Source organism: Ranitomeya imitator, chromosome 2, assembly GCF_032444005.1.
Source record: "Ranitomeya imitator isolate aRanImi1 chromosome 2, aRanImi1.pri, whole genome shotgun sequence".
Lineage (NCBI taxonomy): Eukaryota > Metazoa > Chordata > Amphibia > Anura > Dendrobatidae > Ranitomeya > Ranitomeya imitator.
In genome coordinates, this window is record NC_091283.1 from 356665064 (window position 1) to 356809242 (window position 144179).

At 45.4% G+C, this 144179-nt stretch overlaps 2 protein-coding genes across 2 annotated transcripts; both read left to right on the forward strand.

Moving 5' to 3' along the window:
- Window positions 1-2120: 2120 nt before the first annotated feature.
- On the forward strand, window positions 2121-24101 carry LOC138663785 (oocyte zinc finger protein XlCOF22-like). Its single transcript, XM_069750121.1, has 7 exons — window positions 2121-2186; window positions 13420-13569; window positions 13699-13878; window positions 13967-14090; window positions 14164-14261; window positions 14418-14508; window positions 22527-24101. Exons 2-7 carry the CDS (start codon window positions 13489-13491, stop codon window positions 23957-23959), a joined length of 2007 nt encoding a protein of 668 aa, XP_069606222.1. The 5' UTR covers window positions 2121-2186; window positions 13420-13488; the 3' UTR covers window positions 23960-24101.
- A 21611-nt stretch (window positions 24102-45712) lies between these two features.
- Window positions 45713-120313, forward strand: LOC138666567 (zinc finger protein 850-like). The gene is made up of 22 exons (XM_069754772.1): window positions 45713-45753; window positions 60283-60432; window positions 60562-60741; window positions 60825-60948; window positions 61032-61129; window positions 61325-61415; window positions 74463-75476; window positions 77265-77517; window positions 77814-78007; window positions 80847-80977; window positions 82429-82552; window positions 84198-84450; window positions 84747-84940; window positions 85721-86020; window positions 87703-87914; window positions 89366-89509; window positions 113308-113643; window positions 113773-113952; window positions 114036-114159; window positions 114240-114337; window positions 116157-116247; window positions 118349-120313. The coding sequence occupies exons 2-22, from the start codon at window positions 60355-60357 to the stop codon at window positions 119362-119364; spliced, it is 5235 nt and encodes a 1744-aa protein (XP_069610873.1). The 5' UTR covers window positions 45713-45753; window positions 60283-60354; the 3' UTR covers window positions 119365-120313.
- Window positions 120314-144179: the final 23866 nt, after the last annotated feature.

The following is a 144179-nucleotide window of genomic DNA, read 5'->3' on the forward strand; positions in this document are numbered from 1 at the left end:
GTCAGGTCAGAGAATAGAGGAAAACTGGATGTGTCAAGAGGAAAACATAATAATATACACATGGCTCTGCTCTGTACCTGTTGTACAAATGGAGCGCCCACTAGGACCCTGGGGTACTCGGGCTGGGACATTAAAGGGGTGGTCACGGTGGCAGCGACCCAGTCCGTGGCACTGGGCATCCAAGTTCAAGGAAAGGTCTTTAAAGGGGTTGTTGAATAAAGAATGTTTGTGACGCCACCTGTGGTACTCGGTCAGGGATGACCGACGCTGCTTAAAGGGGTCCACTGGGAATGATGGTACTGCAGGAGGGATAGTATGGCTTCCCACAGGTGAAGCTGGATCCCCAGGGCTCCCGGTGTAGTGGGTAAAGATGGTAGTTGGTGTGGTGCCAGAAAGAATCAGACGACACAAAGTTGCAGTCTCTTTACCTTTTACTGATGTAGTCTGCCACAATCCAGGGTACGGATCACAGGTGATAGTGAGATCCGGGCAGCCTGGAAACGATAAGGAATCCCCTTAGCCAGGAGGGATTGGGAGCCTTCCTCACTGCTCTGTGTTATAGTCCCTTGCTGCCTAAGGCTTCTCTCAAGGTCCTCTCTCCTTCTGTCCTAGGACAGTACCCACATGACAGGCAACTCGAGCCGATTTACAGGTGTCTCTGGTTGCGGCGACTCCGGGCTCTGTATGCTGTTGTGCCTTCCGGTGTAGTTGTGGATAAGCGACTTTTAATCTCCTGCCCTCTGGTTTCTGCTGTGCGGCATTCAGTCCCACACAGCCTCGGACTCCCGTTGTCCTGTTCCTGCGCTTAAGCGTGGAGGGAGCCCAGTCGCAGCTCCCCTCCAGTTCCTCACTTCTCCTGTGCTCCTTCCTCCTTCACACTCTCTACAGACTGATCTCACTCCTCCTCCAAGCCAGAACATATATAGGGAAGTTCCCCTTAAACTGGGTCTAGAGCTCCCCCTTCTGGCATGGAGTCAGAACATGTTTCATGTATTGTGCTACCTGTTAAAGGGATCCTCCTCGTTTCCAGGCATGGCATCACCTTCCCTGAGAGGAAGACAATACCACTGTGGTACCCGGACTCCTGGGGTGCCACACAAACACAGCACTACTCCGTAACGACTGAGCCACAGTGCTGCAACCACATGCATTTCACAATTTTCAGATTTATATGTTATTAAAGTATTTAAAAAAACATGTATCATTTCCCTTACACCAACCAGCCTGAAGAAAGAGCCTCTGAGCTCTGAAAGCTGAAAACATAATTTTTCTGGTTAGCCAATAAAGGTATCACTCCGAGAATACTTTTGTCCCTTACACCTCACAAATACTTGCTACTTTGTGTTGGCATCACATAAAATACAGTTAAGTTTGTGGGTGTAATGTGAAAAAAGTGGAAAAGTTGACAGGGTATGAACACTTTCTCAAGGCACTGTAAAAGTCGTATACAGACGGCTCCGCTCTGTACACACGCGGCTCCGCTCTGTACACCTCGTACACACACGGCTCCGCTCTGTACACCTCGTACACATGCGGCTCCGCTCCGTACACCTCGTACACACACGGCTCCGCTCTGTACACCTCGTACACATGCGGCTCCGCTCCGTACACCTTGTACACACACGGCTCCGCTCCGTACACCTCGTACACACACGGCTCCGCTCCGTACACCTCGTACACACGGCTCCGCTCCGTACACCTCGTACACACACGGCTCTGCTCCGTACACCTCGTACACACATGGCTCCGCTCCGTACACCTCGTACACACACGGTTCCGCTCCGTACACCTCGTACACACACGGCTCCGCTCCGTACACCTCGTACACACACGGTTCCGCTCCGTACACCTCGTACACACACGGCTCCGCTCCGTACACCTCGTACACACATGGCTCCGCTCCGTACACCTCGTACACACACGGTTCCGCTCCGTACACCTCGTACACACGGCTCTGCTCCATACACCTTGTACACACCGCTCTGCTACATCCACCCTGTAAACCCCTCCTGACCCCACACATAAACTTCCCCTCATCCAGCACCATGACAACCAGCACAGCAGAGTCCTGCATACACTGAGGCCCCTGATCATGTGACCCCTGACTCCTCCCCTCCTGTGACCTCATCACAGGTCCTGTGCGCACAGAGCAGCCATATATGTGGTGTGCGGCTCTGCAGGTGGAGGTAGGTGCTGGAGATTCCCCATTATTGGGGGGGGCAGTAACCCTTTCAGTGCTGAGACTATTTTTTTGTTTTTCTGTTGCTGGATAGATACATACGACCCAACTATGAAAGACAACAACATGGAAACTCGTATTCCTCACATATTACATTGCCACTTTCCTCGCCCCACACACTATAATGTTCCCCGAGTACCGCCATCCCCCATATACAAAACCTACAAGAAACAAAATGAGCAAAAACCCTTCTGTAACTAAGTAAGTAAAGCGCAAAAGTGCATTTAAATAACTCAGGGTTCTTAGTAATACTGTTTTTGATCAAAAATAGCATAAAAGTCATCCCACCATCGACAAGGTGACTCTGATCGGGACGGGACCTACACTATCTAAAATTAAAAGCCTTACTATGTGTCAGAGTTGACCTCAGTGTGTGAATAATAGCAGACAAAAGGACCGGGTCCCAACCAGTGGAACCCCAGCCTGGGGAAGCCTTTAAATGTAATTATCAGCTTAGGCTACTTTCACACATCAGTTTTTTGCCTTCAGGCATAATCCATCTATTTTTGCAAATAACGGATCCGTTGCAAAGTGTGAAAAACTGATGTGCCGGATCCATTTTTTTTTATCGGGCATAGAATTTGGACTTCCTGTTCTGGGGACGAGAGAGAGAGAGACCCCAGAACGGTAAATGTACATGATTTCAATGGGGAATGCCTGGAAAACTGGATTCGGATGCCGGATTCGTCATTTCACATCTCAGTTTCATCTGTTTATCGCTGGACGTTTTTAAGCCGGACAGAAAAAAATGTTCCTATGGACGTTTTCTCCATCTGCCAGAATAGAAATATTGCACGGATCCGGCAAAAAAACGATGAAACGTTTGGCCATCAGGCGCAATCCGGCGCTAATAGAATTCTATGAGAAAAAAAACGGATCCGGCGGAAAAAAAACATCCGTTTTTTTAAAAACTCGCCGGATTGTGCCTGACCGCAAAAACCTGATGTGTGAAAGTAGCCTTAGGAGACAGGGAGGCCACACCCCAGCTTGCACAAAATGCAAAAATACAAAGAAAAACACAAAAATTGAGCTTGGTATAAGTATACATGCAGCACATAAACGCATGTTCACATTGGCCATCCCCCATATTCAGTATAATGTTCCCACAGTACCGCCATCCCCCCACACATGTTCCCACAGTACCGCTATTCCACATATATTCAGTATAATGTTCCCTCAGTACCGCCATCCCCCCATATTCAGTATAATGTTCCCACAGTACCGCCATCCCCCCACACAATATAATGTTCACACAGTACCACCATCCCTCCACACACAGTATAATATTTCCACAGTACTGCCATCCCCCCACACACAGTATAATGTTCCCACAGTACCATCATCCCCCCACACAGTATAATATTCACCCAGTACTGCCATCTCCCCCCACACAGTATAATGTTCCCCCAGTACCACCATTCCCCCCCACAAGGTATAATGTTCTCCCCAGTACCACCATCCTCCACACATTATAATATCCCACAGTACCGCCATTCCTCCACACACTATAATGTTCCCCCAGTACTGCCATCTCCCACGCACAGTATAATGCTCCCCCAGTACCGCCATCCCCCCACACACAGTATAATGCTCCCCCAGTACCGCCATCCCCCATACACATTATAATATTCCCACAATACCGTCATCCTCCACACACATTATAATGTTCCCCCAGTATCGTCATCCTCCATATACAGTGTAATGTTCCCACAGTACCTCCACCCCCCACACATAATATAATGCTCCCCCTGTACCGCCATCCCCCCACACACAATATAATGCTCCCCCAGTACCGCCATCCCCCCACACACAGTATAATGTTCCCCCAGTACCGCCATCCCCCCACACACAATATAATGCTCCCCCAGTACCGCCATCCCCCCACACACAATATAATGCTCCCCCAGTACCGCCATCCCCCCACACACAGTATAATGTTCCCACAATACCGTCATCCTCCTCACACATTATAATGTTCCCCCAGTACCGTCATCCTCCATATACAGTATAATGTTCCCACAGTACCTCCACCCCCCACACACAATATAATGCTCCCCCAGTACCGCCATCCCCCCACACACAATATAATGCTCCCCCAGTACCGCCATCCCCCCACACACAGTATAATGTTCCCCCAGTACCGCCATCCCCCACACACACAGTATAATGCTCCCCCAGTACTGCCATTTCCCCACACACACAGTATAATGCTCCCCCAGTACTGCCATCCCCCCACACACAGTATAATGTTCCCCCAGTACCGCCATCCCCCACACACATAGTAAAATGCTCCCCCAGTACTGCCATTTCCCCACACACACAGTATAATGCTCCCCCAGTACCAAATAGATTAATGGCTGCACTCAAAATTAATCTGTGCTAGAGCAAGGAAATGTGCGATACATGAAATGGGAATAGCATAATGGCTTGTGAAATATATGAAAAAACACATGAGACTCTTAGCACAAGATTTGGCCAACAGTTGTGAGCCCATTCACCAATCGTCAAGGTAATCTCAGAACGAATGGGTACCTGAGCTGACTGCCTAGTGTGAACACTTACCTATGGCTAATAACGTGGTAAAGCCTGCTTATATAGGAAGCTCAGAACCAACTGTGTTAGGATGTAATTAAAATCACAGCATGGTGAAGGGCGGGGCGTTCAAGTCAGAAAAAATAGTACATAGTAAATATAGGAAAACTGACCGAACAGCAATCTAATCTGAACTGGTGCATAACCAAAAAAGTCATATAGCAAATAGATTAATGGCTGCACTCAAAATTAATCTGTGCTAGAGCAAGGAAATGTGCGATACATGAAATGGGAATAGCATAATGGCTTGTGAAATATATGAAAAAACACATGAGATTCTTAGCACAAGATTTGGCCAAAAGTTAGTTCACACTAGGCAGGGCTCTATTATATTCTATGGGGGTGGGTTGCATTATATTCTCTGGGGGGCTACATTATATTCTATGGGAGGCTGTATTATACTCTCTGGGGGCTACATTATATTGTATGGGGGCTGTATTATATTCTATGAGGGAGGACTGCATGATACTCTTTTATGAGGCTACATTATATTCTATGGGGAGGTGGGCTGTATTATATTCTATGGGTAGCTACATTATATTCTATGTATTAAATTTATTTTATGTATTAAATGTATTATATTCTATGAGGGGTGATTGCATCATACTCTATGGGGGGGGCTACGTTGTATTTTATGGGGGGCTGCATAATATTCTATGGGGCTAGATTATATTGAATGGGGGCTTCATTATACTCTATGAGGGGGCTACATTATATTCTATGAGGGGCTGCATTATACTATATGAGGATGGCTACAATGTATTCTATGAAGGGGCTACATTTTATTCTATGGGGGGCTGCATTATATTTTATTGGGGACTTCATTATACTCTGAGGGGGCTACCATATATTCTATGGAGGGGCTGCATTATTATATATGAGGGGGCTCCATTATATTCTATTGGGGGTTACATTATTGTATGGCGGGGCTGCATTATAATCAGGAGGCTACATTATATTCTGTGGGGTGGCTGCATTATACTATATGTGGGCTGCATTATACTGTATCGAGGACTATGGAGAATACATTATACTATATGAAGAACTATGGGGTGCATTATACTATGGGAAGTGAATTATACTACATGGATTGCTATGGCAGTGCATTATACTATATGGAGCACTATGAGGAGTGTATTATACTATATGGAGGACTGAGGAGTGTATTATACTATATGGAGGACTATGGGAATTGTATAATACTATCTGAAGCACTATGAGGAGTATATTATACTATATGGAGGACTAAGCAGTGTATGTTAATATATGGAGGACTGTGAGGAGTGTCTTAAACTATATGGAGGACTGAGGAGTGTATTTTAATATATGGACTGGAGTGTATTATACTATATGGAGGATGATGGTTAGTGTATAATTCTATTTGGAGGACTGAGGAGTGTATTTTAATATATGGAGGACTATTTTGAGTGTATTACACAATATGGAGGACTATGGGGAGTGTATTATACTATATGGAGGACTATGGGGAGTGTATTCTATTATATGGAGGGCAATTGGGTGTGCATTCTACAATATGGAGGACTGTGGTGCACATTATACTATGTGGAGGACTATGGGGTGTATTATACTAAACAAGCAAAATGCTGCATATTCATCAAGTGATTGGATTGTTTATTCGGGAACTGAAATCATTGTTCTCCACAGGACATCGCCCAGTATAAACTGTATATGTGCTGCTGATAACATGATACTATATGGGGACAGATTGATCTAATAGTGATTGTTCTGTTCCCATCATTTTTCCCAGTTGGTGTAAAGAGTCCGGGAAACAAGCGAACGACTTCAATATTGTCGATCACACTCTTTTAGCAGCCTGAACACAGCGCACGTAAATACAATGCTTCTGTGTGATGTGCAATATGTTAGCATTTAGAGCCCCACTTTAAACTTTTGCCTAGGGCCCCACTTTGCCTAAAACCAGCCCTGCCACCTTCCGGACGTACGTGTTGTCACCTGGACTTGGGGTAGGAGCTGCCGGTTTTTCACAAACCGCCTCTGTAAGCAACTCAATCTGCTTCTGCTGTTGCTGGTGTTACCGTTACAGAGAGGAGCCAGAGGACCATGCTGTCTGATTTCTTGTACTCCTGCACTGATTAGAAGCACTTCACCTTCATATTAAACAGTGCAGGTTTCTGCTAGCTGTGCATGGGTTAATCTGTTCATTGGAGACCTGGAGCTTTCCTGATTCGATGGTCTCAGCTGTTCAGTGTTTTAGAAGACTGTTGCGTGGTGATTTGTCTGTGTGAATACCCTGATCCTCTCCTATTTGGTTTTTCTTCCCTTTACTTCCCAGTGTTCCTCTCTGTTGTTTGTAAGTGCTTTTTTGTATGATTGGTATTTTAGTTTATACCTGTAATTCTTACCTTGTTAGTCTAGTTTGTGCATTTACAAACACAACTCCCCAGTTCATTGGGTGGCGGAGGGGACTGATGAGGGCTGCTTCAAGAGCTCAGTAAGGCAAGTGGCCCCAGCATTTTCACCATCAGAAGTAATCCGGGGAGCAGGGATAATTAGAGCGCTGCTATCTTTAGCCATGAAGAAGGAGCCCCTAGTCCCGAGATATCTTGATACTGTGTTGTGGCATACATTAATAATCTTCCACTACTCCTATGACACCACTTCTTTGGTCCTCCTCCATTTTCTGTATTCCCTGTTCAGCCTCGACGAACAAGTCATCACTACAGCCAATCAGTAGCCGAAGCAGGGACTGACATAACCAGTGATTGGGAGCCTGGAGGAGGTGTATTATTTAGCAACTCATCTTATTTTCCAGTATATGCAAGATAGAGAATACATACATGCTTCCTCTTTATATATTATTACATGGGATTCCTAATGATATTACATCGGTGTTGTGAATTCTGTGGCTGAGTTCACTTCTGTGGTCACAAGTGGTATTGCAGTCTCTGGGCTTCCTCCCTCAGGTGTTTTGGTGAGCTCGTTGGCTGCCTTGCTATTTAGCTCCACCTGAGTCTGTCTTCCTTGCTCCTTGTCAATGTTCCAGTGTTGGATCTGAGCTACTGCATCTTTCCTTGGGCCTGCTGCTCTGCTAGATAAGTGCTTCTAGTTTGTTTTCTGTTTTTTCTGTCCAGCTTGTTATTATCTTTTGCTGGAAGCTCTGAGAAGCAAAGGGGTGCACCGCCGTGCTGTTAGTTCGGCACGGTGGGTCTTTTTTGCCCCTTTGCGTGGTTTTCGTTTTAGGGTTTTTTGTAGACTGCATAGTTCTCTTTGCTATCCTCGCTCTGTCTAGAATATCGGGCCTCACTTTGCTGAATCTATTTCATTCCTACGTTTGTCTTTTCATCTTGCTAACAGTCATTATATGTGGGGGCTGCCTATTCCTTTGGGGTATTTCTCTGAGGTAAGTCAGGCTTGTATTTCTATCTTCAGGCTAGTCAGCTCCTCAGGCAGTGCCGAGTTGCATAGGTAGTTGATAGGCGCAATCCACTGCTGCTTCCAGTTGTGTGAGGACAGTTCAGGTACTGCAGTCTACAGAGATTCCACGTCTCAGAGCTCGTCCTATTGTTTTGGGTTTTTGCCAGATCTCTGTATGTGCGCTGATTACTGCACGCTGTGTTGCCTGATTGCCAGCCATAACAGTACAAGGAGCCCATTCAATGATTTCCAATAGAGGGAAAAAAGAAATCCTGACATCATTTTTTTTTCTTAGCTCTGTCTTCAGTCTTTTTTTTCCCCTAGACATTAGAGTGCTTCAGGACACAGCTGTGGACATGGATATTCAGGCTCTGTGCTCCTCAATGGATAATCTCGTTGTAAATGTACAAAAGATTCAAGATACTATTGATCAGAAATCGATGCTAGAACCAAGAATTCCGATTCCTGATTTGTTTTTTGGTGACAGAACTAAGTTCCTGAGCTTCAGAAATAATTGTAAGCTATTTTTGGCCTTGAAACCTCATTCTTCTGGTAATCCTATTCAACAGGTTTTGATTATTATTTCTTTTTTGCGCGGCGACCCACAGGACTGGGCGTTTTCTCTTGCACCAGGAGATTCTGCATTGAGTAATGTTGATGCATTTTTCCAGGCGCTGGGATTGCTTTACGATGAGCCTAATTCAGTGGATCAAGCTGAGAAAAATCTGCTGGCTTTATGCCAGGGTCAGGATGATGTAGAAGTATATTGTCAGAAATTTAGAAAATGGTCAGTACTCACTCTGTGGAATGAATCTGCACTAGCGGCTTTGTTCAGAAAGGGTCTCTCTGAAGCTCTTAAGGATGTAATGGTGGGATTTCCTATGCCTGCTGGTTTGAATGAGTCTATGTCCTTGGCCATTCAGATCGGTCGTCGCTTGCGCGAGCGTAAATCTGTGCACCATCTGGCGGTATTGTCTGAGAGTAAGCCTGAGCCTATGCAGTGCAACAGGACTATGACTAAAGTAGAACGGCACGAACACAGACGTCTGAACAGACTGTGTTTCTATTGTGGTGATTCTACTCATGCTATTTCTAATTGTCCTAAACGCACTAGGCGGTTCGATAGCTCTGCCGTTATTGGTACTGTACAGTCCAAATTCCTTTTGTCCATTACCTTAATGTGCTCTTTGTCATCATATTCTGTCATGGCGTTTGTGGATTCAGGCGCTGCCCTGAATCTGATGGATTTGGATTATGCTAAACGTTGTGGATTTTTCTTGGAGCCTTTGCGGTGTCCTATTCCGTTGAGAGGAATTGATGCTACACCTCTGGCCAAGAATAAGCCTCAGTACTGGGCCCAGCTGACCATGTGCATGGCTCCTGCACATCAGGAAGTTATTCGCTTTTTGGTACTGCATAATTTGCATGATGTGGTCGTGTTGGGGTTGCCATGGCTACAAACCCATAATCCAGTATTGGATTGGAACTCTATGTCGGTAACCAGCTGGGGTTGTCAGGGAGTACATGGTGATGTTCCATTTTTGTCTATTTCGTCATCCATTCCTTCTGACATCCCAGAGTTCTTGTCGGACTTTCAGGATGTATTTGAAGAGTCCAAGTCTGATGCCCTTCCTCCGCATAGGAATTGTGATTGTGCTATCGATTTGATTCCTGGTAGTAAATTCCCTAAGGGTCGTTTATTTAATTTGTCCGTACCTGAACACACCGCTATGCGCAGTTATGTGAAGGAGTCCCTGGAGAAGGGACATATTCGCCCATCGTCGTCACCATTGGGAGCAGGGTTCTTTTTTGTAGCCAAGAAGGATGGTTCGCTAAGACCGTGTATTGATTACCGCCTTCTTAATAAGATCACTGTTAAGTTTCAGTATCCCTTGCCATTGATTTCTGACTTGTTTGCTCGGATTAAGGGGGCTAGTTGGTTTACTAAGATTGATCTTCGTGGTGCGTATAATCTGGTGAGAATCAGGCAGGGAGATGAATGGAAAACGGCATTTAATACGCCCGAGGGTCATTTTGAGTATCTGGTGATGCCGTTCGGACTTGCCAATGCTCCATCTGTTTTTCAGTCTTTTATGCATGACATTTTCCGTGAGTATCTGGATAAATTCTTGATTGTTTACTTGGATGACATTTTGATCTTCTCAGATGATTGGGAGTCTCATGTAAAGCAAGTCAGAATGGTTTTCCAGGTACTGCGTGCTAATTCCTTGTTCGTGAAGGGATCAAAGTGTCTCTTCGGTGTGCAGAAAGTTTCATTTTTGGGGTTCATCTTTTCCCCTTCTACTATCGAGATGGATCCGGTTAAGGTTCAGGCCATCCAGGATTGGACTCAGCCGACATCTCTAAAAAGTTTGCAGAAATTCCTGGGCTTTGCTAATTTTTATCGTCGCTTCATCTGTAATTTTTCTAGCATTGCCAGACCATTGACCGATTTGACCAAGAAGGGTGCTGATTTGGTTAATTGGTCTTCTGCTGCCGTGGAAGCTTTTCAGGAGTTGAAGCGTCGTTTTTGCTGTGCCCCTGTGTTGTGTCAACCTGATGTTTCTCTTCCGTTCCAGGTCGAGGTTGATGCTTCTGAGATTGGTGCAGGGGCGGTTTTGTCACAGAGAGGTTCTGGTTGCTCAGTGTTCAAACCATGTGCTTTCTTTTCCAGGAAATTTTCTGCTGCTGAGCGTAATTATGATGTGGGCAACCGAGAGTTGCTGGCCATGAAGTGGGCATTCGAGGAGTGGCGTCATTGGCTTGAGGGTGCTAAGCATCGCGTGGTGGTTTTGACTGATCATAAGAACCTTACTTATCTTGAGTCTGCCAAGCGCTTGAATCCTAGACAGGCCCGTTGGTCGTTATTTTTTGCTCGTTTTGATTTTGTGATTTCATACCTTCCGGGCTCTAAAAATGTGAAGGCGGATGCTCTGTCTAGGAGTTTTGTGCCCGACTCTCCGGGGTTATCTGAGCCGGCGAGTATCCTCAAGGAAGGAGTCATTGTGTCTGCCATCTCCCCTGATTTGCGGAGAGTGTTGCAGAAATTTCAGGCTAATAAACCTGATCGTTGTCCGGCCGAGAAACTGTTCGTCCCTGATAGGTGGACTAGTAAAGTTATCTCTGAACTTCATTGTTCGGTGCTGGCCGGTCATCCAGGAATCTTTGGTACCAGGGAGTTGGTTGCTAGATCCTTCTGGTGGCCATCTCTGTCGCGGGATGTGCGTGCTTTTGTGCAGTCCTGTGGAATTTGTGCTAGGGCTAAGCCCTGCTGTTCACGTGCCAGTGGGTTGCTTTTGCCCTTGCCGGTCCCGAAGAGGCCTTGGACACATATTTCGATGGATTTCATTTCTGACCTTCCCGTTTCTCAAAAGATGTCTGTCATTTGGGTGGTCTGTGATCGCTTTTCTAAAATGGTCCATCTGGTGCCCTTGGTTAAATTGCCTTCCTCCTCTGATTTGGTGCCTTTGTTCTTCCAGCATGTGGTTCGTTTACATGGCATTCCTGAGAATATTGTTTCTGACAGAGGTTCCCAGTTTGTCTCGAGGTTCTGGCGAGCCTTTTGTGGTAGGATGGGCATTGACCTATCTTTTTCCTCGGCCTTCCATCCTCAGACTAATGGCCAGACCGAACGAACCAATCAGACCTTGGAAACATATCTGAGATGTTTTGTTTCCGCTGACCAGGATGATTGGGTGTCATTTTTGCCGTTGGCTGAGTTCGCCCTTAATAATCGGGCCAGCTCGGCTACCTTGGTCTCTCCATTTTTCTGCAATTCTGGGTTCCATCCTCGTTTCTCTTCAGGACAGGTTGAGTCTTCGGACTGTCCTGGTGTGGATTATGTGGTGGACAGGTTGCAGCAGATCTGGACTCAGGTAGTGGACAATTTGACCTTGTCCCAGGAGAAGGCTCAGCTTTTCGCTAATCGCAGACGCCGTGTGGGACCCCGACTTCGTGTTGGGGATCTGGTTTGGTTATCTTCTCGTCATATACCTATGAAGGTTTCCTCTCCTAAATTTAAACCTCGTTTTATTGGTCCGTATAGGATTTCTGAGATTCTCAATCCGGTGTCTTTTCGTCTGACCCTCCCAGACTCCTTTTCCATACATAATGTATTCCATAGGTCGTTGTTGAGGAGATACGTGGCACCTATGGTTCCATCTGTGGAGCCTCCTGCCCCTGTTTTGGTGGAGGGGGAATTGGAGTATATTGTGGAGAAGATTTTGGATTCTCGTGTCTCTAGACGGAAACTCCAGTATCTGGTCAAATGGAAGGGTTATGCTCAGGAAGATAATTCCTGGGTTTTTGCCTCTGATGTCCATGCCCCAGATCTTGTTCGTGCCTTTCATGTGGCTCATCCTGGTCGGCCTGGGGGTTCTGGTGAGGGTTCGGTGACCCCTCCTCAAGGGGGGGGTACTGTTGTGAATTCTGTGGCTGAGTTCACTTCTGTGGTCACAAGTGGTATTGCAGTCTCTGGGCTTCCTCCCTCAGGTGTTTTGGTGAGCTCGTTGGCTGCCTTGCTATTTAGCTCCACCTGAGTCTGTCTTCCTTGCTCCTTGTCAATGTTCCAGTGTTGGATCTGAGCTACTGCATCTTTCCTTGGGCCTGCTGCTCTGCTAGATAAGTGCTTCTAGTTTGTTTTCTGTTTTTTCTGTCCAGCTTGTTATTATCTTTTGCTGGAAGCTCTGAGAAGCAAAGGGGTGCACCGCCGTGCTGTTAGTTCGGCACGGTGGGTCTTTTTTGCCCCTTTGCGTGGTTTTCGTTTTAGGGTTTTTTGTAGACTGCATAGTTCTCTTTGCTATCCTCGCTCTGTCTAGAATATCGGGCCTCACTTTGCTGAATCTATTTCATTCCTACGTTTGTCTTTTCATCTTGCTAACAGTCATTATATGTGGGGGCTGCCTATTCCTTTGGGGTATTTCTCTGAGGTAAGTCAGGCTTGTATTTCTATCTTCAGGCTAGTCAGCTCCTCAGGCAGTGCCGAGTTGCATAGGTAGTTGATAGGCGCAATCCACTGCTGCTTCCAGTTGTGTGAGGACAGTTCAGGTACTGCAGTCTACAGAGATTCCACGTCTCAGAGCTCGTCCTATTGTTTTGGGTTTTTGCCAGATCTCTGTATGTGCGCTGATTACTGCACGCTGTGTTGCCTGATTGCCAGCCATAACACATCGGCTCATTTTCTTCCCGTTCAGGTTCTTACAATATCGGATCCTCTCAGTGGAGATCTTCTATAAAATAGAATATTCCTAATTGATCCGGCCATGATGGATATGGACAGGGACAAGATGGTGGAGAGGATATTACACCTCACCCTAGACATCCTCTTCCGGCTTACTGGAGAGGTGAGAGATTCTGATGACGTCACATTGTATAATTCTTATCTATGGGATTCACAGATAGACAGAACTGGAGAGGTGAGGACTCTGGAAATGTCTGTAGTGAGATTTATTAATGTGTCTCTCCATAATCAGGATTACACTGTAATGAGGAAGACCTCTAGTGAGCGCTGTCAGGCCCCTGTGTCTGAGGGATGGGGAAGAAATATGAGCCCAATAATGGGGCCTCCACCTCACCCTTTGATAGATGAGGACATCAATGATGAGAAGATCCTAGAACTCACCTACAAGATAATTGAGCTGCTGACTGGAGAGGTGACACTGCTTGAAATGGTGGGACTTTATACAGTAACACTAAGATGGGATCGGGGTGATGACGGTATTATTGTATGTGTTGTGTCAGGTTCCTATAAGGTGTCAGGATGTTGCCATCTATTTCTCCATGGAGGAGTGGGAGTATTTAGAAATACACAAAGATCTGTACAAGGACATCATGATGGAGGTTCCCCAGCCCCTCACATCACCAGGTAATAGACACACATTTATAATTATCTGTATGAAAAAAATTAATTCACTTGTCCCTAATTATGTTTCCTCTAGTTCTATCCAGTAACAGGACAACACCAGAGAGATGTCCCCGTCCTCTTCTCCCACAGGACTGTAAACAAGAAGATCCCGATGTTCCTCAGGATCATCAGGTAGATGGAGAGGTGTTATGAGATCTTCCCATGAGACAGCTATGAAGGTTTTATGTTTTATACTTGTGTAATGAGAACAGTGGAGATGGCAGGATTAGAGCTGATCATAGATGTGACTTTTCCATCTGTCTGTGACTTTTACAATATTTGTTTCAGGGTGAAGATCTGATCCATATTAATATTACAGAGACATATGTGAGGGGTGATGAAGGGTGTAAAGATGAGATTCCTACATATGACTACCCAGGTGAGTAGTAACCACTTAATACAGAGAAATCACAGATTCTTCTCAGTCAGTTGATCTGTCTGCTTTAATCGGTATAGGTATTTGATATAGCCCAGAGATATCACAATCGTGATCACCATTCTGCCAAATGAACTCAACATTCTCCTTCACACAAAGTGTTCTTTGGGCATTGAATGTCCATCTTCTATAGAGCTTACAACCTGGAGGTTCCACCTACCTCGTGAAATTAGAAACCGCTGACCCTTACCTTCCCAGATTTGTAAACTACAAATCCAAATGACAACGTACGTAGAATGTGCTGACAAGGTATAAAATCACTTGAATATTATGATGAGCTTCTACAAGAAAGCAGAGGGTAATGATGCTGTTGGCTTCCTAGAATCTTGATCTCTTATTGGATGAATCTACCTTCTCTCCCTTCTGTGCTGCTGAATGTGCTCATATGGTCTCTGCAAGACCAGGTCCAGTCTTTGTGAACAAACTTCGCTTTTATGGTCGACAACATTAAATGTTCATTGAGGGCCAAATATGAATTTCTCTACAATAACCGTTTCCCTTTATCCTGACTTTTATATTTCTTTTAAAACTGACAAAATTTACGACACCTCAGCTTTGCACTGTTTTAAAAAGTTTTTTTAAAGGGAACCTGTCACCCCCTGTGACAAAACACTCTGGGATCGCCTTTGCTGGGGTCAAAGGTCACGTGGTTTGTGCATTGAATCTGAGGCGTACAGCAGGTTTCTGAGCAGGCTGACCTCAGGTCAGATTTATTAACGTGAAAGCAACATGAACAAAACAAAACATAAAAATAAATCCTAGCCTGTCCGGCACTAACTAAACAAACACGTTGCTATCTCAACAACTGGGGGGGCTTCTCCCACCCAGCTAACATCACACAGATCTTGAGCACAGCTCTTCACTCACGTTTGTCCCACACAGGCAGGCAATCTGTGTGCCCCAGGCAGACGCTGAAAACCCCCAGCTGGTCATCTTTTATTCCTGCAATCATTAACCCATTAGCACCCTGAAGATACTGAGTGGCCTAATTCACATAGGACAAACACCTGGGCTTGATATACCTGCCTCCAACTACCACACCAGCATGAGTCTTACATATCCCCCCTCCTTGCTCAGACCACTCCGGTCGAGCAAGAACACTTTTGAAACAGTGCACTCGGGATAGGGCATCGGCGTTCCCCATCTGCACCCAAGGTCGGTGCTCCACCGTAAAAGAGTAAGCCTGCAGGGCAAGGAACCACCGGGTTACCCGACTATTACGGTCCTTGTGAAGGTGCATCCACTTGAGAGGGGCATGGTCTGTGACCAGCCTAAACTTCCTACCAGCCAGGTAATACTTGAGGGAGTCGAGAGCCCATTTAATGGCTAGGCACTCTTTTTCAACCACCGCATACCTCTGCTCATGTACATTCAGTTTCCGACTGAGATAGAGGACCGGGTGTTCGACTCCGTCCCTCACCTGGGAAAGTACAGCTCCGACACCAGTATCAGAGGCATCAGTTTGTACCACAAACTCGCTGCAGAAATCAGGAGTCACTAGTACGGGCTGAGAGCACAAAGCCCGTTTCAGGCTGTGGAAGGCCTCTTCAGCAGCTGAGGTCCATTTTACCATGACGGAACCCTTCCCCTTGGTAAGATCCGTTAAGGGAGTAGCCATGGCTGCAAAATTGGGTATGAACCGGCGATAATAGCCGGCAATCCCCAGGAAAGCCTGCACTTGTTTCTTGTTCACTGGTTGTGGCCAGCCCTGAATTGCCTGTATTTTGTCGATCTGGGGTTTAACCACTCCTCGGCCAATCACGTAGCCCAAGTATCGGGCTTCTTCAAGCCCGATGTGGCATTTCTTGGGGTTTGCCGTTAAACCTGCATCTCGCAGGTCATCAATCACCGCTTGTACCTTCTGGAGATGAGTTTCCCAGTCCATGCTGTAAATTACGATGTCATCCAGGTAGGCAGAAGCGTACTGTCTGTGAGGCCTCAAGACTCGATCCATCAATCTCTGGAACGTTGCGGGAGCTCCGTGAAGTCCAAACGGCATATAGACATACTGGAACAGACCTTCCGGTGTAGCAAATGCCGTCTTCTCTCTGGCCGCCTCGGCCAGAGGAATCTGCCAGTACCCCTTTGTTAAATCCAGGGTCGTAATGTATCGGGCTTTACCAAGCCGGTCGATCAACTCATCGACCCGGGGCATAGGGTACGCATCGAATTTAGAAACTGCATTCAGTTTCCTAAAGTCATTACAAAACCGGATGGAGCCATCCGGTTTAGGTATCAACACAATTGGACTGGACCAGGCGCTGTGCGACTCCTCAATGACTCCTAAGTCCAACATTGCCATCTCTTCCCGGGAGACGGCTTCACGGCGGGCTTCCGGAATCCGGTAGGGCTTCACATGAACAGTGACGCCAGGCTCTGTGACAATCTCATGTTTCACCAACTTAGTCCGGCCAGGTTTTTCGGAGAAAAACTGTCGGTTCTGTAACAAAAATTGCTTAACCTCAGATTTTTGTCGTTCTGAGAGAGTCTCGGCAACCTGCACCTCTGGTACAGTAGGTGAACAAACCGGACGGGGCAGATCCGCCGTTAGGGCAGAGCGGTCTTTCCAGGATTTTATCAGATTCACATGATAAATCTGTTCCGGTTTTCTCTTACCCGGCTGGTACACTTTATAGTTCACTTCACCAACTCTTTCTCGGACCTCAAATGGGCCCTGCCATTTCGCCAGGAATTTACTATCCACCGTAGGGATTAGGACCAACACCCTATCGCCGGGTGCAAATGTACGGACCTTAGCGCCTCTATCATAACTTTGCCTCTGGGCTCCCTGGGCCTGTAACATACGGTCCCTAACAATGGGCATGACAGCGGCAATACGATCCTGCATTTGTGTTACATGGTCGATCACCGTTTTAAAGGGAGTGACTTGACCTTCCCAGGTTTCTTTTGCGACGTCCAGCAGTCCCCGGGGACGACGGGCGTACAACAGTTCGAAAGGCGAAAACCCTGTGGAAGACTGGGGAACTTCCCTAATGGCAAACAGCAAATAGGGTAACAAGTAATCCCAGTTCTTCCCATCTTTGTCTATCGCCTTCCGGAGCATCTGTTTTAAGGTTTTTTTGAAGCGCTCAACCAGGCCATCTGTTTGAGGGTGATAGACAGACGTACGCAACGGGTCTATTTGTAAGAGCCTGCAGAGCTCCTTCATTACCCTCGACATAAAGGGAGTCCCCTGGTCGGTGAGTATCTGTTTTGGAATTCCCACCCGACTAAACACTTGTACCAATTCCTTGGCGATCGTCTTGATAGCTGTGTTACGCAAAGGGACGGCTTCCGGGTAATGAGTGGCATAGTCCACGATGACGAGGATATGTTGGTGCCCACGAGCGGATCGGGGAAGGGGCCCAACCAAATTCATCCCAATTCTCTCAAAAGGGAACCCGATGATAGGAAGGGGTACCAAAGGGCTACGGAACTGAGATTTAGGGGCCGCGATTTGGCACTCTGGACAGGACTTACAATAGTTACGCACATCACAATGTATTCCAGGCCACACAAAACAATGCAATATCCTTTCTGTGGTTTTCTGTACCCCCAGATGTCCCCCCATTATATGTCCGTGGGCCAAATCCAGTACCTTCCGCCGATAAGGTTTAGGTACCACTAACCGTTGCACTGTGTCTTCCCCTTTTTTTTCTACCTGGTAGAGCAAATCATTTTCAAGAACCATATACGGGTACGCTAGCCTAGTGTCAGGTTCTACGGGTACCCCATCTATCATTTTTACATTTTTCCTAGCCGGAGTCAGGGTAGGATCTTTTATTTGCTCGCTGTGGAAGTCATCCACCTGGACTCCCAAATCTGGCAGGCAGGGTGCCGGATGGCTGTCTGCCTCCGCCTCTCGCTGAGGTTCCTCAGTTTCCTCTGTTTCCCCCGCCATGACGGAGAAGGGGTACTGAAGGTTAAATTCACTAACCTCCCCAGCAATATCTTCCTGTGGGGTCTCCTCTAGGGACTCGGGACCTCCAGATGGCATGGGAGAAGATTCACGGGTACAGCTACCGTGAAGGAGCAACTGATTCTCCCACAACTGCCAGAAATAGGGAAAATCCCTGCCCAGGATTACATCCTGTAACAATGCGGGAACGAGTCCCACTTTGTGCTGCACTGACCCATAGGGAGTAGAAATCCATATGACCGCTGTTAAGTACGAGCGGGTGTCACCATGCACACACGTCACAGAAAACTTGTCAGACGGACCAGACGGAAGTGCCACCAGACTAGCTTTCACCAGAGTCACCACACTTCCAGAGTCTAGTAATGCCACAACATTTTTCCCATCAACAGATAATTCACACAGGTGTTTCACTGTATCATTTTGACCCGCATTCACACTCACTAGCTGTGTAACCAAAGACATGCGTTTTCTAGAGTCTATAACGTCGCACTGCATGGGTTCAGCGGTAACAGGACAGTTCGCAGAAACATGACCCTTCTCATGGCAGCGGAAACACCTAACAGGTCCCCTACTGAGACCACCGTCCAATACTCTTGGTCTCGGAGTGCGAGCAGTCCCGGACTCCTCCCCCACAGTTTTAAGCGATTTTCCTTCACCCGTGGTCCCTGGAACAGTCTTACCGGTTCCACGAGGAGGAGGCACAGACCGGGGGTTGGCGGTGTCGTCAGGAAGTCCTTCTGCCACGGAATAACGCTCGACCAACTCCACAAGTTGATCCGCTGTCGTGGGATTTCCTTGGCTTACCCACCTTTTCAGCGCTGGGGGTAGTACTCTCAGGTACTTGTCCAGGACAACCCGCTGGATTATTTCGGGTATTGTCAGTACCTCGGGTTGCAGCCATTTCTTTGTCAAGTAGATCAGGTCGAACATCTGAGACCGCGCCGGTTTATCTTGCTGGTATGTCCACTGATGTACCCTCTGTGCACGGACAGCCGTCGTCACACCCAGCCGGGCCAGGATCTCAGCTTTCAGCTTCTCAAAGTCCTGAGCGACCTCCGGGTCCAAATCATGGTAAGCTTTTTGGGCCTCGCCGGAGAGAAACGGGGCAATCAAATCGGCCCATCGTGCCTTCGGCCACTTCTCTCTCAATGCCGTCCGCTCAAACGTTGTCAGGTATGCCTCAACGTCATCTTCTGCAGTCAGCTTTTGCCAGTATCGACTCACATGGATCCTTCTGGACTCTGCTTCCGGGTCAGCGTCAGGCATGCTCACCAGGCGCTGCGCCACCTGTTGGAGAAGTTGGCGGTCTGCAACCGTCATGTCCAGTAACTCCTTCAGCTGTGCGGCCATCAAGCGATTAGCTTCGTGCTGTGCGGCAGTGGCCTGCTGCTGTACGGCAGTGGACTGTACTAAGGCTTTCACCACGTCTTCCATGCTGTCGCCTGTGCCACGGTATGCCTGCGTTCTCCACCACAATGTGACAAAACACTCTGGGATCACCTTTGCTGGGGTCAAAGGTCACGTGGTTTGTGCATTGAATCTGAGGCGTACAGCAGGTTTCTGAGCAGGCTGACCTCAGGTCAGATTTATTAACGTGAAAGCAACATGAACAAAACAAAACATAAAAATAAATCCTAGCCTGTCCGGCACTAACTAAACAAACACGTTGCTATCTCAACAACTGGGGGGGCTTCTCCCACCCAGCTAACATCACACAGATCTTGAGCACAGCTCTTCACTCACGTTTGTCCCACACAGGCAGGCAATCTGTGTGCCCCAGGCAGACGCTGAAAACCCCCAGCTGGTCATCTTTTATTCCTGCAATCATTAACCCATTAGCACCCTGAATATACTGAGTGGCCTAATTCACATAGGACAAACACCTGGGCGAGATATACCTGCTTCCAACTACCACACCAGCATAAGTCTTACACCCCCTAATGCTGCATTCTGACAAGATGTCTTTTTAGTTACAAACGCCTGCACACGCTGAAATAAACACTTATAAAATGTGTCCCCACATACCCTGAAATCGTCCCGGGGGCTGGACTTTCCTTCCTAATTAGACGCAGCACAGCCGTCACTCCGGAGCTGTGCACGCCGGGCACCGCCTCCTCTTGCTGCATTATTATCCCCGACGTCTGCGCTGTATGGTTTTTTCCGGGCATGCACAGTTGCGCCGCCCTTCGTACTTACACGGCAGGCGCCAGGACGATAATGCAGTGGCTATTTAGTGGCTGTGCTGCGTCTAATTAGGAAGGAAAGTCCCGCCCCCGGGACGATTTCATGGTATGTGGAGGCACATTTTATAAGTGTTTATTTCAGCGTGTGCAGGCATTTGTAACTAAAGAGCCACCTTGTCAGAATGCAGCATTAGTGCTGCACAAGGTGGCTCTTTTAGTTACAAACGCCTGAGGGGGTGACAGGTTCCCTTTAAATGTATAATATTTATTTAAGAAACTTATCTGACAGAAAATATTGGCTGTAAGATAGTTTAGATTGCCAAGAGCTACCGAGCCACATGCTCTAATTACACCAGAGTTTTCACCACTAGTTATTACTTTTTTGCTGATGAAGACAGATGTGTTTGATTGTTTTAGTATATGTGTTATTGTCTATATATACACAGTTTCTGACTACGGTAGTTAGTGTCCAAAATACTATGATTTAACCACTTCCTGCAGCCAGTTTTGTGTTCCTAACTGGGCCCCCTTTTTTTAAATCTGACATTTGTCACTTTATTTGGTAACAACTTTGGATGCTTCATCTGATTCCAGTGATTCTGAAATATTTTTTCTGTGACACATTGTACTTTGTTTCTGGTAATTTTAGGTTAATATATTTCGTGTTTATTTTTGAAAATACCTGAAAACTACCAAATAATTTACAAAAATTTGTAATTTTAAATCTTTAAATTTGTATGCTCCTTAATCAGATAGTGACGTGAGACAAAATAGTTAAATACCATTTACCGTATTTCTACTTTAGGTCAGCAGAATTTTTCCAACAACTCATTTTATTTTTTCACCATTCTTTTTTTTTCTTCGGAATAATGGAGGGATGACAAGGTTATCAACAAGTTTTTATTCCTTCAATTACATTTGCAAAACCTATTTGTTTGGGGTAAGAAATCACATTTGAAAATACTTTGAAGGGCCTAGAGTTTAGATAAATCCAGGGAGGAATCGAAAATACAAAATCAGGAGACACAAGAGAAGTCAGTAAACGAGCCATGATCACTACAGGATCAAATACATGAGGCGGGGGTGAGCACACAGGGCTGAACAAGAGGAGAACAAGGCTGTATCTGGCAGCTTCCGGCAATAGGCTTTGAGATTTAGTAGGGTGTGGTGCTTTCCAATTACCTGAAGCAAAGAGCCGATTATTCCAGCTGGACAGCAAACACACCCATATTGCCACAGTGGATGTACTACAGGACCCAGCCACCCTATTTTTAGTGGCTGGACAGAGCCTTCACTGCCCAGAGCTTCTGGTTACAGTGTTTCCTCCATCACCAATGCTGCTTGCATAATGAATGATGGTGGTGATTGGTGATAGAAGCAGACGTCGCAGGAACAGATCCTAGAGGAGATGTGACACACCATTTACAAAAGCCCTAATGTTACAAAATGGCAGGAAATCAGAGTAGAAGAAAACCCCATAAACTAGTGACCCTATTTTGTATATTATAACCATCAGAGAATAAATAGGAATAGTGAACTTTTTTGCCAGATGAGTGGGGGCTTCTTTTTTTTGCAGGATGACTAAAAATTTTTGGCATCATTTTCGCTTACATAACAATTTTTGGTAGCTTTTTATTCCAATATATTGGAGACAGAATGAACAAACTGTTCAACACTACGCTCCACTGGTTCATGCTATGAGGTTTTCTATTATTCTGTGATCTGTCATTGTCTTAGTGAATAATTCAGTTGTACTACATAACTTTCCATTTCTATAGAGATTTTGTGTAGAAATGTTCAAAAATATAAATTTCAAGAATATTTTATTCAAAAATAATAATTGGTTTAATTCTTGGCAGATGACTGTACCAGGAGATCAGAGGGACAACTGACATCTTCAATTTTTATATCAGATGACCTTGAGATCACACAGGATACAATTGAAGTGAATGTCATTACTCCAGATATACCATCATTACTTCACAGCAAAGATCAATCACCTGATCCTCTGAAAGATGTCCTATTTTCGGATTTACTACAGACTAAGAAAAATAAAAATCACAAAAGAAGCATTAAAAAACAAACTGCTGTTAAAGCAAAGAAGGAATTTTCACATTCAGAACATGAAAATAGTTTTTCCCTAAAAACATGTTTTGTCAAACATCAAAATATTCACAGAGAAAAGAAATTCACTTGTTCCAATTGTGGGAGATATTTTAAACGGAAATCAGATATGGATAGGCATGAGAGAATTCACACTGGGGAAAAGCCACATTCATGTTCAGAATGTGGAAAATGTTTTACCCGAAAATCGATGCTTGTTAGTCACCAGAGAATTCACACAGGGGAGAAGCCTTTTTCATGTTCAGAATGTGGGAAATGTTTTAACCAGAAATCATATCTTGTTATACACCAGAGAATTCACACAGGGGAAAAGCCTTTTTCTTGTTTAGAATGTGGAAAATATTTTAACCAGAAATCATATCTTGTTACACACCAGAAAATTCACATAGGGGAAAAGCCATTTTCATGTTCAGAATGTGGAAAATGTTTTATACGGAAATCAATGCTTATTACTCACCAGAGAACTCACACAGGGGAGAAGCCATATTCATGTTCAGAATGTGGAAAATGTTTTAACTGGAAGTCGATGCTTGTTAGTCACCAGAGAACTCACACAGGGGAGAAGCCATATTCATGTTCAGAATGTGGAAAATGTTTTGGACATAAATCATGTCTTGTTACACATCAGAGAACTCACAAAGTGGAAAAGCATTTTTCATGTTCAGAATGTGAAAAATGTTTTGTACAGAAGTCGCACCTTGTTAGACACCAGATAACTCACACAGGAGAGAAGCCTTTTTCATGTTCAGAATGTGGGAAATGTTTTGCACGTAAATCATTTCTTGTTGAACATCAAAGAATTCACACAGGGGATTATCCATATTCCTGTTCAGTATGTGGGAAATGTTTTTTATATAACTCATATCTTGTTAAACACCAGAGAACACACACAATGGAGAAGCCGTTTTCATGTTCAGAATGTGGGAAATGTTTTAAACATGAATCATTGTTTGTTGCACATCAAAGAATTCACAAAGGGGAGAATCCGTATTTATGTTCAGCATGTGGGAAATGTTTTTTGTATAAATCATATCTTGTTAAGCACCAGAGAACTCACACAGGAGAGAAGCCTTTTTCATGTTCAGAATGTGGGAAATGTTTTACCAAAAAATTGTACCTCCATAAACATCAAAAATACCACATGGGAAAAAGTCATTATAATACCTAGAATGGGAAAAAGAATTACTGGAAAATGTATATTTTGCTGACCATCACAGCTATTGTAGACAGGGAGAAACTATATATGCTGTAGACAAATTGTACAAAATCTATATAACAGACCGTCATAATTAAACGAGAAATTGAAATTATTTTAGAACTTACTGTATTTTTAGACTACAAGATACACTTTTAACACCAAAAATCTTGCTAATAAGCGAGTGCCTCTTATAGTCTGGAAGCAGCTTCCTGTGACAGAGGAGAATGCTGAGACAGTGTCCTTCCCGATCACTGAGAGAACTGCTCTCTCCTCTTGCCCCGCACTGATCTGTGCAGAGCAGGAGAGAAAGATACCGGGACCTGCACAGAGGCTGCACTTCCTGAATGAGCATCTGAAGAACCTTCTACCTGAGTAGCTCCAGGACCTTTCACATGGCCTTGAAAGAACTGCAAAATGTACTGCACAGTGTATGTGTATGCAAATGTGTATATGTAGCAGAGGTCAGTGAACATATAAATGTGCCTATGTATCAGAAGTGTATGTAAATGTATAGATGTAGCAGGGCTGTGTGTAAGTACAGTGGCAGGTAAAGGATTGGGCACCCCTGGTCAAAATTACTGTTATTATGAACAGTTAAGCAAGTTGAAGATGCAATTATCTCTAAAAGGGTTAAAGTTAACCCCTTTCTGCCAACGGACGTACTATTCCGTCCATGTGGGGTGGGCCCTACTTCCCAAGGACGGAATAGTACTGTCGGGGTCGTCACGACAATACCCTTCATCCACCAGTCATTCCAAATCAGATTTAAAGCAGTGGTACCAGAGTGAAGAATGAGTCAGACACAATGCTGGTTCAAACTCAGTGCCTGCTTATGCTTCCACACGTAGTGGTAACCTCACAGCAACTACTGAACTTTATTTCCTAAAACACAATATTACATGGTCCATTGGGGAAAGGTGTGCAGAGGGCGGGGATAGGCAGGGGTTAAGCAATGTATCTAGTATTCAGTCCTTCTGATTGGCTCTGACATCATCTGATGAATCTTTCTTTGTCCACATCTTGTTAAGTTTCGAATACCAGAGAAATGTTACTTGTCCTTCTGGAATGTGCAACTTGTTCCTTCAGCCTGAAAGTGGGGCAAAGGTGAATACTGGCAGCCATCTTAAATACAGTTAAATTTGCATTAGCAAGCAAAGGGAAAAACTTATTGTTTCACAGCATAAGAATATATAAAAGTACAAAGAGTATAAAGATATATATTTTTACCTTGACAGTACGTCCAGCGCAATCGGCCGCACACACGGGGGGAGCGCGGCCGATCGCGGCCAGGTGTCAGCTGCCAATCGCAGCTGACATCCGCCACTATGTGCCAGGAGCAGTCACGGACCGCCCCCGGCACATTAACCCCCGGCACACCGCGATCAAACATGATCGCGGTGTGCCGGCGGTGCAGGGAAGCATTGCGCAGGGAGGGGGCTCCCTGCGGGCTTCCCTGAGCCCCCCGCAGCAACGCGATGTGATCGCGTTGTTGCGAGGGTCTCATACCTCCCTCCCTGCTCCAGGCTGTGGCATCCGGGTCCTGCAGGGAGGGAGGTGGCTTCACAGCGCCTGCTCAGAGCAGGCGCTTGGTAAGCCTGCAGTGCTCTAAGTCAGATCGGTGATCTGACAGAGTGCTGTGCAAACTGTCAGATCACCCATCTGTGATGTCCCCCCCTGGGACAAAGTAAAAAAGTTTAAAAAAAAAATTCCACACGTGTAAAATAAAAATTCCTAAATAATGAAAAAAAAAAAAAAATTATTCCCATAAATTCATTTCTTTATCTAAATAAAAAAAACAAACAATAAAGTACACATATTTAGTATCGCCGCGTCCGTAACGGCCCAACCTATAAAACTGTCCCACTAGTTAACCCCTTCAGTAAACACCGTAAGGAAAAAAAAAAACCGAAGCAAAAAACAATGCTTTATTATCATACCGCTGAACAAAAAGTGGAATAACACGCGATCAAAAAGACAGATATAAATAACCATGGTACCGCTGAAAGCGTCATCTTCTCCCGCAAAAAACGAGCCGCCAAACAGTATCATCAGCAAAAAAATAAAAAAAAGTTATAGTCCTCAGAATAAAGCGATACAAAATAATTATTTTTTCTATAAAATAGTTTTTATTGTATAAAAGCGCCAAAACATAAAAAAATGATATAAATGAGGTATCGCTGTAATCGTACTGACCCGAGGAATAAAACTGCTTTATCAATTTTACCAAACGCGGAACGGTATAAACGCCTCCCCCAAAAGAAATTCATGAATAGCTGGTTTTTGGTCATTCTGCCTCACAAAAATCGGAATAAAAAGCGATCAAAAAATGTCACGTGCCCGAAAATGTTACCAATAAAAACGTCAACTCGTCCCGCAAAAAACAAGACCTCACATGACTCTGGACCAAAATATGGAAAAATTATAGCTCTCAAAATGTGGTAACTCAAAAAATATTTTTTGCAATAAAAAGCGTCTTTTAGTGTGTGACGGCTGCCAATCATAAAAATCCGCTAAAAAACCCGCTATAAAAGTAAATCAAACCCCCCTTCATCACCCCCTTAGTTAGGGAAAAATTAAAAAAACGTATTTATTTCCATTTTCCCATTAGGGTTAGGGTTAGGACTAGGGCTAGGGTTGGGGTTAGGGTTAGGGTTGGGGCTAGGGTTGGGGCTAGGGTTAGGGCTAAGGTTGGGGCTAGGGTTAAGGCTACAGTTAGGGTTGGGGCTAAAGTTAGGGTTAGGGCTAAAGTTACGGTTAGGGTTTAGATTACATTTACGGTTGGGAATAGCGTTGGGATTAGGGTTAGGGGTGTGTCTGGGTTAGAGGTGTGGTTAGGGTTACCGTTGGGATTAGGGTTAGGGGTGTGTTTGGATTAGGGTTTCAGTTATAATTGGGTTTACACTGTTTAGGCACATCAGGGGCTCTCCAAACGCGACATGGTGTCCGATCTCAATTCCAGCCAATTCTGCGTTGAAAAGGTAAAACAGTGCTCCTTCCCTTCTGAGCTCTCCCATGTGCCCAAACAGGGGTTTACCCCAACATATGGGGTATCAGCGTACTCAGGACAAATTGGACAACAACTTTTGGGGTCCAATTTCTCCTGTTACCCTTGGGAAAATACAAAACTGGGGGCTAAAAAATAATTTTTGTGGGGAAAAAAAGGATTTTTTATTTTCACGGCTCTGCGTTATAAACTGTAGTGAAACACTTGGGGGTTCAAAGTTCTCACAACATATCTAGATAAGTTCCTTGTGGGGTCTAGTTTCCAATATGGGGTCACTTGTGGGGGTTTCTACTGTTTAGGTACATTAGGGGCTCTGCAAACTCAATGTGACGCCTGCAGACCATTCCATCTAAGTCTGCATTCCAAATGGCGCTCCTTCCCTTCCGAGCCCTCCCATGTGTCCAAACGGTGGTCCCCCCCCCACATATGGGGTATCAGCGCACTCAGGACAAATTGGACAACAACTTTTGGGGTCCAATTTCTCCTGTTACCCTCGGGAAAATACAAAACTGGGGGCTGAAAAATAATTTTTGTGGGAAAATTTTTTTTTTTATTTTTACGGCTCTGCATTATAAACTTCTGTGAAGCCCTTGGTGGGTCAAAGTGCTCACCACACCTCTAGATAAGTTCCTTAGGGGGTCTACTTTCCAAAATAGTGTCACTTGTGGGGGGGTTTCAATGTTTAGGCACATCAGTGGCTCTCCAAACGCAACATGGCGTCCCATCTCAATTCCTGTCAATTTTGCATTGAAAAGTCAAATGGCGCTCCTTCGCTTCCGAGCTCTGTCATGCGCCCAAACAGTGGTTTACCCCCACATGTGGGGTATTGGCGTACTCAGGACAAATTATACAACAACGTTTGGGGTCCATTTTCTCCTGTTACCCTTGGTAAAATAAAACAAATTGGAGCTGAAGTAAATTTTTTGTGAAAAAAAGTTAAATGTTCATTTTTATTAAAACATTCCAAAAATTCCTGTGAAACACCTGAAGGGTTAATAAACTTCTTGAATGTAGTTTTAAGCACCTTGAGGGGTGCAGTTTTTAGAATGGTGTCACACTTGGGTATTTTCTATCATATAGACCCCTCAAAATGACTTCAAATGAGATGTGGTCCCTAAAAAAAAAATGGTGTTGTAAAAATGAGAAATTGCTGGTCAACTTTTAACCCTTATAACTCCCTAACAAAAAAAAATTTTGGTTCCAAAATTGTGCTGATGCAAAGTAGACATGTGGGAAATGTTACTAATTAAGTATTGTGTGTGACACATCTCTGTAATTTAATTGCATAAAAATTCAAAGTTGGAAAATTGCGAAATATTTTGAAAATTTTCGCCAAATTTCCGTTTTTTCACAAATAAACGCAGGTAATATCAAAGAAATTTTTACCACTATCATGAAGTACAATATGTCACGAGAAAACAATGTCAGAATCACTGGGATCCATAGAAGCGTTCCAGAGTTATAACCTCATAAAGGGACAGTGGTCAGAATTGTAAAAATTGGCCCGGTCCATAACGTGCAAACCACCCTTGGGGGTAAAGATGACACATTTCATTTTAAATTTTAAAAATTACATCATGGGCCCCAGACAGCCACTATGGGGCCCATGATGCCGATACAGTTGAAAGCAATGATGGAGAAGAAAGCATCAGATGACGCTCCCTCTCTCATCATTCTGCCTCTCACACAGTGGACGTGTGCGATTACGTCACTTAATCGCACACCATACCATGCTATGCAGGGCAGTGGTGGAGCTTCTGAAAAGACGCAGTACAGATACTGGAGCAGCGAGGGAATGGGGAGAGGTATTGTGTTTTTTAAATTTCTATATATATACAGTATATATAATCAGTGAGTATGTGGTGGCCATACTACTGCAGGACTATGGGGCTGCATTATACTCTCTAGGGGGCAGCATTATTCTCTATGAGGGGGCTGCATTATACTCTATGGGAGGTGCATTATACTGTATCAAGGACTACAGGGAATGCATTATACTATATGATGGACTATGGGATGCATTATACTATATTGAGGACTGTGGGGAGTGTATTATACTATGGGGTATATTTTACTTAACAAGCAAAATGCTGCCTATTCATCAAGTGATTGTTTATGTCAGAACAAAAATCATTGTTCTCAGCAGCACATAACCCTGTGAAAACTGCAGATATGCTGCTGATAACATGATAATGTATGTGGATAGAATGATGTATTAATGATTGTTCTGTCCTGATCATTGTTCCTCAGCCAGCGTAAAGTGGCCCGGAAACAAGGGTTGAACGACGTCAATATTGTCAGCTCAGCGCATGTAAATACAAACAAAATGTTTCTGTGTGATGGTGCAACATGTTAGCAGTTGGGGCCCCACTTTAAGCTTTTGCCCAGGGCCACACTTTGTCTAAAACTGACCCTAGGCACCACGCATGGCAAATACCTAGTAGAAATACCTAGTGAAAGTATCACAGCTTTTAAATGCTTTAACAGCCTTTTAATTTTCGTTTTAGTTATTATCATCCATTTTTCTTTGAAAAATTCTTCCAGTTCTCTGAGATTCTTGGGTTGTTTTGCATGCACTGCTATTTTGAGGTCTAATTACAGATTTTCAATGATGTTCAGATCAGGGGATTATGAGGGTTATTGTAAAACCTTCAGCTTGCACCTTTTGAGGTAGTCTATTGTGGATTGTGATGTGTGTTTAGGATCATTATCCATTTGTAGAAGCAATCCTCTTTTCATCTTCAGCTTTTTTACAGATGATGTTATGTTTGCTTCAATAAGTTGTTGAAATGTAATTGAATCCATTCTTCCCTTTACCTGTGAAATATTCCCTGTGCTATTGGCTGCAACACAATCCCAAAGCATGATTGATCGAGCCCCATGCTTAATGGTTGGCAAGATGCTCTTTTCCTGAAATTCTGTGCCCTTTCTTTCTCCACATGTACCATTGATCATTGTGGCCAAAGAATTCTATTTTAACCTGATCGGTCCACAGGACTTGTTTCCAAAATGCATGAGACTTGTTTAGATGTTATTTTGCATACTTCTGATGCTGAATTTTTTTGGGTGAGGATGTAGGAGATATTTTTTTCCTGATGACTCTTCCATGCAGTCAGGTGCAGGTGTCTCTGAATAGTAAAACAATGTACCACAACTACAGCATCTGCTAAAATCTTTCTGAAGGTCTTTTGCAGTCAAATGGGGTTCTGATTTGCCACTCTTGCAATCCTACGAGCAGCTCTCACTAAAATTTTATTTGGTCTTCCAGACCTTATCTTGACCTCCCCTGTTTCTGTTAACCCCTTTACCCCCAAGGGTGGTTTGCACGTTAATGACCGGGCCAATTTTTACAATTCTGACCACTGTCCCTTTATGAGGTTATAACTCTGGAACGCTTCAATGGATCCTGGTGATTCTGACATTGTTTTCTCGTGACATATTGTACTTCATGACAATGGTAAAAATTCTTTGATAGTACCTGCGTTTATTTGTGAAAAAAACGGAAATTTGGCGAAAATTATGAAAATTTCGCAATTTTCCAACTTTGAATTTTTATGCAATTAAATCACAGAGATATGTCACACAAAATACTTAATAAGTAACATTTCCCACATGTCTACTTTACATCAGCACAATTTTGGAACCAAAATTTTTTTTTGTTAGGGACTTATAAGGGTTAAAAGTTGACCAGCAATTTCTCATTTCTACAACACCATTTTATTTTAGGGACCACATCTCATTTGAAGTCATTTTGAGGGGTCTATATGATAGAAAATACCCAAGTGTGACACCATTCTAAAAACTGCACCCTTCAAGGTGCTCAAAACCATATTCAAGAAGTTTATTAACCCTTCTGGTGCTTCACAGGAATTTTTTGAATGTTTAAATAAAAATTAACATTTAACTTTTTTTCACAAAAAATTTAATTCAGCTCCAATTTGTTTTATTTTACCAAGGGTAACTGGAGAAAATGGACCCGAAACATTGTTGTATAATTTGTCCTGAGTATGCCAATATCCCACATGTGGGGGTAAACCACTGTTTGGGCGCATGGCAGAGCTCGGAAGCGAAGGAGTGCCATTTGACTTTTCAATGCAAAATTGACTGGAATTGAGATGGGACGCCATGTTTCGTTTGGAGAGCCCCTGATGTGGCTAAACATTGAAACCCCCCACAAGTGACACCATTTTGGAAAGTAGACCCCCTAAGGAACTTATCTAGAGGTGTGGTGAGCACTTTGACCCACCAAGTGCTTCACAGAAGTTTATAATGTAGAACCGTAAAAATAAAAAATCATATTTCACAAAAATTATCTTTTCGCCCCCAATTTTTTATTTTCCCAATGGTAAGAGAAGAAATTGGACCCCAAAAGTTGTTGTACAATTTGTCCTGAGTACGCTGATACCCCATATGTGGGGGTAAACCACTGTTTGGGCGGATGGGAGAGCTCGGAAGGGAAGGAGCGCCTTTGACTTTTCAAAGCAAAATTGACAGGAATTGAGATAGAACGCCATGTTGCGTTTGAAGAGCCACTGATGTGCCTAAACATTGAAACCCCCCACAAATGACACCATTTTGGAACGTAGACCCCCTTAGGAACTTATCTAGATGTGTGCTGAGCGCTTTGACCCACCAAGGGCTTCACAGAAGTTTATAATGGAGAGCCTTAAAAATAAAACAAAAATTTTTTCCCACAAAAATTATTTTTTAGCCCCCAGTTTTGTATTTTCCCGAGGGTAACAGGAGAAATTCGACCCCACAATTTGTTGTCCAATTTGTCCTGAGTGCGCTGATACCCCATATGTGGGGGGGAACCACTGTTTGGGCGCATGGGAGGGCTCGGAAGGGAAGGAGCTCCATTTGGAATGAGGACTTAGATGGAATGGTCTGCAGGTGTCACATTGCATTTGCAGAGCCCCTAATGTACCTAAACAGTAGAAACCTCCCACAAGTGACACCATTTTGGAAACTAGACCCCCTAAGGAACTCATCTAGATGTGTTGTGATAGCTTTGAACCCCCAAGTGTTTCACTACAGTTTGTAACGCAGAGCCGTGAAAATTAAAAAAAAAAATCTTTCCCCCCAAAATTATTTTTTAGCCCCCAGTTTTGTATTTTCCCGAGGGTAAGAGGAGAAATTCGACCCCAAAAGTTGTTGTCCAATTTGTCCTGAGTACGCTGATACCCCGTATGTTGGGGGAAACCACCGTATGAGCGCATGGCAGAGCTCGGAAGGGAAGGAGCGCCATTTTGAATGCAGACTTAGATGGAATGGTCTGCAGACGTCACATTGCGTTTGCAGAACCCCTAATGTACCTAAACAGTAGAAACCCCCCACAAGTGACCCCATATTGGAAACTAGACCCCCCAGGGAACTAATCTAGATGTGTTGTGAGAACTTTGAACCCCCAAGTGTTTCACTACAGTTTATAACGCAGAGCCGTGAAAATAAAAAATCTTTGTTTTCCCACAAAAAATATGTTTTAGCCCTGAGTTTTGTATTTTCCCAAGGGTAACAGGAGAAATTGGACCCCAAAAGTTGTTGTCCTATTTGTCCTGAGTACGCTGATACCCCATATGTTGGGGTAAACCCCTGTTTGGGCACACGGGAGAGCTCGGAAGGGAAGAAGCACTGTTTTACTTTTTCAACACAGAATTGGCTGGAATTGAGATCGGACGCCATGTCGCGTTTGGAGAGCCCCTGATGTGCCTAAACAGTGGAAACCCCACAATTATAACTGAAACCCTAATCCAAACACATCCCTAACCCTAATCCCAACAGTAACCCTAACCACACCTCTAACCCAGACACACCCCTAACCCTAATCCCAACCCTATTCCCAACCGTAAATGTAATCTAAACCCTAACTGTAACTTTAGCCCCAACCCAAACTGTAGCCCTAGCCCTAACCCTAATCCTAACCCTAGCCCTAGCCCTAACCCTAGCCCTAACCCTAGCCCTAACCCTAGCCCTAACCCTAGCCCTAACCCTAGCCCTAGCCCTAACCCTAATGGGAAAATGGAAAATACATTTTTTTAATTTTTCCCTAACTAATGGGGTGATGAAGGGGGGTTTGATTTACTTTTATAGCGGGTTTTTTAGCGGATTTTTATGATTGGCAGCCGTCACACACTGAAAGACGCTTTTTATTGCAAAAAATATTTTTTGTGTTACCACATTTTGAGAGCTATAATTTTTCCATATTTTGGTCCACAGAGTCATGTGAGGTCTTGTTTTTTGCGGGACGAGTTGACGTTTTTATTGGTAACATTTTCGGGCACGTCACATTTTTTGATCGCTTTTTATTCCGATTTTTGTGAGGCAGAATGACCAAAAACCAGCTATTCATGAATTTCTTTTGGGGGAGGCGTTTATACCGTTCCGCGTTTGGTAAAATTGATAAAGCAGTTTTATTCTTCGGGTCAGTACGATTACAGCGACACCTCATTTATATCATTTTTTTATGTTTTGGCGCTTTTATACGATAAAAACTATTTTATAGAAAAAATAATTATTTTGGCATCGCTTTATTCTCAGGACTATAACTTTTTTATTTTTTTGCTGATGCTGTATGGCGGCTCGTTTTTTGCGGGACAAGATGACGTTTTCAGCGGTACCATGGTTATTTATATCTGTCTTTTTGATCGCGTGTTATTCCACTTTTTGTTCGGCGGTATGATAATAAAGCGTTTTTTGCCTCTTTTTTTTTTTTTTCTTACGGTGTTTACTGAAGGGGTTAACTAGTGGGCCAGTTTTATAGGTCGGGCCGTTACGGACGCGGCGATACTAAATATGTGTACTTTTATTGTTTTGTTTTTTTTATTTAGATAAAGAAATGTATTTATGGGAATAATATATATATTTTTTTTTTCATTATTTTGGAATATTTTTTTTTATTTTTTTTTACACATTTGAAAATTTTTTTTTTTTACTTTTTTACTTTGTCCCAGGGGGGTACATCACAGATCAGTGATCTGACAGTTTGCACAGAACTCTGTCAGATCACTGATCTGACTTAGAGCACTGCAGCCTTCACAGTGCCTGCTCTGAGCAGGCTCTGTGAAGCCACCTCCTTCCCTGCAGGACCCGGATCCGCGGCCATCTTGGATCCGGGGCTCGAGCAGGGAGGAAGGGAGGTAAGACCCTCGCAGCAACGCGATCACATCGCGTTGCTGCGGGGGGCTCAGGGAAGCCCGCAGGGAGCCCCCTCCCTGCGCGGTGCTTCCCTGCACCGCCGGCACACCGCGATCATCTTTGATCGCGGTGTGCCAGGGGTTAATGTGCCGGGGGCGGTCCGTGACCGCTTATGGCACATAGTGCTGGATGTCAGCTGCGATAGGCAGCTGACACCCGGCCGCGATCGGCGGCGCTCCCCCCGTGAGCGCCGCCGATCGCGCTGGACGTACTATCCCGTCCATGGTCATAGGGGCCCACCCCACATGGACGGGATAGTACGTCCGATGTCAGAAAGGGGTTAACTGTCATTTCTTAACTGTATTTCAAATTTGGCACGAGTGTAGCACATTCGGATTCGTGTGCGTTTTCCCAATCATTTTTACTCAGTCATCAAAATTCAGTCACAATTTGGTAAATCATCGTGTTTCCACTAATGGTTTTGTTATTACATTGGCTAAGATAGTGGTGCTGTATGATGAGCAGCGGCGGTGGGGGTGGGGGGTAAGTGTTTGATGAGGGGAGGGTGAGTGTAGAGGTCAGAGGAGCGGCACGCTCTTGGTTTGTTTGTTTTTTCCTTAACTTTGTGTGTTGATTCTGACAGTCAATCTGGGCTCAGAAACCATCCACAATGTCTTCTGTGATTGGCTGCCAAATTCTCATGTCCCTGGGCATTTAAAAAGTTTTTCTGGCACCATTTGCCCAGTGTCACAGTGCAGAGAAGCTGCTCCTGATAGTGCTGCAACTGAACCTGTCAGTTAGCTACATAGGACTCTGTCCTGTGTGAAATAGATCTTCCAGCATCTAACTATGCTATGCAAAAACTGTGGCAGTCTCAGGAGGCCCCATTTGCAAATCCAAATCGTTTGTGAGAAAACTGTGTTTCAGTAAGAAATCAGAAGGCCAGATTTCCTCTTCCAAAATTATTAGGTATAACAGTGTTTTTCAGGCACACTATCTAAGAAAATAAATCATGATTGTTCATTGACAGGTGACTTGCATTTGTGGACCTATGGTTGGGAAATAGCAGGGTACAAAAGGGGAAGGCTACATAAAACATGAGGGAAAAAGCGAGCTCATGGTGGACGGGAGAAAAGGCTCGGTGTTCGATGTGTATGTAGGTTAGGTGTAATGAAAGCTTAACTGAACAAACACTGTTTCATCCTATCCAAAGACCACTGACATCTGCTACTGGACAGCTTACTCGACTCCTTTTCTTTGGCAGCTGCACAGTGGTACGCCTTATAGATGAGGCTCAGAAAGAGCATGTTCTTTCACCTTAAAGGGAATCTGTCACCCCAAAATTTGCCTATAAACTGCTGCCACCGCCATCAGGGACTTCTCTATAGCATTCTGTAATGCTGTAGATAAGCCCCCGATGTAACCTGCAAGATAAAAAAAAAAACCAGGTTATATTATACTCGCCCAGGGGCGGTCCCGGTTCTGTTTGGGTCCGGAGGGAGTCGCAGACCGGGTCCGGCACCTCCCATCTTCATACGATGACGTCCTCTTCTTTTTCTTCCTGTCGTGGCTCCGGCGCAGGCGTACTTTGTCTGTCCTGTTGAGAGCAGAGCTAAGTACTGCAGTGCGCAGGCGCCGTGAAAGGTCAGAGTGGCCCAGCACCTGTGCACTGCAGTACTTTGCTCTGCCCTCAACAGGGCAGATAAAGTACGCCTGCGCAGGAGCAGCGGCAGGAATAAAAGAAGAGGGTGTCATCGTATGAAGATGGGAGGCGCCAGACCTGGACAACGACACCCATCGGACCCGAACAGAACCGAGGCCGCCCCTGGGTGAGTATAATATAACTTGTTTTTCTTATCTTGCAGGTTACATCGGGGCTTATCTACAGCATTACAGAGTGCTGTAGATAAGCCCCTGATGGCGGTGGCCTCAGTTTGTAGGCGAATTTTGGGGTGACAGATTCCCTTTAACATCACACACAGAACAATCCTCTGAGGTGGCACCCCATCACCCTTGTTTCCCCCTGGTCAAAAGTTTCCAAACCCCCAAATGACTGTGGGGAACCACAGATGAGTCATTCTGCAGAGCTGTTCACACATTCTATTCTATGGGTATCAGAGGTCTGCTCCGAAGAATCACAGAATTCAGAGGATGAAAGCATCGAACGAAGTAGGGTCAGAGCAGAATCCAGCCCCTCGTCACTAGACGTTAACCACCAAGGGTTGAGGTAATCCTGATGAGACTCAGATACCAGAGGCGTAATGCGGACTGTACTGAGGTGTCAGAGCAGGTAGAGGAGTAGGCTGACTCTCAGGGTGAGGAGTGTGAAAACAGAGAGGATGACGATGAGGTTCTAGATACCACTTGGTGGAGAAGGATGAAGATGAGGTTACGTTGCAGCTTCTCACACAGACATGAAGTGATGCAACCATGACAAGAACTGCATCCTCAATCCCAACTTTGGCTGTGGTCAGCATCGGTCACGAGTGTGCAGTTGGCAGGGGTGGCAAGGGTTGCCTGCTCTGGACCTTTTTTGAGATTGCAAAGGATGACGCAACACAAATTTTCTGACAAAATTGCAAAAAGACAACTCAGTAGAGGCAAAAATTGTAGTAATTTACAACTACATGCATTAACCGGCACATGCATGATCAACATGCCTTAGTGTGGGAATCTCGCTGTGCTAAAATGAAAACTAGCATGCCTTGCCAACCACTGGCCATCCCATCAACCCAATCTGCTGCTTCTTCCTCCATCATCATGCCAAGTGTCTTCTCACACAGACCGCAGAAACTCCACTTGTTTACCCCCTACAGTCGGGGTGAGTGAGAGTCCATCAGCTGTTAGGGAAGTTGACATGACTGCTGTTTTTGTGTCACCTAGCACAAACATACCTTTTTCAATCCACCATAACCTCTCCACCTCACTCACAGTCCAACAGTTTGTCCTGTTCTCCGTACTCCACCCTCTTTCAGTACAACAGTCAGCCCTCAGATCCGCAGTTGTCATGTAAAACAATATTTCCTCCTACACATGCCAAAGCTGATAGCTTGAACTCCACAATCTCCAATCTGTTGGCAAAGGAAATACTGTCTTTCCGCCTGGTGGGATACAGCCCATTTCAGAGAGTTGATGGCTGTCGCAGTCCACCAGTACCAGTTGCTCAGTCGCCATTATTTCTATAAGAAAGCTGTGCCATGGTGACACCAGAATATCGCAGATAACACAACCCAGAAAAAATCTGCCATGGAGCATTTCACCACTGCCACCTGGATGAGCAAACAAGGGCAGGGGTGTTACATCTCTCTTACTAGGCATGGGGTGACTCTGGTCGCTGTGGGGGCAGGTGGTCAAGGGGCTGCACCACAAGTCTTTGAATCCCCAAGGCTTGTGGGACAAACTTCTGTATCTAACAGTTCCTCCACCTCCTCTAGGGCCTCCACCTCTGCCCTCAACCTCTCCCTTAATGAGACATGCATTCTAACAGTGCAGATAGAATCACCCCTATCTTTGTACTGCGCAGCCATGGCTCACCGCAATCAGACAGTGTTCAAATTAATATGCCTTGGAGATCACAGTCACACAGCTCAAAAGTTGTGGACCGCTATCCTGGATGAGTTAGAGCAATGGCTGTCTCCACTGAACTCGCAGCCAGGGAACGGCGTGTGTGATAACGGTGCAAACCTAGTGGCAGCCCTACACTGGGGCAACCTCACACACGTGCATGGCTCAAGTCCTCAACCTGGTGGTACAGCAATTTCTCCACTATATCAGCCTGGATGCGATGCTGCAGAAAGTTGTGTGCTCACTTCCGCCAACCGCACCCTGCAGGTCATTGACTTGCATCGCTACAGAGGTCTTTCGGCCTACAGGTTAACCGTTTTGCGATGCTCCGACACGGTGGAATTCCACTATGCACATGTTGCAGCGACTGTGGCAGCAGTGATGAGCCTCGGTGCAGTATGTCCTTGCAGTTCTGCATAGCCTGTGCCAAAGCAGCACGGACTTGGTGCAAATCATGCTTGGGGAGTGGGCACAGATGAAGGACCTCTACACCCTTATACAAGAGAAGATAGTATTCTGCTACAGATGGATCTGGATAAGTTGGAAACTTGGGCTGAAAGGTGGCAGATGAGGTTTAACAATGATAAATGTGAGGTTATATACATGGGAAGAAGGAATCAATATCACCATTACACACTGAACGGGAAACCACTGGGTAAATCTGACAGGGAGAAGGACTTGGGTATCCTAGTTAATGATAAACTTATTTGGAGCAGCCAGTGCCAGGCAGCAGCTGCCAAGGCATACAGGATCATGGGGTGCATTAAAAGAGGTCTGGATACACGTGATGAGAGCATTATACTGCCTCTGTACAAATCCCTAGTTAGACCGCACATGGAGTACTGTGTCCAGTTTTGGGCACCGGTGCTCAGGAAGGATATAATGGAACTAGAGAGAGTACAAAGGAGGGCAACAAAATTAATAAAGGGGATCAGATGATTTTACTATCTCTCACCTCCTGCTCTCTGACCTCAGACTTCTGTTAAAGGGAACGTGTCACCCCCAAAATCGAGGGTGAGCTAAGTCACTGCCTCATGCTACTGTACGGTACCTATAGGGACGAGAGCAATGACAAAATGCAAAAGTGACCAAAACAACAGCCAAATAGGATGAGAACAGAGAAATGGTCTGCAGAACCTGTTGTGAATTCTGTGGCTGAGTTCACTTCTGTGGTCACAAGTGGTATTGCAGTCTCTGGGCTTCCTCCCTCAGGTGTTTTGGTGAGCTCGTTGGCTGCCTTGCTATTTAGCTCCACCTGAGTCTGTCTTCCTTGCTCCTTGTCAATGTTCCAGTGTTGGATCTGAGCTACTGCATCTTTCCTTGGGCCTGCTGCTCTGCTAGATAAGTGCTTCTAGTTTGTTTTCTGTTTTTTTTCTGTCCAGCTTGCTATTGTCTTTTGCTGGAAGCTCTGAGAAGCAAAGGGGTGCACCGCCGTGCTGTTAGTTCGGCACGGTGGGTCTTTTTGCCCCTTTGCGTGGTTTTCGTTTTAGGGTTTTTTGTAGACTGCATAGTTCTCTTTGCTATCCTCGCTCTGTCTAGAATATCGGGCCTCACTTTGCTGAATCTATTTCATTCCTACGTTTGTCTTTTCATCTTGCTAACAGTCATTATATGTGGGGGGCTGCCTATTCCTTTGGGGTATTTCTCTGAGGTAAGTCAGGCTTGTATTTCTATCTTCAGGCTAGTCAGCTCCTCAGGCAGTGCCGAGTTGCATAGGTAGTTGATAGGCGCAATCCACTGCTGCTTATAGTTGTGTGAGGATAGATCAGGTACTGCAGTCTACAGAGATTCCACGTCTCAGAGCTCGTCCTATTCTTTTTGGTTATTGCCAGATCTCTGTATGTGCGCTGATTACTGCACGCTGTGTTGCCTGATTGCCAGCCATAACAGTACAAGGAGCCCTCCAATGATTTCCAATATAGGGAAAAAAGAAATCCTGACATCATTTTTTTTTCTTAGCTCTGTCTTCAGTCTTTTTTTTCCCCTAGACATTAGAGTGCTTCAGGACACAGCTGTGGACATGGATATTCAGGCTCTGTGCTCCTCAATGGATAATCTCGTTGTAAATGTACAAAAGATTCAAGATACTATTGATCAGAAATCGATGCTAGAACCAAGAATTCCGATTCCTGATTTGTTTTTTGGTGACAGAACTAAGTTCCTGAGCTTCAGAAATAATTGTAAGCTATTTTTGGCCTTGAAACCTCATTCTTCTGGTAATCCTATTCAACAGGTTTTGATTATTATTTCTTTTTTGCGCGGCGACCCACAGGACTGGGCGTTTTCTCTTGCACCAGGAGATTCTGCATTGAGTAATGTTGATGCATTTTTCCAGGCGCTGGGATTGCTTTACGATGAGCCTAATTCAGTGGATCAAGCTGAGAAAAATCTGCTGGCTTTATGCCAGGGTCAGGATGATGTAGAAGTATATTGTCAGAAATTTAGGAAATGGTCAGTACTCACTCTGTGGAATGAATCTGCACTAGCGGCTTTGTTCAGAAAGGGTCTCTCTGAAGCTCTTAAGGATGTAATGGTGGGATTTCCTATGCCTGCTGGTTTGAATGAGTCTATGTCCTTGGCCATTCAGATCGGTCGTCGCTTGCGCGAGCGTAAATCTGTGCACCATCTGGCGGTATTGTCTGAGAGTAAGCCTGAGCCTATGCAGTGCGACAGGACTATGACTAAAGTAGAACGGCACGAACACAGACGTCTGAACAGACTGTGTTTCTATTGTGGTGATTCTACTCATGCTATTTCTAATTGTCCTAAACGCACTAGGCGGTTCGATAGCTCTGCCGTTATTGGTACTGTACAGTCCAAATTCCTTTTGTCCATTACCTTAATGTGCTCTTTGTCATCATATTCTGTCATGGCGTTTGTGGATTCAGGCGCTGCCCTGAATCTGATGGATTTGGATTATGCTAAACGTTGTGGATTTTTCTTGGAGCCTTTGCGGTGTCCTATTCCGTTGAGAGGAATTGATGCTACACCTTTGGCCAAGAATAAGCCTCAGTACTGGGCCCAGCTGACCATGTGCATGGCTCCTGCACATCAGGAAGTTATTCGCTTTTTGGTACTGCATAATTTGCATGATGTGGTCGTGTTGGGGTTGCCATGGCTACAAACCCATAATCCAGTATTGGATTGGAACTCTATGTCGGTAACCAGCTGGGGTTGTCAGGGAGTACATGGTGATGTTCCATTTTTGTCTATTTCGTCATCCATTCCTTCTGACATCCCAGAGTTCTTGTCGGACTTTCAGGATGTATTTGAAGAGTCCAAGTCTGATGCCCTACCTCCGCATAGGAATTGTGATTGTGCTATCGATTTGATTCCTGGTAGTAAATTCCCTAAGGGTCGTTTATTTAATTTGTCCGTACCTGAACACACCGCTATGCGCAGTTATGTGAAGGAGTCCCTGGAGAAGGGACATATTCGCCCATCGTCGTCACCATTGGGAGCAGGGTTCTTTTTTGTAGCCAAGAAGGATGGTTCGCTAAGACCGTGTATTGATTACCGCCTTCTTAATAAGATCGCTGTTAAGTTTCAGTATCCCTTGCCATTGATTTCTGACTTGTTTGCTCGGATTAAGGGGGCTAGTTGGTTTACTAAGATTGATCTTCGTGGTGCGTATAATCTGGTGAGAATCAGGCAGGGAGATGAATGGAAAACGGCATTTAATACGCCCGAGGGTCATTTTGAGTATCTGGTGATGCCGTTTGGACTTGCCAATGCTCCATCTGTTTTTCAGTCTTTTATGCATGACATTTTCCGTGAGTATCTGGATAAATTCTTGATTGTTTACTTGGATGACATTTTGATCTTCTCAGATGATTGGGAGTCTCATGTGAAGCAAGTCAGAATGGTTTTCCAGGTACTGCGTGCTAATTCCTTGTTCGTGAAGGGATCAAAGTGTCTCTTCGGTGTGCAGAAAGTTTCATTTTTGGGGTTCATCTTTTCCCCTTCTACTATCGAGATGGATCCGGTTAAGGTTCAGGCCATCCAGGATTGGACTCAGCCGACATCTCTAAAAAGTCTGCAGAAATTCCTGGGCTTTGCTAATTTTTATCGTCGCTTCATCTGTAATTTTTCTAGCATTGCCAGACCATTGACCGATTTGACCAAGAAGGGTGCTGATTTGGTTAATTGGTCTTCTGCTGCCGTGGAAGCTTTTCAGGAGTTGAAACGTCGTTTTTGCTGTGCCCCTGTGTTGTGTCAACCTGATGTTTCTCTTCCGTTCCAGGTCGAGGTTGATGCTTCTGAGATTGGTGCAGGGGCGGTTTTGTCACAGAGAGGTTCTGGTTGCTCGGTGTTCAAACCATGTGCTTTCTTTTCCAGGAAGTTTTCTGCTGCTGAGCGTAATTATGATGTGGGCAACCGAGAGTTGCTGGCCATGAAGTGGGCATTCGAGGAGTGGCGTCATTGGCTTGAGGGTGCTAAGCATCGCGTGGTGGTTTTGACTGATCATAAGAACCTTACTTATCTTGAGTCTGCCAAGCGCTTGAATCCTAGACAGGCCCGTTGGTCGTTATTTTTTGCTCGTTTTGATTTTGTGATTTCATACCTTCCGGGCTCTAAAAATGTGAAGGCGGATGCTCTGTCTAGGAGTTTTGTGCCCGACTCTCCGGGGTTATCTGAGCCGGCGAGTATCCTCAAGGAAGGAGTCATTGTGTCTGCCATCTCCCCTGATTTGCGGAGAGTGTTGCAGAAATTTCAGGCTAATAAACCTGATCGTTGTCCGGCCGAGAAACTGTTCGTCCCTGATAGGTGGACTAGTAAAGTTATCTCTGAACTTCATTGTTCGGTGCTGGCCGGTCATCCAGGAATCTTTGGTACCAGGGAGTTGGTTGCTAGATCCTTCTGGTGGCCATCTCTGTCACGGGATGTGCGTGCTTTTGTGCAGTCCTGTGGAATTTGTGCTAGGGCTAAGCCCTGCTGTTCACGTGCCAGTGGGTTGCTTTTGCCCTTGCCGGTCCCGAAGAGGCCTTGGACACATATTTCGATGGATTTCATTTCTGACCTTCCCGTTTCTCAAAAAATGTCGGTCATTTGGGTGGTCTGTGATCGCTTTTCTAAAATGGTCCATCTGGTGCCCTTGGTTAAATTGCCTTCCTCCTCTGATTTGGTGCCTTTGTTCTTCCAGCATGTGGTTCGTTTACATGGCATTCCTGAGAATATTGTTTCTGACAGAGGTTCCCAGTTTGTCTCGAGGTTCTGGCGAGCCTTTTGTGGTAGGATGGGCATTGACCTATCTTTTTCCTCGGCCTTCCATCCTCAGACTAATGGCCAGACCGAACGAACCAATCAGACCTTGGAAACATATCTGAGATGTTTTGTTTCCGCTGACCAGGATGATTGGGTGTCATTTTTGCCGTTGGCTGAGTTCGCCCTTAATAATCGGGCCAGCTCGGCTACCTTGGTCTCTCCATTTTTCTGCAATTCTGGGTTCCATCCTCGTTTCTCTTCAGGACAGGTTGAGTCTTCGGACTGTCCTGGTGTGGATTATGTGGTGGACAGGTTGCAGCAGATCTGGACTCAGGTAGTGGACAATTTGACCTTGTCCCAGGAGAAGGCTCAGCTTTTCGCTAATCGCAGACGCCGTGTGGGACCCCGACTTCGTGTTGGGGATCTGGTTTGGTTATCTTCTCGTCATATTCCTATGAAGGTTTCCTCTCCTAAATTTAAACCTCGTTTTATTGGTCCGTATAGGATTTCTGAGATTCTCAATCCGGTGTCTTTTCGTCTGACCCTCCCAGACTCCTTTTCCATACATAATGTATTCCATAGGTCGTTGTTGAGGAGATACGTGGCACCTATGGTTCCATCTGTGGAGCCTCCTGCCCCTGTTTTGGTGGAGGGGGAATTGGAGTATATTGTGGAGAAGATTTTGGATTCTCGTGTCTCTAGACGGAAACTCCAGTATCTGGTCAAATGGAAGGGTTATGCTCAGGAAGATAATTCCTGGGTTTTTGCCTCTGATGTCCATGCCCCAGATCTTGTTCGTGCCTTTCATGTGGCTCATCCTGGTCGGCCTGGGGGTTCTGGTGAGGGTTCGGTGACCCCTCCTCAAGGGGGGGGTACTGTTGTGAATTCTGTGGCTGAGTTCACTTCTGTGGTCACAAGTGGTATTGCAGTCTCTGGGCTTCCTCCCTCAGGTGTTTTGGTGAGCTCGTTGGCTGCCTTGCTATTTAGCTCCACCTGAGTCTGTCTTCCTTGCTCCTTGTCAATGTTCCAGTGTTGGATCTGAGCTACTGCATCTTTCCTTGGGCCTGCTGCTCTGCTAGATAAGTGCTTCTAGTTTGTTTTCTGTTTTTTTTCTGTCCAGCTTGCTATTGTCTTTTGCTGGAAGCTCTGAGAAGCAAAGGGATGCACCGCCGTGCTGTTAGTTCGGCACGGTGGGTCTTTTTGCCCCTTTGCGTGGTTTTCGTTTTAGGGTTTTTTGTAGACTGCATAGTTCTCTTTGCTATCCTCGCTCTGTCTAGAATATCGGGCCTCACTTTGCTGAATCTATTTCATTCCTACGTTTGTCTTTTCATCTTGCTAACAGTCATTATATGTGGGGGGCTGCCTATTCCTTTGGGGTATTTCTCTGAGGTAAGTCAGGCTTGTATTTCTATCTTCAGGCTAGTCAGCTCCTCAGGCAGTGCCGAGTTGCATAGGTAGTTGATAGGCGCAATCCACTGCTGCTTATAGTTGTGTGAGGATAGATCAGGTACTGCAGTCTACAGAGATTCCACGTCTCAGAGCTCGTCCTATTGTTTTTGGTTATTGCCAGATCTCTGTATGTGCGCTGATTACTGCACGCTGTGTTGCCTGATTGCCAGCCATAACAAGAACCACTCCTTTATAGTGGTTGTCTTGCTTATTGCCTATCATTTCTACCTGTTGTCTGTTCCATTTGCACAACAGCAGGAGAAACGGAGTCACAATCCGTGTTGCTTCATAACTGGACAGCTGGATTTCACAGAAGTGTGATTGACTTGGAGTTATAATCTGTTGTTTAAGTGTTCCCTTATTTTCTGAGCAGTGTATAATACCGCTTTGCTCCATGCACACTGTACACACGCGGCTCCGCTCTGTACACTTCGTACACACACGGCTCCGCTCCATACACCTCGTACACACACGGCTCCGCTCCGAATACACGCGGCTCCGCTCCATACACCTCATACACACGGCTCCTCTCCGTACACCACGTACACACACGGCTCCGCTCCGTACACCTCGTACACACACGCCTCCGCTCCGTACACCTCGTACACACACGCCTCCGCTCCATACACCTTGTACACACACGGCTCCGCTCCGTACACCTCGTACACATACGCCTCCGCTCCGTACACCTCGTACACACACGCCTCCGCTCCGTACACCTCGTACACACACGCCTCCGCTCCGTACACCTCGTACACATACGCCTCCGCTCCGTACACCTCGTACACACACGGCTCCGCTCCGTACACCTCGTACAGACACGGCTCTGCTCCGTACACCTCGTACACATAGCTCCGCTCCATACACCTCGTACACACACGGCTCCTCTCTGTACACTACGTACACACACGGCTCCGCTCCGTACACCTCGTACACACACTGCTACACCTCATACACGCACGGCTCCACTCTGTACACCTCGTACACACGCAGCTCCGCTCCGTACACCTCGTACACACACGGCTCTGCTCCGCACACCTCGTACACACGCGGCTCCGCTCCGTACACCCCGTACACACACTGCTCAGCTCCGTACACCTCGTACACACGGCTCTGCTCCGTACACCTCATACACACACGGCTCCACTCCATACACCTCGGACACATGCTGCTCCGCTCCGTACACCTCGCACACACACGGCTCTGCTACATCCACCCTGTAAACCCCTCCTGACCCCACACATAAACTTCCCCTCATCCAGCACCATGACAACCAGCACAGCAGAGTCCTGCATACACTGAGGCCCCTGATCATGTGACCCCCTGACTCCTCCCCTCCTGTGACCTCATCACTGGTCCTGTGCGCACAGAGCAGCCATATATGTGGTGTGCGGCTTTGCAGGTGGAGGTAGGTACTGGAGGATCCCCATTACTGGGCATGGCAGTAACCCCTTCAATGCTGAGACTATTTTGGTATTCTTTAGTGATGAGCGAGCGTAGGTGTTATCTGAGCATGCTCTGGTGTCAATACAGTATGTTCAGTGTGGTCGAATACTATGTTCAACTTGCTATGGCTGTATGGCTCATTGCTGTTTGACAACCACAACACATGCAGGGATTGCATGTTTGTGGCTGTTGAATAGCCTTCGAGACATACAGCCATAGCAAGTTGAACATAGTATTCGACCACACTGAACATACTGTATTGACACCAGAGCATGCTCAGATAACACCTACGCTCGCTCATCACTAGTGTTGTTCTGTTGCCACTTTGTATGAATCCTAAGGTTTTGATACTTTTAATAAAAATAATAATTTTTATTTACGGTATATCACGCCAACATATTCCACAGCACTTTACAATTAAGCTGGGACATGTACAGACAATAAATTCAGTAGAAGTTAAGACAATTTAAACAGTGACATTAGGGGTGAGGTCCCTGCTCGCAAGCTTACAATCTACAACGAAAACACAATAGGTGAAAAGTGCTTGTTATTTCAGGTCTGGCAATTATAATACACTAGATGGTGGCCCAATTCTAACGCATCGGGTATTCTAGAATATGCATATCCACGTAGTATATTGCACAGCCCACGTAGTATATTGTCCAGCCACATAGTATATTGCCCAGTCACGTAGTATATTGCCCGACCACGTAGTATATTGCCCAGTCACGTAGTATATTGCCCAGCCACGTAGTATATTGCCCAGCCACGTAGTATATTGCCCAGTGACGTAGTATATTGCGCAGCCACGTAGTATATTGCCCAGTCACGTAGTATATTGCCCAGCCACGTAGTATATTGTCCAGCCACGTAGTATATTGTCCAGCCACGTAGTATATTGCCCAGCCACGTAGTATATTGCCCAGTGACGTAGTATATTGCGCAGCCACGTAGTATATTGCCCAGCGACGTAGTATATTGCCCAGCCACGTAGTATATTGCCCAGTCACGTAGTATATTGTCCAGCCACGTAGTATATTGCCCAGTGACGTAGTATATTGCGCAGCCACGTAGTATATTGCCCAGTCACGTAGTATATTGCCCAGCCACGTAGTATATTGCCCAGTCACGTAGTATATTGTCCAGCCACGTAGTATATTGCCCAGCCACGTAGTATATTGCCCAGTGACGTAGTATATTGCGCAGCCACGTAGTATATTGCCCAGCCACGTAGTATATTGCCCAGTGACGTAGTATATTGCCCGGCCACGTAGTATATTGCCCAGTCACGTAGTATATTGCCCAGCCACGTAGTATATTGCCCAGTCACGTAGTATATTGTCCAGCCACGTAGTATATTGCCCAGCCACGTAGTATATTGCCCAGTGACGTAGTATATTGCGCAGCCACGTAGTATATTGCCCAGCGACGTAGTATATTGCCCAGTGATGTAGTATATTGCCCAGCCACGTAGTATATTGTGCAGCCACGTAGTATATTGCCCAGTCACGTAGTATATTGTCCAGACACGTAGTATATTGCCCAGCCACGTTGTATATTGCCCAGCGACGTAGTATATTGCCCAGCCACGTAGTATATTGCCCAGCCACGTAGTATATTGCCCAGCCACGTAGTATATTGCCCAGTGACGTAGTATATTGCCCAGTGACGTAGTATATTGCGTAGTGACGTAGTATACAGCACAGAGCGACGTAGTATATTGCCCAGTGACGTAGTATATTGCACAGCGACGTAGTATACAGCACAGAGCCACGTAGTATATTGCCCAGCCACGTAGTATATTGCCCAGTCACATAGTATATTTCCCAGTGACGTAGTATATTGCCCAGTTACGTAGTATATTGCCCAGTGACGTAGTATACAGCACGGAGCCACGTAGTATATTGCCCAGTCACATAGTATATTTCCCAGTGACGTAGTCTATTGCCCAGTCACATAGTATATTTCCCAGTGATGTAGTATACTTCCCAGTCACGTAGTATATTGCCCAGTGACGTAGTATATTGCCCAGCCACGTAGTATATTGCCCAGTCACATAGTATATTTCCCAGTGACGTAGTATATTGCCCAGTGACGTAGTATACAGCACGGAGCCAAGTAGTATATTTCCCAGTCACATAGTATATTTCCCAGTGACGTAGTATATTGCCCAGTCACATAGTATACTTCCCAGTCACGTAGTATATTGCCCAGTGACGTAGTATATTGCCCAGCCACGTAGTATATTGCCCAGCCACGTAGTATATTGCCCAGCCACGTAGTATATTGCCCAGTCACGTAGTATATTGTCCAGCCACGTAGTATATTGCCCAGCCACGTAGTATATTGCCCAGTGACGTAGTATATTGCGCAGCCACGTAGTATATTGCCCAGCGACGTAGTATATTGCCCAGTGATGTAGTATATTGCCCAGCCACGTAGTATATTGTGCAGCCACGTAGTATATTGCCCAGTCACGTAGTATATTGTCCAGACACGTAGTATATTGCCCAGCCACGTTGTATATTGCCCAGCGACGTAGTATATTGCCCAGCCACGTAGTATATTGCCCAGCCACGTAGTATATTGCCCAGCCACGTAGTATATTGCCCAGTGACGTAGTATATTGCCCAGTGACGTAGTATATTGCTCAGTGACGTAGTATATTGCCCAGCCACGTAGTATATTGCCCAGCCACGTAGTATATTGCCCAGCCATGTAGTATATTGCCCAGCCACGTAGTATATTGCCCAGCCGCATAGTATATTGCCCAGTTACGTAGTATATTGCCCAGTCACGTAGTATACTTCCCAGTGACGTAGTATACAGCTTAGTGACGTAGTATACAGCACAGAGCCACGTAGTATATTGCACAGCGAAGTAGTATACAGCACAGAGCCACGTAGTATATTGGCCAGTCACGTAGTATATTGCCCAGCCAGGTTTGTCACAGGTTAAAAAATAAAAATAAACATATACTCACCTTTCCGAGGGAGCCCTTGTAGTCCACTGCAGCTTCCGGTCCCAGGGTTGGTATCAGCGCAGGACCTGTGATGACGTCGCGGTCACATGACCATGACGTCATGGCAGGTCTTTGTAGCGCAGGGTCTGTGATGATGTCGCGGTTACATGACCGTGACGTCATGGCAGGTCCTTCTGCCACCGGAACCTGAAACGGAGGATGGCGGCCGGTGCGAGCGGCAATGGAGGGTGAGTATAGCAGGTTTTATTTTTTTATTATTATTTTTAATATTACATTTTTTACTATTGATGCCGCATAGGCAGCGTCAATAGTAAAAAGTTGGGGACACACAAGGTTAATAGCGGCGGTAACGGAGTGCGTTACCCGTAGCATAACGCGGTCCGTTACCGCCGGCATTAACCCTGTGTGAGCGGTGACCGGACGGGAGTATGCGGGCGACAGGCACTGACTGCGGAGAGTAAGGAGCGGCCATTTTCTTCCGAACTGTGCCCGTCGTTGATTGGTCGCGGCAGCCATGACAGGCAGCTGGCGAGACCAATCAGCGAATGAATAACCGTGACATACAGACAGAAGGACAGACAGATGGAAGTGACCCTTAGACAATTATATAGTAGATAGGGATTTTCATATAAAGCTGCATGATCCGGTCATCAGCCCGTGTGTTTAAGTGCAATAGTCAAGTATCAAGTGCCATTATCGTGTGCATGGAGGGTGGGGAGACAGATGAATAGTAGGGTGCAGATTCAGATGCAGATAATATTTGGAAGGAGGGAACAGGACAAAGTTAGTTTACTGAGTAGTTGATGTGGTAGGCTTGTTTGAAAAGATGGGCTTTTAAAGCGCGCTTGAATAGGTCGGGGCTAGGGATCAGTCTGATCGTCTGGGGAAGTGCATTCCAGAAAGCTGGCGCAGCACGAGAGAAGTCTTGGAGACGGAGGTGCGAGGTTCGGATTACGGGGGATGTTAGTCTTAGGTCATTTATAGAACGGAGGGCACGTGTAGGGCGATAGACAGATGAGAGAGGAGATATAAGGCGGTGTAGAACTGTGGAGAGCTTTGTGGGTGAGAGAGATGAGTTTATACTGGACCCTGTAGCGAATGGGTAGCCAGTGTAATGACTGGCACAAGATGGAGGCATCGGTGAAGCGGCTGGACAGAAATATGACCCTGGCTGCCGCATTCAAGATGGATTGGAGAGGAGAAAGTTTGGTAAGAGGGAGACCGATTGGAAGAGAGTTGCAGTAGTCCAGACGAGAATGAATAAGAGCGACAGTAAGAGTCTTAGCAGTTTCAAAGGTATAGGATATAGGGAGTAAAGGAAAGTTCGGTGTCGAATATGACCCCAAGACAGCGGGCATGCTGCTTGGGAGTTATGGTTGAACCCTCCAGGGTTATTTCGATGTTAGGTAGAGTGAGGTTAGTAGAGGGGAGAAACACAAGAAGTTCAGTTTTGGAGAGATTTAGTTTCAGATAGAGGGAGGACATGATGTTAGAGACAGCAGACAGACAATCCTTGGTATTTTGAATTAGGGTAGGGGTGATGTCGGGGTAAGAAGTGTATAATTGGGTGTCGTCAGCATAGAGATGATACTGGAACCCAAGTCTGCTGATTGTTTGTCCAATAGGGGCCGTGTAAAGAGAGAAGAGGAGGGGGCCTAGGACTGAGCTCTGCGGAACCCCGATAGTAAGGGGACGAAGAGAGGAATTGGAGCCGGCAAAAGGTACAGTGAAGGAGCAGTCAGATAGGTAGGAGGAAAACCAGGAGAGGGCTGTGTCCTTGAGGCCTATAGAGCGGAGCATAGTTAGGAGGAGCTTGTGATCCACAGTTTCAAATGCGGCAGAGATATCCAGGAGAATCAGGAGGGAGCAGTGACCTTTGGATTTAGCTGTTATTAGATCATTAGAGACTTTAGTGAGGGCAGTTTCAGTGGAGTGTAAAGAGCGGAAACCAGATTGTAAGGGCTCGAGAAGAGAGTTGTCCGAGAGAGGGCGGATTAGATGGGAGTGGACCAAGCGTTCCAGGAGTTTAGAGATGAAAGAAAGGTTAGAGACAGGTTTGTAGCTAGCAGTGCAGTTCTGGTACAGGGATGGCTTTTTAAGTAAAGGGGTTATGATGGCATGTTTAAATGAGGAGGGAATGATACCCGAAGAAAGAGAGAGGTTAAATATTTTAGTCAGGTGAGTGGTGACCACTGGTGAGAGAGACTGCAGGAGATGTGAAGGAATGGGGTCACTGTTGCAGGTTGTAGGTCGAGCAGAAGCAGGGAGCTTGGAAACTTCTCCTCTGATAGACACATACAACCCAACTATGAAAGACGGGAAAGAAGGAAACTCGTATTACATAGTACAGTGCCGTTTCTTTATCCCCACACACAGTATAATGTTCCCACAGTACTACCATTCCCCCACACACAGTATAATGTTCCCACACCACCGCCATCCCCCCACACAGTATAATGTTCCCCCAGTACTGCCATCCCCCCACACACAGTATAATGTTCCCCCAGTACTGTCATCCCCCCACACACAGTATAATGTTCCTCCAGTACTGCCATCCCACACACAGTATAATGCTCCCCCAGTACTCCCATCCCCCCACACAAAGTATAATGTTCCCACCGTACCGCCATCCCCCCCACACAGTATAATGTTCCCCCAGTACCTCCATCCGCCCACACACATTATAATGTTCCCACAGTACTGCCATCCCCCCACACGCAGTATAATGTTCCCCCAGTACCTCCATCCCCCCCACACAGTATAATGTTCCCCCAGTACCTCCATCCCCCCACACACATTATAATGTTCCCACAGTACTGCCATCCCCCCACACGCAGTATAATGTTCCCCCAGTACCGCCATCCCCCCCACACAGTATAATGTACCCACAGTACCGCCATCCCCCACACACAGTATAATGTTCCCCACAGTACCGCCATCTCCCACACAATATAATGCTCTTCCAGTACCGCCATCCCCCCACATACAGTATAATGTTTCATGTTCCCACAGTACCGCCATCCCCCACAAACAGTATAATGTCCCCCAGTATGCCATCCACCCCACACAGTATAATGTTCCCACAGTACCGCCATCGCCCCACACACAGTATAATGTCCCCCAGTACCGCCATCCCCCCACACACAGTATAATGTCCCCCAGTACTGCCATCCCCCCACACACAGTATAATGTTCCCACAGTACCGCCATCCCTTACACACAATATAATGACCCCCAGTACCGCCATCCCACCACACAGTATAATGTTCCCCCAGTTCTACCATCCCCCCACACAGTATAATGTTCCCACAGTACCCCCATCCCCCACACACTGTATAATGTTCCCACAGTACCGCCATCCCCCCACACACAGTATAATGATCCCACACCACCGCCATCCCCCCACATACAGTATAATGTTCCCCCAGTACTGCCATCCCCCCCACACAGTATAATGTGACCCCAGTACCGCCATCCCCCACACACAGTATAATGTTCCCACAGTACCGCTATCCCCCCACACACAGTATAATGTTCCCACACCATCGCCATCCCCTCACACACAGTATTATGTTCCCCCAGTACTGCCATCCCCCCACACACAGTGTAATGTTCCTCCAGTACTGCCATCACTCCACACAGTATGTTCCCACAGTACCCCCATCCCCCACACACAGTATAATGTTCCCACAGTACCGCCATCCCCCACACACAGTATAATGATCCCCCAGTACCACCATCCCTCCACACAGTATAATGCTCCCCAGTACCGCCATCCCCCCACACACAGTATAATGTTCCTACAGTACAGCCATCCCCCACACACAGTATAATGTTCCCACAGTACAGCCATTCCTGTTATGATCTGGTGGTTTAGGAGCAACATGGAACGAGCTCTGAAGGAAGTGGTATCTGTACTGACCGCAGTCCCTAAGCTCAACACAACACTAGAAGTAGCCGTGGGATGCTCCTAACTCTCCCTAGGCATCTCGTCACAGCCTAAGAGCTAACTACCCCTAAAGATAGAAGCAGGAAAACTATCTTGCCTCAGAGAAAATCCCCAAAGGATAGATTAGCCCCCCACAAATAATGACTGTGAGTGGAGAGGGAAAGGACATACACAGAATGAAACCAGGATGAGCACAGGAGGCCAGTCTAGCTAGATAGATAGGACAGGATGGAATACTGTGCGGTCAGTATAAAACACTACAAAAATCCACTCAGAGATTACAAAAATCTCCACACCTGACTAAAGGTGTGGAGGGTAAATCTGCTTCCCAGAGCTTCCAGCAACACAGAGTTAATTCATACTGATAAGCTGGACAAACATAGAAAGCACAGAACGGATAAGTCCACAATCTGTGGACAGAAAAGAGCAAGCAAGAACTTAGCTTTGCTGAACTGGTCAGGATAACAGGGAAATCCAAAGAGATGTGAATCCAACCAGGAACCATTTACAAGTGGCACTGGCTGAAGGAAAGAGCCAGGCATAAATAGCCGAGCAGAAAAGACAATCAGTAGAAGCAGCTGCTGACAGCTAAATCCAAGGAGCAGCCATACCACTTGAAACCACAAGAGGGAGCCCAAGAGCAGAACTCACAAAAGTGCCACTTACAACCACCGGAGGGAGCCCAAGAGCGGAATTCACAACACATTCCCCCCACACAGTATAATGTTCCCACAGTACCCCCATCCCCCCACACACTGTATAATGTTCCCACAGTACCGCCATCCCCCCACACACAGTGTAATGATCCCACACCACCGCCATCCCCCCACATACAGTATAATGTTCCCCCAGTACTGCCATCCCCCCCCACACAGTATAATGTTCCCCCAGTACCGCCATCCCCCACACACAGTATAATGCTCCCCCAGTACTGCCATCCCCCCACACACTATAATGTTCACACAGTACCCCCATCACCCCACACACAGTATAATGTGCCCCCGGTACTGCCATCCCCCCCACACACAGTATAATGTTCCTCCAGTGCCGCCATCCCCAACACACAGTATAATGCTCCCCAGTACTGCCATCCCCCCACACAGTATGTTCCCACAGTACCCCCATCCCCCACACACATTATAATGTTCCCTCAGTACCGCCATCCCCCCAACACAGTATAATGATCCCCCAGTACCACCATCCCCCCACACAGTATAATGCTCCCCCAGTACTGCCATCCCCCCCACACAGTATAATGTTCCCACAGTACAGCCATCCCCCACACACAGTATAATGTTCCCACAGTACAGCCATCCCTCACACACAGTATAATGTTCCCACAGTACAGCCATCCCCCCCACACAGTATAATATCCCCCAGTACCAACATCCCCACACACACAGTATAATGTTCCCCCAGTACCACCATCCCCCCACACACAGTATAATGTTCCCACACCATCGCCATCCCCTCACACACAGTATTATGTTCCCCCAGTACTGCCATCCCCCCACACACAGTGTAATGTTCCTCCAGTACTGCCATCACTCCACACAGTATGTTCCCACAGTACCCCCATCCCCCACACACAGTATAATGTTCCCACAGTACCGCCATCCCCCCACACACAGTATAATGTTCCCCCAGTACTGCCATCCCCCCACACACTATAATGTTCACACAGTACCCCCATCACCCCACACACAGTATAATGTGCCCCCGGTACTGCCATCCCCCCCACACACAGTATAATGTTCCTCCAGTGCCGCCATCCCCAACACACAGTATAATGCTCCCCAGTACTGCCATCCCCCCACACAGTATGTTCCCACAGTACCCCCATCCCCCACACACATTATAATGTTCCCTCAGTACCGCCATCCCCCCAACACAGTATAATGATCCCCCAGTACCACCATCCCCCCACACAGTATAATGCTCCCCCAGTACTGCCATCCCCCCCACACAGTATAATGTTCCCACAGTACAGCCATCCCCCACACACAGTATAATGTTCCCACAGTACAGCCATCCCTCACACACAGTATAATGTTCCCACAGTACAGCCATCCCCCCCACACAGTATAATATCCCCCAGTACCAACATCCCCACACACACAGTATAATGTTCCCCCAGTACCACCATCCCCCCACACACAGTATAATGTTCCCACACCATCGCCATCCCCTCACACACAGTATTATGTTCCCCCAGTACTGCCATCCCCCCACACACAGTGTAATGTTCCTCCAGTACTGCCATCACTCCACACAGTATGTTCCCACAGTACCCCCATCCCCCACACACAGTATAATGTTCCCACAGTACCGCCATCCCCCCACACACAGTATAATGTTCCCCCAGTACCACCATCCCCCCACACAGTATAATGCTCCCCAGTACCGCCATCCCCCACACACAGTATAATGTTCCTACAGTACAGCCATCCCCCACACACAGTATAATGTTCCCACAGTACAGCCATTCCCCACACATAGTATAATGTTTCCACAGTACAGCCATCTCCCACACAGTATAATGTCCCCCAGTACCGCCATCCCCCACACACAGTGTAATGTTCCCCCAGTACCGCCATACCCCCATACAGAGTATAATGTCCCCTAGTACCGCCATCCCCCACACACAGTATAATGTTCCCACAGAACCGCCATCCCACACACAGTATAATTCTCCCCCAGTACTGCCATCTCCCCCACACACAGTATAATGTTCCCACAGTACCGCCACCCACAACATTAAGTATAATGTTCCCACAGTACTGCCATCCCCCCCACACAGTATAATGTCCCCCAGTACCGCCATCCCCCCACACACAGTATAATGTTCCCACAGTACAGCCATCCCCCACACACAGTATAATGTTCCCACAGTACAGCCATCCCTCACACACAGTATAATGTTCCCACAGTACAGCCATCCCCCACACACAGTATAATATCCCCCAGTACCAACATCCCCACACACACAGTATAATGTTCCCCCAGTACCACCATCCCCCCACACACAGTATAATGTCGCCCAGTATGCCATCCACCACACACAGTATAATGTTCCCACAGTACCGCCATCCCCCCACACACAGTATAATGTTCCCACACCATCGCCATCCCCTCACACACAGTATTATGTTCCCCCAGTACCACCATCCCCCCACACACAGTATAATGTCGCCCAGTATGCCATCCACCACACACAGTATAATGTTCCCACAGTACCGCCATCCCCCCACACACAGTATAATGTTCCCACACCATCGCCATCCCCCCCACACACAGTATAATGTTCCTCCAGTGCCGCCATCCCCAACACACAGTATAATGCTCCCCAGTACTGCCATCCCCCCACACAGTATGTTCCCACAGTACCCCCATCCCCCACACACATTATAATGTTCCCTCAGTACCGCCATCCCCCCAACACAGTATAATGATCCCCCAGTACCACCATCCCCCCACACAGTATAATGCTCCCCCAGTACTGCCATCCCCCCCACACAGTATAATGTTCCCACAGTACAGCCATCCCCCACACACAGTATAATGTTCCCACAGTACAGCCATCCCTCACACACAGTATAATGTTCCCACAGTACAGCCATCCCCCCCACACAGTATAATATCCCCCAGTACCAACATCCCCACACACACAGTATAATGTTCCCCCAGTACCACCATCCCCCCACACACAGTATAATGTTCCCACACCATCGCCATCCCCTCACACACAGTATTATGTTCCCCCAGTACTGCCATCCCCCCACACACAGTGTAATGTTCCTCCAGTACTGCCATCACTCCACACAGTATGTTCCCACAGTACCCCCATCCCCCACACACAGTATAATGTTCCCACAGTACCGCCATCCCCCCACACACAGTATAATGTTCCCCCAGTACCACCATCCCCCCACACAGTATAATGCTCCCCAGTACCGCCATCCCCCACACACAGTATAATGTTCCTACAGTACAGCCATCCCCCACACACAGTATAATGTTCCCACAGTACAGCCATTCCCCACACATAGTATAATGTTTCCACAGTACAGCCATCTCCCACACAGTATAATGTCCCCCAGTACCGCCATCCCCCACACACAGTGTAATGTTCCCCCAGTACCGCCATACCCCCATACAGAGTATAATGTCCCCTAGTACCGCCATCCCCCACACACAGTATAATGTTCCCACAGAACCGCCATCCCACACACAGTATAATTCTCCCCCAGTACTGCCATCTCCCCCACACACAGTATAATGTTCCCACAGTACCGCCACCCACAACATTAAGTATAATGTTCCCACAGTACTGCCATCCCCCCCCCACAGTATAATGTCCCCCAGTACCGCCATCCCCCCACACACAGTATAATGTTCCCACAGTACAGCCATCCCCCACACACAGTATAATGTTCCCACAGTACAGCCATCCCTCACACACAGTATAATGTTCCCACAGTACAGCCATCCCCCACACACAGTATAATATCCCCCAGTACCAACATCCCCACACACACAGTATAATGTTCCCCCAGTACCACCATCCCCCCACACACAGTATAATGTCGCCCAGTATGCCATCCACCACACACAGTATAATGTTCCCACAGTACCGCCATCCCCCCACACACAGTATAATGTTCCCACACCATCGCCATCCCCTCACACACAGTATTATGTTCCCCCAGTACCACCATCCCCCCACACACAGTATAATGTCGCCCAGTATGCCATCCACCACACACAGTATAATGTTCCCACAGTACCGCCATCCCCCCACACACAGTATAATGTTCCCACACCATCGCCATCCCCTCACACACAGTATTATGTTCCCCCAGTACTGCCATCCCCCCACACACAGTGTAATGTTCCTCCAGTACTGCCATCACTCCACACAGTATGTTCCCACAGTACCCCCATCCCCCACACACAGTATAATGTTCCCACAGTACCGCCATCCCCCCACACACAGTATAATGATCCCCCAGTACCACCATCCCCCCACACAGTATAATGCTCCCCAGTACCGCCATCCCCCACACACAGTATAATGTTCCTACAGTACAGCCATCCCCCACACACAGTATAATGTTCCCACAGTACAGCCATTCCCCACACATAGTATAATGTTTCCACAGTGCAGCCATCTCCCACACAATATAATGTCCCCCAGTACCGCCATCCCCCACACACAGTGTAATGTCCCCCCAGTACCGCCATACCCCCATACAGAGTATAATGTCCCCTAGTACCGCCATCCCCCACACACAGTATAATGTTCCCACAGAACCGCCATCCCACACACAGTATAATGCTCCCCCAGTACTGCCATCTCCCCCACACACAGTATAATGTTCCCACAGTACCGCCACCCACAACATTAAGTATATTGTTCCCACAGTACTGCCATCCCCCCCACACAGTATAATGTCCCCCAGTACCGCCATCCCCCCACACACAGTATAATGTTCCCACAGTAACGCCACCCCCAAACACAGTATAAAGTCCCCCAGTACCGCCATCCCCCCACACACAGTATAATGTTCCCACAGTACCCCCATCCCCCCACACACAGTATAATTTTCCCACAGTACCGCCATCCCCCACACACAATATAATGACCCCCAGTACCGCCATCCCACCACACAGTATAATGTTCCCCCAGTTCTACCATCCCCCCACACAGTATAATGTTCCTACAGTACCCCCATCCCCCCACACACAGTATAATGTTCCCACAGTACCGCCATCCCCCACACAGAGTATAATGTCCCCCAGAACCGCCATCCCCCCACACACAGTATAATGTTTTCACAGTTACCCCATCCCCCCACACACAGTATAATGTCCCCCAGTACCGCCATCCCTCCACACACAGTATGTTTCCACAGTACTGCCATCCCCCCACACACAGTATGTTCCCACAGTACCGCCATCCCACCACACAGTATAATGTTCCACGAGTACCGCCATCCCCCACACACAGTATAATGTTCCCACAGTGCAGCCATCCTCCACACACAGTATAATGTTCCCACAGTACCGCCATCCCCCCACACAGTATAATGTTCCCCCAGTACTGCCACCCCCCCCCCCACACACATGAGAAAATGCCATAAAACATCATATCCACAGAAATACAATACCCTCATAAAACACTATATATGGAGATTTTGACACTAAATATCTCCTGTCTGTGATGTTCTTACAAATATTCTGTTATAAATGCCTGAAACTTCTGTGTGTTAATCGCACATGAGATCTAGGTCCAAGAGATGAACATAGAAGTTTAAAACGCATCATCTACAGCAGGGGAGGACATCAGAGTGAAATACATATAATCTCAGCAAACAATATAAGGGCAGTGCAAAGTCTATATACAACAATAGCAATAACAGTGTTGGGAAGTAGAGACACACACCGACCCATAAGTGTCCTCTCTTGCTGGAATGGCCCCAGCCCTGCCTTCCTCTGGGGGTGGGCTGTGGATGATGCAATTGAAACTACTGTGTTAATCTTTTGGGCCTAGACTTATTTTATCTAATAAAGATTTAGTTACTTTCTACATAGCTGTCGACTCATAACCATGTCTTTCTTTTTTTTATGTGTAGTCTAAAGAATATAGGTTTAGTAGATGTCGGAAATAAAAAAAATAATGTAGTAAAGATAGTAGGACATTAATGATTCCACACTACTCCTGTGCCACCACTGCTTGAGTCCTCCACCATTCTCTGTATTTTCTGGTCAGTCCTGCTGAACATGTGGTTCCTACAGCCAATCCGTTGTCGAAACAGTGGCCATCATAGCCAGTGATTGGGAGCATGGAGGAGATGACTTGGTCAGCAACTCAACTTATGTACCAATCCGTACGAGACAAGAGAGAATAGAACATCTACACGTTCTATCTCCTGATACAATTACTGGTGATAATAAGGGAAATCATATTATTACCCAGCAGATCTGTGCAAAGTGTGGCCCATGGGACTCATGTGGCCCTTCAGATGTTCCTGTGTGGACCAGGACAGCCAAAGGGCGGGACTCAGTAGCACCCTACACTCTCATTTTTGTTAGCATCTACATCCTCGGGATGCAGATACTGCTGAAAACAATGATGGACCAGGGAGCTATGTAGGGACATCATACTGTTTGAGGGACTAGAGAGCTGTGTGGGGACATCATATTGTGTTGTAAGCTGTTGATTAAGGTACAAAGGCTGAATAACAGGCCCAGAATAATTTGATGCTTTATATAATCTTTATAAAAAGCAGTAAATTATGGGGATTTTTTAGCTGCTACATTGAAGAACACTTTACCTTAATTAACAGTAGCAGCGAGTCATCAGACATAATTCTGCTCAAGATTAAGAGATTGATTCAAAACAATATAAATGAGCAGAATTAAATTTACCCTGTTAGATCGGACCTCCACAACAATCACACAAGTCTTTGATGTTGCCCCATGGAAAAATTAATTGCCCAACCCTGTTACACAGGATTCTTTATGATGTTACATCTGTTCTTCTTCTTCATATTCAGGTCCCTACAATATCGGATCCTCTCAGTGGAGATCTTCTATAGAAGAGAATTTTTCTGGTTTACACATCAAGGATGGATAGCGACAGGGAGAAGATGGTGGAGAGGATATTACACCTCACCCTAGAGATCCTCTTTCGGCTTACTGGAGAGGTGAGCGATTCTGATGACGTCACATTACATCATTCTTATCTATGGGAATAACAGATGGACAGAACTGGAGAGATGAGGACTCTGGAAATGTCTGTAGTGAGATTTATTAATGTGTCTCTCCATAACCAGGATTACACAGTAGTGAAGAAGACCTCTAGTGAGCACTGTCAGGCCCCTGTGTTTGAGGAATCGGGAAGAGCCCTGAGCCCAATCACGGGTTCTCCACCTCACCCCCTGATACATGAAGATATCAATGACCAGAAGATCCTAGAACTCACCTACAAGATGATTGAGCTGCTGACTGGAGAGGTGACACTGCTGGGAATGCTGGGACATTATACAGTAACGCTATTAATTGATAGGGGGGATGACAGTATCATTGTATGTGTTAGGTTCCTATAAGGTGTCAGGATGTCACCGTCTATTTTTCCATGGAGGAGTGGGAGTATTTAGAAGGACACAAAGATCTGTACAAGGACATCATAATGGAGGTTCCCCAGCCCCTCACATCACCAGGTAATAGACAGGACTAAATACACACGGCCTATAATTTTCTTTATGTAAAGAATTAATTCAGTCCCTGTATATGTTTCCTCCAGTTCTATCTAGTAAGAGGACAACACCAGAGAGATATCCCCGTCCTCTTCTTCCACAAGTCTGTAAGCAAGAAAATCCAGATGTTCCTCAGGATCATCAGGTAGATGGAGAGGTGTCATGAGATCTCCCCTATGATGTGTAGACGGCTGTGAAGGTCTTGTGTTCAGTCTTGTTTTATCCACCAGTATTATATGTTTTATACTCGTGTAATGAGAACGGTGGAGATGGCAGGATTAGAGCTGATCATAGATGTGACTTCTCCATCTGTCTGTGACTTTTACAATATTTGTTTCAGGGTGAAGATCTGACCCATATTAATACTACAGAGACATCTGTGAGGAGTGGTGAGCGGTGTAAAGAGGAGCTTCCTACATATGACTACTCAGGTGAGTAGTAAGCACTAAATGCAGATAAGTTACAGATTCCTCTCAGTCACTGGCTGTGGCTGTTTTAACGGTTGTGTAGTCCAGCTGTTTCCCAATCATGTTATCACCATTTTGCATATAGACCACAATATAGTCCTCCACCCGAAATTGTTCACATCATTTGGGCCCTGTAGAAGCTCTGGACAAAACGCACGTCGGGGTGGAGGGGGAAATCCTTGCCTCCCCTACTCCCTTTTTACGTGGTCTGCAAAGGATATTGAGGTCATTTGTCATAGTTCTTCATGTTATCACCTTGACCTGGCTACATATTATATTTCTAAAGGCACGTATGCTTATAACATTACTACGTATTACTGTCTGTATGTACTATGCAAATGGCCATTTCTTTTTACCAGTAATGTTGCTGTGATCACGTATGTAGATTCAGGATATAATTAACGGTATATCTTTTTATGGTGATACAAATTATTATTTAGGGTTTAGGTTAGGGTCCCCTTACTGGACACTTTGTTGTATTGTCTTTTGTGCCTTTCTTTGCATTTTTGAATATTACAATAAAATTTTGAAGAATTTATTTATATTGTTACACGGTTCTCTTTTCGTGCCCTGTTTGTAACATTAGTCTGTATTTAGTTATATGTCATTTTGAAGTGCCAATACCTTATCGTTTGGATATTTTTGTAGATATAAAGGTAATAAGTAGTACTAAAATTTAAGGCACGTATGCTTATAACATTACTACGTATTACTGTCTGTATGTACTATGCAAATGGCCATTTCTTTTTACCAGTAATGTTGCTGTGATCACGTATGTAGATTCAGGATATTATTAACGGTATATCTTTTTATGGTGATACAAATTATAATTTAGGGTTTAGGTTAGGGTCCCCTTACTGGACACTTTGTTGTATTGCCTTTTGTGCCTTTCTTTGCATTTTTGAATATTACAATAAAATTTTGAAGAATTTATTTATATTGTTACACGGTTCTCTTTTCGTGCCCTGTTTGTAACATTAGTCTGTATTTAGTTATATGTCATTTTGAAGTGCCAATACCTTATCGTTTGGATATTTTTGTAGATATAAAGGTAATAAGTAGTACTAAAATTTAACTTTTAGTATAAATAATTTAAAAAAGGACTAACAACATCCAAATGACAGAAAATTGCTGCGGACAATTTCTAACCTCCTGCTGAGCCTAGTTTGGGTGAAATGCAAGTTTTAACAAGCTACACATCTAATAAGACACATATAATAAGTAACGCTTTCCTTCTGTCTTGATATACTGGCATGCTTAATGTTTTTATCCACATTATATGTGGGGCAGGTTTATATTACCAGTATTTGGGGCCTGTGTTGTCTAAGTGTGGGGCTATAGGTGTCACAGCTCCGTGTATTAATTCTGCAGGGTGAGCTGCACACAGCAGCAAAGGAGCTGAGCTAAACACAGGGTACTAACCTAGTAACCTACAGGACCTTAGACATGTGACACAGGTGAAGGAGGTCAGGGGGCGGAGCCAGACATCAGGGAACACAGAAGGGATAAACCCTAGAGAGTTATCAAACAAGCAAAGATCGGAGCCAGGAGATCACGAGGTACCAAAGGGGAGAGACCGAGGATAGTCAGAAGCAAAACCAGAGGTCAGAAATCCAGAATAGCAAACAGGGTAACGCATGGAGAGCAAGATAAACACTATGCAATCTGGACACACACTTCAGGGGTCAAGCACACAGACTAAATCAGAACATATGGCTGACAGATAAACCCAGCTAGGAGTGAGTATAAATACCCCTCCCATCTTGAAAGAGAGGCCAACAACATTAACCCTGAGAGAACAGGACATTAACCATGTCCTAACTGTGAAAATAGGTTTTGTTCCTGTAGACAGTTATACTCTCCCTGGGATAATTAATTTAAAATAGAGCTTCCCAGGGATAGGTGCCTTGGAATGGGAGTGCTATATCTGCTGTCAAGTAGGGTGCCAACCTCCAATGTCTAGACTAGGTGACAGTTATAGTTTCAAATAGGGGTCCTGTTTATCTTATCTTGAATTAATTACGATATATCAGGGCTATGCACCTAGGTTTACTCTTTCAAGAATTTACTAAAACCTGTTTACCCATTGCCATTCTGTGCCCTCTTGCCCCGGTTGTTTATCTGTAACTAACCCCAAAGTTGATGTGAGTGGATGCTTGTCAACACTTATCTAGGACTTCCCAGGGCAGTGAAGGATAGCGACCGAGGAGCTGGGGCGCCATTTGCATGGTATTTAATTTAGGGTACCAACCTCCTCTGTTAGGTAGGTTTCAAGGCAAAGGCATTGTTTATAGGCATTAGAGTGCACTTTTAATGTGGTGCTTTTTGTTGTTTGGTTGTTGTTAGTCCTTTTTAAATTATTTATATTAAAAGTTAAATTTTACGACTACTCATTACCTTTGTGGGTTCCATTCATGTTAGTCATTTTTTTCTCTGATGAAGACTGTTGAGTATAAATATAAAGAAGTGTAGCACTCAACTTAAGCGGCGATAGATTTGATTTATTTGTAGCACTTGAAGACTGTTGAGTTTGATGATTTCAGTAGATGTGTTGTTGTCTATAGTCACAATTTTTGACTACAGTAGTTAGTGCCAAAAATACTCTTGATTTAACCACTTTCCGTAGCCAGTTTTGCGTTCCTAATCAGGGCCCATTTTTCAAATCTGACATGGATCAATTTATTTGGTTGATAACTTTTGATGCTTCATCTGATACCAGTTCTTCTGAATTTTTTTTTTCTGTGCCACATTTTACTTTATGTTTTTGGTAATTTTAGCTTGATATAGTTTGCATTTATTTTTGAAAATAAGTAAAAATTTCCAAATAATTTAGAAAGATTTGTACATTTCAAAAATTTAATTTTTATTCTCTTAAAACAGAATTATCACAAAGTGGAATGCAATTTTTTTTTCCACTAAAATGTTGATGTAGCCCCATTTTTTTTTCCTAAAGGATAATAGGAAACAAATGAACCTTACTAATTATTTTCCAACTTCTCCTGAATCTGACAATCCCCTATATATGGTTGTACACTACTCTCTGGGCACATGGCAGCACTCAGAAGGGAAGGAGAGCCATTCAGCTATTGTAACACATATTTTGCTGAAATTGTTTTCAGGCACAATGTAACAGGGCACTTTTTGTGGTCACCTGACAGCTCAAAAGATGGCTACCCTGAACAGGCTTTGCACTACTTCGCTTTCCAGACCCAAGGGATTGCATAGATCTGGACTTACCCAGGGACCCTTAGGCTGAAGCCACGGAGTTCACTTCTGTTTGGTGGTTGAAGATTGCAAGAAGAATAGCTAGGTAGCTGGGTCAGCACCACCAGGGCAGAGAAATTGCAAAATTTGAAGATGAGGTAGTCCGTTAAAAGGCCGGAGTCACAACAGGAAACAAATACACAAACCAGGAGCTGAGGACACAGGACTAAACACTGAAACCCCAAAGCAAATCCAAAACGGAATCCTAGACAGCAAAAAAAAAAAAAAAAACACAAGGATCCCTAAAATATAACTTTTAATCGGTAAAGTTAAAACCTATTTGTTCCAAATTTAAAGACATTGTCATATAAATTACCACAGGAAAGTATCAAGATATGGACTATATGACCCTGTCAGGTGCCCTAATACTGGTCCCTACCTGACTGCGGAGGTTGGCACACTAAGTTTCAGCGGTAGGCGCCCCTGCTTCACGGCGGCTAGCCCTGATAGCCCTATACAATCCCTATGATCACTAAAAAGTCTTGTCCCAATATATTCATTACCCAACAAAGTGAAAAAAATAGAAAAACTCAAAAAAATAGAAAAAATAAAGAAGGAAAAATCAGAAAAACATAACTCAGCAAAAAACACAAAAATTTGTTTTTTGCCCCAAATAAACCCTAAGTGGGGTATTAATATAAATATACAATGGATAATTGGGCAAGAAAAAAATGTCAATGTCTCATTTATCCAAAATATTCAATAATAAAGGGCCGCTCCAAACGACTCATACAATATTCAAGTCAGCCCTGCGAATACATATATCTGGCAATCAGCATGGTCAAATGACCCTTTAATACCTGGATATTAATAACAGAGCAGTAAACCCAAAAACAAAAACATCCCACAGAGATCATTAGGCATATTTCCATACATATACACTTAGATGGCGACACCCCATTTTCATTAATCAATCTGTGCAATACACAAAGCACTTTTACTCATCTGATTCCCAATGTTCCATCTCAAGTGCTGGGGGCATCCATTCTGCCAAGTCACCTAAGAGACCTCCGATGGGGATGTCATCCCTAGTTATACCCGACGCGTTTCCACTTGAAGATAGCGGTGGACAGATTCCACCTTGAGATCAAGGATAGGAAACATAAACGATTCCTCAAAGATAGTGCTGAGTTTAAGGAGAAACGGGCCTATCCCTCACTGCAGGTGACCCAAACATTAAACACTGAAGTATCATCCTCAGATATTGAGTCTTCTGACGTGGACTCAGTCTCAAGAGTTTTCTTACCTAGACAACATCCAAGGACTAGGGGACGCGGGAAGCGAGACCCGAGATGGCAAACTCGCAGTACAGAGAGGGGTTATCCCTCTGCCTCCTCCTCATCCTCTTTTTTAGAGGCCCGAGGGACTCTCCCTTACTATCTGAGGAATTGGACCCCTATAAGCCAACCAAAATAGAGGCTGTTGAAGACAAAAACCAGATCATGAATTTCTCCTCTTATGACTTGACATCTATAGAGAAGAGGGTCTTGTCCCTGGGCCTCAACTTTGTTCCGACCACGAGATTTGACCCATTTAATTGGGTTAAGGACCTTAATCTGTTCACCAGAAAATTGAAATGGAGACTTTTTTCAGAAAAACGATTTACAGAAATGCCAACAACTAGGCATCTCTTATACTGATCTCGCTGACTTGGAAGTATTGGAGGATCTTGTGGAGGAAGGGTCCCGGATGTTGGGTGAGGGCCCATTTTCTGAGCTAAAGTCTACTAGTAAAAAGATGCCTCCTCCAAGTGATTATGGTAGCATTGAAATTTTTCAAAAGCTGGTGACGGATGAGATCAATAAGATAAACCCAGGCCTTGACTCAACTTTTCCCAATCAGTCTAGTATCGAGAGGAGGGCGTTGGAAGCCCTCAAGAACAACTACTCGATTAAGCCTTCAGATAAAGGCGGCAATATTGTTGTGATGGACAATAAGGGATATGTGGATATGTGTTCGGCTATCGTGTCTGATAGGTGCTCCTACGAGATTCTCAGGCGTGATCCAACGAAGGAGTTTATGCAGGAGCTCTCAGGGATTTTAACATCGGCCCTACAACAAAGACTTATTTCTAAAAGTGAATTTGATTTCCTTTTACCTAAGTCCCCGACTACAGCAACATTTTATGCACTACCAAAGGTGCATAAGGGCACCACCCCATTGAGAGGACGTCCCATCGTATCGGGTATGGGTGCCCTTACCCAGAACTGTAGCATTTACTTGGACAAATTGTTGCGTCCATTTGTGCGGGCCCTACCCTCTTACATTATGGACATAGGTGACCTCACCAAATTAGAAGGCATCACAATAGATTCTGATACCATCATTGCCTCAATAGATGTTGAGGCATTATATAGCAGCATCAGGCATCAAAACTTCTATTTGAGTGGGAGGGGGGTCCGCTTTGGACCACACAATGGATTCCTGATTGAGCTGTTAGGCTTTGTTTTGCAGTGGAATTTTTTTCTCTTTAATGATAAATTTTACCACCAGCTCAGGGGCACAGCATTGGGGAGCCCCTGTGCCCCCACTTATGCTAATTTGCTCCTGGGGTGGTGGGAGGACACTTTTGTGTTTTGGGATGAGGATGAGGTGTGGAGCCCCAGGATTATTTTCTGGGGTCGATATATAGATGACATCCTTGTCCTCTGGAAAGGGGACATCGAGTCCTTTACCAGGTTTATGCGGTACCTCAATAGTAACATCGAGGGTATGACATTCACACATGAGATAGGGATGGATAAAATCACCTTTCTGGATGTCCTCATTTTGAAACAAAGTGATGGCCTCCTAAATACCACCATTTTTCGGAAACCCAAGGCTACAAATAGCCTATTGAGGTGGGAGAGCCACCATCCGTGTCCTTTAAAGAGAGGTATCCCCAAGGGACAGTTCTTCAGACTACTGAGAAACTGTTCGAGGATGGGGGATTTTGAAGCAAAATCCCTTGATTTGAAACATCGATTTAAAGATAGGGGGTATCCGAGCGATATCATTGAGTCCGCGTATCATGCTGCATATAACACCAACCGGGCTTCGTTGTTGGTACCTAAGAGACAGGGGTGGATTAAGGGTAGCCAGGACCCCCGGCTGTTCAGACACTGTGGGCCCCCCCCGGTCATGTGACGGGGGTCATAATATACCCGAACCAGATTATTCCAGAAAAATGGCCGGGTCCTACTCTACTGTAACCTATTAAATATTTGTTAAAATCTGCAATACAATTTGGGTATATTTTGACCAATAATATCACATACAAGGAACAAATACCACCGCACCATGACCAGACCACAAATTACAACCACAGTGATCGAATAATATCACATACAAGAAACAAATACCACCGCACCATGTCAAGACCACATATTACCACCTCTTGGTGACCAAATACCACTTACAAGTGACAAATACCACAACACCATTTCCAGACCACATAGTGACTGAATACTACAATACTGATCAGTAATAAAAACAAACAAACACAATGCTATCACCATAAGTGCCAGTATTCACAGGAGATCTGTACTTAGTATGCAGTGTCTGTGTAGAGGTAATACAGAGATCACTGGTGGTATTATACACAGGAGCTTCGTATATAATGTATAGGTAATACAGTGATCACTAGTGACATTGTACACAGGACCTCTGTATATAGTATACAGTATATAGTGTCAGTGTATAGGTAACACTGACTCACCAGTGACGTCTCTAGGTGAAGTCCTTTATCTTTCATCCAGCACAGACCGCCATCATTTCTTCCAGCCAGGACTCGTTTCTGCAGGAAATAACACAGTTATCTCGAGCTCCGCTTGCAGAACACATTACTTAATTTTTCACAACTTCTACATTACACCACATGAAGAAATAAAGGCGATATAGTGTCACTCTGCACAGTAACAGGACCGCCCCCCCATTTAAAACAGTATACTCAAAAAATAAAATAAATACATCACTGCAGTAATAATATCCCTTAATTAGCCCCTATAGTAATAATATTCCCCACCCTTGCCCCGTGTGTCTCATTCCTGGCTCCAGCCATATGTTCTCCCATCCTGCACTCATGAGTATCCATTCTAGACCATGTGATCTCCCCATCCTGCCCCATCTGTCTCCATCGTATCCATCCTGCCCCATGATCCAATCCTGCCCCATGTCTTTCATTCTGCCCCGTGTCTCCAATCATGCCCCGTGTCTACATTCTGCCCATGCCTTCAGTCCTGCCCCCAGTGTGTCCAGCAATCTGCCCCAGTGTGTCCAGCATATTACCCCCAGTGTGTCCAGCATATTACCCCCAGTGTGTCCAGCATATTACCCCCAGTGTGTCCAGCAATCTGCCCCAGTGTGTCCAGCATAGTACCACCAGTGTGTCCAGCAATCTGCCCCAGTATGTCCAGCATTACCACCAGTGTGTCCAGCAATCTGCCCCAGTATGTCCAGCATTGCCCCCAGTGTGTCCAGCAATCTGCCCCAGTATGTCCAATTGTCCAGCATTGCCCACAGTGTGTCCAGCAATCTGCCCCAGTGTCTCCAGCATTGCCCCAGTGTCTCCAGCAATCATCTGCCCCAGTGTGTCCAGCAGTCATCCCCAGTGTGTCCTCCAGCATTGCCCCAGTGTGTCCAGCAGCATTGCCCCAGTGTCTCCAGCATTGCCCCAGTGTCTCCAGCAATCTTCCCCAGTGTGTCCTCCAGCATTGCCCCAGTGTGTCCAGCAATCTGCCCCAGTGTCTCCAGCATTGCCCCAGTGTCTCCAGCAATCTGCCCCAGTGTGTCCTCCAGCATTGCCCCAGTGTGTCCAGCAGTCTGCCCCAGTGTCTCCAGCATTGCCCCAGTGTCTCCAGCAATCTGCCCCAGTGTCTCCAGCAATCTGCCCCAGTGTGTCCTCCAGCATTGCCCCAGTGTGTCCAGCAATGTGCCCCAGTGTCTCCAGCATTGCCCCAGTGTCTCCAGCAATCTGCCCCAGTGTGTCCTCCAGCATTGCTCCAGTGTGTCCATCAATCTACCCCAGTGTCTCCAGCATTGCCCCCAGTGTCTCCAGCATTGCCCCCAGTGTCTCCAGCAATCTGCCCCAGTGTGTCCTCCAGCATTGCCCCAGTGTGTCCAGCAGTCTGCCCCAGTGTCTCCAGCATTGCCCTAGTGTCTCCAGCATTGCCCCAGTGTCTCCAGCAATCTGCCCCAGTGTCTCCAGCAATCTGCCCCAGTGTGTCCTCCAGCATTGCCCCAGTGTGTCCAGCAATCTGCCCCAGTGTGTCCAGCAATCTGCCCCAGTGTCTCCAGCATTGCCCCAGTGTCTCCAGCATTGCCCCAGTGTCTCCAGCAATCTGCCCCAGTGTCTCCAGCAATCTGCCCCAGTGTGTCCTCCAGCATTGCCCCAGTGTGTCCAGCAATCTGCCCCAGTGTCTCCAGCACTGCCCCAGTGTCTCCAGCATTGCCCCAGTGTCTCCAGCAATCATCTGCCCCAGTGTGTCCTCCAGCATTGCCCCCAGTGTGTCTAGCAATCTGCCCCAGTGTCTCCAGCATTGCCCCAGTGTCTCCAGCAATCTGCCCCAGTGTGTCCTCCAGCATTGCCCCAGTGTGTCCATCAATCTGCCCCAGTGTATCCAACATTGCCCCAGTGTCTCCAGCATTGCCCCAGTGTGTCCTCCAGCATTGCCCTCAGTGTGTGTGTCCAGCAATCTGCCCCAGTGTCTCCAGCATTGCCCCAGTGTGTCCTCCGTTAGGTTATCAAAAAAACAAAACAAAAAACAAACAGAGTCTCCTCACCTGACCAGCGCTCCAGGCGGCGAGCTCCCTCCAGCAGCGCACACTCGCCGGCGACTGACAATCACGTCAGACGCCGGCGACGTGTGCGCTGCGGCCGACTTCAGCTGCCAGCCTCCAATTGGCTGGCGGCTGTTGTTAACTATTGACGTGCGGGCGCCGCAGCGCCAGAAGGGGCCCTTGAGCAGATGAGAAGGGGCCCGATGCGGGCCCCCTCTCTCTGCCCACTGGGTCCGGGGGCACATAAATGCCGGCGGGCAGTCACACTCGGGCGGATTAGCAGAGGCCAGAGGGTCAATCTATGCGGTAGCCCAGGGCCCCCCCACACCACTGGGCCCTGGGCTACCGCCCATATTGACCCTCTGATAATCCGCCCCTGCTAAAAGAAATATCAATATAGAACCTATCACACGCTTAATTGGCACATATGATGACCAATCAGGTAGGATCTACCAAATATTGAAAAAACACTGGCAGATCCTTAGATCGGACCCAGACATCCGCGAACAAATATCCCCACATCCCTCGGTCACTTACAGAAGGGGGAGATCGATAAGAGATATGGTCGTACACAGCCACTATGTACCTCCAAAGAAATCTGGTACTTGGCTGGAGAACAGGTCCATTGGGACTTTTGGATGTGGGCACTGCTCTTTTTGCAAACATGAACTACCCTCAAAAACGTTCAAGAGCTCTGCAATGGGAAGAATCTTCCAGATGAGACACTTTGCAAATTGCAGAACAATGGGAGTGGTATACCTCTGTACCTGTGGGTGTCCCAAAGATTATGTGGGAAAAACCAAATGCGAATTTCATGTACGTGTCGGAGAACATCTAGGGGACATTAAAAATAGCAGAGATACCCCTTTGGCACGACATGTTAATGAGGTACATAGGAGGGACCCCAGCTTGGTGTGTTTCATGGTTATAGAGGTTATCTCCCCTTCAGTTAGGCTAGGTAATTGGAACAGAAGAATTGTACAACAGGAGACGAGATGGATCTACTTAATGAAGTCAGTGAGTCCTTTGAGCCTCAATGAACAGATGTCCTTTACAAGCTTCATCTAAAAACCATGTATTGTCTTATTTATGTATTATGCCTGCCGGGTATATTGTTACCCTAAAAAAGAAAAATGAGCCTGTGACTATAATATTGCGCATCTTTGTTCCTTTTTTTGTGTTTGTTCATGTTCTTTGATTCTTTGATTAGAAAATGTTTTGTTAGAGCGCTTTCTCTGCCTGTACACTATATGGCATGGTATATGGAGTCACTAAAGGGATATACAGTACAGACCAAAAGTTTGGACACACCTTCTCATTTAAAGATTTTTCTGTATTTTCATAACTATGAAAATTGTAAATTCACACTGAAGGCATTAAAACTATCAATTAACACATGTGGAATTATATACTTAACAAAAAAGTGTGAAACAACTGAAAATATGTCTTATAATCTAGGTTCTTCAAAGTAGCCACCTTTTGCTTTGATGACTGCTTTGCACACTCTTGGCATTCTCTTGATGAGCTTCAAGAGGTAGTCACCGGGAATGGTCTTCCAACAATCTTGAAGGAGTTCCCAGAGATGCTTAGCACTTGTTGGCCCTTTTGCCTTCACTCTGCGGTCCAGCTCACCCTAAACCATCAGGTCATCTGGCGTAGCACCCCATCACTCTCCTTCTTGGTCAAATAGCCCTTACACAGCCTGCAGGTGTGTTTGGGGTAAAAATAAATGATGGTCCAACTAAACGCAAACCAGATGGAATAGCATGCCGCTACAAGATGCTGTGGAAGCCATGCTGGTTCAGTATGCCTTCAATTTTGAATAAATCCCCGACAGTCTCACCAGCAAAGCACCCCCACACCATCACACCTCCTCCTCCATGCTTCACGGTGGGAACCAGGCATGTACTGTCAATTCGTTCACCTTTTCTGTGTCACACAAAGACACGGTGGTGGGAACCAAAGATCTCAAATTTGGACTCATCAGACCAAAGCACAGATTTCCACTGGTCTAATGTCCATTCCTTGTGTTCTTTAGCCCAAACAAGTCTCTTCTGTTTGTTGCCTGTTCTTATCAGTGGTTTCCTAGCAGCTATTTTACCATGAAGGCCTGCTGCACAAAGTCTTCTCTTAACAGTTGTTGTAGAGATGTGTCTGCTGCTAGAACTCTGTGTGGCATTGACCTGGTCTCTAATCTGAGCTGCTGTTAACCTGCGATTTCTGAGACCGGTGACTCGGATAAACTTATCCTCAGAAGCAGAGGTGACTCTTGGTCTTCCTTTCCTGGGGCGGTCCTCATGTGAGCCAGGGTCTTTGCAGCACTTGATGGTTTTTGCAACTGCACTTGGGGACACTTTCAAAGTTTTTCCAATTTTTTGGACTTACTGACATTCATTTCTTAAAGTAATGATGGCCACTCGTTTTTCTTTACTTAGCTGCTTTTTTCTTGCCATAATACAAATTCTAACAGTCTATTCAGAAGGACTATCAGCTGTGTATCCACCAGACTTCTGCTTAACACAACTGATGGTCCCAACCCCATTTATAAGGCAAGAAATCCCACTTATTAAACCTGACAGGGCACACCTGTGAAGTGAAAACCATTTCCAATGACTACCTCTTGAAGCTCATCAAGAGAATGCCACAGCAGTCATCAAAGCAAAAGGTGGCTACTTTGAAGAACCTAGAAAATAAGACATATTTTCAGTTGTTTCACACTTTTTTGTTAAGTATATAATTCCACATGTGTTAATTCATAGTTTTGATGCCTTCAGTGTGAATTTACAATTTTCATAGTCATGAAAATACAGAAAAATCTTTAAATGAGAAGGTGTGTCCAAACTTTTGGTCTGTACTGTATGTGGCTAACGTTTTCCGTAATTTAACTATGGAGTAGTGGTGCCAGCTGACTAACTAATAGCAAGTTGTTTTTCCTTGGTAGTGGTGCACATTGAATAGGTTTTTATTGGTGGTAATGACGTTGTTATTTTAGCTTACCTATAACCCTATCATGTGACTAGGGGCGGTTACTTCTATGCAAGACCCGGTGACCCAGCGTCCCTACGGTGTGGAGCGCATGCGCCATGGCTCTAGGGTTAATCCCACATGACGTGCACCAATGTGAGAAGCACGTCACACAAGCCGACTGGAACGCAACTGCGTTCCAGCGACGTGCATTCTGAGTGTGCACTGGTGGGAGGAGACTGGCCCCACGTGTTACGGAATCCGGAAGGGAGGACGGCATATATTCTGTACGGGTAGGTGGCGCTCTCGTACCCTGTCATTATCCGGACGGTCCACACCCCTGATGAACCCCCGCTATTCCCACAGTGGGGAAACGCGTCGGGTATAACTAGGGATGACATCCCCATCGGAGGTCTCTTAGGTGACTTGGCAGAATGGATGCCCCCAGCGCTTGAGATGGAACATTGGGAATCAGATGAGTAAAAGCGCTTTGTGTATTGCACAGATTGATTTATTGATTTTATTGCCCAACATACATTATAATGCCCAGATGCTCTACAAGAGACACACACACCGTAAATTGTGAAGTGGGTTCTTCTTACTATAGCAATGCCAAATACAATGATGCTAAATGTGGTTTGTCCACACTGCAAGGCTCTGAAGTGAGGGGGAGAAATGACTTTGGCAGAGTGGATTTTGCTGGATTGTTCTATGGAAGTCCTGTTGCTTTTCAGGTGAAGTTGAGCCACTAATAATGTGGAAACCTCTGTTTTTTTTCCATTAACAGATGATGGGCTTGTTATTTGGGGGATGAGTAGAGGTTTTTATTAGCATCACTTTTGACTACATAATACTTTTTGGTGGCTTTTTATCCCAATATTTGGGAGGCAAAATGAACAAACCGCTCCACTTGTTCATGCCATGAAGTTTTCTATTAGCCTTTGATCTGTCATTATCTTAGTGAAAAATTCAATTTTGCTACATAATTTGCCATTCAAAAATAATAATTGATTTTATTCTTGGCAGGTGGTTGTTCCAGGAGATCAGAGGGACAGATGACATGTTCAATTTTTAAATCGGATGACCTTGAGATCACACAGGATTCAATTGAAGTGAAGATCATTACTCCAGATATACCATCATCCTTTCACCACAAAGATTTTTCGTCTGATCCTTTGAAAGAGTTCCTGTCTTCTGATTCATTACAGACTACTAAGAAAAATAAAAGTCACAAAAGAGGCATTAATAAACAAACTGCTGTTAAAGGAAAAAAGACAACTTCACATTCAGAATATGGGAATAGTTTTCCCCTCGAGACATCTTTTGTTAAATTTCAAAAAATTCCCACAGAGGAGAAGAGATTTTGTTGTTCCAAGTGTGGAAAAATTTTTATCCGAAAATCAGATTTTGTTAGGCATGAGAGAATTCATACTGGGGAGAAACCATATTCATGTTCAGAATGTGGAAAAAGTTTTGTATGGAAATCAGTTCTTGTTAGTCACCAGAGAATTCACACAGGGCAGAAGCCGTTTTCATGTTCAGGGTGTGGAAAATATTTTGTAGAGAAATCACACCTTGTTAGACACCAGAGAACTCACACAGGGGAGAAGTCTTTTTCATGTTCATTATGTGGAAAATATTTTGTAGAGAAATCGGACCTTGTTAGACACCAGAGAACTCATACAGGGGAGAAATCTTTTTCATGTTCAGAATGTGGAAAATGTTTTGTAGAGAAATCGGTTCTCGTTAGACATCAGAGAACTCACACAGGGGAGAAGCCTTTTTCATGTTCAGAATGTGGAAAATGTTTTGTCCAAAAATCTGTTCTTGTTGCACATCGGAGAACTCACACAGGAGAGAAGCCATATTCATGTTCAGAATGTGGGAAAAATTTTGTACAGAAATCAAATCTTCTTACGCACCAAAGAACTCACACAGGGGAGAAACCTTTTTTATGTTCAGAATGTGGTAAATGTTTTTTACGTAAATCAAATCTTGTTAGACATCAGAGAACTCACACAGGGAAACGCAATTATCATACATAGAATGTGGAAAATTATTCACTTTCAAATGATTTTAATGACTGTCATAAATGTAATGTTAAAACCCATAAAAGCATTTCTTAATATCAGGGCGACATGTCACTTCTTGAGTATTGAATCATGGATTAATTATAACTTGGGAAAGGAACAAGAGCTAGCACTCTAAGGCTATGTTCACATGTCCAGTAGTGATTCATTAGAATAGATCCAGCAGCTATCCGTTGGCAAAAGGTTTTGGAGAGGTTGAGTTTCAGATAGAGAGCGGACATGATGTTGGAGACTGCGGACAGACAGTCACTGGCATTCTGTAGTACAGCGGGGGTAAGGTCAGGGGATGTCGTGTATGGTTGTGTGTCATCGGCATAAAGATGGTACTGAAAGCCAAATCTGCTGATGGTCTGTCCAATTGGGGCCGTGTAGAGAGAGAAGAGAAGGGGGCCAAGGACTGAGCCCTGAGGTACCCCGACAGCGAGAGGAAGAGGAGATGAAGTAGAGCCAGCAAACAAAAAACTGAAGGAGCGGTCAGAAAGGGAAGAAGAGAACCAGGAGAGAGCAGTGTCCTTAATGCCTAGTGACTGGAGCCTAGACAGGAGATGCCAACAGTGTTGAAAGCTGCAGAAAGGTCGAGGAGAATGAGCAGAGAGTTACTTGATGAGTGCAGATTCTGTTGAATGTAGGGGGCGGAAATGTGGCACCCCAGGAGTTTGGGTACCACAGCTGTCTTCCTCATGGGGAGGTTAGTGCTATGTCTGGAGGCAAGAGAGATTTCCTTTGGTAGGTTTACACACACAACACCGTCCACTTCCAGGCCAGGAGGGGGAGCTCCAAGCCCTGTTTTTGGGCAGCTTCCATCAATAAAGATCTTGGTTTGGAGGCGGAGAGAGCTCAGTTAGTAGTAGAAGTCCGTGTGCGAGGACAGACAGGAGTGGAGCACAGAGGAAAGTGAAAGCTCCAAGAGGCCACGAGCAGGCCTCTGAAGAGCTACAGCGCAAGAATCCGTGTGCCGGGAGCCCGAGGCTTTTGTGGATTACAAAACACAGAGCAGAACTGGAGGGTATTGTTCTACAAGGACTTTGCCCATAATTACCTGTGGCACAGCAGCATCTAGGAGCCTGGAGTCACCGAGAACAGACCCCAGTTCACACTGCCCGAGCTGCCTGCCATACAGGTACCTGTCCTAGGACAGCAGAACGATCAAAGGCCTTGTTGAGACACTTAGTGGCAGCAGGGATTTAGAGACAGAAAGCGCAGAGTGGTAGGCTCCCACCTGACTTACCCAAGGGAACGTGCTTGTCTCTGGACTGCCCGGACTTCTCTGCCTGCCCTGTGATCTGGTGCCCTGGACTGTGAATGCTGAAGTCTTCAGTAAAGGTAAAGAGACTGCAATCTTGTGTCTTCGTTCTTCTCTGCAACTCTCACCATATCACTATCTACACACTGGGAGCCCTGGGGATATACTTCACCTGTGGGAAGATATACCATCTAGCTGCCATAACATCACCCCAGCGGACCCCTAAAGCAGCGTCAGTCATCCTGACCGAATACCACAGGTGGTGTCACGAACATAAACTCTATCCCTTTAAAGACCTTTCCCTTTTACATGGGCGCCCTGGGCCACGGACCGGGTCGCAGCCACCGTAACATCCCCCTGTGAACCTCAGTACCCGGTACTGAGTAACCCCTAGCCCGTGGGGGCGACTCATCTTGGAGTCACGAACAGGATCTACTGACCCTAAAAATTGGGTCATGTGCGCCTAAAGGACTGTGCCTAACTGTTTTGTGCCAGAGACTGTGTATTGTGAATTTCCGCCAAAATCCGCCATTGCCACGCCACATGGAGCGCGAGGAGGAGACATACCTTCATGGGTGGAGCCAGCCAAAAAGAGCGGAAGCAGGAAAACAGGTGCCGCGCTGCTGAGAAGAATGCCGGAAGTGAAGACGTCGTACAGCGGAGCCGCAAGAAAAGACGCTGCAAAGTGCCGGACGGAGCTCCAGAGGAACCATCGCAGATTCCGGAAAGGAGATCCGACTTCTACCAGGTTAGCGAGGGGAAAGATCCATGTCCAGTCCAGGAGGGGAGTTGGCGGTGGTTGCAGCCGCAGACCTCATAGCACCCCCAGGCCCAGCAGCGGACGCACCTGCCGGCCTAGTGATGCCCCCGGGCCTTGCGGAGAATGCAGCCGCAGTCCCCGTACCGCTAGTCGAGGCCACAGCTCCCATAAGCCGGCCAGACACTTCCACAGCTACAGCGGCCATCATGCCCTTGCCCATGCCGTACAAACCTGGAGCAGCCTGGCTCCCGCAATATTCTGGCGAATCACATATGACTCTGTAGCCTGTTTGAAGTGTATCCCCTGACAGAGCATCAGAAGATTCATATTCTAACTGGCCAACTGTCTGGAGCGGCCCTGAGTGAGGTGAAATCCTGGTCAGCTGTAGGTAAAGGGACTGTGCAGCAGCTCTTTGCTAAGCTTAAAGTCACCTTTGACTTTAAGCTTAGCAAAGAGATAAAAATGAAGTTCTTCGGATGTAAACAAAAAGCCCAGGACAGTATAGGGGACTGTGCTCTTAATTTGCAGGATGCACTCTGGGCTGTTAACCAAGTAAACCCTAACAGCATATAGGATGCAGATAAACTCTTGAAAGAGCAATTCATTGAGGGGCTTCTATCTCATACCCACAAGGCTCAATTACGTATCCTGGCTTAGCAGAACCCTAACCTAGACTTTGCGCAATTTAAGGACAACGCCATCCGGGTGTTGCACGAATCTCCAACCAGCCGTACAATACCTCCTAGGCGTCCAGCCCTCACGTACCACCAGGAGGTGGCGCCATATCCTCAAGTCCCTGCTGAGGCTGATACCCAGGTCCTCGATGATGATTCTCCCACAGGACTACGTCTCCAAATGCAGGAGCTGACCAAGAACTTTGCTGCATTAGCCCAGACCATGCAGTCCCTACAGGAGGTCCCCAAGGAGAAGATCAAGCTGGCTTCCAGACCAGAGGATGTTCCCTGGCGACGACAGAAGAGGATCCCGTCGACCAGAGGGAGTGACGACCCATCTGCCGCCGCTGCAACCAGCAGGCCACATTGCAAGGTACTGTCATTTAAACGAGCAACCCCTGGGGCAGAGGGCCAATCCCCAGGAGTAGGATGACCAGGCCCAACAACTGGCAAGCCAAATACGTTGGAGGCTGACCTGTTCTCCCCATTGTGATCGACGGTATCCCCATGAACGCTTTGTTGGACACTGGTTCTCAGGTGACAACTATGCCTTACCATCTATATAAACGTTATTGGGCTGACAGACATTACCCGTTGCACTGATGATGATTTCACCATAGTAGCCAGTAACGGTCAGCCATTACCACAAGTGGGATACAAAGAGGTCACCATTAAAGTGGCAGTGGTAGAGTTAAAGTCCCAAGGGATTGTGATTGTTGATATTGATCGACGTGAATGTAACCCCATGATGACCATTGGCACTAATGTTATTGAAAATTGTCCGAGGCTATTGTCTTGTTACAACAGGTGGCCGAAACAGCTGGTTCCAGTGAATAGAGTCCTTCAGAAAGAAATCAGGCCTCTGGTGCAAAGACAACAGGTAGAACTGTCTAGGGGAGAAATTGGCAGAGTCACAGTGAGTAATCCAATCCCCATTGCAATACCCACCAGAAGTGAAATATTGATATGGTGTCGGGCATCAATAGGTATCAGAGGTAAAGACTACCAGGCACTAGTAGAACCTGTGTATTCTGATAGTAGATCAACGATCCTGACAGCCAGAGGGGTGGTTGAAGTCCGCAAAGGGAGAGTACCAATACGTGTTCTCAACTGTGGAGAGAAAGAAGTTCACCTAACCAGATATGCCACAGTTGCCAAACTGTTTACTGTTGATAATAATGTGATACACGTGGCAGAACCCTTGGTCCCATCCACCCAGGCGGACGACAAGGGCTCTGCAGGTCAAATGGAAGATTGGTGTAAAAAATTACATGTGGGTACTGATTCTACACCTTCATAGCAGAAACAAGGGGCTTACAGGGTGGTTCAAGAGTATGAACAAGTTTTCAGTAAACACCCACTAGACTTTGGACAGGTAAAAGGGGTACACTATCACATCCCCACGAGTAGTCATCCACCCATCAAGGAGAGGTACCGGCCTGTACCTCCAGTTCATTACCAGTGTGCCAAAAGTATGTTGCGAGAGATGAAGGAGGCTGGGGTAATCAGAGATAGTTGTAGCCCCTGGGCAGCTCCACTAGTCCTCATCAGAAAGAAAGATGGCACCATGAGATTGTGTGTAGATTATAGGCAGATAAACTGCATTACACACAAGGATGTATACCCATTGCCTAGAATAAGAGTCCTTAGCTGCTTTAAAATCTGCTAACTACTTCTCTACCTTGGATCTCACCAGTGGGTACTGGCAGGTTCCCGTAGCAGAGGCGGAGAAGGAGAAGACAGCCTTCACAACACCAATGGGTCTCTCGGAGTTCAATTACATGCCGTTTGGACTGTGCAATGCCCCAGGAACGTTTCAGAGGATGATAGAATGCTAACTTGGACACAAGAACTTCGAAACTGTCTTGTTCCTGGACGACGTCATTGTCTTCTCCAAGACTTATGAGGATCATCTGAAGCACCTGGCCGAGGTGTTTGAAGCCCTGTCCAGCTTTGGCTTGAAGGTAAAACCCTCAAAATGTCATCTGTTGAAATCCAAAGTGCAATACCTGGGCCATGTAGTGAGCTCAGAAGGAGTGGCCCCAGATCCAGACAAGGTCACTGTCATCAAGAACTGGCCAAAACCCAGTAACCTCCATGAAGTCCGACAGTTCCTCGGGTTGGTAGGCTATTACCGAAGATTTGTGAAAGACTTCACTAAGATAGCCGCACCACTGCAAGACCTGTTAGTGGGCCAATCCAAGAAAACCAAGGGTAAGAATACCCCATTTGACTGGGACGATGGGCTGGAGAGATCCTTCACTCGATTGAAGTTGGCTCTCACGGGAGAAGTACTGGCCTACCCAGAATACGACCAACCGTTTGTGCTGTACACGGATGCCAGCAACGTGGGATTGGGAGCAGTACTGTCCCAAGTACAAAAAGGCAAAGAGAGGGTAATCGCATACGCCAGCAGGAAGCTGCACCCCACAGAAAGGAACCCCCAAAATTACAGCTCCATTAAGCTGGAATTCCTCGCCATCATCTGGGCAGTGACAGAGAGATTCAAACATTATCTAGCCTACGGATCCTACACGGATAACAACCCGCTGACCCACTTAGAGACTGCAAAACTCGGTGCTTTGGAGCAGCGATGGATGGCTCGGTTGTCCATTTACGACTTCACCATCAAATACCGTGCAGGGCACAAGAATGCCAACGCAGATGCGTTATCCAAAATGCCCAACCTACCAGACGTGGGAGAGGATCCAGAAGAACTTGAAGTAGAGCTGCCAGCGTTTCATCGCCCTGGAGCGACTCAGTACTCTCATTACGTGAGAAACGTGGAAAAACAAACGCGGAACCACGCTGAATCCGTTGCCCCACAATGGATGGGTGGAAATGCAGGATAGTGACCCCGCAATCCGTCTGGTGAAAGAACTGCTGACACAGGCAGACTCGCACCCTGGTCCAGATGATCCACAAGAAACACGACGACTTTGGAGGAAAAAGGCAAACTATTCATCTATGATGGTAAGCTGTGCAGAAGAAACATTCATCCACGCACACATGAGCCAGTCTGGCAGATAGTGGTCCCAAGACGAGATGCACCCATGGTTCTAGAAGCATACCACGACGGAGCAGGACATTTTGGATGGAAGAAATTGGAAATCCTGTTACGTGGAAGATTCTACTGGCCTGGCATGAGGAAAACCATCAAAAAGTGGTGCCGTGAGTGTGGACTATGTAGTCTGCGCAGAAAGGACCGTGACAGCCAAAGGGCTCCCCTACAGCCCATAGTCACCAAAAAGCCACTTGAATTGGTGGCCTTAGACCATGTGAAGCTAACCCCAAGCCGCTCAGGCTATGTCTATGCTTTAACTATTGTGGATCACTACTCCAGATTCCTGGTGGTTGTACCTGTCAAGCATCAGACAGCCAAGACACTAGCCCAAGCCTTCCAACAGTACTGCTGTAGACCCCATGGATACCCTGAGAAGGTGCTCACTGACCAAGGTCCAGCCTTTGAAGCGGAGGTATTCCAGGAATTCTGCCACCTGTACAGATGTAAAAAGATCAGAACAACTCCATATCACCCACAAACAAATGGAATGTGTGAGCAAATGAATCAGATAGTGATTGATCTCCTGAAGACATTGCCTTCATACGAAGGGAACTTATGGCCAGAAAAGTTACCAGATTTTGTAGACTTATACAACCATGTCCCTGTAAATTCCACCAACTATACGGCAGCATACTTAATGAGGGGAAGGTCCAGTCAACTACCTGTCGATCTAGACATGGGAGTCTTAACCCCAGAAGATATCTCACCAGATACAGATTGGCAAACTGAGAGAAAAGAAAGGTACCGCCAAGTGCAAGAATGCATAGAGAGAAGTTTAGCACATGCCAGACAAAAGCAAGAAAGAGACTTTAACCAACATGCTCCTGCAAGTCCCTTGTCACCAGGTGAACAAGTGCTCAAATGTAAAAGAAGATTACACAAACTTGATGACCAGTGGGAAGCAGAACCTTACACTATTCCAACTTTGACAACACGAAAGTCTGCCTTATCAGCAAAGAAGGAGGAAAAACATCGACGGCAGTGTCCAGAGACCATCTTAAAATATGCCCTCATAAATTGAGAAACAGAGAAACAGATCCAGGAACATCTCCACCCATGGAACCAGAGGAAAAGAAGATTCGCACTGTTCTTGGAGATTTTCCCCAGTCTTGGACTCAAGTACATCAGGCCATCGTGATAACTGTCTTGACTTTTCCCCAGATGGAAATACCAGAACAAAATGTGATTCCAGACCATCCTGAAACAGAAGAGGCTCTGCACCAACAGGTTCAAGCAGCAAATGTCACCCCAGCAGTGGAACCAGAAAATCCACCCTCTGCTATTGGTGAATCTGTTAGACCTATGGTGAATATAAGAAGACGCAGACTCTTGCCCAATTTGCCTACACAATGCAGGCCAACAGATACTACACACACTAGTGGGTCCACTACAGTAGCAGCAGACATGTTAGATCAGGAGCTACGCAGGTCTACTCGTAGTATCAAAGGTCAAATCCCAGCTCGTGACAGAGACTAAAAATGTCAATAATTGCCGTTATTTGTTTGAATTTCTTGCTTATCTTTGCTACAGGTTTAAAATGGACTTTGAGGTAATGGACAATGCTTACCCAAAAACTTTCATTGTAAATAGTTTGGCACCCACAATGGTTCTGCCCATTTGCGGCGTGGGTAGAGCCTTTGTATGTTTCATCTGACCAAAGACAATACCAGATGAACTTTTATAGACTTGTTTTCGCAACGTTCAAGTGTCCTTACCTCCCATAAAGGGAAGCAAAAGTTTATTATTGTTCAAATGTTTGTCAAAATTGTTTGCATTATTTAACTTGTATTTTTGTTATTCTCTTTTCCCAGTCCAGGAGTACTGGATTTAATGGGGGGGGGGGGAATGTGGCACCCCAGGAGTTTGGGTACCACAGTAGTGCTGTCTTCCTCACAGGGAGGATAGTGCTATGTCTGGAGGCAAGAGAGATTTCCTTTGGTAGGTTTACACACACACAACACCTTCCACTTCCAGGCCAGGAGGGGGAGTTCCAAGCCCTGTTTTAGGGCAGCTTCCCTCAGTAAAGATATTGGTTTGGAGGCAGAGAGGGCTCAGTAGTAGAAGTCCGTGTGGGAGGACAGACAGGAGTGGAGCACAGAAGAAAGTGAAAGCTCCGAGAGGCCACGAGCAGGCCTCAGAAGAGCTACAGTGCAAGAATCTGGGTACTGGGAGCCTGAGGCTTTTGTGGATTATAAAACACAGAGCAGAACAAGGACTTTGCCCATAATTACCTGTGGCACAGCAGCACCTAGGAGCCTGGAGTCACCGAGAACAGACCCCAGTTCACACTGCCCGAGCTGCCTGCCATACAGGTACCTGTCCTAGGACAGCAGAACGATCAAAGGCCTTGTTGAGACACTTAGTGGCAGCAGGGATTTAGAGACAGAAAGCGCAGAGTAGTAGGCTCCCACCTGACTTACCCAAGGGAACGTGCTTGTCTCTGGACTGCCCGGACTTCTCTGCCTGCCCTGTGATCTGGTGCCCTGGACTGTGAATGCTGAAGTCTTCAGTAAAGGTAAAGAGACTGCAATCTTGTGTCTTCGTTCTTCTCTGCAACTCTCACCATATCACTATCTACACACTGGGAGCCCTGGGGATATACTTCACCTGTGGGAAGATATACCATCTAGCTGCCATAACATCACCCCAGCGGACCCCTAAAGCAGCGTCAGTCATCCTGACCGAATACCACAGGTGGTGTCACGAACATAAACTCTATCCCTTTAAAGACCTTTCCCTTTTACATGGGCGCCCTGGGCCACGGACCGGGTCGCAGCCACCGTAACATCCCCCTGTGAACCTCAGTACCCGGTACCGAGTAACCCCTAGCCCGTGGGGGCGACTCATCTTGGAGTCACGAACAGGATCTACTGACCCTAAAAATTGGGTCATGTGCGCCTAAAGGACTGTGCCTAACTGTTTTGTGCCAGAGACTGTGTATTGTGAATTTCCGCCAAAATCCGCCATTGCCACGCCACATGGAGCGCGAGGAGGAGACATGCCTTCATGGGTGGAGCCAGCCAAAAAGAGCGGAAGCAGGAAAACAGGTGCCGCGCTGCTGAGAAGAATGCCGGAAGTGAAGACGTCGTACAGCGGAGCCGCAAGAAAAGACGCTGCAAAGTGCCGGACGGAGCTCCAGAGGAACCATCGCAGATTCCGGAAAGGAGATCCGACTTCTACCAGGTTAGCGAGGGGAAAGAGTCATGTCCAGTCCAGGAAGGGAGTTAGCGGTGGTCGCAGCCGCAGACCTCATAGCACCCCCAGGCCCAGCAGCGGATGCACCTGCCGGCCTAGTGATGCCCCCGGGCCTTGCGGAGAATGCAGCCGCAGTCCCCGTACCGCTAGTCGAGGCCACAGCTCCCATAAGCCGGCCAGACACTTCCACAGCTACAGCGGCCATCATGCCCTTGCCCATGCCGTACAAACCTGGAGCAGCCTGGCTCCCGCAATATTCTGGCGAATCACATATGACTCTGTAGCCTGTTTGAAGTGTATCCCCTGACAGAGCATCAGAAGATTCATATTCTAACTGGCCAACTGTCTGGAGCGGCCCTGAGTGAGGTGAAATCCTGGTCAGCTGTAGGTAAAGGGACTGTGCAGCAGCTCTTTGCTAAGCTTAAAGTCACCTTTGACTTTAAGCTTAGCAAAGAGATAAAAATGAAGTTCTTCGGATGTAAACAAAAAGCCCAGGACAGTATAGGGGACTGTGCTCTTAATTTGCAGGATGCACTCTGGGCTGTTAACCAAGTAAACCCTAACAGCATATAGGATGCAGATAAACTCTTGAAAGAGCAATTCATTGAGGGGCTTCTATCTCATACCCACAAGGCTCAATTACGTATCCTGGCTTAGCAGAACCCTAACCTAGACTTTGCGCAATTTAAGGACAACGCCATCCGGGTGTTGCACGAATCTCCAACCAGCCGTACAATACCTCCTAGGCGTCCAGCCCTCACGTACCACCAGGAGGTGGCGCCATATCCTCAAGTCCCTGCTGAGGCTGATACCCAGGTCCTCGATGATGATTCTCCCACAGGACTACGTCTCCAAATGCAGGAGCTGACCAAGAACTTTGCTGCATTAGCCCAGACCATGCAGTCCCTACAGGAGGTCCCCAAGGAGAAGATCAAGCTGGCTTCCAGACCAGAGGATGTTCCCTGGCGACGACAGAAGAGGATCCCGTCGACCAGAGGGAGTGACGACCCATCTGCCGCCGCTGCAACCAGCAGGCCACATTGCAAGGTACTGTCATTTAAACGAGCAACCCCTGGGGCAGAGGGCCAATCCCCAGGAGTAGGATGACCAGGCCCAACAACTGGCAAGCCAAATACTTTGGAGGCTGACCTGTTCTCCCCATTGTGATCGACGGTATCCCCATGAACGCTTTGTTGGACACTGGTTCTCAGGTGACAACTATGCCTTACCATCTATATAAACGTTATTGGGCTGACAGACATTACCCGTTGCACTGATGATGATTTCACCATAGTAGCCAGTAACGGTCAGCCATTACCACAAGTGGGATACAAAGAGGTCACCATTAAAGTGGCAGTGGTAGAGTTAAAGTCCCAAGGGATTGTGATTGTTGATATTGATCGACGTGAATGTAACCCCATGATGACCATTGGCACTAATGTTATTGAAAATTGTCTGTCCGAGGCTATTGTCTTGTTACAACAGGTGGCCGAAACAGCTGGTTCCAGTGAACAGAGTCCTTCAGAAAGAAATCAGGCCTCTGGTGCAAAGACAACAGGTAGAACTGTCTAGGGGAGAAATTGGCAGAGTCACAGTGAGTAATCCAATCCCCATTGCAATACCCACCAGAAGTGAAATATTGATATGGTGTCGGGCATCAATAGGTATCAGAGGTAAAGACTACCAGGCACTAGTAGAACCTATGTATTCTGATAGTAGATCTACGATCCTGACAGCCAGAGGGGTGGTTGAAGTCCGCAAAGGGAGAGTACCAATACGTGTTCTCAACTGTGGAGAGAAAGAAGTTCACCTAACCAGATATGCCACAGTTGACAAACTGTTTACTGTTGATAATAATGTGATACACGTGGCAGAACCCTTGGTCCCATCCACCCAGGCGGACGACAAGGGCTCTGCAGGTCAAATGGAAGATTGGTGTCAAAAATTACATGTGGGTACTGATTCTACACCTTCATAGCAGAAACAAGGGGCTTACAGGGTGGTTCAAGAGTATGAACAAGTTTTCAGTAAACACCCACTAGACTTTGGACAGGTAAAAGGGGTACACTATCACATCCCCACGAGTAGTCATCCACCCATCAAGGAGAGGTACCGGCCTGTACCTCCAGTTCATTACCAGTGTGCCAAAAGTATGTTGCGAGAGATGAAGGAGGCTGGGGTAATCAGAGATAGTTGTAGCCCCTGGGCAGCTCCACTAGTCCTCATCAGAAAGAAAGATGGCACCATGAGATTGTGTGTAGATTATAGGCAGATAAACTGCATTACACACAAGGATGTATACCCATTGCCTAGAATAAGAGTCCTTAGCTGCTTTAAAATCTGCTAACTTCTTCTCTACCTTGGATCTCACCAGTGGGTACTGGCAGGTTCCCGTAGCAGAGGCGGAGAAGGAGAAGACAGCCTTCACAACACCAATGGGTCTCTCAGAGTTCAATTACATGCCGTTTGGACTGTGCAATGCCCCAGGAACGTTTCAGAGGATGATGGAATGCTAACTTGGACACAAGAACTTCGAAACTGTTTTGTTCCTGGACGACGTCATTGTCTTCTCCAAGACTTATGAGGATCATCTGAAGCACCTGGCCGAGGTGTTTGAAGCCCTGTCCAACTTTGGCTTGAAGGTAAAACCCTCAAAATGTCATCTGTTGAAATCCAAAGTGCAATACCTGGGCCATGTAGTGAGCTCAGAAGGAGTGGCCCCAGATCCAGACAAGGTCACTGTCATCAAGAACTGGCCAAAACCCAGTAACCTCCATGAAGTCCGACAGTTCCTCGGGTTGGTAGGCTATTACCGAAGATTTGTGAAAGACTTCACTAAGATAGCCACACCACTGCAAGACCTGTTAGTGGGCTAATCCAAGAAAACCAAGGGTAAGAATACCCCATTTGACTGGGACGACGGGTTGGAGAGATCCTTCACTCGATTGAAGTTGGCTCTCACGGGAGAAGTACTGGCCTACCCAGAATACGACCAACCGTTTGTGCTGTACACGGATGCCAGCAACGTGGGATTGGGAGCAGTACTGTCCCAAGTACAAAAAGGCAAAGAGAGGGTAATCGCATACGCCAGCAGGAAGCTGCACCCCACAGAAAGGAACCCCCAAAATTACAGCTCCATTAAGCTGGAATTCCTCGCCATCATCTGGGCAGTGACAGAGAGATTCAAACATTATCTAGCCTACGGATCCTACACGGATAACAACCCGCTGACCCACTTAGAGACTGCAAAACTCGGTGCTTTGGAGCAGCGATGGATGGCTCGGTTGTCCATTTACGACTTCACCATCAAATACCGTGCAGGGCACAAGAATGCCAACGCAGATGCGTTGTCCAGAATGCCCAACCTACCAGACGTGGGAAAGGATCCAGAAGAACTTGAAGTAGAGCTGCCAGCGTTTCATCGCCCTGGAGCGACTCAGTACTCTCATTACGTGAGAAACGTGGAAAAACAAACGCGGAACCACGCTGAATCCGTTGCCCCACAATGGATGGGTGGAAATGCAGGATAGTGACCCCGCAATCCGTCTGGTGAAAGAACTGCTGACACAGGCAGACTCGCACCCTGGTCCAGATGATCCACAAGAAACACGACGACTTTGGAGGAAAAAGGCAAACTATTCATCTATGATGGTAAGCTGTGCAGAAGAAACATTCATCCACGCACACATGAGCTAGTCTGGCAGATAGTGGTCCCAAGACGAGATGCACCCATGGTTCTAGAAGCATACCACGACGGAGCAGGACACTTTGGATGGAAGAAATTGGAAATCCTGTTACGTGGAAGATTCTACTGGCCTGGCATGAGGAAAACCATCAAAAAGTGGTGCCGTGAGTGTGGACTATGTAGTCTGCGCAGAAAGGACCGTGACAGCCAAAGGGCTCCCCTACAGCCCATAGTCACCAAAAAGCCACTTGAATTGGTGGCCTTAGACCATGTGAAGCTAACCCCAAGCCGCTCAGGCTATGTCTACGCTTTAACTATTGTGGATCACTACTCCAGATTCCTGGTGGTTGTACCTGTCAAGCATCAGACAGCCAAGACACTAGCCCAAGCCTTCCAACAGTACTGCTGTAGACCCCATGGATACCCTGAGAAGGTGCTCACTGACCAAGGTCCAGCCTTTGAAGCGGAGGTATTCCAGGAATTCTGCCACCTGTACAGATGTAAAAAGATCAGAACAACTCCATATCACCCACAAACAAATGGAATGTGTGAGCAAATGAATCAGATAGTGATTGATCTCATGAAGACATTGCCTTCATACGAAGGGAACTTATGGCCAGAAAAGTTACCAGATTTTGTAGACTTATACAACCATGTCCCTGTAAATTCCACCAACTATACGGCAGCATACTTAATGAGGGGAAGGTCCAGTTAACTACCTGTCGATCTAGACATGGGAGTCTTAACCCCAGAAGATATCTCACCAGATACAGATTGGCAAACTGAGAGAAAAGAAAGGTACCGCCAAGTGCAAGAATGCATAGAGAGAAGTTTAGCACATGCCAGACAAAAGCAAGAAAGAGACTTTAACCAACATGCTCCTGCAAGTCCCTTGTCACCAGGTAAACAAGTGCTCAAATGTAAAAGAAGATTACACAAACTTGATGACCAGTGGGAAGCAGAACCTTACACTATTCCAACTTTGACAACACGAAAGTCTGCCTTATCAGCAAAGAAGGAGGAAAAACATCGACGGCAGTGTCCATAGACCATCTTAAAATATGCCCTCATAAATTGAGAAACAGAGAAACAGATCCAGGAACATCTCCACCCATGGAACCAGAGGAAAAGAAGATTCGCACTGTTCTTGGAGATTTTCCCCAGTCTTGGACTCAAGTACATCAGGCCATCGTGATAACTGTCTTGACTTTTCCCCAGATGGAAATACCAGAACAAAATGTGATTCCAGACCATCCTGAAACAGAAGAGGCTCTGCACCAACAGGTTCAAGCAGCAAATGTCACCCCAGCAGTGGAACCAGAAAATCCACCCTCTGCTATTGGTGAATCTGTTAGACCTATGGTGAATATAAGAAGACGCAGACTCTTGCCCAATTTGCCTACACAATGCAGGCCAACAGATACTACACACACTAGTGGGTCCACTACAGTAGCAGCAGACATGTTAGATCAGGAGCTACGCAGGTCTACTCGTAGTATCAAAGGTCAAATCCCAGCTCGTGACAGAGACTAAAAATGTCAATAATTGCCGTTATTTGTTTGAATTTCTTGCTTATCTTTGCTACAGGTTTAAAATGGACTTTGAGGTAATGGACAATGCTTACCCAAAAACTTTCATTGTAAATAGTTTGGCACCCACAATGGTTCTGCCCATTTGCGGCGTGGGTAGAGCCTTTGTATGTTTCATCTGACCAAAGACAATACCAGATGAACTTTTATAGACTTGTTTTCGCAACGTTCAAGTGTCCTTACCTCCCATAAAGGGAAGCAAAAGTTTATTATTGTTCAAATGTTTGTCAAAATTGTTTGCATTATTTAACTTGTATTTTTGTTATTCTCTTTTCCCAGTCCAGGAGTACTGGATTTAATGGGGGGGGGGGGGGGAAATGTGGCACCCCAGGAGTTTGGGTACCACAGTAGTGCTGTCTTCCTCACAGGGAGGATAGTGCTATGTCTGGAGGCAAGAGAGATTTCCTTTGGTAGGTTTACACACACACAACACCTTCCACTTCCAGGCCAGGAGGGGGAGTTCCAAGCCCTGTTTTAGGGCAGCTTCCCTCAGTAAAGATATTGGTTTGGAGGCAGAGAGGGCTCAGTTAGTAGTAGAAGTCCGTGTGGGAGGACAGACAGGAGTGGAGCACAGAAGAAAGTGAAAGCTCCAAGAGGCCACGAGCAGGCCTCAGAAGAGCTACAGTGCAAGAATCTGGGTACTGGGAGCCTGAGGCTTTTGTGGATTATAAAACACAGAGCAGAACAAGGACTTTGCCCATAATTACCTGTGGCACAGCAGCACCTAGGAGCCTGGAGTCACCGAGAACAGACCCCAGTTCACACTGCCCGAGCTGCCTGCCATACAGGTACCTGTCCTAGGACAGCAGAACGATCAAAGGCCTTGTTGAGACACTTAGTGGCAGCAGTGATTTAGAGACAGAAAGCGCAGAGTAGTAGGCTCCCACCTGACTTACCCAAGGGAACGTGCTTGTCTCTGGACTTCCCGGACTTCTCTGCCTGCCCTGCGATCTGGTGCCCTGGACTGTGGATGCTGAAGTCTTCAGTAAAGGTAAAGAGACTGCAACCTTGTGTCCTTGTTCTTCTCTGCACCTCTCACCATATCACTATCTACACACCTGGAGCCCTGGGGATACACTTCACCTGTGGGAAGATATACCATCTAGCTGCCATAACATCAACCCAGCAGACCCCCCAAAGCAGCGTCGGTCATCCTGAACGAATACCACAGGTGGCGTCACGAACATAAACTCTATCCCTTTAAAGACCTTTCCCTTTTACATGGGCGCCCTGGGCCACGGACCGGATCGTAGCCACCGTGACATCCCCCTGTGAACCGCAGGACCCGATACCGAGTTACCCCTAGCCTGTGGGGCGACTCAGAAACAGGACTGTTAAGAGTCTAGGAGGGAATGAGTAGAGAGGTAACGAGTAAGGCGTGAGTAGATCAGGCTCTCCAAGAGTTTAGAGATGAAGGGGAGATTGGAGACTGGTCTGTAGTTATTTGTGCAGGATGGGTGCACATAAATTTTTTAGTGTATGAAGTCTTCTGGTGTACGAGTTTTCCTCCATAAGTGTTCAGCATACCTAGAGCATCGCTGGAGAAATCGGGTATAAGCCGACCCGAGTATAAGCCGACCCCCCTAATTTTGCCACAAAAACTGGGAAAACTTAATGACTCGAGTATAAGCCTAGGGTGGGAAATGCAGCAGCTACCTGTAAATGTCAAAAGTAAAAATAGATACCAATAAAAGAAAAATTAATTGAGACATCAGTAGGTTAAGTGTTTTTGAATATCCATATTGAATCAGGAGCCCCATATAATGCTCCATACAGTTTATGATGGGCCCCATAAGATGCTCCATATTAAAATATGCCCCATATAATCCTGCATAAAGGTTAATAATGGCCCCATAAGATGCTCCATAGACACATTTGCCCATTATAATGCTGCACAAATGCTGATTATGGCCCCATAAGATGCTCCATAAAGATATTTGCCCCATATAGTGCTGCACAAACCTTGATTATGGCCCTATAAGATGCTCCATAAAGATATTTGCACCATATAGTGCTGCACAAACCTTGATTATGGCCCTATAAGATGCTCCATACAGACACTTGCCCCATATACCGTAATGATACACAAACGTTAACTATGGCCCCATACAGACACTTGCCCCATATAGTGCTGCACAAACGTTATGGTACCATAGATGCTCCATACAAAACAATTGCCCCATATAGTGCTGCACAAACATTATGGCCCCATATAGTGCTGCACAAACGTTATGGCCCCATATAGTGCTGCACAAATGTTATGGCCCCACATAGTGCTGCACAAATGTTATGGCCCCATATAGTGCTGCATAAACGTTATGGCCCCATATAGTGCTGCATGAATGTTATGGCCCCATATAGTGCTGCACAAATTTTAGGACCCCATATAGTGCTGCACAAATGTTATGGCCCCAAATAGTGCTGCACAAATGTTATGGCCCCATATAGTGCTGCACAAACGTTATGGCCCCATATAGTGCTGCACAAACGTTATGGCCCCATATAGTGCTGCACAAATGTTATGGCCCCATATAGTGCTGCACAAATGTTATGGCCCCATATAGTGCTGCACAAATGTTATGGCCCCATATAGTGCTGCACAAATGTTAAAATGTTATGGCTCCATATAGTGCTGCACAAATGTTATGGCCCCATATAGTGCTGCACAAACGTTATGGCCCCATATAGTGCTGCACAAATGTTATGGCCCCATATAGTGCTGCACAAATGTTATGGCCCTATATAGTGCTGCACAAACGTTATGGCCCCATATAGTGCTGCACAAATGTTATGGCCCCATAGATGCTCCCAAAAAAAAAAAAATCACATACTCACCTCTCCGTCGCTCAGGCCCCTAGCACTTTCAATAGTCACCTGCTCCTCGTTCCGGTGCAGCTCCATCTTCAGCACTGACGTTCAGCAGAGGGCGCGCACTAACCACGTCACCGTGCCCTCTGACCTGAGCGTCACAGCTGAAGACAGAGCGGCGCCCGGAACGAGGAAAGGTGACTATCGCGCAGTGCAGCGCTCCCCCTCCCCGTATACTCACCTGGTCCTGGCACAGTGCAGTCCCTGCTTCCCCGATGCAGCAGCTTCATCCTGTACTGAGCGGTACAGGCTCTATGGGAGGTGGAGCCGCATATTCATTACTGTAATGAGCGGTACCATGTGACCGCTCAGTACATGAAGAATCTGCTGCTGCCGGCGCTGGGGAAGCCAGGGACCTGCGCCAGGAGTAGGTGAGTATAATTTCACAGCCCCCGCTCCCCCTCACCTGCCGACCCCTGGGTATGACTCGAGTATAAGCCGAGAGGGGGACTTTCAGCCTAAAAAAGTGGGCTGAAAATCTCGGCTTATACTCGAGTATATACGGTACATCATATTGGAAGAGGAACATGTGAATGTCCCAGAAATCTTATAGTTGTCATGCCGTTGCTGCCGCCGCCGCCTCTCCCCACTGCAGCTCGCCGGGTGCGCACGCGCGCGCGTGCCGCATTCAGCTCTGCGCGTGCGCACATCTGATTCCTCTGTTGGCGCTCTTTCCTGTCCTCTCCGTCATCCTGGAGGACTGTAACCCGGAAGTAGCTCCCACGCTGTTATGTAAACTGCTTCCTGCTGCTCCTCTGTGCCTGATGTTCATTTGTGTTTACATGTGCTTCTGGTCACCTGTGGTCTCTGTGCATTCCTAGCTCTCTGACCTTGGGTCTCCTCCGCCCTCTGCAGTGCCTGCCTGTTTCCTGTGTTCCTGCCTTGTTCCTTCAGTTCCTTTCCCTCTGCTGTGCCTGCCTGTTTCCTGTGTTCCTGCCTTGTTCCTTCAGTTCCTTTTCCTCTGCGGTACCTGCCCGGCTCCTATTTCCTTTCCTTGCTCCCGTCAGCCTCAGTGTCTCCATATTGTCCTGCCAGCCTCCGTAGCGTTCCCATCTTCTCCCTCGTCTCAGTAATTCCTTTCTGTTCCCTCATTCCCTTTGTGCCTGCTGTGTACCCATCTGATCTCAGTCGACCCTCCAGCTTCCGTGGCTATAGTCCCTCACGGGCCTGCCCCTAACTCTCCCTGTATAGGGGGCGGTCCACCTGGTCAGCTCGTCCGAGAGGGGTTCGTCGTCACAGTCCAGTGGGTCCACTCTCCGTTTTTCCCTGTTTGTATCTACACGCTCTATAGGACTGCACTCGGGTGACATCCGAGTGCAGCCAGATTCTTACAGCGTCACAATAGTCCTACTGTATTGGGAATCTACAAGTCTACAAGACTGGGGAGTTCCACCACTCCTCTTGGGCTATCTGCACAAAAGCTGTTCTACCCTGTATGCACACATGGATTTTTCCTCTCTGAACCCTGTTCACACAGGTTATATACAGATGATCAGGTTTTTAAATACATCAGATAGGGATTGCATACATTAGTTAGGACTGCTCTGATAAGGGTATACCGTGAAGATTGGTAGAGCAGCTTAGTATACATTTTTTGCAAAAAACGTATCAACCAAATACCCTGTTTTTTATATCTTTTACTAGCACTTGCGGATTACTGCAACATTTTTTCAAACTGAGTGTTTTTGGTTTTACTATTCTCTTTTGTGTCTTCAGGTTTCTTGGTGGTGTGTGAACATGATCATACAGACTTGTTCACTGTGCAAGTAGCCCATGTGTTCCTGTTTCCATAATTGTTCTCTTGTGTCTACAAGACTGGGGAGTTCCACCACTCCTCTTGGGCTATCTGCACCAAAGCTGTTCTACCCTGTATGCACACATGGATTTTTCCTCTCTGAACCCTGTTCACACAGGTTATATACAGATGATCAGGTTTTTAAATACATCAGATAGGGATTGCATACATTAGTTAGGACTGCTCTGATAAGGGTATACCGTGAAGATTGGTAGAGCAGCTTAGTATACATTTTTTGCAAAAAACGTATCAACCAAATACCCTGTTTTTTACATCTTTTACTAGCACTTGCGGATTACTGCAACATTTTTTCAAACTGAGTGTTTTTGGTTTTACTATTCTCTTTTGTGTCTTCAGGTTTCTTGGTGGTGTGTGAACATGATCATACAGACTTGTTCACTGTGCAAGTAGCCCATGTGTTCCTGTTTCCATAATTGTTCTCTTGTGTCTACAAGACTGGGGAGTTCCACCACTCTTCTTGGGCTATCTGCACAAAAGCTGTTCTACCCTGTATGCACACATGGATTTTTCCTCTCTGAACCCTGTTCACACAGGTTATATACAGATGATCAGGTTTTTAAATACATCAGATAGGGATTGCATACATTAGTTAGGACTGCTCTGATAAGGGTATACCGTGAAGATTGGTAGAGCAGCTTAGTATACATTTTTTGCAAAAAACGTATCAACCAAATACCCTGTTTTTTACATCTTTTACTAGCACTTGCGGATTACTGCAACATTTTTTCAAACTGAGTGTTTTTGGTTTTACTATTCTCTTTTGTGTCTTCAGGTTTCTTGGTGGTGTGTGAACATGATCATACAGACTTGTTCACTGTGCAAGTAGCCCATGTGTTCCTGTTTCCATAATTGTTCTCTTGTGTCTACAAGACTGGGGAGTTCCACCACTCCTCTTGGGCTATCTGCACAAAAGCTGTTCTACCCTGTATGCACACATGGATTTTTCCTCTCTGAACCCTGTTCACACAGGTTATATACAGATGATCAGGTTTTTAAATACATCAGATAGGGATTGTATACATTAGTTAGGACTGCTCTGATAAGGGTATACCGTGAAGATTGGTAGAGCAGCTTAGTATACATTTTTTGCAAAAAACGTATCAACCAAATACCCTGTTTTTTACATCTTTTACTAGCACTTGCGGATTACTGCAACATTTTTTCAAACTGAGTGTTTTTGGTTTTACTATTCTCTTTTGTGTCTTCAGGTTTCTTGGTGGTGTGTGAACATGATCATACAGACTTGTTCACTGTGCAAGTAGCCCATGTGTTCCTGTTTCCTGTATTGGGAATCTGTATCCTGTCTTTGGTCTCTACATGAGTACAGCTTTTGCAGATCTTCAGATTGCAAGGATAAGTTCCTCTTGGTGTATCAGAGGGCACTGAACTTTGGATATTGTCTTTTGCCGGTCATCGTTGTGTAGGGTGTGGTGAAGTTTTTGCCAGTTTTTCTCATTACTTCAAGCTGTGGGGTTGTAAGTCACCACCACAGGTACACAATTATTTTCCTGCACTGGACATCACATCACGCAGGCACTTGCATGGGTAAACTGGCCTGATGTTTGGTCACCTATTTCTATAGCCTAACAATTACTTGTAGTAAGAGGTAACTTCAAATCGCAGAAAGACAGGAGAGTCTGGGAATATAAACTGATGACGACCTTTGACACTCTAACTGCAGGAATGAATGTGTCACACGGATTTATGTCTTTTTTCAGAATTTGTTTTAGTCTTTGCCTGATGAAGAGACGTATGTAGTCTCGAAAGCATGCAATTTGTTACCATCTTTTCAGTTAGCCATTAAAAGGTATCAACCACTGAGGACTCTCAATTCTAAATATTTTTCTATAGCCTAACCAATGATTTACTCTTTTATTCCACACATTGCTACATGATAGGGTATGAGCACCAATTACTATCTTGATACTTACATGTGTGCAATGAACTTTTTAGGTTAGAACAGGTCATGCTAGTGATATAATACTGGGCTATAGCTGCTAGACTTGATTTGCACTAGAGCACTTTTCCAAATATTAAGCACAGCTTCCCCTGACCCTGTTTACATTATGTGGTTATGATTATGTCCTTTACACCTGAGCCTTTTTGCTGTTTTTGTGACTTGTATTGTCTACATTTTTTGTGATATATTTTATGCCTTTCTATTTAATAAATTTGTCTAATTATTACTTTTTTGGACCACAACTCCGTACTTTTTGAAGGATCTATAATATTGGGAGTGTCCATTAATATTCTGTGCTGGTTTTTTAGTTTGGCATTGGGCCAGTCTATATGAATTTATAGCATGTTTCAGTGGATCTTGATTCCTTTTAGAAAGCTCTCTGCTTTCCAATAAAAAAAGGGTCCTTTAGCAGTCTTACATCATCAAATTGAAGTGAAGTATTTTGAGACACCTTGCAAACTGCTACGAATTGCTTGGGTACTTTGTCCCAGAATTCCGAGTCCCTTATTTCAAAGGGGTACTTTCTTTTGATCTCCTTCAGGACATACGTCTTCCTGTCTGGCTTCTTCCACTCTTTTCTAATTAGCGAGGTTATGTTTTTTATGGCCAAGAAAACATTTATGTTTCCTGACCTCTAGTCCCCAAACATCAGGTGCTGCATGGATCTGGGCTTCTTAACTTTCTCTACCTTCATGATTACTCTAGCCGCCTTCACTAGCTTACTTGTATCTTCTACTGGGAAGATGAATTTGAGCTGTCTGAAGATGAGGATAATGTATCTGTAAAGTAACCCCCTAACTCTCCATCTTCTATCTCTTCCTCTGAGCTAGAGTTTACCCTAGTGTCTCTTGCTGAGGAGCCGACTTTAATCCCCCTTTAAAGATTTTTCTAATTTCCTTCTTAATCACGTTTTTCATATTCTCCATGAGTGATGGGGACTCTTCCTCTAGGGTTTTCTCAGTGCACTCTTTACACAGCTTCTTAGTGTAGGCGGCCGCTAATCTACCTTTGCATGGAGCACAATCCTTGTTCTTAGTCTTTACATTGCACTTTCCTAGACCTGTTCTATAAAACATATAAAAATACAGATAGTTAGGACAGTTTTCTTCCAGGGATCAATCCTGACTCACCACGCCTGACGCAGGACTACCAAGGTTGAAGAGGCTGCTTCCATAGGTTCTCCAGGCTGGTTGTTGTCCTCCATCTGGAATACATTTCTGTAGCATGTCCTTGAGGTAGAGGGAGGTTTTTATTCTCTGCCACCTCTGGGACCGTTCCCCCGATCAAATTAGGAGTAGGGAATGCGTTCATGTTTCGCCCCTTTCCTTGATGCTGCTGCACGGGAACACACCAACCATACCAGGTTGTGCCCCCGGAAGATGCCTCATTCCATGGACTCACTGCGCCATACCAGTCCGTGCACCTGGAATGCTAGAATCCCGTCATGCCAGCTCCCAGAGATGCACCCCGCCACCGGAAGTGACGTCAGATGCTCTGCTGGGCTCCGGGGAAGTACTGCGCCATACCAAGCCATACCAAGCCATGCCCCTGGAACTGATGTCACTGCTTCTCTGCCAGCTCCCACGCATTCACTGCATACAGACCGGCCATGCTCTTCAAGGCATGTCCCTGTAGGCCGTGATTCATTCTCCATGGACCTATAAATGATAATCCGTGCGATGCTGAGACCTTAATCCTGGTCGTCGCGGTTCGGTCCGGGGCCTCCCATCTTCTTACGATCACGTCCTCCTCATGTCTTCACGCTGCAGCTCCGGCGCAGGTGTACTTTGTCTGCCCTGTTTAGGGCAAAGTACTGCAGTGTGCAGGCGCTGGGAAAGGTCAGAGAGGCCCAGCGCCTGCGTACTACAGTACTTTGCTCTGCCCTCAACACGGCAGACAAAGTACGCCGGAGCCGGAGCCGCAGCGTGAAGACAAGAAGAGGACGTCTTCCTATGAAGATGGGAGGCCCCAGACCGGACCGCGATGCCCATCGGACCAGACCACAGCGGGACCGCCTCTAGGTGAGTATAATCTAACATCTTTTTCTCATCTTTCAGGATACATGGGGGGCTTGTCTACAGCATTACAGAATGCTGTAGATATGCCCCTGATGCCGGTGGCCTTAGCTCAACTTCCATTTTGGGGGTGACAGGTTCCCTTTAAAGGGAACCTGTCACCTAAATTTGGCGGGACCGGTTTTGGGTCATATGGGCAGAGTTTTTGGGTGTTTGATTCACCCTTTCCTTACCCGCTGGCTGCATGCTAGCCGCAATATTGGATTGAAGTTCATTCTCTGTCCTCCGTAGTACATGCCTGCGCAAGGCAATCTTGTCTGCGGGAACTGACTGCAGGAGAGTAGGGAGGGACTAATCGGACTGTGGCCGTCGCTGATTGGTCGCGGCAGCCATGACAGGCAGCTGGCGAGACCAATCAACGACTTGGATTCCATGACAGACAGAGGCCGCGACCAATGAATATCCGTGACAGAAAGACAGAAGGACAGTCAGACAGAAAGACGGAAGTGACCCTTAGACAATTATATAGTAGATATTCTCTAACTGGGTCGCTGTGACCAGTGGGGTACATCAGGGGTCGGTGTTGGGACTTATTCTCTTCAACATATTTATTAACGATCTGGTAGAAGGTTTACACATTAAAATATCAATATTTGCAGATGATGCAAAACTACGAAAAGCAGTCAATACAAGACCAGATAATATTCTGCTACAGATGGATTTGAATAAGTTAGAAATTTGAGCCGAGTCTCTATTATCTTATAGTACCCTGCCAGCTGGAAATCAAGACTACTTCCTATATTTTCTATAACACCCGTATACAAAATATAACAATAACAATGCAATATAACAAATATTACCAGATATACAATAGTGATAATACCACCATACTGACCATTAACGAAAACCACCATACTAGGAAAGCCTCTTCTGTGCTCTATATAGTAACATTACTCTCCTTTTGTGCCCCACATAACAGCAATGTCCCACCTGTGCCCCTACAGAATAATGTTTTCTCTGAACTGCCTCATAGTTGTAATGCTCACCTCTGCCTCCTTACAGTTATACAGCACCTTATAGTAGTAATGTCCCCTCTGTGCCTCCTTATAATAATTAGGATGGATCATTTAGAATTACCCCAAACCTACTTATAATACAAACACTTATGCATTGTCATAATAATAATGTCACTTGTGCTCTCACTATAAGAATATTGCCCCACCCCCTTTAGTCTGCCTCCTTATAATAATGCCCTTGAACACGGGCGTACATAGAAATCACTGGACACCTTTGTAAAAGTCCTATCACGACACATAGGTCAGTCACAGAAGGGCATACTTCCCAACTTTACGACACAGAGAGGGGGATATGTATTGTGGCTGTTACAGTTATTTTGACCCTAAAGAACCCCCTTAATGTTCTTGCTGTTCCCACATTCCTTCACCTACACAGCATGATGGCTCCACAAACCCCATGCAGTAAGATGATCATCCCAGTGCCCCCACATAGTATAATGGCCACCCCACACCCACCCACACGCAGTATGGTGGTCACCACAGTCTCCACACACATTATGATGGTTGCCACGGACCCCCATACAGTATGATGGTCTGTAAACAGCATGATAGACTCCACAGCACCCGCCCAGACAGTATGATGGTCACCACACATAGCATGATGGCTCCCCCACAGCCTTTTACATAGTATCATGGTCCTGCGACGGTCCCTCCTATAGTGTGTTGGTCCCCCCATAGCCCTCCATGTAGTATGATGGTTCCTCACAACCCTAATACAGTATGACAATCCCCAAAACAGCCCCAATTCAGTATCATGGTGTCCCCACAACCCCCATGCGGTATGATCGTCCCCCACAGCCCCAATATAGTATGACGGTCCATCCACAGCCACCCATATAGTATGATGGTCCCCCCACACAGTATATTGATCGTCTACAGTCCTAATGCTGTATGATGTACCCACTGCCCGCCACGTAGTATGATAGTCCCCCCACAAAACCCTATATAGTGTGATGTCCTCCACTATCCCAATATAATAGGCCCCTAAAGAGTATGGTGGTCACTGCAGGCCCTATATAGTATGATGGCCCCCACAACCTCAAAACAGTATGATGGTCCACCACAAAGTATGATGTGCCCCCACAGCCCCAACACAGGATGATGGTATTCCCACAAGTCCCTATATAGTAAATGGACCCCCACAGCTTTCCATATAGTATGATGGGCCCCCCACAAGCCCCTATATTTATGATGGTCACCCACAGGCCCCTATATGGTATGATGGTCCCGCACAGCCCCAATACAGTATGATAGTTCCCCCACAGCCTTTCATATAGTATGACAGTCCTCCATAGCCTCACACAGCATGATAATCCACATAGACCCAATATATCTTGATGGTTCCCCACAGGCCTCAATATAGTTTGATAATTTCCTCACAGGACACTATATAGTGTAATGGCCCAAACACAGAATCATCAGAACCACAACCCCCTAAAAAAATATATACTGTATATAATCCAGCCTTCGCGTCCATCGCAGCCACTATTTTTTTCAATCCTGTTTTGCAGTGAATGTTGTAAGCGCGATGCAGTGACATCATAGTATCGCACAAAGTCACCTGCAGCGTGCAGCAGAAAGTGACACATTACAGAGTCGGCCGCTCCATGGTCCGCCACAACTGTTAGTGATTCCGGCAGCTGGACGATGCCAATACTGTAAGAGCTGCAACTGATGCGTCCCACAGTCAGAGCGGCCCATCTGGAATTTGACAGAATTGCCAGTCGCTCCCTGGCCCCATTCCCCGCTGCTGATGGTCCACACTGCCCTCTCCCCCAACCTCAGTGCTGGAGGGGCCAAGGGTTCTTCCACAGAGGAGCTTCTAAGCTGACCACATTCTTTGATGAGCTTAGGGAGTTAACAGTGCCACAGCCTGAGGACAGTGTCATTACATTTGATAATGGCACTGGGAGAAAAGGTGGACAGACCTACACACCAGGGGCGCCGAGGAATGCTCAGTCACTGCCAGTGTCAGCTCGTGGCAAAATAGAAACAGGGCAAAGGGAGGGGGGAAAGAACCGAAGCAAAAGGAGGGAGGGCAAGTAGTGCAGTAATGTCCTACAGGATCAAAGTGTCTCCACAGTCCAGGACCACTTCCTGCTCCGTACACCTCGTACACACACGGCTCCGCTCCGTACACCTGGTACACACACGGCTCCGCTCCGTACACCTGGTACACACACGCCTCTGCTCTGTACACCTCGTACACACACGGCTCCGCTCCGTACACCTGGTACACACACGGCTCCGCTCCGTACACCTGGTACACACACGCCTCTGCTCTGTACACCTCGTACACGCACGGCTCCGCTCTGTACACCTCGTACACATGTGGCTCCGCTCCGTACACCTCGTACACATGCGGCTCCGCTCCGTACACACACAGCTCCGATCCGTACACCTCGTACACACACGGCTCTGCTCCGTACACCTCATACACACACTGCTCCGCTCCATACACCTTGTACACACACGGCTCCGATCCGTACAGCTCGTACACATGCGGCTCCGCTCCGTACACATGCGTCTCTGCTCTGTACACCACATACACACACGGCTCCACTCCGTACACCTCGTACACACACACGGCTTCGCTCCGTACACCTCGTACATATACGGCTCCGCTCCGTACACCTCGTACACACACGGCTCTGCTACATCCACACTGTAAACCCCTCCTGACCCCACACATAAACTTCCCCTCATCCAGCACCATGACAACCAGCACAGCAGAGTCCTGCATACACTGAGGCCCCTGATCATGTGACCCCTGACTCCTCCCCTCCTGTGACCTCATCACAGGTCCTGTGCGCACAGAACAGCCATATATGTGGTGTGCGGCTCTGCAGGTGGAGGTAGGTGTTGGAGATTCCCCATTACTGGGCGGGGGGGCAGTAACCCCTTCAGTGCTGTGACTATTTTGGTGTTTTTGTTTTCTCTCCTTGTAAGGCCGGGGTCACACTTGCGAGTGTGATGCGAGAAACTCACGCATCAATACCTGGCGCTGTATTTCTATGCAGCAGCACGCTCCGGTCCCGGGTATTGATGCTAGAGACTCGTGCGAGTTTCTTGCATTGCACTGGCAAGTGTGACCCCGGCCTAAGAATCCATTATATTTTTGTTCCTCTACCTCTGAGTATTCTACCTTTGTACATTACAGGCCCAGACACCGTTATTATACACTTAGGTACCATAGTATCTGGGCCGCCCCATACTATTGAGTACTTGGGGGCGGAGGAGTATGGAGCCGAGCTCTGTCAATCCTTCTTAGGTCGGGGTCACACTTACCGTATGGAAAACCGGTCCGAATCTCCCTGCCAAGTGTCGCATCAGTGTTCTTCTTAGGCTGGGTTCACACTGCGTTAGTGTGACCCGTTTAACGCCGCTATTACTTTCAGTGGCGGACGCATCGCTAGTGCACTTCCACAATGGGCGTGCGCTAGCGATGTGCCGTCATTGAGTGATGGACCCGAGACGCGGGCTGCAGCGTTTCCGGGTCCGTCACTGCTAGCGCTGTGCAAATGTCGGCATTTGCGCTAGTGCAGTCCGTTTAACGGATGTGTTGAACGGACTGCACAACGCAAGTGTGAACCTAGCCTTATGGTCATCTGTGTGTAATGTACTTGCAACGCGATGAGATTTTCTCGCACCTACGTATCCATATGACATCCTTATAACATCCGTATGGCTTTACATTTCTCACTGCTTTTCCCCATTGAATTTAATGGCTCAATGGGCGGAAATGAGGAAAATGTGTGCGTATTTGTCACAAGTCACACGGATGGTCCGTGTGGTGTCTGAGTTTTTCTCGCACCCATAGGCTTGCATTGGCGAGACTCGAGCGATATACGTGTACAATCGCAGCATGCAGCGATTTTACACACACGTAGAGTACGCGCAAGAAAAAAAACGATGATGTGAGCTGTCGCATAGAATAACACTGGTCCGACTTCTATGCCATGTTTTCTCACATAGCACTCATCCGTATTCTACGGTAATGTGACTTCGGCCTTAGATGCCATGTTTGCTTGTGACACCAGCAAGTGGTTACAACCTCCCAACTTCTGAAGAACATGAAGAGGGTCAAATTTTGTGGTGCACTAGCAGCACATCTTGGCCACGCCCCTGACCACACCACTTTTTGACCCATTTCCATCTCCCCGGAAAGGAGGAGTTGTCAAGAGGGGCGCTGGTAGTGAAGGACATTCAGCAGATGCCTGAGACTTCCAGCCGTAGACCCAAATCCAGGACTGTCCACTGTATCCGGGACATTTGGGACTGGAGATGACCGGATCAATTCACAGGACTCCAGTCCAGTGTCCAGTGCTACCTGCCAGTTGAACCGGAGGCCATGAATCTCTTACGTTCTGGCGTCTTTAGATTATCCAGGGCCGGAGCAACATCATTAGTGCGTCTTGCTCATCTGTAGTTGGGACCTGAGGATTATTTTTGTTCCCTCATTCACAGTCGGAGCCGGCAGAACTTTCTCATCATTATGTGGCGTCACTATACGACATCCGTCACATGATTGCGGGGTTGATGGGTTGGGGTGACAATCTGGGGTCTGCAGGAGATCCCTGTGGTTGTCATTGTCTAACTGCATCCACTTTGCTTGCACAGTTAACCTCTTCACGACATGCGCCATATATATACGAAGCTGCGGGAGCTACGTTCTCGCAAACTGAGTATACATACGGCATGATCTCGAGGGTTCATGCTGAGTGCCAACGCAATCAAATGCTGGTGTCATCTCTATATGAGAGCTGACACTCTGCAGCAACGCACACGATCGGTGCTAGCACTGATCATGGGCGTTTAACCTCTCTAATACCACTGTCAATAGAGACAGCGACATAGAGGAGCATTGCAAAGGGAGGAAGCTCCCTTTGTGCTGTCATCGACACAATGTGATTGCATTGTGCAAATGGTCTCCATGGTGACCCCAGGCCGAAAGATGGCTGTGGATCATTGCAGAGTAATAGATCAGGGATCAGCCAGGTTAAGTGGATTTCCCATCCTAGGACAACATAGTTTATTTTTAAGTTATTAAAAATTTTAAAAATATGTTTAAAAAATTACAAAATAAAGAACAAAAAAATAGAAAAAATATTAATCCAATAAATACATTAATTTATGTAAAAACAAAAAAGGTACACTTATTTGGTATTCCTGCACCCAGGACAACCTGACGTCTAAATCTGTCCCACTAGTTAACCCCCTCAGTGAACACCGTCGAAAAAATAAATGAAAAACTAGGCAAGAAAACAATGCTTTATCATTATACCGCTAAACATAAAGTGTAATAAAACTGTCAAAAAAAGAATGTAAATAAAAATGGTATCTCTGAAAGTATCATCTTGTCCCAACCATACAGCTCAGTCATCGGAAAAATAAAAATGTTATAGCTGCCAGACTAAATCAATGCAGAAATAATTTTTCTATAAGACAGTTTTTATTGTGTAATAGCTATAAAGCATTAAAAAAATATAAATGAGGTATTGCTATAATCATACTGACCCGAAGAATAAAGCTGCCTTATCAATTTTATCACACGCGGAAGGGCATAAAAAAAACCTCAAAAAACAATTCCTGAATTGCTGTTTTTTGTTTATTCTGTTTCCCAAAAATCGGAATAGAAAGCATCAAAAAATGTCATGTGCCCAAAAACAGTACCAATAAAAACATCAGCTCGTCCCACAAAAAACAAGACCTCACATGATTGTGAGTCAAAATATTGAAAAAATATAGCTATCTAAATATGGGGATGCCAAAACTTTTTGCAATAAAAAGCATCTTTTAGTGTGTGACAGCAGCTAAACATAAAAACCCAGCATAAATCTGGTATCGCTGTAATCGCACTGACCCGAAGAGTAAAATCGCCTAATCACTTATACCGCATGAGAAAAGGCGTAAAAAATAAGAAAAAACAATTCTTCACCTTCTGTTGATTTGTTCATTCAGCCTCCCAAAGATCATAGTAAGGCTGTGCGCTCTATAATGAGTGCTTACATTGGGGTTTCCATGTAAATCTCTGAAATACGTGAAGATTCCTTATAATGAGGCAAATGTTGTCACTGTGGGTGCCGTCTGGCCTATGATTTGGCGGTATCTGTCTTTTTAGGTGTGCATAAATGTGCCGTTGGCCACAGTTTTTGTACTTTTGAAAAGAAGGTCCTCAATGAACAGATGTCAGACGGAGTTCAGAGTAGCTTTGCTGTTTCATTATAATGAATGGATCCCTCATGGGTTTCATCTGAATTGCATCACTTAGAAACCCCAATATAAGTGCTCACCGTAGAGTGGCAGATAAATGTGATCCCAAATGTTATATAAAATGTTTCCAACAAAAGTCCCCACTCAGGTCTGTCATCTGTTAACATTACTGGTAGTACAAAAGCTCTGGAAAAGGGAAATGGCTCCTCATCTACCAAAAGAAATTAAGCAAAATCTGTGCATCCAAATGCCCCCCCCCCCCTTCTGAGCCCCTGTGTGCCTAAACCACATTTATCATCCACATGTTGTGAAATTCTGTAATGATGAGAGCCCGTATAATTTACAGCTGCATGTCTAAAGAACCATGAGCTAGTGATGAACGAATGTGCCTGGATAAGGTGTTATCCGAACATGTGCTAACCAAGTGTCTTCAGCTTGCTCGAAAAATATGACTTCCTGTGGCAGCATATCTCGCGGCTATTTGACAACCGCAACACATGCAGGGATTGTCAAACAAACAGGCAATCCATGCATGTGTTGTTGCCGTCGAACAGCCAATAGACATGCTGCTGAACTCAAACATATTTTTGAGCATGTCGAAGACATTCGGTTAGCCCACAGGCATGCTTGGATAACACCTTATCCGAGCATGTTCACTCATCACTGGAGTTGAGTGAATATGTTCAGCTACCTCCTTATTCGGCAAGCTATAGCGCTTACTGAAGAAGCTGCAATGGAAACCCGGATGCCTGGAGCGCTCCGATAATCAGGTGTCCGGCGCCACAGCTGCATGTGTCGCAGTCAAAACGCACAGGCTCTCCATGCATTTGCTGGGTGCCGAAGATATTAGCTCATCTCTACTCATCACTACTGGGCACCACAACGTATTGAGTACTATAATGTACTGGGCACTACAACGTATGAGCACTACAATGGCAGATTTGCAATTTTCACTCACTAACATCCACTGCTGCTTATTTCTGGAAAACACCCATGGAGTCAAAATCGTCACTATTCCTGTAGATAAATTTGCAAAGGGGTATAATTTTCAAATTTGCATCACTTGAAGGGGAATTCTTCTCTTCTAGCACTTAGGGTATTTCTACATTCAGCAGAAGTTGTGGGACAAAGTTTGGTGCCATTTTTATCTATTTCCCGGTGTGAAAATGTAAAATCTGGGGTAAAACAAAATATTGTGCTGAAAAATGTATTTATTGTTTCCTCACTTGCCAAGTTATAAAATTATGTGACTACTGATGCGACACATGGTTGCCACACGTATTAACCCCTTTCTGACCTCGGACGGGATAGTACGTCCAAGGTCAGAACCCCCACTTTGATGCGGGCTTCGGCGGTGAGCCCGCATCAAAGCCGGGACTTGTCAGCTGTTTTGAACAGCTGACTTGTGCCCGCAATGGTGACGGGTGGAATCTCGATCCACCCGTCGCTATTAACTAGTTAAATGCCGCTGACAGCAGCATTTAACCGGCTCTTCCTGCCATCGGGCCGGAAATGAGCGCATCTCCGACCCCGTCACATGATCGGGGGTCAGTGATACGTCTGCATAGTAACCATAGAGGTCCTTGAGACCTCTATGGTTGCTGATGCCGGATGGCTGTGAACGCCACCCTGTGGTCGGCGCTCATAGCAATGCAGGAATTCAGCTACATAGGAGCGATCTGATGATCGCTCCCATGTAGCTGAGCCGATCGAGTTGTGCCAGCTTCTAGCCTCCCATGGAGGCTATTGAAACATGGCAAAAGTAAAAAAAAAAGTGAAAAAAATATAAAAGTTTAAATCACCCCCCCTTTCAACCCATTCAAAATAAAACAATTAAAAAAAAATCAAACATACACATATTTGGTATCGCCGCGTTCAGAATCGCCCGATCTATCAAAGAAAAAGAAGGATTAACCTGATCGCTAAAAGGCGTAGCGAGAAAAAAAATTGAAAAGCCAAAATTAAGTTTTTTTTGGTCGCCGCGACATTGCATTAATCCCTTTCTGACCTCGGACGGGATAGTACGTCCGAGGTCAGATACCCCGCTTTGATGCGGGCTCCGGCGGTGAGCCCGCATCAAAACTGGGACATATCAGCTGTTTTGAATAGCTGACATGTGCCCGCAATAGCGGCAGGTGAAATCGCAATTCACCTGCCGCTATTAACTAGTTAAATGCCGCTGTCAAACGCTGACAGCGGCATTTAACCTGCACTTCCGGCCATCTGGCCAGAAGTGAGCGCATCGCCGACCCCCGTCACATGATCGGGGGTCAGCGATGCTTCTGCATAGTAGCCATAGAGGTCCTTGAGACCTCTATGGTTACTGATCCCGGCTAGCTGTGAGCGCCACCTCCATTTCTGCTACATAGCAGCGATCAGCAGACCGCTGCTATGTAGCAGAGGCGATCGAGTTGTGCCAGCTTCTAGCCTCCTATGGATGCTATTGAAGCATGGCAAAAGTAAAAAAAAAAGTGAAAAAAAAAATGTAAAAAAATATAAAAGTTTAAATCACCCCCCTTTCACCCCCATTCAAAATAAATCAATAAAAAAAATAAAACCTACACATATTTGGTACAGCCGCGTTCAGAATTGCCCGATCTATCAATAAAAAAAAGGATTAACCTAATAGCTAAACGGCGTAGAGAGAAAAAAATTTGAAACGCCAGAACTACGTTTTTTTGGTCGCCACGACATTGCATTAAAATGCATTAACGGGCGATCAAAGAACATATCTGCACCAAAATTGTATCACTAAAAACGCCAGCTCAGCACGCAAAAAAATAAGCCCTCATCCGACCCCAGATCATGAAAAATGGAGATGCTACGGGTATTGGAAAATGGCGCAATTTTTTCAAAAAATTTGAATTTTTTTTACCACTTAGATAAAAAATAACCTAGACATGTTTGGTGTCTATAAACTCGTAATGACCTGGAGAGTCATAATGGCAGGTCAGTTTTAGTATTTAGTGAAGCTAGCAAAAAAGCCAAACAAATAACAAGTGTGGGATTGCACTTTTTTTGCAATTTCACCGCACTTGGAATTTTTTTTGCCGTTTTGTAGTACACGACATGCTAAAACCAATGATGTCGTTCAAAAGTACAACTTGTTTTGCAAATAAATAAGCTCTCACATGGCCATATTGACGGAAAAATAAAAAAGTTATGGCTCTGGGAATTAGGAGAGTGAAACGGAAAATCCCAAGGTCATAAAGGGGTTAAACACACTTACACAGATATCTTCGGTGCTTGTTTTTCCAGTAACGTAAATATCAGTATTGGTCTGGTCAGGAAGGTGAAACCAGGCTTTGGGGGTGTAGGGTTAAACAGCGGAATATCTGTGCAAAAAAGCAGCAAAAAATATGCAACATTTGTGGTAGATGTGAACAATGTCTAAATTGTTAAGCAAATGTAAAGCCATGAAATCTCCACTCTCTGTGCATCTAAACACTCTGCTAAAGTGCAGTTTTGGTGCATTTTTTTTCTTTATAGGCTTCTTCTAAAACAAACGCATGAAAAAAAAAATAAAAAAATAAAACGCTGCTGCATTTTTAAGCACAGAATAAAAACTTTTCTTTACCATTAAAAAAGCTCTAAAAACTCTGCTTCACATCTTTACCAGAAATGCATCAAATAAGAAGGAAAATGCATAGAAGAAATGCAGCAAACACGCTCTAATCGGAGAAGATTGTTATTGAGTTGTCTGGTGAGGACATCTGCAGAAAGAACTCAGCATTTGCGCTATGTGTGAACGAGGCCTCAGCATTACAGATTTAGTACATTTTTTAGGGGTTTAATAGAGTAATATCAATCACGTCAGTTTTTTTACTTCATATACCAATTCCCTTAAATAATATTTCCTCTGTGTTGTGGGGGTCGTTACAATTACAGGGACAACAAATATGTCCATGTTATTTGCTGATTTGTGATGTTTCTTATTTTTTTACAAAAACATTAAAAAATGGCAATTTTTTTTTCATCATCAAGTATTTATCAGTACTTTATTAATTTTATAGGATGAAAAAAAATCTCTAATTCTCCCTCTAGAATACAAATGCAGACATTGTACATAGCAGTGTATTTCTGTCAGCCTGTAGTACAGGTCAAATACACAAAACTCTCCCCATTACATCAGCAGAGCTAGTGACTGCTGCTTTGGTTCCTGCCTGTAGTGTGGAGATTGTGGGTTCAAGACTGTGGCCGGGGTCACACTTGCGAGTGCAATGCAAGAAAATCGCACATCAATACCCGGCACTGCCGCTGGCACTCGGGACCAGAGAGTACAGCTGCACAGAGATACATGCAGCCGCATGCTCTGGTCCCGAGTGTCGGCAGTAGTGCCGGGTATTGATGCGAGAGACTCTCGCGAATTTCTCACGTTGCACTCGCAAGAGGAAATAACATTTTTGTAACTGCTGCGTATTTTTTTTTTACAGCTTTTATAGGATAAAAAAAATCTTTTTCTTCACCTCAGGGAGAATAGAAATACATTGTTATATATATAGAATTAATCTCTATGGACATGTATAACATGGTTCTGGGTTCACTGCCTGCAATAGAGGTCAAGATTTCCAAATTATCCTATCTACATCATTAAAAGCTGTGGCTTATTGATAGAGCTGAGGCTCGCGAACATAGAGACGTGACTTTATGTCCCGAGACATGAACAAAGGAAGGAGAAACAGTGAATGCATAATTTCAGAAGGACGAGTTAGGCTACTTTCACACTAGCGTCGTGTGGCGGACGTCGCAATGCGTCGTTTTGGAGTAAAAACGCAACCTGCAAAGTTGCCCGCAGGATGCGTTTTTTCTCTATAGACTTGCAATAGCGATGCATGGCCACACGTCGCATCCGTCGTGCGACGGATGCGTCGTGTTTTGGCGGACTGTCGGCACAAAAAATTGTTACATGTAACTTTTTTTGTGCGTCGCATCTGCCATTTTCGACCGCGCATGCGCGGACGAAACTCCGCCCCATCCTCCCCGGACATTACAATGGGGCAGCGGATGCGTCGAAAAACTGCAACCGCTGCCCCCATTGTGCATTTCTTTCACAACGTGCGTCGGTACGTCGGGCCGAAGCATAGCGACGGCCCCATACCGACGCTAGTGTGAAAGGAGCCTTAGAGTGATGAAGACCTCTGAGGGTATCAGAAGGTGGGACAAAAGCCCTCAAATCGTAACAGTCCCACTAAATCTGGTACGCTTGGGAGCTATGTGGTTAAACTGCCAGGACTATTGTTGCAGCTGCGCCCATGACATCACTGCAATGTACATGTATGATCTGGTGCTGAAAAGAGTTAATTTTTTCATTTAACAAAAGTTAATGTATTAAAAAGGAACAAAATGTGTCTTATACTTTTTACATGGTGTTTTACAAGAATTTTTGGTGCAAATGTTCTTTTGAAACATTTAAATGTTTTTTTTCTGGCATCTTTTTGTAATATAGGGAAGCCAAAGGCCCGAAAAAAAAACAAAAAACGCTATACAGTGGGGCAAAAAAGTATTTAGTCAGTCAGCAATAGTGCAAGTTCCACCACTTAAAAAGATGAGAGGCGTCTGTAATTTACATCATAGGTAGACCTCAACTATGGGAGACAAACTGAGAAAAAAAAATCCAGAAAATCACATTGTCTGTTTTTTTAACATTTTATTTGCATATTATGGTGGAAAATAAGTATTTGGTCAGAAACAAAATTTCATCTCAATACTTTGTAATATATCCTTTGTTGGCAATGACAGAGGTCAAACGTTTTCTGTAAGTCTTCACAAGGTTGCCACACACTGTTGTTGGTATGTTGGCCCATTCCTCCATGCAGATCTACTCTAGAGCAGTGATGTTTTTGGCTTTTCGCTTGGCAACACGGATTTTCAACTCCCTCTAAAGGTTTTCTATAGGGTTGAGATCTGGAGACTGGCTAGGCCACTCCAGGACCTTGAAATGCTTCTTACGAAGCCACTCCTTCGTTGCCCTGGCGGTGTGCTTTGGATCATTGTCATGTTGAAAGACCCAGCCACGTTTCATCTTCAATGCCCTTGCTGATGGAAGGAGGTTTGCACTCAAAATCTCACGATACATGGCCCCATTCATTCTTTCATGTACCCGGATCAGTCGTCCTGGCCCCTTTGCAGAGAAACAGCCCCAAAGCATGATGTTTCCACCACCATGCTTTACAGTAGGTATGGTGTTTGATGGATGCAACTCAGTATTCTTTTTCCTCCAAACACGACAAGTTGTGTTTCTACCAAACAGTTCCAGTTTGGTTTCATCAGACCATAGGACATTCTCCCAAAACTCCTCTGGATCATCCAAATGCTCTCTAGCAAACTTCAGACGGGCCCGGACATGTACTGGCTTAAGCAGTGGGACACGTCTGGCACTGCAGGATCTGAGTCCATGGTGGCGTAGTGTGTTACTTATGGTAGGCCTTGTTACATTGGTCCCAGCTCTCTGCAGTTCATTCACTAGGTCCCCCCGTGTGGTTCTGGGATTATTGCTCACCGTTCTTGTGATCATTCTGACCCCACGGGGTGGGATTTTGCGTGGAGCCCCAGATCGAGGGAGATTATCAGTGGTCTTGTATGTCTTCCATTTTCTAATTATTGCTCCCACTGTTGATTTCTTCACTCCAAGCTGGTTGGCTATTGCAGATTCAGTCTTCCCAGCCTGGTGCAGGGCTACAATTTTGTTTCTGGTGTCCTTTGACAGCTCTTTGGTCTTCACCATAGTGGAGTTTGGAGTCAGACTGTTTGAGGGTGTGCACAGGTGTCTTTTTATACTGATAACAAGTTTAAACAGGTGCCATTACTACAGGTAATGAGTGGAGGAAAGAGGAGACTCTTAAAGAAGAAGTTACAGGTCTGTGAGAGCCAGAAATCTTCATTGTTTGTTTCTGACCAAATACTTATTTTCCACTATAATATGCAAATAAAATGTTAAAAAAACAGACAATGTGATTTTCTGGATTTTTTTTTCTCAGTTTGTCTCCCATAGTTGAGGTCTACCTATGATGTAAATTACAGACGCCTCTCATCTTTTTAAGTGGTGGAACTTGCACTATTGCTGACTGACTAAATACTTTTTTGCCCCACTGTATATGTAGATTTTGGTATCAAACAATTCTTGTCCACTGTGCTTTTGCAAACAAAAAAGGTTTGAAAATGCCTCAAACATCAGTGTAACATGATAAAAGATTACGGTCCGGGGAAGATGGGAAACATTCATACAGACGGCGGGTGGTGATGGAGTCAGTGACGGACTGTGGCCAGATATGTTCCTAGAGCCGTAGTAGAAGATGAAGATGTCGTCCTCATCATGAAGTAGTTATTTCTCATGTTACGTGTAATGAATATCTCCTGCAGTATTGCTAATGCCGATTCCAGTGTCGGTAATTGAGACAAGAATTAGCGTTATGGAAGATGAGTCTATGAGAAACGTATTCAGCTGCCGACTCTGAGGAAGAAACTGCTTGTTATGTGTGGTCTAAAATATATAGAATTTATTAGTAAATGTAATGAAACAAATTGAATACTGAAAAATAAAAATAGTAATACATTAATGATCTCACGTAACTTTTTTGCCGCCACTGCTTTGGTCCTCCATCAGTTTCTGTATTTCCTGGTCAGTCTCAACAAACAAGTCATCCCTACAGTGAAGCAGTGACTGACATAAACAGTTTGTGGGGGCATGGAGATGTCTTAATCAGTATGTTCCAGTCCATGCAAGACAAAGAGAATATATACATGTTTCTTCTTTTTATATTACATGGGATTCTTTATGATGTTACATCGGCTCACCTTCTTCCCATTCAGGTTCTTACAATATCGGATCCTCTCAGTGGAGATCTTGTATATAATAGAATTTTCCTAATTAATCAGTCCATAATGGATATGGACAGGGGCAAGATAGTGGAGAGGATATTACACCTCACCCTAGAGATCCTCTTCCGGATTACTGGAGAGGTGAGAGATTCTGATGATGTCACATTGTATAATTCTTATCTATGGTAATAACAGATGCATATCATTGGAGAGGTGAGAACTCTCGAAATGTCTGTAGTGAGATTTATGAATGTGTCTCTCCATAACCAGGATTACACAGTAGTGAAGAAAACTTCTAGTGAGCATTGTAAGGCCACCGTGTCTGAGGGATGGAAAAGATCCCTGAGCCCAATCATGGGGCCTCCACTTCACCCTTTGATAGATGCGAACATCAATGACCAGGATATCCTGGAACTCGCCTACAAAATGATTGAGCTGCTGACTGGAGAGGTGACACTGCTGGCAATGCTAGGACATTATACTGTAACACTATGAAGAGGTCGAGGGGATGACGGTATCCTTGTATGTGTCAGGTTCCTATAAGGTGTCAGGATGTCGCCATCTATTTCACCATGGAAGAGTGGGAGTATTTAGAAGGACACAAAGATCTTTACAAGGACGTCATGATGGAGGTTCCCCAGCCCCTCACATCACAAGGTAATAACATGACTAAATACACACAGCCTACAATTTTCTGTATGTAAAAAATGAATTCAGTCCCTCTGTGTTTCCTCCAGTTCTATGCAGTAAGAGGACAACACCAGAGAGATGTCCCTATCCTATTCTTCCACAAAACTGTAAACAAGAAAATCCCAGTGTTCCTCTTGATCATCAGGTAGATAGAGAAAAGGTGTCATGAAATCTTCCGATGTGTAGATGGCTGTGAAGGTCTTGTACTCAGTCTTGTTTTATCCGCCAGTATTATATGTGTTCTACTTGTGTAATGAGAACGGTGGAGATGGCAGGATTAGAGCTGGTCATACAGTCATGGCCAAAAGTATTGACACCCCTGCAATTCTGTCAGATAATACTCATTTTCTTCCTGAAAATGATTGCAAACACAAATTACTTGGTATTATTATCTTCATTTAATTTATCTTAAATGAAAAAACACAAAAAGAATTGTCCTAAAGCCAAATTGGATATAATTCCACACCAAACATAAAAAAGGGGGTGGACAAAAGTATTGGCACTGTTCGAAAAATCATGTGATGCTTCTCTAATTTGTGTAATTAACACCACCTGTAACTTGTTTCACCTAACAGGTGGTGGCAATAACTAAATCACACTTGCAGCCAGTTGACATGGATTAAAGTTGACTCAACCTCTGTCCGGTGTCCTTGTGTGTACCACATTGAGCATGGAGAAAAGAAAGAAAACCAAAGAACTGTCTGAGGACTTGAGAAACCAAATTGTGAGGAAGCATAAGCAATCTCAAGGCTACAAGTCCATCTCCAAAGACCTGAATGTTCCTGTGTCTACCGTGCGCAGTGTCATCAAGAAGTTTAAAGCCCACTGTGGCTAACCTCCCTAGATGTGGACAGAAAAGAAAAATCGACAAGAGATTTCAACGCAAGATTGCGGATGTTGGATAAAGAACCTCGACTAACATCCAAACAAGTTCAAGCTGCCCTGCAGTCCGAGGGTACAACAGTGTCAACCCGTACTATCCGTCGGTGTCTGAATGAAAAGGGACTGTATGGTAGGAGACCCAGGAAGACCCCACTTCTTACCCAGAGACATAAAAAAGCCAAGCTGGAATTTGCCAAAACTTACCTGAAAAAGCCTAAAACGTTTTGGAAGAATGTCTCTGGTCAGATGAGACAAAAGTAGAGCTTTTTGGGCAAAGGCATCAACATATAGTTTACAGGAGAAAAAAGAGGCATTCAAAGAAAAGAACACGGTCCCTACAGTCAAACATGGCGGAGGTTCCCTGATGTTTTGGGGTTGCTTTGCTGCCTCTGGCACTGGACTGCTTGACCGTGTCCATGGCATTATGAAGTCTGAAGACTACCAACAAATTTTGCAGCATAATGTAGGGCCCAGTGTGAGAAAGCTGGGTGTCCCTCAGAGGTCATGGGTCTTCCAGCAGGACAATGACCCAAAACACACTTCAAAAAGCACTAGAAAATGGTTTGAGAGAAAGCACTGGAGACTTCTAAGGTGGCCAGCAATGAGTCCAGACCTGAATCCCATAAAACACCTGTGGAGAGATCTAAAAATGGCAGTTTGGAGAAGGCACCCTTCAAATATCAGGGACCTGGAGCAGTTTGCCAAAGAAGAATGGTCTAAAATTCCAGCAGAGCATTGTAAGAAACTCATTGATGGTTACCGGAAGCGGTTGGTTGCAGTTATTTTGGCTAAAGGTTGTGCAACCAAGTATTAGGCTGAGGGTGCCAATACTTTTGTCTGGCCCATTTTTGGAGTTTTGTGTGAAATGATCAATGTTTTGCTTTTTGCTTCATTCTCTTTTGTGTTTTTTCATTTAAGACAAATTAAATGAAGATAATAATACCAAATAATTTGTGTTTGCAATCATTTTCAGGAAGAAAATGAGTATTATCTGACAGAATTGCAGGGGTGTCAATACTTTTGGCCATGACTGTAGATATGACTTCTCCATCTGTCTGTGACTTTTACAATATTTATTTCAGGTTGAAGATCTGAACCAAATTAATACTACAGATATATATGTGAGGGGTTATGAATGGTATAAAGAAGAGATTCCTACATATGTCTGCCCAGGTGAGTAGTAACCACTAAATTCAAAGAAGTCACACATTTTTCTCAGCTGCTTTCGCTGATTTATAGATGGTGTAGTCCGCCCATATGACAATCATGATCACTATTTTGCCGGTAGACCACAACATGTTTTTCCATACACAACTGTTCAAATTACTTTGGGCATTGAAAGCCCTTCTTCTATAGAGCTTACAATCTGGAGGATCCACCTACCCCCTGAAATTAGAAGACGATGACTCTTGCCTTCTCAGATCGGTAAACTACAAAACTAAATAACAGCGTACGTAGAATTGCTGACAAAATATGATGGGTCACCTAGGAGAAAGCGGAAGGTAATGTTGTTGGCTTCCTAGAATCCCTGGTATGTTGTTGGATGAATCTGCCTTCTTTCCCTTCTGTGCTGCTGAATCTGCTCATACAGTCCCTACAAGGTAGACCAGGTCCTGTCTTTCTGGTCTACATTTAAGACACCTCACCTCTGCACTACTTTAATAAGTTCTCATTAAATGTATGATATTTCTTCAAGAAACTCATCTGACGGAAAGTATTGGCCCCTAAGATGGTTTAGATTGCCAAGAACCACTGAGTCACATACTCAAATTACTACAGAGAGGATTCACCACAAGTTACTATTTTTTTTACTGATGAAGACAGTAGAGTATGATCATTTTGAAGGATGTGTTAATGTCTATAATCACACTTTTTGTTTACAGTAGTTAGTACCCAAAATACTCAGATTTAACCACTTTCCGCAGTCCTGTGTTCCTAACCAGGCCAAATTTTTCAAATATGTCATGTGTCACTTTATGTGGTGATAGCTTTAGATGCTTCTTCTGATTCCAGTGATGCTGAAATATTTTTTTTTCTTTGACACATTATACTTCATGATTCTGGTAATTTTAGGTTCATATATTTTTGTTTATTTTTGAAAATACCTGAAAATTATCAAATAGATTAGAAAGATTTGTAATTTTCAAACTTTAAATTTGTGTGCTCCTTAATCAGATAGTGATACCAGACAAAATGTTCTACTTTAGGTCAGCAACATTTTTCCAACCTCCCATTTTATGTATTCTCCATTCTTTTCTTTTTTGTCAGATTAAAAGTTTAGCAACAAGTTTTTAAATGTTTATTTAAGTTTACAAAACCTATTTCTTTTTGTCATAATTCAATTTTGAAATTGTTTTGAGGGGCCTCGATTTTACATAGACCCAAGAAGGCAGAGAAAATACAAAATCAGAAGGAACATGAGTAGTCAGTAAATGGACCAGGATCACAACAGGATCAAATACACAAGTCGGGAGCTGAGCATAAGAACTGAACCAGAGGAGAACAAGGCTGTATCTGGCAGCTTCCAGCAATATGCCTCGAGCTTTAGTAGGGTGTTGTACTTTCCAGTTACCAGAAGCAGGGAGCTGATTATTCCAGTTGGACAACACACACACATTCATCAAGACTGGATGGTACTACTGGTCCTGGCAACCCTATTCTTAGTCTTCATCAGCAGCGCATTGAATGACACCTCCATCCTGTTCCATATCATTCTTAGTGGCTGGACAGAGCTTTTGGTTCCAGTGTCTCCTCCATCACCAGCGCCGCCTGCAGAATGGATAATTGTGACGAATAGTTATAGAAGCAGATATCGCAGGAGCAGATCCCACAGAAGATGTGACACACCATTTGCAGAAACGCTAATATTAAAAAAATGAAAAGAAACTACAGCATTAGAAAACCCCATAAAGTGACTCCATTTGTAAATTATAACCATCGGTAAATTAATCTATAGTAGTAGTGACTATTTTGATACCTGACTAGGGGCTTGTTTTTTGCAGGATGAGTAAAAGTTTTTATAGGTATCATTTTTACCGACGTAATATTTTGGGGTGGCTTTTTATTCCAATATTTTGGAAGCAGATTTAACAAACAGTTGAACACCATGCTCCACTGGTTCATGTGATGAGGTCTTCTGTTAGACTGTGAACTGTCATTGTCTTAGCGAATAATTCAGTTTTACTACATAACTTCCCATTTGTATTTTGTTTTTGTCAAAATTATGTATTTCAATTATATTTTATTAAAAAATAATTGGTTTTCATTTTTACAGATGACGGTGACAGGAGATCAAAGCGACAGCTGACATCTTCAATTTTTAAATCAGATGAGCTTGAGATCACACAGGATACAATTGAAATGAATGCCATTATTCCAGATATACAATTATCCCTTCACAGCAAAGATCTATCATCTGATCCTTTGAAACAGGTCCTACCTTCTGAATCATTACAGACCATTAAGAAAAATAAAAGTCAGAAAACAGGCATTACAAAACAAATTGCTCTTAAATCAAAGACGCCAATTAGACATTCAGAATATGGAAATAGTTTTCCGCTCAAAACATCTGTTAAACATAAAAAAAGTCACATAGAGGAAAAGAGATTTTCTTGTTCCAAATGTGGGAGAAATTTTAACCAGGAATTAGATCTTGTTAAGCATGAGAGAAAACATACTGAAGAGAAGCCATATTCATGTTCAGAATGTGGGAAATGTTTTAACTGGAAATCTTATCTTATTAGCCATCAGAGAACTCACACAGGGGAGAAGCCATATTCATGTTCAGAATGTGGAAAATGTTTTGGACAGAAATCACATCTTGTTACACACTACAGAACTCACAAAATGGAAAAGCCTTTTCCATGTTCAGAATGTGGAAAATGTTTTGGACATAAATCAGACCTTGTTAGACACCGGAGAACTCACACAGGGGAGAAGCCTTTTTCCTGTTCAGAATGTGGGAAATGTTTAACACGTAAATCATTTCTTGTTGCACATCAAAGAAGTCACAAAGGGGAGAAGCCATATTCATGTTCAGAATGTGGGAAATGTTTTTTATATAAATCGCATCTTATTACACACCAGAGAGCTCACACAGGGGAGAAGCCATATTCATGTTCAGAATGTGGGAAATGTTGGGCAGATAAATCACGTCTTGTTCAGCACCAGAGAACTCACACAGGGAAGAAGCCTTTTTCCTGTTCAGATTGTGGGAAATGTTGGGCAGATAAATCAAGTCTTCTAAGACACCAGAGAACTCATATTGGGGAGAAGCAATGTTCATATTAAGAACCTGGGAAATGTTTTGAACAATAATGCTAGCATTAAAAATCCCACACTGGGAGAAGCTATTATCATACTTAGAATGTTAAAAATAAATTACTGGAAAAATATTTTCATGACGTTCAAAAATGTCACCTGGGGAGAAACTATATTTTATTGACCAATTGTACCAAAACCATATAACACAGTCCTATAATTAAACGAAAAGGGAAATTACTTTAGACTATTAGACATAATTTTCGCATTAGAAAAATCTTATAACAGGTGCCTCCTATACAAGCCTGTATTGATAATCTGCCCCACCAAGGATTTTCCTGCTGGGCTGCAATGTGGTCATTCATAGTTGGCCGCTGGCTGGTGGCGCCTGCTCATCGGCCGCCCACTCACTCATTTGGCCGCCCGCCCGGTAATCCAGCCACTGGCCTGTTTTTCCGGCTGTCAGCCCTTTAAATCTGCAGGCACGGCGGTTCTAGCGATGCACGCACGCAGCATTGATTATTTGCTGTGATGCACATAGGGTTAAGAACGCGCTGACGTTAGCACATCAGGACGTTCTTTGTGGGTGTTGGGGGGCGAGAGCGCGTTTTGCTGTCCCTCCCCTGTAACGGAGGCTGCAGCTGTTGGTTACATCATACAGGACAAATTTTTATTCCCAGGAAGTGATCAGTTATGGTTTCTATTGTATGACAGCAAGTAAAAATATTGAAAACACAGGATTCCTACAAAGCTTATTGGAAGAATGCATACATTTTAATGCAATAAATATTGTTTATCTGCTAAAATTGAATACCCTTTTAATACAGGTGCATTAAGTGTGTTTTGTTTTATATACTAAAAGATCTACACTAAGCATCTTCCAGCTTTTCTTTGCTGTACAACACTGTTAAACTGTAAATGGGTTATTCGTATGTTACTTATCAGTACGGTGAAGTTCTAAAATAAACTCTTTAATACCCGTTGTGTATGTGTCAGTGATTAACCTATGATAGCTTTCTTTTTATTTAAATGCAAGCTGCCATTTTTTTAACCTATTAGGATAAACCTAATACAAGTGCTGTAAATTTATGGTACCTAATGTTAGGATTTAACCCCTTAACCGCCGATACGCCTTTTAACGGCGGCAGTTAAGGCTACTTTCACACTAACGTTTTTTGCAATACGTCGCAATGCGTCGTTTATGGGAAAAAACGCATTCTGCTAAGTTGTTTGCAGGATGCGTTTTTGCCCCATAGATTAACATAAGCGACGCATTGCCACACGTTGCAACCATCGTGCGACGGTTGCGCAGTGTTGTGGCGGACCGTCGAGAGCAAAAAACGCTACATGTAACGTTTTATGCTGCCGACGGACCGCTTTTTCCGACCGCGCGTGCGCAGCCGGAACTCCTCCCCCACCTCCCCGCGCCTCACAATGGGGCAGCGGATGCGATGAAAATCTGCATCCGCTGCACCCGTTGTGCGGCGCAAACAACGCTAGCGTCGGTAACCTCGGCCCGACGCACTGCGACGGGCCGAGCCCGACGCTAGTGTGAAAGTAGCCTTAGGGTACTTATTCCTCAGCTCCTCTTTTTAACGGCGCTGAGAAATATAGTTATAGCGCCCCCCAGCATCAGAAAATCTCCGGGTCTTGGCTACCGGGTTTAGCTGAGACCCCGGATAACATGATTCGGGTTGGTTTTTTTATGACCCCAGTGTTGCGATCGCCATTATTCAAGAAAAAAAAAAATTAGATTTCCCATTTATGCATTTCTCTCTCCTCTGATATGATCTAGCACATCAAAGGAGAGAGAAATGGGGTCACCCGGGCTCTGTCCGCTGGCGCGTCTTCTTTCAGGAAAAAAATGGCGGGTGTAGTGCACCCACCGAGATCTACTGGCCGGCACCCGGCAACAATAGATTTCTCCTATTGTGTAATACTATTGTAGGAACGCGAGGACTCTGGTAGTGTGGGGCAATGAACAGAGACGGGTTTCTTTAGTTCAAAAAGTGTATTTGTGCAACAGCAGATAACACACAAAACAATATACCGATAACCCGCAGTAACCTGCAATGAAACAAGTCCTTGAAACATATACAGCAAAACGGCAGAGTTCTTAAGACAGTGTCCTCAGCAAGGTGATCAAAAGGAGAGTGTGACTGGTAACATGATGTGGATCAAAACACTGGCGGTGCAGAAAGAGTCAAATCCAGGTATGTAGTAAACACAGGGAAGTCCAGAACAAGTCCTCAGGTTAATCCCAGGTATTGCATGAACACAGGTAAGTCCAGAAACTAGTTCATAAGTTGATCTCAGATGTGGCAGGAACACGGGTAAGTCCAGAAACAGGTTCACATTAAAGTATTATACTGGTCTTGGTTCCAGCAGCTCCCTCCGGGGGGAGTAATGAAGGATTAAGTAGCAACACACAGTCCAGAAACACAGTTCAGAAACAGTTCTTACCAGGAGGAGTGAACCAGGGGTTAAGTTCCAAAGTCAACAGACTAAAGATAACATGCAGAAAATGTCCAGAGCCATGGGTAGAAGCACACTAAGAACAAGCAGCTGAGCTGAAGGGGAGGGTAGAAGCACACTAAGAACAAGCAGCTGAGCTGGAGGGGAACGAAAGCAGAATAATCCAGCAAGGAAGCTGACACCTGAGCCGGGTTTTAAACAAACGAGCAGGAAGTAGGGCAGACAAAAAGAGCAAACTCCATCTTAACAAAGGGCAAGATCATTCACAAGGTGACTTGGAAAACCCGGAATACTGACATTGGTTCATTTTGATCACAGTGATAGGGTCTATCACAGTGATCAAAATAAAAAATAGTAAATCATCCCCCCTTTATCTTCCCCTTAGTTAGGTAAAAATAAAATGTAAAAAATTTATTTTTTTTCTATTTTCCCATTAGAGCTAGGGTTAGGGTTGGGCTAGGGTTATGGTTGGGGCTAGAGCTATGGTTAGGGTTTTGTTGGGGTTAGGGTTGTGGTGTTAGGATTGGAGTTAGAATTGGGAGGTTTCCACTATTTTGACACATCAGGGGGTCTCCAAACGGGACATGGTGCCCGCCATTGATTTCAGTCAATTTTGCATTAAAAAAGTCAAATGGTGCTCCCTCCCTTTTGAGCACTGCCTTGCACTCAAACGGTGGCTTTCCTCCACATATGGGTTATCAGCATACGCAGGACAAATTGCATAAGAAATTTTGTGGTCCATTTTCTCCTGATACCCTTGTGAAAATAAAAGTTTGCTTTCCTTCCACATTGCTTTACTCCTCGTGAAGCACCTGAAGGGTTAATAAACTTCTTGAATGTGGTTTTGCGTACCTTGAGTGGTGCAGTTTTTAGAATGGTGTTACGTTTGGGTATTTTCTGTTATATTAACCCCTCTTACTCCACGTGAGGTGGTCCCTAAAAATTTGTTTTGTAAATTTTGTTGGAAAAGAAGAAATCGCTGGTCATCTTTTAACCGTTAAGAATTATGTTTCCAAAATTGTGCTGATGTAAAGTAGACATGTGCAAAATGTTATTTAGTAACTATTTTGTGCAATATGACTCTCTGATTTGAAAACTGAAGTTTCAAAATTGCAAAATCTTCAACCTTTGCCAAAATTTCCATTTTTTTCATAAATAAATGCAAGTCATATCGAAGAAATTTTACCACTAATATGAAGTACAATATGTAATTGAAGCATTCCAGAGCTATACAGTGGATAAGGAAATTATTCAGACCCTTTTAAATTTCTCACTCTTTGTTTCATTGCAGCTATCTGGTAAATTCAAAAAAGTTCATTTTTTTCTCATTAAAGGGACTCTGTCACCTGAATTTGGAGGGAACAATCTTCAGCCATAGGGGCGGGGTTTTGGGGTGTTTGATTCACCCTTTCCTTACCCACTGGCTGCATGCTGGCTCCAATATTGGATTGAAGTTCATTCTCTGTCCTCTGTAGTACATACCTGCACAAGGCAATCTTGCCTTGCGCAGGCGTGTACTATGGAGGACAGAGAATGAATTTCAATCCAATATTGCAGCCAGCATGCAGCCAGCGGGTAAGGAAAGGGTCAATCAAACACCCGAAAACCCCACCCCTATGGCTGAAGATTGTCCCCTGCAAATTCAGGTGACAGAGTCCCTTTAACGTACACTCTGCACCCTGTCTTGACTGAAAAAAAACAAATGTAATTTCTGCAAATTTAATAAAAAAGAAAAACTGAAATATCACAGGGTCATATGTATTCAGACCCTTTGCTCAGACACTCATATTTAAGTCACATGCTGTCCATTTCCTTGTGATCCTCCTTGAGATGGTTCTACTCCTTCATTGGAGCCAGCTGCATTTAATTAAACTGATAGGACTTGATTTTGGAAATGCACATACCTGTCTATATAAGATCTCACAGCTCACAGTGTATGTCAGATCAAATGAGAATCGTGAGGTCAAAGGAACTAGCCAAGGAGCTCAGAGACAGAATGGTGGCAAGGCTCAGATCTGGCCAAGGTTACAACAAAATTTCTGTAGTACTCAAGGTTCCTAAGAGCACAGTGGCCTCCATAATCCTTAAATGGATGACAATTGGGACTACAAGAAGTTTTCCTAGACCTGGCTGTCCAGCCAAACTGAGGAATCGTGGGAGAAGAGCCTTAGTGCGAGAGGTAAAGAAGAACCTCAAGATCATTGTGACTGAGCTCCAGAGATACAGTAGGGAGATGGGAGAAAGTTCCAGAAAGTCAAGTATCACTGCCAGGGCTGCCACAAGGAATTTCAGGGCCCCATACTGGCAAAATTTTTGGGGGCCCCTTGAGACTCCGCCCAGGCACAACCCATCGAACCTTCCACAATCCCACTGCCCACTCTTGGAAAAACTCCACTTCTGCACCACGTCCTCACCAATCACACATTATCAGTTCCCATCGAATACCAGATCACATACAGTATAGACCAAAAGTTTGGACACACCTCATTTAAAGATTTTTCTGTATTTTCATGACTATGAAAATTGCACATTCACACAGAAGGCAGCAAAACTATGAATTAACACGTGGAATTATATACTTTAAAAAAAAGTGTGAAACAACTGAAATTATGTCTTATATTCTAGGTTCTTCAAAGTAGCCACCATTTGCTTTGATGACTGCTTTGCACACTCTTGGCATTCTCTTGATGAGCTTCAAGAGGCAGTCACCGGGAATGGTTTTCACTTTACAGGTGTGCCCTGTCAGGTTTAATAAGTGGGATTTCTTGCCTTATAAATGGGGTTGGGACCATCAGTTGTGTTGTGCAGAAGTCTGGTGGATATGCAGCTGATAGTCCTACTGAATAGACTTACAATTTATATTATGGCAAGACAAAAGCAGCTAAGTAAAGAAAAACGAGTGGCCATCATTACTTTAAGAAATGAAGGTTAATCCGTCCAAAAAATTGGGAAAACTTTAAAAGTGTCCCCAAGTGCAGTGGCAAAAGCCATCAAGGGCTACAAAGAAACTGGCTCACATCATGATTGCCCCAGGAAAGGAAGACCAAGAGTCACCTCTGCTTCTGAGGATAAGTTTATCTGAGTCACCAGCCTCAGAAAATGCAGGTTAACAGCAGCTCAGATTAGAGACCAGGTCAATGCCACACAGAGTTCTAGCAGCAGACACATCTCTACAACAACTGTTAAGAGGAGACTTTGTGTCGCAGGCCTTCATGGTAAAATAGCTGCTAGGAAACCATTGCTAAAGACAGACAACAAGCAGAAGAGACTTGTTTGGGCTAAAGAACACAAGGAATGGACATTAGACCAGTGGAAATCTGTGCTTTGGTCTGATGAGTCCAAATTTGAGATCTTTCCAACCACTGTGTCTTTGAGCGACGCAGAAAAGGTGAACGAATGGACTCTACATGCCTGGTTCCCACCGTGAAGCATGGAGGAGGAGGTATGATGTTGTGGGGGTGCTTTGCTGGTGACACTGTTGGGGATTTATTCAAAACTGAAGGCATACTGAGCCAGCATGGCTAGCACAGCATCTTGCAGCGGCATGCTATTCCATCCGGTTTGAGTTTAATTGGACTATCATTTATTTTTCAACAGGACAATGACCCCAAACACACCTCCAGGCTGTGTAAGGGCTATTTGACCAAGAAGGAGAGTGATGGGGTGCTACGCCAGATGACCTGGCCTCTACAGTCGCCAGACCTGAACCCAATCAAGATGGTTTGTGGTGAGCTGGACCGCAGAGTGAAGGTGAAAGGGCCAACAAGTGCTAAGCATCTCTGGGAACTCCTTCAAGATTGTTGGAAGACCATTCCTGGTGACTACCTCTTGAAGCTCATCAAGAGAATGCCAAGTGCGCAAAGCAGTCATCAAAGCAAAAGGTAGCTACTTTCAAGAACCTAGAATATAAGTCTAAGTTCACATTTGCGTTGTGCGCCGCAGCGTCGTCGCCGCAACGCACAACGCAAACAAAAACGCAGCAAAACGCATGCACATGCAGCCCCATGCGGCGCCAATGTTAAAGATAGGGCCGCACGACGCATGCGTTTTTTAAAAGGTCGGCGCCGCACAAAAAATCCAACATGTTGCGTTTGCCGCGCCCAGACAGGTGCGCCCTAACGCCGCATGCGGCGTAAAACGCAACACAACGCATGCACATGCGGCCCCATGCGGCGCCAATGTTAAAGATAGGGCCGCACGATGCATGCGTTTTGTTGCGGCGGCGACGCTGCGGCGCAAACCGCAAATGTGAACGTACCCTAAGACATAATTTCAGTTGTTTCACACTTTTTTGTTAAGTATATAATTCCACATGTGTTAATTCATAGTTTTGATGCCTTCAGTGTGAATGTACAATTTTCATAGTCATGAAAATACAGAAAAATCTTTAAATGGGAAGGTGTGTCCAAACTTTTGGTCTGTACTATACATAGCCTACCGCTTTTGTTTTGGCAAAAAGATTTTTCATCTGCCACCATGACAAGGTAGACTCTTTTGGGACGGTATTACTCTAACCTATTAAAAATGTCTTTATATATCCAATACTCTTTTTAGGTATATTTTTATTTATTTTTCTTCAAGGGAATATGTCACATAAATTTTTTAAATGATCAATAATACCATATACAAGGGACAAATACTGTCACACCATGACAAGTCCACATATTACCATCACATAGTGAACAAATAATACCACATACAAGGAACAAATACCACCACATCATGACCAGACCACATAATACCACCACATAGTGACCAAATAATAGCACATACAAGGGACAAATACAATCACACCATGGCAGGACCACATATTACCACCACACAGTGACCTAATAATACCATGCACAAGGAACAAATACCACCACACCATGGATAGACCACATATCACCACATAATGACCCATTATACCACATACAAGGGACAAATACCACAACACCATGGACAGACTACATATTACCAGCAGTGACCGAATAATACGACATACAAGGAATAAATACTGCCACACCATGACCAGACCACATATTACCATCACATAGAGAACAAATAATACCACATAAAAGAACAAACACCACCACACCATGACCAGACAAAATATTACCACCATATTGTGAATAGATAATAATGGCAAACTAAAAGGATCTACCATATAGTATATGTCAGATTAATGTTCCACTGTTGAACGGAAAAAATTGAGACACAGCGGTGGCTGTGCCGCTCTGTCCATTTTTTTCTATAGAGACTCCAAAAATTTCTGAATGACCTTGTTGGGACATTTATGTATGTAACATAGATGATATATCTCATCAATATGCCATAAATATCCCTGATGGGACAGTGAACTTTCTAATTACATGGTCAAGATATACAGACATACACCTGTACTTTAGTCAGAGATAAGTATACACTAATATAACCAATTCTACCCCCATAAAGTGGCCATATTGTGCTCAGATAACAGGTCTGTGCAGGCAGCAGAGGATTTTTATGCTCCGGACTTTACAGGAGTCTACAGCACTGATCAGACCATTCTTAGAAGAGGTAACAAGGACCTTTCTGCAGTCTTCACTTGTCTTTGATAGTGGATACTTGGAAACAAGTATGGAACTTTTTTTTAGCATTGTGTCATTCCTCTGTTGTTTCTCCTGAAAATCTATAAATATAATCGTCTAAGGGGTACTTCCTTCTGTTTGTCTGTCTGTCTGTCACGGAAATCCCGCGTTGCTGCAAAGTCCGGCCGCGAATTCGCCCCTTCCTACTCTCTGTCAGTGCCTCCTACATACTCCTCTCCAGTCAGCGCTCAGACAGGGTTAATGGCTGCGTTACACCGCGTTATGCCGTGGTGTAACGAAGTCCGTTAACGCTATTAACCCTGTGTGACCAACATTTTACTATTGATGCTGCCTATACAGCATGAATAGTAAAAAGATCTAATGTTGAAAATAATAAACAAAATAAAAAATGATTATATTCTCACCTTCCGTCGCCTTTCCCGCTGCTCCTCGCCACGCTCCAGTCCATGCATTATGGTCCCGCGAGATGATGACGTAGCGGTCTCGCGAGACCGCTACGTCATCATCTCGCGAGACCGCAATGCATTCTTGGGACCAGAGCGTCGCCAGGAGCAGCGGGAAAGGAGACGGAAGGTGGGAATATAATCATTTTTTATTTTGTATTCAACAAAATAGTTAACGTACTAACAAGTAAACAAAAGAGATGGTGGGGGGAGAGGAAAGACCCGAGAAGAAATTGTATTACGTCCATACCCAGATGGCTAGTTCAATCGGAGTTCTGAGAATCAGAGTTCGTCATCCGAGATACTGGTATGGCGAAAGGGGTATGGTTTGCATATTCTGCCCATGGAAGCTAAATAAGTTCAAATTTGCCCACTTTGTCCGTGAGTATGGCCAATAGCTTTTCGTTAATCATACTGTATACTAAGAGAGACGTGATTTAACCCCAGATAGTTCTAATTAATAAAGAAGAGTTATAATGCCCGGAGCATGTGGGTTTTGGCGGCATCCCTGTTCAAAGGGGGTGAAGGAATAAGGAGGGGTAGAATTTTTTAATAATGATTGGACAACATTTTTAAGTTGTAAATAGCGGAATATTTCTCCAGGAGGGAGATGATGATTTTCGCTCAGGACCGAATACGGAATAATCCCATCTATGTTAAAAAGGTGGTGTACTCTTGTTATTCCCGCAGCGACCCATAAGCAAAAGTTCCTGAGGGAATCTACGCCCGGGAGAAACTGGGTATTACCCCAGAGGGGGGCCAAGGGTAGAAATGGTGATATTAGCTGCAAAGAATATTTCAATGAGTCCCAAATTTTAAGTGAATGAACTAGAATAGGATTTTAAATATTTCTGCGTTGCGTTGGGAGAATCCACAATATTGTATCAAGAGTGTTCGAGTGTAACTCAGAGGCCTCTAGAGCAAGCCACAGGGGGGGTTCAGAATAGGCATGGTATAGAGTTAGTTGGCCCAGTTGGGCTGCTTGATAATATTTAGAGAGGTTTGGAACCCCCAAACCTCCCTTAAGGCGATGGCGGTAAAGGGTTGCTCTATTAACTCTGGGGAGGCCACCCCTCCAAACAAAGGTATTAACTGCTTGTTGAGCTATTTTAAGATATTGGGTAGGGACCAAGACTGGCAGGACTCGAAATAGGTAAAACAGTTTAGGGAGGATTGTCATCTTTAATGCACGTACTCGGCCAAGCCAGGAGAGATAATAATAATAATAATCTTTATTTTTATATAGCGCTATATAGCCAAGCCAGGAGAGATAATAATAATAATCTTTATTTTTATATAGCGCTAACATATTCTGCAGCGCTTTACATTTTGCACACATTATCATCACTGTCCCCGATGCTGCAAAGTCCGGCCGCGAATTCGCCCCTTCCTACTCTCTGTCAGTGCCTCCTACATACTCCTCTCCAGTCAGCGCTCAGACAGGGTTAATGGCTGCGTTACACCGCGTTATGCCGTGGTGTAACGAAGTCCGTTAACGCTATTAACCCTGTGTGACCAACATTTTACTATTGATGCTGCCTATACAGCATGAATAGTAAAAAGATCTAATGTTGAAAATAATAAACAAAATAAAAAATGATTATATTCTCACCTTCCGTCGCCTTTCCCGCTGCTCCTCGCCACGCTCCAGTCCATGCATTATGGTCCCGCGAGATGATGACGTAGCGGTCTCGCGAGACCGCTACGTCATCATCTCGCGAGACCGCAATGCATTCTTGGGACCAGAGCGTCGCCAGGAGCAGCGGGAAAGGAGACGGAAGGTGGGAATATAATCATTTTTTATTTTGTATACAACAAAATAGTTAACGTACTAACAAGTAAACAAAAGAGATGGTGGGGGGAGAGGAAAGACCCGAGAAGAAATTGTATTACGTCCATACCCAGATGGCTAGTTCAATCGGAGTTCTGAGAATCAGAGTTCGTCATCCGAGATACTGGTATGGCGAAAGGGGTATGGTTTGCATATTCTGCCCATGGAAGCTAAATAAGTTCAAATTTGCCCACTTTGTCCGTGAGTATGGCCAATAGCTTTTCGTTTATCATACTGTATACTAAGAGAGACGTGATTTAACCCCAGATAGTTCTAAGTTTGTTTTTTTCCATTCTGATGCTATAGTTTGTTTAGCTGCCAAGAATATAAATGTGATGAGGGCTCGGGAATATTTAGGAATATTGGGGATACGTTTGTTTAATACAGCTTCCCAAGGGTTTTTCCTGAGGTTGACATTTGTTATAGAGAGGATCAGGTGGTATATCCTGGTCCAAAATCTGCGCACTGTTGGGCATAGCCACCAGATATGAAGCATATCTCCTGTAGAGTTACATCCTCTAAAACAATTTGGGGAGTAATTAGCGACTGCCTTTGCAACTCTGGCTGGAGTCAAGTACCATCTAGTCAGCACTTTGTAATTAGTTTCCAACATGAGGGTATTTAGCATTCCTCCAGTGGAGGAGGACCAAATTTGGGTCCATTCTGAGTCTGTCAAGGTAGAACCAATATCGGACTCCCAACGCGATGTGTAGCCAAGGCTTCGCCTGTGGGAGGGTGAGTTAATGTGTTAATAAAGAAGAGTTATAATGCCCGGAGCATGTGGGTTTTGGCGGCATCCCTGTTCAAAGGGGGTGAAGGAATAAGGAGGGGTAGAATTTTTTAATAATGATTGGACAACATTTTTAAGTTGTAAATAGCGGAATATTTCTCCAGGAGGGAGATGATGATTTTCGCTCAGGACCGAATACGGAATAATCCCATCTATGTTAAAAAGGTGGTGTACTCTTGTTATTCCCGCAGCGACCCATAAGCAAAAGTTCCTGAGGGAATCTACGCCCGGGAGAAACTGGGTATTACCCCAGAGGGGGGCCAAGGGTAGAAATGGTGATATTAGCTGCAAAGAATATTTCAATGAGTCCCAAATTTTAAGTGAATGAACTAGAATAGGATTTTAAATATTTCTGCGTTGCGTTGAGAGAATCCACAATATTGTATCAAGAGTGTTCGAGTGTAACTCAGAGGCCTCTAGAGCAAGCCACAGGGGGGGTTCAGAATAGGCATGGTATAGAGTTAGTTGGCCCAGTTGGGCTGCTTGATAATATTTAGAGAGGTTTGGAACCCCCAAACCTCCCTTAAGGCGATGGCGGTAAAGGGTTGCTCTATTAACTCTGGGGAGGCCGCCACTCCAAACAAAGGTATTAACTGCTTGTTGAGCTATTTTAAGATATTGGGTAGGGACCAAGACTGGCAGGACTCGAAATAGGTAAAACAGTTTAGGGAGGATTGTCATCTTTAATGCACGTACTCGGCCAAGCCAGGAGAGATAATAATAATAATAATCTTTATTTTTATATAGCGCTATATAGCCAAGCCAGGAGAGATAATAATAATAATCTTTATTTTTATATAGCGCTAACATATTCTGCAGCGCTTTACATTTTGCACACATTATCATCACTGTCCCCGATGGGGCTCACAATCTAAATTCCCTATCAGTATGTCTTTGGAATGTGGGAGGAAGCCGGAGTGCCCGGAGGAAACCCACGCAAACACGGATTGAACATACAAACTCTTTGCAGATGTTGTCCTTGGTGGGGTTGAACCCAGGACTCCAGCGCTGCAAGGCTGCTGTGCTATCCACTGCGCCACCGTGCCGCCCCTGCAGTTTACCCCATGACTGAAGTATGAAAAGGATTTTATGAAGCATATGAGGGTAATTAGCAGTATATAAAGAGTTATAGTCTGGAGTTAGTTTCACTCCCACATAGTCCAAATGATTGGTGGTCCATTGGAACGGAAAATCAGGTTTTGTGGTGAAGAAGCCGATTGGAGGTTCAAAGAAAAATATTCTTCGAGGTGATTTTTGAGTTTTTGAGCGGTTTCAGGGTAGGAGAGCAGAGAATCATTCAAAGTCCAAAAAAATGAACTTTTTTGAATTAACCAAAAGGCTGCAATGAAACAAAGAGTGAAAAATTTAAAGGGGTATGGATTCTTTCTGTACCTACTGTATGTGATCACTGCATAGCAGGAGAGGAAGATGCAAAGACTAGCTCATCCTGAGTGAGCAGCTAAAGAACCTTCCACCTGACTAGCTTCAGGACCTTTCATATGACATGGAAGGAACTGAAAAATGGGGTAATGAATACACAGTGTATGCAAATATGTATTAGAGCTGTGTGTGTATGTAAATGTGATATGTAGCAGAGTTGTGTGTATGTAAATGTGTAGATGTAACAGAGCTGTTTATGTAAATTTGTAGATGTGGCAGGGCTGCGTGTATGTAAATGTGCAGATGTAGCAGAGATGAGTGCGTGCACTGTCCAGTAGTGTTGCATGTAGATATGTACATAAAAAGTGTGAAAACATATTGCTTGGTTAAATTATTCACCCGTACAGTATTCTGTGGTCAGGGTACAATACTGTGATATCCATCGCTCCATAAAAACAATAAATAATAATAATCTTTATATACTGTCAACATATTCCACAGCGCTTTATAATTTAACAGTTCATATACAAGTCATTAGTAACAACAGTAAAGATAATCCAATAATTAAAGCAAAATAATGAGAACTCGTAAGAGCTTACAATCTACAATGAGGTGGGGGGAGACTCAAAGGTCAGGTGCGTATTCACAATGAAGGTCTAGCCATCGTGAGAGAATGGGGAAAAGATAAAGGCTGCCTGAGTTAATTTTTGGAGGATTTTTAGTCCTCTTCTTGTGGCTTTGCTGTTCAGTTTAGTGTTACAACCCCTGGCAAAAATTATTGAATCAATTACAATTAATTTTGTAGAAAAAAGCAGATCACAGAAATGGCACAAAACTAAAGTAATTTCAAATGGCAACTTTCTGGCTTTAAGAAACACTAAAAGAAATCAAGAACAGAAAATGTGGTAGTCAGTAATGGTTACTTTTTTTTAACCAAGCATAGGGTAAAAAATATGGAATCACTCAATTATGAGGGAAAAAATTATGGAATCACCCTGTAAATTTTCATTTCCAAAACTAACACCTGCAACAAATTAGATCTGATCGTTAGTCTGCATCTAAAAAAAAGTGATCACACCTTGGAGAGCTGTTGCACCAAGTGGACTGACATGAATCATGGCTCCAATACAAGAGATGTCAATTGAAACAAAGGAGAGGATTATCAAACTTTTAAAAGAGGGTAAATCATCACTCAATGTTGCAAAAGATCTAAGTTGTTCACAGTCAGCTATGTCTAAAATCTGGACCAAATACAACATGGGAAGGTTGTTAAAGGCAAACATACTGGTAGACCAAGGAAGACATCAAAGCGTCAAGACCGGAAACTTAAAGCAATATGTCTCCAAAACAGGAAATGCTCAACAAAACAAATGAGGAATGAATGCGTGGAAACTGGAGTCAACGTCTGTGAACAAACTGTAAGAAACGGCCTAAAGGAAATGGGATTTACATACAGAAAAGCTAAGCGAAAGCCATCATTAACACCTAAACAGAAAAAAACAAGGTTACAATGGGCTAAGGAAAAGCAATCGTGGACTGTGGATGACTGGATGAAAGTCATATTCAGTGATGAATCGCAAATCTGCATTTGACAAGGTGATGATGCTGGAACTTTTGTTTGGTGCCGTTACTATGAGATTTATAAAGATGACTGCCTGAAGAGAACATGCAAATTTCCACAGTCATTGATGATATGGGGCTGCATGTCAGGTGAAGGTAAAGGCACTGGGGAGATGGCTGTCATTACATCTTCAATAAATACACAAGTTTATGTTGATGGACACTTTTGGACACTTTTCTTATCCCATCAATTGAAAGGATGTTTGGGGATGATTAAATCATTTTTCAAGATGATAATGCATCCTGCCATAGAGCAAAAACTGGGAAAACATTCCTTGAAAAAAGACACATAAGGTCATTGTCATGACCTGCAAATAGTCTGGATCTCAATCCAATTGAAAATCTTTGGTGGAAGTTGAAGAAAATGGTCCATGACAAGGTTCAACCTGCAAAGCTGATCTGGCAACAGCAATCAGAGAAAGTTGGAGCCAGATTGATGAAGAGTACTGATTGACTCTCATTAAGTCAATGCCTCAGAGACTACAAGCTGTTATAAAAGCCAGAGGTGGTGCAACAAAATACTAATGATGTGTTGGAGTGTTTTTTTGTTTGTTTGTTTGTTTGTTTTTCATGATTCCATAATTTTTTTCCTCAGAATTGAGTGATTCCATAATTTTTCCCCTATGCTTGGTTAAAAAGTAACTATTACTGACAACCACATTTTTTGTTCTTGATTTCTTTTAGTGTTTCTTAAAGCCAGAAAGTTGCCATTTGAAATGACTTTATACTGCATTATACTGCCTCTGTACAAATCCCTAGTTAGACCGCACATGGAGTACTGTGTCCAGTTTTGGTCACCGGTGCTCAGGAAGGATATAATGGAACTAGAGAGAGTACAAAGGAGGGCAACAAAATTAATAAAGGGGATGGGAGAACTACAATACCCAGATAGATTAGCGAAATTAGGATTATTTAGTCTAGAAAAAAGACGACTGAGGGGCGATCTAATAACCATGTATAAGTATATAAGGGGACAATACAAATATCTCGCTGAGGATCTGTTTATACCAAGGAAGGTGAAGGGCACAAGGGGGCATTCTTTGCGTCTGGAGGAGAGAAGGTTTTTCCACCAACATAGAAGAGGATTCTTTACTGTTAGGGCAGTGAGAATCTGGAATTGCTTGCCTGAGGAGGTGGTGATGGCGAACTCAGTCGAGGGGTTCAAGAGAGGCCTGGATGTCTTCCTGGAGCAGAACAATATTGTATCATACAATTAGGTTCTGTAGAAGGACGTAGATCTGGGGATTTATTATGATGGAATATAGGCTGAACTGGATGGACAAATGTCTTTTTTCGGCCTTACTAACTATGTTACTATGTTACTATGTTACTATGACTTTAGTTTTGTGCTATGTCTGTGATCTGCTTTTTTTTTTTACAAAATTAAACAACAGAATGAACATTCTCCAAGGCCAGTGATTCCATAATTTTTGCCAGGGGTTGAAGAACTCACAAGCGTGAGGACCCTTGGCCGGGTTGCGAACTTGCAGATCTTGGCCAAAATATCGAACAACACCCAACATATTTTTATATATGTATTTTCTGCACTTTATTTTTCAGGGTGCAGCCATGCTCATTATTTTTGGTCTTGGAAACTGTGGTGTCTGTTCACATGGGATGCATTTAGATAGCGCTGGGCAGCCCGCTCGATCTAATAGTATGTGCATCACTAATGGCCTGTAAACAAGATGCTGTGCTTTACCTGTATGTGAACAGCATACAAGCCTCTTTTGTGCAATCATATATTAAGCAATCACCCCCTGTTAAGGACTGGCGGAACGCACCAAGTGTAAGATGATATGGAACTAGGTGCGTTCGCAGTCCGAGGTCCACCGTGCAGGTAAAAACCCTGCTGCTAGTAAAGACGGACTTTATGGCGGTACTATAAGAATACACACACATGGGTTAACTCCACCCTGTGTGAAGGAAGCGACCCTGTTGCGTCACAGGACCGCGGTACCGCACATAGAGCGCTAGCAAGGAGTCTCTAATCTCAAACCCGAGACTGAGGATTTGAGTTCAGAAGATCCCATGCGCTCGACACCGCAACTGAGGTGTCAGAGAAACATAAATAATAATATATAAGGCACGAGAGTGCGTGCGGTGCCGCACTGACGTTCGCCACTAACCACCCAGGCTTGGGTAAGGAAAGCGCAGAGAAAGCGCACGGCGCCGTACTGGCGGACACAGCAACTGGACGCTGTGATGTGTGTTACGTGCAGATGGCTAGTCGGGCGCTAGATAGCTACCATCATCCGCGAGCAGTCAACAACACTAGGGAGGGATATTTAGGAGCTTTCATCCTTCGACATACATCCATCTACACACACACATATATCAAAGACAATACTAGCGCATGGCCGTGCGGTCATGCGCAGCTTATATAGTTGCAGCACAGGAAGCTGCTACCAAATTTTTGCCCTTTCAGGACCTTCCTGGAGGACCAATGGGATGCGCTGCAGTACCTGAGCATGTGACCCTTGACCTCCAACGGGAGATCTTGCCCTGGGCATGCTCAGTGTGTGTAAATAAGGACTTAGTCCCAGAGAAGCCTGCTCGCCGCAGATCAGTGCAGGGTACCATAGGAAAGCCAGAAAAGGCAGTAGTGACCCTATGCACAGAATCAGCTTCAGCGAGACGCTGGGAGCGACGTCTCCGCTGAGCAGACCCCACTGCGGCCGATGCAGAATGGGAGACCGCAGCAGACACGGATCGAGATTCCCCCTGTGCAGCAGAGGAAACTCGACTCCTAACATTACCCCCCCTCCTAGGGCCCCCCCCCCTTGAGCCTCACTACGCTCAAAAGCTGCAATAAGCAGCGGAGCCCAAATGTGCTCCACAGGCTCCCAGGTTCTATCCTCTGGGCCGTGACCCTTCCAGTCCACCAGATAAAATTTCTTGCCACGTACCACCTTGCACCCCACAATAGCATTCACCTCAAACTCATCCGTGGATGAACCCGATGTCCCAGCAGATGACTCAGAAAACCGGGACAAATGAACGGGCTTTAAGAGGGAAACGTGAAAAGTATCGGTGATACCAAGGCGTGGAGGAATAGCCAAACGGTAGACCACAGGGTTGACCTGTTCCAGAACCTTAAATGGGCCAATGTAGCGAGGAGCAAACTTAGTGGACTCACCTCGCAGCCTGATGTTACGGGCGGAAAGCCACACTAAGTCGCCAGGAGCAAAGACCGGAGCGGGGCGCCGGTGTGTATCAGCCGAAACCCTCATTCTCTCCTTGGAGGCCCACATGGCATCCTGTGTGCGGTCCCAGATGTCACGTGCCTCCACCGCCCAGTCTGCCACCCTAGAATCGGTGGATGACACGGGCATAGGCACAGGGACACGCGGATGCTGGCCGTAATTAAGGAGAAAAGGAGTTTAACCAGTGGAATCGGCAACGGCGTTGTTCAAGGCAAATTCCGCCCAAGGTAGCAAAGATGCCCAGTCATCCTGCCTAGCAGAGACGAAATGTCGCAAATATGTCACCAGAGTCTGGTTGGTTCTCTCCACCAACCCATTCGTCTCGGGATGGTATGCAGAGGAGAGGTTTAACTCTATGCTGAGTAAACGGCAGAGCTCTCTCCAAAACTGAGACGCGAACTGGGGACCCCGATCGCTGACAATCTTATCAGGCATACCATGCAATTGGAAAACGTGCTTAATGAACAACACCGCCAAGGCGCGTGCTGAGGGTAACCGAGGAAGCGGCACCAAATGCACCATCTTAGAGAAATGGTCGGTGACAACCCAAATAATGGAGCAGCCACGCGACTTGGGTAAGCCCACCACAAAGTCCATCCCGACCATCTCCCAGGGCCTGTCTGCCACCGGTAGAGGGTAAAGCAACCCAGCAGGCTGTTGCCGAGGAGACCGATTCTGGGCGCAAGAAACGCACGCCTGAATATAGTCCCTGACATCTCGGGCCATATGCGGCCACCAGTATGTTCTCGCCAAAAGCTCAGATGTCCTCATGGTCCCAAAATGCCCACCCACTCTGGAGGAGTGAGCCCAAGAGAGAACCTCCGGTCGCAAGTTAGCTGGTACGAAAGTCTTGCCCGGGGACCCAGATATTCATAGTGCCCATCCCTGGTGTTAAAAGCCGTCTTCCATTCATCCCCCTCACAGATGCGAATCAGGTTGTAAGCACCCCGCAGATCTAACTTTGTAAATACCCTCGCTCCCCATAGCCTATCAAACAGCTCAGATATCAGGGGTAATGGGTACTTGTTCTTAACGGTGATGGCGTTAAGACCCCTGTAGTCTATGCATGGACGTAAGTCTCCAGTCTTCTTCTTTACGAAGAAGAACCCAGCCCCTGCCGGTGACACTGACTTCCTAATGAATCCTCTTGCCAGATTCTCTTGGATGTACTGAGACATTGCCTCCATCTCCGGGAGAGATAACGGATAGATTCGACCCCGGGGAGGCTCAGCACCAGGCAAGAGGTCAATAGGACAGTCATAGGGGCGGTGAGGCGGAAGGGTCTCCGCAGCTCTTTTGGAGAACATGTCTGCATAGGGCCAATAGTGCTTGGGGAGAGAGGAAAGATCTGCGGGTACCTGTGTAGTAGCAACCTGAACGCACTCCCTCTGACATCTACCCTCGCAGGATTTACTCCATCCCAAAATTCTCCCAGAGGACCACTCAATATGAGGAGAATGGTAGCGAAGCCATGGTATCCCCAACAGGACCTCATCAATTCCCTCAGGAATGACTAATAGGGAGATTATCTCCTGATGTGATGGAGACACAGAAAGCGTGAAAGGAATGGTTTGGTGGGTAATCTGTGAGGGTAGTGTTGACCCATTTACCACTCGAACGGTTACAGGCTTGGCGAGCATCACCAAGGGTATTGCGTGACGCTGGGCAAAAGAGGAAGACATAAAATTACCCTCTGCCCCAGAATCCACGCATAGCTCGACCATAAGAGTGGATGGGCCTATGGTAATTGTCCCCTTGAAGGACAACTTTGAGGCAAACGTCGCTGTGTCTAGTGTACCGCCTCCAACTGCCACTAGACGCTGACGTTTCCCCGACCGCTGAGGACCCTTGGAGGCAAGATGTCCTGACTGCTGGCAAACATGACGGACCCTATGTGCACGGGCGGACTGAGATTTGGATCCCGCTCGTGTCACCTCTAAGGCCTCATGTGACTCAGATGCCTGGATTGGAGATTCCAAAGGTTTGGCGAAGGTGGGAGCCAGCCGAAACCTCTGCCTACACTGGGCTCGCTCTAACCTCCGCTTGTTAAAACGGAGGTCAATACGAGTAGAGACCGTTATTAACTCCTCCAGTGTGGCAGGAATCTCCCTAGTGGCCAGAGTGTCCTTAACGTGATCAGCCAGGCCCCTCCAAAATATGGGGATAAGGGCTTTATCCGACCACTCCAGCTCAGAAGCTAAAGTACGGAAGCGGACGGAAAAATGGCTGACCAAGGACTCACCCTGAGTTAATGCCAGTAGTTGGAGCGCTGTGTCATGGGTGACTTGAGGTCCTAAAAAGACCTTTTTCAGAGTGCTCAGAAACAACGGAGCACTCTGCACCACATGATCACCACGCTCCCACAGCGGCATAGCCCACTCCAACGCCCTGTCCGACAAGAGAGAGACAATAAATCCCACCTTAGCCCGCTCTGTAGGAAAACGTGCAGCCAGGAGCTCGAGGTGGATAGAGCACTGACTCACGAATCCCCTACAAGTTTTGCAATCTCCAGAAATTTTTTCTGGCAACGGGAGGCGAGATAATGTCGGAACAGGGGTGGCAGTGGACAAGGTTGCTGCAGCCACGCTAGCAGCCTGTACAGCAACTGCGGTAACATCCACAGCTGAGGTTGAGCTCTCGAGAGCCGTCAACCTACCCTCCAGCTGCTGGATATACCGCGAAGATTGCTGAATGTCCGCCATTTACTAGCCAGACCTTGGCGCTAGTATTATGTTAAGGACTGGCGGAACGCACCAAGTGTAAGATGATATGGAACTAGGTGCGTTCGCAGTCCGAGGTCCACCGTGCAGGTAAAAACCCTGCTGCTAGTAAAGACGGACTATATGGCGGTACTATAAGAATACACACACATGGGTTAACTCCACCCTGTGTGAAGGAAGCGACCCTGTTGCGTCACAGGACCGCGGTACCGCACATAGAGCGCTAGCAAGGAGTCTCTAATCTCAAACCCGAGACTGAGGATTTGAGTTCAGAAGATCCCATGCGCTCGACACCGCAACTGAGGTGTCAGAGAAACATAAATAATAATATATAAGGCACGAGAGTGCGTGCGGTGCTGCACTGACGGACGCCACTAACCACCCAGGCTTGGGTAAGGAAAGCGCAGAGAAAGCGCACGGCGCCGTACTGGCGGACACAGCAACTGGACGCTGTGATGTGTGTTATGTGCAGATGGCTAGTCGGGCGCTAGATAGCTACCATCATCCGCGAGCAGTCAACAACACTAGGGAGGGATATTTAGGAGCTTTCATCCTTCGACATACATCCATCTACACACACACATATATCAAAGACAATACTAGCGCATGGCCGTGCGGTCATGCGCAGCTTATATAGTTGCAGCACAGGAAGCTGCTACCAAAGTTTTGCCCTTTCAGGACCATCCTGGAGGACCAATGGGATGCGCTGCAGTACCTGAGCATGTGACCCTCGACCTCCAATGGGAGATCTTTATTGTGAGTTCTGTTTTTGGGCTCCCTCTGGTGGTTACTGATGGTACTGGGTGATTTGTGTTCTGCTGTCTCTGGTGTCCACCTGTTCTATTAGGATTTGGGAGTTTCCTATTTAACCGGGCTTTCTTGTCATTTCCCCGCCGGCTATCAAGGTTATCAGAGTGTTTTGTTACCTCAGCTTCTGGCTTCAGTAATCTTCAGGACAAGCTAAGTTTTTGATTTTCTTGTTCCACGTTTTGCTTTATTTTTGTCTTGTCCAGCTTGCATATAATTGTTTCTTTGCTGCTGGTTGCTCTAGTGGGCTGTAATTGCTCCTCATGTTCCATGAGTTGGAACATGAATTCAAGTAATTACAGGATGGTTTTTTGAAGGGTTTTTTGCTGACCGCGCAGTTTACTATTGTATCCTCTGCTATCTAGTTTTAGCGGGCCTCATTTTGCTGAATCTGTTTTCATACTGTGTATGTGCCTTCCTCTCATTTCACCGTCATTATATGTGGGGGGCTGCTATTTCTGTGGGGTATTTCTCTGGAGGCAAGAGAGGTCTGTGTTTCTTCTAATAGGGGAAGTTAGATCTTCGGCTGGTGCGAGACGTCTAGGATCAACGTAGGCACGTTCCCCGGCTATTGTTATTTGTGTGTTCAGGTTTAGGGTCGCGGTCAGCTCAGGTTCCATCACCCTAGAGCTCGTTGGTGCTTGTCCTTTTGTGATTCCCTGCCATTGGAATCATGACAGATCTTGCCCTGGGCATGCTCAGTGTGTGTAAATAAGGACTTAGTCCCAGAGAAGCCTGCTCGCCGCAGATCAGTGCATGGTACCATAGGAAAGCCAGAAAAGGCAGTAGTGACCCTATGCACAGAATCAGCTTTAGCGAGACGCTGGGAGCAACGTCTCTGCTGAGCAGACCCCACTGCGGCCGATGCAGAATGGGAGACCGCAGCAGACACGGATCGAGATTCCCCCTGTGCAGCAGAGGAAACTCGACTCCTAACACCCCCTCTATGGATTGGTAGGCTGTGAGTGGTTGTCTCATCAGTATTTTACACCTGTGTTGCCGCCATTTTACTTCATGGGTTTGCTGCATCCTGATAAGTGCATTTATTTGGAGACCTAGGCAGGTAAACATCGCTGCCCTTTTTCTGCTGTATTAATTCTTGAATTTTTGGAGGATCTTTAGTCCTCTTTTTGTGGCTATGCTGTTCAGTTTTGAGTTGGGCACCAGACAGTATTTGTGTTGCTTTTGGGTGCAGTGGAGTTTGATGGAGAGTTATTTTAATATAATTAGTGAATGGGCTATATACAGTGGGGGAAATAAGTATTTGATCGCTTGCAGATTTTGTAAGTTTGCCCACTGACAAAGGCATGAACAGTCTATAATTTTAATGGTAGGTTAATTTTAACATTGAGAAATAGAATATCAAAAATAAAATCCAGAAAATCACTTTGTGCAAATAATATAAATTTATTTGCATCTTGCAGTCTTAAACAAGTATTTCATCCCCTACCAACCATTAAGGGTTCTAGCTCCTACAGACCAGTTAGACGCTCCTAATCAACTGCATTAAAAATAGCAGTCTTACATAGTCATTTATAAAAGACTCCTGTCAACAGACTCAATTAATCAGGACTTAGATTAGGGAACATGATAGGCCACTGTAAACAGATGTGTTTTAGGGAGTGCCTTAAACTGTATAAATTGTGGTTAGTCCTAATTTCTTGGGGTAGAGCATTGGTGCAACTCGGGAGAAGTCTTGGAGATGGAGGTACAGATTTGTGCAGAGGTTAGTCGAAAGTCACTTACAGAGCACAACGAGCGGGTAGAATGACAAACAGAAATGAGAGAGGAGATGTAGGGGGTGCCACACTGTGGAGATCTTTGTGGGTGAGAACAAACAAATTTTGCTGGGTTACATTTCCCAGCCATACAGTATTCCATGGTCTGTGGTATATTTCTATTGTATAGAACATTCCAAACAAGTGTTAACATTTTTTGCTGCATTCAATTAGTCATCCATACAGTGTAACGTAGCTTAGTGGGTGACAAAGATGGCAGAACCACACGATACTCCCGAGGGAGTGAACAGAGGAACATTGGAGCCAGATGAAGCTAATGCAACAGCAGAGGTGGCAGGAGCCTGTGGTACGGATCCTGTCAATTTTCCAGAACCAGTAAGGCCCACTATATGTTAGGGGCTCTGGCACTACTAGAAGCCTGGGCACTTACAGCCTAGTCACCTGGGAATCCTGCTCCGGGAAGCAGGTGGAGGTGGTCGCCCCTGCCTCCCAAGGAAGGAGTAAAAGAAGCTGACACCTGAAGAGGATTACTGTATTATCCTTGTTATATTTTTTTTACAGGCTTTGCACTTTGTGCAAAGCCTTTGAATCCAGCAACCACACTTTTCATTATTTGAATGAGGCCCGCCTTTCATGGGGTCTATGGATGACCCTCCTTTTATTTTTTCCTGGCTTTGCACTTTGTGCAAAGCCTTTGATGTTATGATTAGGCAATTCAGTACCACAGTGAACATAGAGGTCAGAGCACATACAGTGATCTGACAATAATCGAAAAACATAGAACGAGCTCTGAGACGTGGGAACTCTGTTGACCGCAATCCCTAATCCTATCCAACAACACTAGAGGCAGCCGTGGATTGCGCCTAACGCTACCTATGCAACTCGGCACAGCCTGAGAAACTAGCTAGCCTGAAGATAGAAAAAAAGCCTACCTTGCCTCAGAGAAATACCCCAAAGGAAAAGGCAGCCCCCCACATATAATGACTGTGAGTAAGATGAAAAGACAAACGTAGAGATGAAATAGATTTAGCAAAGTGAGGCCCGACTTTCTGAACAGAGCGAGGATAGGAAAGGTAACTTTGCGGTCAACACAAAACCCTAAAAACCACGCAAAGGGGGCAAAAAGACCCTCCGTACCGAACTAAGGGCACGGAGGTACACCCTCTGCGTCCCAGAGCTTCCAGCAAACAAATAGATAAGCTGGACAGAAGAAAAGCAAAAAAAATAGCAAAGGAAAACTTAGCTATGCAGAGCAGCAGGCCACAGGAACGATCCAGGAGGAAAACAAGTCCAATACTGGAACATTGACAGGAAGCCAGGATCAAAGCACTAGGTGGAGTTAAGTAGAGCAGCACCTAACGACCTCACCACATCACCTGAGGGAGGAAACTCAGAAGCCGCAGTACCACTTCCCTCCACCAACGGAAGCTTACAGAGAGAATCAGCCGAAGTACCACTTGTGACCACAGGAGGGAGCTCTGCCACAGAATTCACAACAGTACCCCCCCCCTTGAGGAGGGGTCACCGAACCCTCACCAGAGCCCCCAGGCTGACCAGGATGAGCCACATGAAAGGCACGAACAAGATCGGGAGCATGGACATCAGAGGCAAAGACCCAGGAATTATCTTCCTGAGCATAACCCTTCCACTTAACCAGATACTGGAGTTTCCGTCTTGAAACACGAGAATCCAAAATCTTCTCCACAATATACTCCAACTCCCCCTCCACCAAAACCGGGGCAGGAGGGTCAACAGAAGGAACCATAGGTGCCACGTATCTCCGCAACAATGACCTATGGAATACGTTATGTATGGAAACAGAATGTGGAAGGGTCAGACGAAAAGACACAGGATTAAGAACCTCAGAAATCCTATACGGACCAATGAAACGAGGTTTAAACTTAGGAGAGGAAACCTTCATAGGAATATGACGAGAAGATAACCAAACCAGATCCCCAACACGAAGTCGGGGACCCACACAGCGTCTGCGATTAGCAAAACGTTGAGCCTTCTCCTGGGACAAGATCAAATTGTCCACTACCTGAGTCCAAATCTGCTGCAACCTGTCCACCACAGTATCCACACCAGGACAGTCCGAAGACTCAACCTGTCCTGACGAGAAACGAGGATGGAACCCAGAGTTGCAGAAAAATGGCGAAACCAAGGTAGCCGAGCTAGCCCGATTATTAAGGGCGAACTCAGCCAAAGGCAAAAAGGACACCCAGTCATCCTGATCAGCAGAAACAAAACATCTCAGATATGTT

Coding starts and splice junctions, on each gene's coding strand:
- LOC138666567 (XM_069754772.1), top strand. CDS start 60,355: ATGGATAGCGACAGGGAGAAGATGGTGGAGAGGATATTACACCTCACC. Junction 60,949..61,031: donor CCAGCCCCTCACATCACCAG/GTAATAGACAGG, acceptor TGTTTCCTCCAG/TTCTATCTAGTAAGAGGACA. Junction 78,008..80,846: donor AAAAATGAAGTTCTTCGGAT/GTAAACAAAAAG, acceptor AATACCGTGCAG/GGCACAAGAATGCCAACGCA.
- LOC138663785 (XM_069750121.1), top strand. CDS start 13,489: ATGATGGATATGGACAGGGACAAGATGGTGGAGAGGATATTACACCTC. Junction 13,570..13,698: donor TCTTCCGGCTTACTGGAGAG/GTGAGAGATTCT, acceptor CTCCATAATCAG/GATTACACTGTAATGAGGAA. Junction 14,262..14,417: donor ATGTTCCTCAGGATCATCAG/GTAGATGGAGAG, acceptor TATTTGTTTCAG/GGTGAAGATCTGATCCATAT.